At 43.4% G+C, this 106,503-nt stretch overlaps 3 protein-coding genes and 1 long non-coding RNA gene across 7 annotated transcripts; 2 read left to right on the forward strand and 2 right to left on the reverse strand.

Moving 5' to 3' along the window:
* Positions 1 to 1,169: 1,169 nt before the first annotated feature.
* On the forward strand, positions 1,170 to 34,997 carry LOC310707297 (cytochrome P450 2J2-like; the record flags this gene model as incomplete). Of its 2 annotated transcripts, XM_083504313.1 has the most annotated exons (9): positions 1,170 to 1,337; positions 14,118 to 14,280; positions 21,552 to 21,701; positions 22,166 to 22,326; positions 26,056 to 26,232; positions 29,448 to 29,589; positions 32,734 to 32,921; positions 33,417 to 33,558; positions 34,284 to 34,997. In XM_083504313.1, 9 exons carry the CDS (start codon positions 1,170 to 1,172, stop codon positions 34,469 to 34,471), a joined length of 1,479 nt encoding a protein of 492 aa, XP_083360439.1. In that variant the 3' UTR covers positions 34,472 to 34,997. The 2 variants fall into 2 exon arrangements, with proteins under 2 accessions (XP_083360439.1, XP_083360440.1); XM_083504314.1 differs by lacking the exons at positions 1,170 to 1,337; positions 14,118 to 14,280 and adding an exon at positions 15,525 to 15,613.
* Positions 34,998 to 42,648: 7,651 nt separating this feature from the next.
* LOC310707280 (cytochrome P450 2J2-like) lies at positions 42,649 to 66,196 on the reverse strand. Of its 2 annotated transcripts, XM_083504285.1 has the most exons (9): positions 65,915 to 66,196; positions 60,374 to 60,536; positions 56,513 to 56,662; positions 56,172 to 56,332; positions 52,165 to 52,341; positions 50,753 to 50,900; positions 49,359 to 49,546; positions 45,423 to 45,564; positions 42,649 to 44,795 (listed from the first exon to the last, which is right to left on the reverse strand). In XM_083504285.1, the coding sequence occupies exons 1-9, from the start codon at positions 66,080 to 66,082 to the stop codon at positions 44,608 to 44,610; spliced, it is 1,485 nt and encodes a 494-aa protein (XP_083360411.1). In that variant the 5' UTR covers positions 66,083 to 66,196; the 3' UTR covers positions 42,649 to 44,607. The 2 variants fall into 2 exon arrangements, with proteins under 2 accessions (XP_083360411.1, XP_083360412.1); XM_083504286.1 differs by lacking the exons at positions 42,649 to 44,795; positions 45,423 to 45,564 and adding an exon at positions 46,871 to 47,030.
* Positions 57,472 to 106,068, forward strand: LOC310707470. 2 transcript variants are annotated; one of them, XR_014526477.1, is made up of 4 exons: positions 57,472 to 57,890; positions 70,272 to 70,978; positions 75,146 to 75,216; positions 105,976 to 106,068. It is a non-coding gene; the product is annotated as an uncharacterized lncRNA (long non-coding RNA). The 2 variants fall into 2 exon arrangements; XR_014526478.1 differs by lacking the exon at positions 57,472 to 57,890 and having other exon boundaries at positions 69,277 to 70,978.
* On the reverse strand, positions 75,225 to 88,503 carry LOC310707268 (cytochrome P450 2J2-like). Its single transcript, XM_083504262.1, has 9 exons — positions 88,162 to 88,503; positions 85,817 to 85,979; positions 84,712 to 84,861; positions 82,448 to 82,608; positions 81,876 to 82,052; positions 79,032 to 79,173; positions 78,462 to 78,649; positions 77,404 to 77,545; positions 75,225 to 75,517 (listed from the first exon to the last, which is right to left on the reverse strand). The coding sequence occupies exons 1-9, from the start codon at positions 88,390 to 88,392 to the stop codon at positions 75,321 to 75,323; spliced, it is 1,551 nt and encodes a 516-aa protein (XP_083360388.1). The 5' UTR covers positions 88,393 to 88,503; the 3' UTR covers positions 75,225 to 75,320.
* Positions 106,069 to 106,503: the final 435 nt, after the last annotated feature.

Here is a 106,503-nt window from a genome sequence, read left to right on the forward strand (position 1 = left end):
ATGTGCATTTGCTTCTTTTTCCAATTATATATTTCGAGCTGATGCAAACCAGTGCACGATTAGAGACAGCGTCCGAGAGAGCCGACGTCACCCGAGGGCTTCATGCCTAGTGCCCTCACCCCATTCTTTCGAATCCTGGGGTCAATTATGGACACAGCAGGCAAGGCAGCCCCCCCCCCATTCCCTTGGGGGGGCAAGGGAGGCTGCATACTCCCATATCAGCCTCTTAATTACCTCGTGTGGGTCGGAGAGATGTTATTGTTGGCCATCTTCCAATGCGCCCCCTGGTAGCCCCCACAACAACAATATATTGGGGAAATATATATATCTATATATATATATATATATATATATTTCCCCCCAATGTATGTGAATTTCCCTGACCTGGTTTACTGGATTATCCCCAGGTCAGGGAAATGCAAATGCATTGGGGGGAAATGTACAAGATCACAGTTCTCTGCAGTGGATGTCAGCACAAACAACTTCAAGTTCACATTATACCTAGGACCCTTGTACCTACGGGACCACCTCTCCTGGTACGTCCCACAGAGGAACTTACGGTCTTCAAACAAAAACATCTTGAAGGTCCCAGGCCACAGAGAGGTTAGGCTGGCCTCAAGCAAAGCCCGGGCTTTTTCAGCTGTAGCTCCGATCTGGTGGAACGCTCTGTCACAAGAGACTAGGGCCCTGCGGGACTTGACATCTTTCCGCAGGGCCTGCAAGACAGAGCTGTTCCACCAGGCCTTTGTCCAGGGCACAGCCTGACTCCCTCCTTTGGCAATCCTCACAGAACCTCTAGCCCAATGGATGCCATTAATTTGATTGGAATTAATTTTATAATGAAATGATTTTAGAATGTTTTATCGTTTTACTGTTGTTAGCCGCTCTGAGCCCGGCTTCGGCTGGGGAGGGCGGGATATAAATAAAATTTATTATTATTATTATTATTGCTCCAGAGTGGACAAGCCCAAAATCTTGAACAAGCAGTTCCAGGGTGGCTTTTCACTCCTCGACAAAACAAAACAAGCTAGCCACTTCCCAACCTATCAATTATAAATGTTCTCCAGTGCAGTGCTGAGGTCCCTGCAGAAAGGAAGAAGCCCTTAGAGAAAGAGAAGTGAACCTCATCAGACATCCTAGGAAGAATTAAGGAGAAAGTGATAGCAAGGATGGAGATATGGGCATTTTTTATTGCTCTCCTGGTGGCTCTTCTGATTCTGGACTTCCTGAAACAGCTCTGGTCAAATAGGCACTATCCTCCAGGACCTCTCCAGCTTCCTCTCATTGGAAGCATGTGGAGGACTGGGGTAAAGTTTCGTGAAGATACTTTCAGCAAGGTATGTATTTTTTAGCAATAACTTAATGTAATGTTAAGAGTTGCTTTGTTTGTTTTCCCCAGCCATTATGATGGTTTATAATTTTCCTTTTTAAATTCATTTTTATTAAGTTTTCCACTTTAACAATCCAATCAAATCACATTAAATATTCCAAATTATACATATACATATCAAATAGTCTGAATATTCTGCCAAATTATATATTTTTAATAGGACTTCCCATGCTTCAAGTTCGGAGGGTTCTGATCATCTCATACTTCTACTGCTTTTCATAGTCATTTCCGATGGTTCCTCTAATTCTTTCTGTTGTTGAGCTTCATTCTTTCACAGCCTCTGAATTGTTCCCACAAGCGAGTTAAAACAAACAATGATGTATTTCTGTGTGGATTTTATGTCTATGATTCCCCTCTGTAAGTTCGTAGCATTTCCTCACATGCTGGTGTTTCTGCCAAATCAATCCAAAAGTCTTTTTGCTGCTGGCAGCTGCCATCTTCACTCAGTTCCGATAAAATCAGATCTAAGCGTCTGCTTTTCCCAGACCAGTTGCATCAAACATTAGCCTTTCCAGGGGATATTTACCAAATCAAACCATAAACACAAATATAATGACATATTAAAGGCTCACCGCCCTCTATGGCTATTTGTAATCCTGCAGCCTGATATGACTTCCAATCATGGCGGGTTTCCAAAATAAAAGCGCAACACAGCTCCCACATAGATTCTAGGAAACTGTCCAAAGTTTTTTAACATCTCTCCAGCGGCTAATGAGATTCTGCTTCTGTTTGATGTCCACACCTTGGAGAATCTTTTATCCTCTTCCAAACAAATCAAAGATCAAAAGCCTTAATTATATAGTATTATTATTTCCAAACAGTTTATAATTTTAGAGCCATATTATATAAACAAATACAAAACTTTCCAATCTCGCTTGTTATAGTTAATGTAAACAGTTCTTCTGGGGTTTGTTTGTTTTTTGGCCAAATAATATAATAAAGCAAAGTACATTAATAAGAGAGGCTCTCCCCTCCTTTTCATTCGATTCCAACATACCAACTTAGATGTTAGTCCTTCTTTCACTCAGTCTTTTTTGGCACTTCAGTGGCTGGGTTAATTAGCAGAGTAATTCCTCCCTCCTCGCTCAAAGCATGTCCAAAACTTAAATCCAATTTTTCATCTTAAGAAATGGAACTTGATTCGCTCACAGAGACAGCGTCCAAGAGAGCCAGACTCTCTCGGGGGCTTTCCATCCAGTGCCCCCAGCCCCTCCTTCCTTCTGAATTTGGGGCTGGTTTGTTGGGCATCTGCGGATGAGACTGTGCCCCCATGAAGATTTTGGGAGACTGATTACTCCCATCTCAGCCTCTAATTACCCCATGAGAACCGGAGCAATGGAATTTTCAGCCATTTTCCATGGCGCCTCAAGCGGAAGTCCAGTGTTTTAGAATTTTCCAATGTCTTGGACAGTGGAATGGACTCCCTAGGAAGGTGATGGACTCTCCTTCCTTCGGGGTTTTTAAGAAGAGGGTGGGTGGGTTGTCACCAGAACTGTGGAATTACCCAGCTGCATTGATCTGAGGTTTGGAACGAGGAAAGATTTTATTCGGTGTGGGTGGTGGATGGTGGAGAGGGGGGTGTCTGGTTTCTTGTTTACTTTGAGTTTCTTTATTAATGATTCAGCAACTCTCTCCAAACGCAAAATTTTAAAGATACAAAATGAGGTTGGATTGCAGTATGGAATAAAATGTGTGATTAAAAGAACAGTTAGCTGTGTGTGGTTTAAAAAGATGAGGGGAGAGCTCTAATGCTGGAATGGATTATTTTGGGAAATTAGAGTGTATACTTTCCCTACCCTCCTTAAAAACAACAGAGAAGAGACACAGCTTAAGTGGACTTTGGCCAAAATGCAGTTGTAAAGATGAAAGGAATTTGGGGTCATGGATAAGGGAGGCATGGAGACTTTGATGGTGATTAATTTAAATGAAAGTACTCCAAGATCCCCTGCAGTGGTAGCTGGATCCCTCTTTGTTGGGCTGTGGAAATTTTCTAGATGTTGAATGAGTAGTGAGAAAGAGTGGACTGTTGGAGTATGAGATTGTCCAGAAACACTGAGCAAGATGAGAGCACGATGGGAGGGAGCTAATAAATTTTTTTGAGAATTCTCCGGGATTATAGCCCCACCCCAGCTATGCTGACAGACAACAGCAGTAGGAGGAATTTCAAGAACTGGACAGCAGACAAAGGCCAAGGACTTTGTAACTGGATGTATTCAGACTGACGCAAGCAGAGAAAGGGAAAATAATTTAGAGCACCTCATTTGAATTACTATGGAAAGTAAGATAAGGTATTAACACAAATAGTAATCACTGAAAATGCAGCTGTTATCTTAATCATTATACCAACCGAAATGTAATTAGATGTTAATAAGAAATATGAACCACAGCAATAAAATAACTGGACAAAAACATTGATCAAAAAACCACTTTGATTAAATTGTATACATTTGGAATTAACTGGAATTATTTTAATATTAATGGAATCTGTATAATTGGCAAAACTGTGGTAATATTGGGAAAATATTGGACACACACACAGAGTGGTACCTCGTGGTACACACACACAGGTAATCCGTTCCGGAAGCCTGTTTGAAAACCGAGGTGCAGCTTCCCATTGGTTGCAAGAGCTTCTTGCACTCAGCGGAAGCCATGTCACACATCCAGGTTCCGAAAAACATTCGAAAACAGAAACATTTACTTACAGGTCTTCGGCATTTGAGAACCGAAACGTACAACAACAGAGGTGTTCAGGAACCGAGGTACCACTGTATATATATTTCATGCTACCCCAAATCTCTGCCAAGCGGTAGCATAGCAAGATTCCAGGGAGTTCCATGTGCTTACCCAGGGTTGAGTTTCCATTGGAAAACTGAGGCACAGCGGCGACTAGTGTCTTTAAGAAATATGGTTTATTTTACACATATTTACACCTAAAGCCTTCAGTGGGGGGAGTGCAGAACAATACACTGCAAGAGTATAGCTGTGCTTCTCTCGTAGCTTGGGTTGAAAGCAGCAGTAAGTCATGGCCCCTGGTCTCTGGTGCAGCCTCCACCAGCCAATGCTGCATGGAGTTCCACCCATTGCCTCCTCCTTGTTCCCTGAACACATTGCAAAATGAAATATCTTCTGTCTGCTCGCCCCACCTTCTCCCATACCCTCCAACATTGATGAAAATAGAGACATCCCATTCCATGATGATTATTTTACTATTTATACCCCACACATCTTAATGGGACGCAGGGACACACACACACAAACATTAAACATTTAAAAAACTTCCCTATGCAGGATTGCTTTCAGACCACATTTTTTACACATTTCTTCCATATTACTATAAACTTCCTCCCATTTTTAGTACTTATTATAACATTCTCCCATCACAACGCTTCATTAAAACTTATAAACGTAATCTGATTATCACTTAATTTTTGCACATATTCAATAAATTTTTCCCAATCTTCTGTAAATCTTTGATCTTGTCGATTTTGGATCCTTCCTGTCATTCTGTCCAGTTCTGCATAGTCCATCATTTTTGTTCTCCACTCTTCTATCGTAGGTAGCTCCTCCTGTTTCCATTTCTGGGCCATCAGTATTCTTGCTGCTGTCACTGCATATAGAAATAACTTCTTTTCTTTCTTATTTATCTCATTACCTGTAATGCCTAATAAAAATGCTTCTGGTTTCTTAACAAAGCCAATGCAATTCTGGGCTGCATCAATAGGAGTATAGCATCTAGATCAAGGGAAGTAATAGTGCCACTGTATTCTGCTCTGGTCAGACCTCAGCTGGAGTACTGTGTCCAGTTCAGGGCACCACAATTCAAGGAGGACACTGACAAACTGGAACGTGTCCAGAGGAGGGCGACCAAAATGGTCAAAGGCCTGGAAACGATGCCTTATGAGGAATGGCTAAGGGAGCTGGGCATGTTTAGCCTGGAGAAGAGTAGGTTATGGGGTGATATGATAGCCATGTTCAAATATATAAAAGGATGCCACATAGAGGAGGGTGAAAGGTTGTTTTCTGCTGCTCCAGAGAAGTGGACACGGAGCAATGGATCCAAACTACAAGAAAGAAGATTCCACCTAAACATTAGGAAGAACTTCCTGACAGTAAGAGCTGTTAGACAGTGGAATTTGCTGCCAAGGAGTGTGGTGGAGTCTCCTTCTTTGGAGGTCTTTAAGCAGAGGCTTGACAACCATATGTCAGGAGTTCTCTGATGGTGTTTCTTGCTTGGCAGGGGGTTGGACTCGATGGCCCTTGTGGTCTCTTCCAACTCTATGATTCTATGATTCTAAATGTATATTTCAACATTTTCTTCAATTCATTATAAACCATTTCCCAAAAGCTTTTTACTTTCTTGCATTCCCACCACATATGATAAAATGTACCTTCTTTTTCTTTACATTTCCAACATTTATTACTTGACTTATACATTTTTGCTAGTTTTACCGGTGTTACGTACCATCGATACATCATTTTCATCACATTTTCTTTTATAGTTGTACATGCAGTAAATCTTAAACCTTTTTTCCATAATTTTTCCCAGTCCTCCATTTGTATATTATGTCCTAGATCTTTGGCCCAATCAATCATAACTGATTTTACCTCTTCATCCTTTGTGCACCATTCCAACAATATCTTATACATTTTAGCTAAAGTTTTAAAATCATTATTCAATATTTCTGTCTGAAATTTTGATTCTTTATCAGCAAAACCCCTTTGATTCAGATCTTTTTTAAACATTTCCTTAATTTGAAAAAAGTGCAACCAATCATTAACATATTCCTTAATTTCTTCAAATAGTCTCATTTTCCATTTACCTTCTCTTTTACTTATTAGCTTCTCATATGTCACCCATCCCCCAGTCATATTGACTCTCTTCACACTCATCGCCTCTAGCGGCGATAACCAATATGGAGTTTTTTGTTCCAACAAGTTTTTATATCTTTCCCACACTTCAATCAGAGACCTTCTTATGATGTGGTTTTTGAATCCTTTATGTACACGTTTCTTGACATACCACAAATACGCATGCCACCCGAATCTATTATCAAAACCTTCCAAATCTAACAAAGGTATCTTCTAATTTCATCCATTCCTTCAACCAACAGAGGCAAGATGCAATTTCAAGTCTGGCAGGGCGAAGCCTCCTCTTGCTTTCGCATCTGTCAATATCTTAAATTTTATCCTCGGCTTCTTACCCTGCCAGATATACCTTGAAATTTCTCTTTGCCAATTTTTAAAAATTGCTGCCCCTTTGATTACTGGAACCGTTTGAAATAAAAATAACATCTTCAGTAGCACATTCATTTTGATCGTTGCAATTCTTCCCCAAAATGACAATTTCATTCTCCCCCACACCTCTAGGTCCCTTTTAATCTTATTCCAAGTTGGAACATAATTATTCTGATATAAATAAATACTCCTGGGGGTTAACCATACTCCAAGATTTTTAACTTTCTTGACCACTTCTATATCTGTTTGTTGCTGTAATCTATTGATTGCCTCCTGATCCATATTTTTGATAATTGCTTTGTTTTTTTTCTTGTTCAAAATAAATCCTGCCAGCTGGCCGAACTGATCAATTTCTTTCAGCACTTCTGTTACTGTATTCATGGGGTCTTTCAAAGGTAATACTACATCATCCGCAAAAGCTTTAACCTTATATTATTTCACACCCACCATTACCCCTTTTATCTGATCATTACTTCTGATAGCCCTTAAGAAAACTTCCAGGACCACAATAAATAACAATGGTGATAAAGGACAGCCTTGTCTTGTTGTTGTTGTTTAGTCGTTTAGTCGTGTTCGACTCTTCGTGACCCCATGGACCAGAGCACGCCAGGCACTTCTGTCCTCCACTGCCTCCCGCAGTTTGATCAAACTCATGCTAGTAGCTTGTCTTGTACCCTTAGTTATTTTTATGTTTTCCATCATCACATTATTAACTATTAATTTAGCTTTTTGATCCATATATATTGCCTTAATACCATTTAAGAACATTTGTCCCATCTCCATCATTTCAAAAAAATTTAACATAAAATCCCAAGAAATATTATCAAAGGCTTTCTCTGCGTCCACACCAACACCCTGAAGGACCAGGTGCGTAGCCTGGGAGTCATTTTGGACTCACAGCTGTCCATGGAGGCGCAGGTCAATTTTGTATCCAGGACAGCTGTCTACCAACTCCACCTGGTACGCAGGCTGAGACCCTACCTGCCCGCGGACTGTCTCGCCAGAGTGGTGCATGCTCTAGTTATCTCCCGCTTGGACTACTGCAATGCGCTCTACGTGGGGCTACCTTTGAAGGTGACTCGGAAACTACAGCTAATCCAGAATGCGGCAGCTAGACTGGTGACTGGGGGTGGCCGCCGAGACCACATAACACCGGTCTTGAAAGACCTACATTGGCTCCCAGTACGTTTCCAAGCACAATTCAAAGTGCTGGTGTTGACCTTTAAAGCCCTAAACGGCCTCGGCCCAGTATACCTGAAGGAGCGTCTCCACCCCCATCATTCTGCCCAGACGATGAGGTACAGCGCAGAGGGCCTTCTGGCGGTTCCCTCATTGCGAGAAGCAAAGCTACAGGGAACCAGGCAGAGGGCCTTTTCAGTAGTGGCGCCCGCCCTGTGGAACGCCCTCTCATCAGATGTCAAAACGATAAACAACTACCTGACATTCAGAAGACATCTTAAGGCAGCCCTGTTCAGGGAAGTTTTTAATGTATGATATTTTAGTGTTTTTTTGGTTTCTGTGGAAGCCGCCCAGAGTGGCTGGGGAAACCCAGCCAGATGGGCGGGGTACAAATAAATTATTATTATTATTATTATTATTATTATTATTATTATTAGCATAGCTTGTTTATCATTCCTGGCAGTCAAATATTCCATAACATTAATTATGTTCCTGATATTATCTTTCATTTGTCTGCCTGGAAGAAAACCTGCCTGATCTTTATGTAATAGCGTCTTCAAAACCTTTTTCAACCTGTTTACTAATATATTTGCAAATAGCTTATAATCATTGTTCAAAAGTGAAATCGGCCTAAATCCGCCCGCTGTTTCAACTCCAGGGCTGGCGCCACGCCCCTCCCCAGTTGGGCACCCAATAGGGAAGCTCAGCAGGGGCGTGGCTTGCTGCTCAAACGCAGCCGCGCCAGCCATCTCCACCATTGCACACACATTTTCTTCGAGATACGCTTCTTTCCAAGTTTCTGGTATTTCTTTCTTTGTTAAGATATTATTCATAACTTCTTTTAAAGGTACAAGTGGATGTCCTTCATTTCTTTATAATATATTGCACTGAATCCATCCAGTCCTGGTGTCTTTCCACTTTTTAATTCTTTAATTGCAGTTCTTATTTCCTCTAATTCTATCATCTCATTTAATTTACATTTTTCCTTTGTCGGAATTTTCTGCACCCCTTTCTCTTTTAGATATTCTTCTATTTTTTTGATATTCCCTTTTTCTTTTCTCTTGTATAGTTGTCTATAGAAGTCCACAAATCCTTTTCTTATCCCTTTCGGATCATCAATCTGTCTATCTTCCACGATTATTTTATGTATGGTGTTTTGCTCTTTCCTTTTTTTTTATCTACCAAGCTAGCAATTTTCCCGATTTGTTTGCAAATTCAAAGTTCCTTTGTCTCATTCTTTTAATATTCCATTCTACTTCTCTGTTTATTATCATTGAGAATTGTGCTTGTAATGCTTTGATGTTCAATTTGAGCTTTTTATCTTCAGGTCTACTAACCAATTTCTTCTCGTTCTCCATTATTTGTTTTGAGATTTCTTTTTTCCCTTTTTCTCTAAGTTTATTTTTGATTGAATTCTGTTGAATAAAGAAACCTCTCATTACCGCTTTACTAGCGTCCCAAACTCTGCTTATTTTTGTTCCTTGATTCATATTATTTAGAAAATAGTCCTTTAAACACTTTTGTGCCTCTTCTGCAACTTTTTGATCATCAAAAAGGTTTTCATTTAGTCTCCACCGGAACGATTTTTCCTCATATCCTTTTAAAATACATTTTATTGGATTATGATCTGAAAGTACCTTAGGTTGAATTTCAATCTTTATAATTCTTGTAGTAAGCTCATTAGTTATCCATATCTGATCAATTCTTGACATTCATTGATTTGCCTCTGACTCATAAGTGAATTGTTTTTCTAATGGGTGTTTCAGTCTTCAAATGTCTATTAAATTGCAGTTCTCTACCATTGAAAAGAATGTCTTTGGTAATTTTCCTTCTTTAGATTTACCTGTTGCTCTTAATCTGTCCATCTCCATTGGCACAACTGCATTCATATCACCCATTATTATAATCTTTTGATCCAGATATTCAAATGGTTTTTCCTCTAAATCTTTTAAAAAGTCCATTTTGTTTCCATTTGGTGCATATACTCCGACAATTTTTTTTTCACCTTGCCACTTAACTTGTACTGCCACAATTCTACCCTCCTCATCTTTAAAGATTTGCTGTGCTTCTAATTTGTTTTTAATATATAATACCACTCCTCTCTTTTTGATTTTATCTGATGAAATAAATTCATTTCCTAGTTTTTTATTTATTAAAACTTTTCTATGTTTTCTCATCACATGTGTCTCTTGTAAACAAATAATGTCTAAGTTTTGTTTTTTCAACTATTGTTGAATTTTATTTCTCTTTTTTTCTCATTCATCTCATTCACATTCCAGGTCCATAATTTCAACGCCATATTAATTTCTGATTAATTTATAATAATAGTCTTTAAATCTTATTTCTCCTCTTCTTCCTCCCTTTCTTCTCCCTCCTCCTCAGATTCTTGTGGGCCTCCTCCTCCAGCTCCTGCCTCTGCTAGTGCTGCCTCTTCATCTTCTCCTCCCAGTTCTTTATATCTTCTCAGGAATTTGTCCATTTCATCAAATCTTGTTAGCCTATGTCTTTTTCCTTCGTAGGCAAATAATACTACTTCTGGGAATTCCCATCTGAATTCAATTTTCTTCTTCCTCAAAGCTTGCATCAGCTGTTGATATTGGTTCCGTTTTTTTCAATAACCGAAGTCTTTAAAAATAATTATGTAATTTCCATCTATATTCATCTATATTGTCCACCAGGGGGCAATATATAATTTTAATCCAAATTCAGTTCTGTGGAGGTTGTATTTATATGGTAATCCACTAGATGGCGCTCAATAGTTATTAACAGTTCTTTAACCAAGGAAATAAAAATTGAAGGTAAACATCCAAATCAATTAATATTTTCACTTCTTCTCGCCACTTGGATGGCCAAATCCAATATTATGTTTATGATTCCAAACCACTCAGCCAACAAACACACCAGTTTCTGTTTTAAAATCCTTTAAATCCTTTAAATCCAAAAAAAAACAGGAACCCAAGGAGAACAAACAAAGATTCTTCCAAACAAAAAATCGGAACAAAAACAGAGAACCACCAAAAAAAATAAAGTACAACCAGTCCAAGTTCCAGGAGGGAAGAATAGATAGGGAGGAAAAAGCACAAATCCAATCTGCCCATATATCCAAAAATCAGTTAAAATGGCATTTCTTTTCTTCCTCTTAAACAAAGAGAGTGGTGAGGGGCAGGTTTTCACCCACCATTAAAGCTTTAGCGGCAAGTCCAATTAAACGTCCCAAATATATCAAAGTTCACTCTCACAGCCAAACACATAAAAAGTAGGTCTTATCTTCTTATTAGACGGTGCTACAAAAATAAGGATAGAAAAAAACAACTAAAAATAGGAGCTTCCCAGTTCATTGAAAATCGAAAGTAAAATAGTCCGCTCTCAAGATCCTTTCTCGACATCTTAAACCTCCACAACATAAAAGAAGGAAATTATTTCTTCTATCTCCTCAATCTTCTCCCCCCCCCCCACTGTCTTATTCTTCAAGTAAATCCATTTAAAATATCTAAGATTAAAAGCAAAAAAATGAGATAGTTCCACTTGCCAAACAGCCTCCATTTGTTTTTTACTTACAGTTATGCTCCGCACTGATAATAGTCCGAGTGTGCACTTCGCATTTCAGACAAAGTTGACCTCCTGTTTACCCTTTGTCTGCATCGAATTAGGTCCAAATCAACAAGATTTAGTCATTTCCAAAATTCCCCAATCGATTCCTTTTAATTTGGAAAGCCGATCGCTCCAGTGGGCAGGCTCGGGGCTTCGCTCCTAGAAGCTGGCAATGGCGTCCCGCTACTAGCCCTTCTACCCCGCCGCTCTCGTCTACTCTTAAAAGAGGATACCTGGCGACCGGGGGAATCGCTTAGCCGCAGCGCTGGGATCCCGACCCCCTGAATATCCTTTCAGCGGGGTTTTGGGGGGCTAAGGCACCCTTTTAGCACCCCCTTTTTTCTTCTAGGAGCTGGCCTCCCTCTCCCGAGGGAAAGTCCGCTTGCTTCCACCTTGCGATCAGACCGGAAGTCCCCCTATGCAGGATTGCTTTCAGACCACTTGAGGGTTGGATAACTCCATACCCTCCAACATTTCTCCAATGAAAATAGGGACATCCTAAGGAAAACCAGACGCGGGTGGCTCTGTGGTCTAAACCAGTGTTCCCCAACCTTGGGCCTCCAGCTGTTTTTGGACTACAATTCCCATCATCCTTGACCACTGGTCTTGCTAGCGAGGGGTGATGGGAGTTGTAGTCCAAAAACAGCTGGAGGCCCAAGGTTGGGGAACACTGGTCTAAACCACTGAGCCTAGGGCTTGCCGATCAGAAGGTCGGCAGTTCAAATCCCCGCAACGGGGTGAGCTCCCGTTGCTCAGTCCCTGCTCCTGCCAACCTAGCAGTTCAAAAGCACATCAAAGTGCAAGTAGATAAATAGGTACCGCTGTGGCGGGAAGGTAAATGGCATTTCCGTGTGCTGCTCTGGTTCGCCAGAAGCGGTTTAGTCAGGCTGGCCACATGACCCGGAAGCTTCTTCTTCAGCTCCCTCGGCCAATAAAGCGAGATGACTGCTGCAACCCCAGAGTCGGCCATGACTGGACCTAATGGTCAGGGTCCCTTTACCTTTTAAGGAAAAGCAGGACATTCTGGGATCAAATCAGAAACCAAGATGACCCTGGAAAATAGGGACACTTGGAGGGTCTGTTCTCCAGACCCTTTTCTCAAAAAGGGCAGATTTACTCCATGTGTTGTCATATTTCCTGTAACCTCCTGCCCTGGAAATGGTTGCCATTGATGTGTTAATGACTTGCTTCCAGCACCTTTTCACATTCTTAGCAGCTTCTATTGCAGTTGAGGCCCTGGTCTGGCATCTTCTCTTCTACTAATTTCTACTCCTTTATTAATTTTGAACAATTACTAACTCTAGAAGTTATGAGAGCCCTTGCACCCACAAAGTCTGTTACCCCAGATTTGTAACAATATTATTATTGTGTGTGCTGCTTATAGCTACTGGACGAAGGAGGCATCTCTCTGAACCAATCAAAACAGGAAGCTGAGCTAATAAAACAGTTTATTACAATAAGCTCTGGGACAGGCTTCCTCAACCTAGGCCCTTCAGATGTTTTGAGACTACAATTCCCATCATCCCTGACCACTGGTCCTGCTAGCTAGGGATCATGGGAGTTGTAGGCCAAAAACATCTGGAGGGCCTAGGTTGAGGAAGCCTGCTCTGGAACTTGTGTTCCTTCTTCTCTAGTGTATGTTGCAACATGACCTAGAACACTGTGTAGCACTCCCCTTCTGACTGATTAATGGGCACCAAATTCTCTTGGCAGTGAAGCAGAAGCTCGTAAACTCATTTTAGTAAAGCCAAGGGGAGCTACAGCTCACGTGTAGACAAGAGACAAACAGAACAGGGACTTTTCTATTGCCTCTCCAGAAGAATTCACTCTTTGTCAACCCATACTTTATTTTATTGTTTATTGAATACATTTATAAGTCATTTTTTTCTAGAGGAAACTCTTTTAAAAAATACAAAATTACGACATCATCAGATATGAATGTATTAACTTTTAAAACATCTGAAATTGCTAATAATTTCTAACCCAAACATGCATTTGGGGGAGCATATCTTAATTTCTTACCCATATATTTGTATGGTGGCAATTTTCTTGCTGTGACCCACTGTGGGTCAGAAACCTGCATCAGTGCTCTAGCCCAGCCTATGCCTGTTCCTCTTCAGACGTTTTCCTTTTCCCACGTCAGCATTTTCAGAAGTTAAGGGTCAAATTTAAATGTGCATACATTAAGAAATGAATTAGCGTATTCAAATGCAATTGCCAGGAGTGCAGTCTTGACTTTCTTTCGGTGCAATAAGTGGTCACTGGGCTCAGTTCTGGTATCCCCAAAGGTACCATTTAGCTCCAAGTTATCAGACCAGATCCATTAGAGAGAGGCAGATTATAAAATCAAAGAACTGTAGAGTTGGACGGGATCCCAAGGGTCATCTATTTCAACCCTCTGCAGGAATCTCAACTAGATCATCCATGACAGATGACCATCCAACTTCTGCTTAAAAACCTCCAAGGAATGAGAGTCCCCAACCTCCCAAGGGAGACCGTTCCACTGTCAAAGGAGCTCATACTGCCCCCCTAAATCAATAAAAATCAATAAAAAATACATAGCTAACTGAGGTTCTGCCTCCCCTAACAAAAGGCCTGCCCCCCTAACAAAAATCCTGGCTACACCCATGGAGGAAGGATGAAGCTCATGTTTTAGGTTCAAATTAGTATCTTCTTTCTTTGACTATAACAATCTTCTCCTCTCTTTTGACCCAAATGGTAGATGGCAAAGCAATATGGAAACATTTACACCCTTTGGGTAGGGCATCTGCCCTTTGTAGTGCTGTCTGGATTCCGAGCAGTGGAAGAAGCACTCGTTGACCACTCTGAATATTTTGAAGACCGACCACGTACTCCTTTCCTTATGACTGTAGGAAAAGGAAAGGGTAAGTAGTGAAATGTGAGAATTTCCACTGGTATTTTCCCCAGGGAAAACATTTAAAGCGCTGTCTGGAAAAACAGAACAACAGAGCTTCTCTATTAATGTTGCACTCAATAGGAAATGGGTTGTAGACAACACTAGTTCTATTCAAAGTAGACCCACTGAAATTCATTGGCATGACCAATGTAGGTTTATTAATTTCAGTGGGTCTACTCTAACATTGTTGAATACAACCCAGTGCCTCTAGCAAGTGCTCTCTGGAAGTAGCAATTGTAGTGCACTGTGGTAAGAGTCAGCTGCAGGCAGAAGTTTGTTGCCTGTTGCCATTTTAATGCATTTACTGGCCTGGATCTCAGTGCTGGATGAAGAACTTGAATTCCTCGCTCTTTCTACCCAAGGCTTTGATGCCTACATCAGACTGGTGCATTGCCAAGGCACAGGTTACAAGGTGTAGCAGGTATATAAGAGGTAAAGACACCTGGCTAAGTGCTAGCTAAGATGTTGATCTAACATCCCACACAGCTTTTATTGCAGTAAGTGAGCAGAGTTCCTAGGTTGGGGAGCAAGCCAGCACTCCTTTGAGCATGTTGGACTTGCAAGGTTAGTTCATACATGGCATCTCTATGCCCTTGGAGATGGAGCCAGTGTTGGTGCCAGTTTGGCACCCAATTCACTCTCAGTCCCTTTGCCAGGATGAGAGAACTGCCCAACTGGCTTTTGCTGTGTCCAGAATATGTTGCAGAATACACACCTTCAATAAAACACCAGTCTGGTGGCGCCAGTAGAAAAATAACTTATTGACATCACACACCAGTGAAATTATATCCTTAAAAACAGTGTGGAAATCTTAGCTGAAATGGATTTTCGACTGAAGTTTACTGCTGGTGTTTAACATTCTATGAAAGCTCAAGTGATACCTTCAAGTTCAGTGTTCACTGCAGAAATTTGTTGCTTAGTGTCAGGGGACTGCCATGGAAAGCGGGGAGGAAGGCAGAAACGTACAGGGAGCCTCCTACTTTGCTGAGTAGTAACACCTCGTCAGAGACTGGTGAGAGCAAAGCCTCCGGCGAAACGGAGGAGGAAAGGAGGGGGAAGTGAGGCAAAGGCTCACAGAGGTCACTGCGAGCCCTAGCACCACTGCCAGGCAGGTTGATAGGGAAACAGACATGCAGCTTCCATCACCTACTTTTCGCAAGGGAGTCAAACGCAAGGAAAGGAGGAGGAGACTGGGGGTGTCGAGGTTCTTAAGCTGGGGAGGGGACAGAAAGAACCCACTCTCGGAATCTGCTAGTGACTGAGGCAGACATGAACTTTGGGCTTCTGCACTGTATATAAAGGTAAAGGGACCCCTGACAATTAGGTCCAGTCGTGACCGACTCTGGGGTTGCGGCGCTCATCTCGCTTTATTGGCCGAGGGAGCCGGCGTGCAGCTTCCGGGTCATGTGGCCAGCATGACTAAGCCGCTTCTGGCGAACCAGAGTAGCGCACAGAAACGCCGTTTACTTTCCTGCCGGAGCGCTACTTATTTATCTACTTGCACTTTGACGTGCTTTTGAACTGCTAGGTTGGCAGGAGCAGGGACCAAGTAATGGGAGCTCACCCCGTCACGGGGATTCGAACCACCGACCTTCTGATCAGCAAGTCCTAGGCTCTGTGGTTTAACCCACAGCGCCACCCGTGTCACCAGCGCCACTGTATATAGTTTGCAGCTAATAAAACCTGTAAAAAGGCAGGTTGGAGTCCTGGCTGTTTACTCGTGAGCAACCATATGCATCCCTGACACTTAGCTCTCCCTTCAGGTGGGCGGCTGTTGTGCCCTCTCTCACTCGGTTGCCATCCCTGGGCAGTGAGGATGGAGTGCACATGGCCAGGCGGCTGTTGGGGGAATTCTCACTGGCCTCCTTGAGCAGCTGGCTCAAGTTCCCACCAGCTGCTGCACTTCAAATTGGCCAGTTAGTGGGCTCTTTTGGGGTGATGCGCCTTGCTGGCTGGAATGGCATTGGCTGTGGCCTCACTTCTAGCGAGGCAGAAAAGCTGGCAGCGCCATCCTGCCTCAGCACAGTCAGACAAGGAGCAAAACTCCCCCCTCCTCCCTTGTCATTAACCTTTCTTATTATTCAGGTCATTTTGGGGTTTTAAAATGTTTTCTGCTTTTCAGGTTGCTGCTTTAACAATGTTCTATTCCCTTCATTCACTGTTTAACCTTATTTTGCTTCCCGTATATCTCCTGACCTTACTACGGTTGCAAATGGTTGCAAATGCCATATTAAGGGCTGGGAAGGAATTTCCCTGTAAACAAATTGGCTGGTGTAGAGGTTCTGCCTTCCCCATAGCAACAGTTAAGGTATTGGGTGGAATCCTGGTCTTCAAGTGTGGGGTGCATCACCCAGTAGTGATCCTGCACCATTTTCAGCGTACCCTGTTAAAGTGGTCTTGGTGGATGTCTCTGTCCTGAAGCCAAGCATGGGGGAGATAAGTCATAGGGCTTCCAGCAGTGGCCTTAGGATGATCAACGTCTTGGAGAGGCATGGATCACAGATTACATCTGTAATCAAAAAAGTTACATCTGTAATCAAAACAGTTATGGGCATTTTTAATCCAGATTGTTGTTTGTCTGAGTTATTAATCATATATTACATGTAGACATTGACCCAGAAGTGGGTGGCACTCTGGCTGGGCCCACAATTACCAGTGTATCAGATGCCAGTTTTCCCTACAAAAGTCAAATTTTGAAGTGCTTTCCAGAGATCTCGCTTTTCACTGACACATTAGTGCAGGAACTTCTGAGACAATCAGATTTCTATTTGATTATCACATCCAACTCCTTTGATAGCCATGCTAGGAATAATAGGTGAATCAAATCAAATTTATCTCATTGGGAGATGCTGACATATTTGCTGGTAAATGTTTACTTAGAAAAGTCTGAATGTTGGCGCTATACAACAGGGCTGTCAATAGACTCATGGTATGCTTAGGTGTGGTCTGTTGCTTTGGCCAAGAAACTAACCTGTCAGGTCAGGGTGACTAGGAGCAAGAGAACTCCTTTATCCTTCTGCAACACTTGGCATCCATTCATCTCCCAAATGAGAAGTGAATTTTTTTCCTTCCAGGGAAAGATGGAAACTTGTCAACATTACACATCAGTTAAATTATATCCTTAAAAACTGTGGGGGGTGTCTGCTGGGGTTTAAAGTTGTGAGAAAGCTCATGTGATACAGTATTTTTCACTCCATAGGGCGCACCGAACCATAGCGTCACCTAGTTTTTAGGGGGGGAATAAAGGGGGGGAATTATTTTTTCCCCCAGCCCCAAAGAGCAAAGAAGCCAAGACAGCGAGCAGGATCCATCCCACTGGCTGTCTTGGCTTCCTCTCCAGCTAGGAGAAGCTGCGCGCGGCTTCGTTTTTAGCCGTGGGGCTGGGGCGGGGGAAGCCCGAGCTTCCCCCGACCCCAACCCCCAGAACAGGTCCGGGAGCGGCGGCAAGGTTGCGAAGCCTTTGGAGCATAGCGCGAGTTCCTGCTGCGCTCCAAAGGCTTGAGGAATAGCTACCTCTCCTGGCTTCAGCAAAAGGAACCCGAAGCCTTTGGAGCGCAGCGCAAGTTCCTGCTGTGCTCCAAAGGCTTCAGGCGGCTATCCCTGAAGTGTGGAGAGAGAGAGGGGTCGGCGCTCACCATCTTGCTCTCCATCTGCTCCATAGGATGCACACACATTTCCCCTTCATTTTTGGAGGGGGGAAAGTGCGTCCTATAGAGCGAAAAATACTGTACTTGCAAGTTCAGTCTTTGTTGCAGAAATTACCAGCATATTAGGTACCAGTTTTCCCCACAAGAGTCAAAATTGATAGAGACGTCCAGAGATCTCACTTTTTGCTGGTACTGCAAAGTGGAGGAACTTCTGAAACAATCAGACTAGCACACAAATTGAGACAGCTAAAACTTGGGGGTGAACCAATGATGAACTTCTAAATGATGAAAGGCAACGGAAAGTGACATTCTGGTGGGAATTGTGTAAAGTAAGCAATGCTGGCCTATATTGTAGAGATACTCATGCATTAAATTGAGTCAGAATCAACTAGTAATTCTTTGTATTACAGAGACTAAGCAGATCTTACATGCAAAGGCATGAACTTCAGTTCTGGGCTAGGAACTTAATTTCTAACACTAATTTCTGAGAGCAATAATTTGTCACTGGTTTTTCTTTTTTTCTTTTTCTTTTTTAAAAATAAAATTCATTTTCAATGCAAATTACAACAAAAATTACAAACCTTGAATCCAAAATGAAACTATACAAACAAGAAAGAAAAACAGAACACAAAAGGAAAAAAGGGGAAAAAGAAAAAAGCACACATCTACAAATAAAACCATATCTTCATTCTAATCTAGTCATTACATACATATACACATATTGACTTCCTGCCTTTGTTCTAAGACCTCAAAAGTTTTACTCTTTCTAAATTGCTGTGTCTAATGTAGATTACTTCTATCTTTATACTTTTTACACAATTTTTCTTTTTCTTTAACCCTTCAAAGCATCATTCATTACATGCCAATATGCTTACTCCATATACTCTTTAGCACATCCCCATTCTTTTAATAATTTCTGGTCTGATTGTCCCCTTATAAATGCTGTGAGTCTTGTCAGATTTATATATTCACAAAATTTAATTTGCCATTCTTTCATTGATGGAATTTTTCTCCCTTTCCAGTTTTTTGCTATAAGCATCCTGGCAGCTGTTGTTGCATAAAGGAATACTTTCCTTTGATTGTCAGGAATATCATTTGTGATTATACCTAAAAGGAATGCCTCCGGTTTTTTACTAAAATATATTTTAGATTTCTTCATATGTTTCATTCCAAAATTGTTTAATAGGTCGGCATTCCCACCACATGTGAAACATTGTTCCTATTTCTTTTTTGCATCTCCAACAGGTATTTGATTTTAATTTGTAAATTTTAGCCAATTTTACCGGAGTTAAGTAGCATTGGTACACCATTTTCATCAAATTTTCTCTGATTGTGTAAGATGCCGTAAATTTAATATCACATTTCCATAATTTCTCCCATTGGTCCAGCTGAATTGCATAACCTATATCGCATGCCCATTTAGTCATAACTTTTTTTACTTCATCCTTTAACTCCCATTCTAATAATAAATTATACATTTTGGATATACTCTTTTTCGAGTTTTGTAATAATACTTTTTGTAATTTTGATTCTTCTTTTTCAAATCCTATTGCTTTATCCTGGTTAAATATTTGAGCAATTTGATGATATTGTAACCACGTGGTGCAGTATTGGGTCACCTCTTCGTATGGTCTTAATTTTAATTGGCCCTGTTCCTCCTTTAGGAGCTGCTGGTATGTCGCCAATCTTCCTATCGTATTTTTCTTTTTAACAGATATTACTTCTAACAGTGAAACCCACCATGTGGTTTTCAGTTCTAACAACATTCTATGTCTCACCCAGACCTTATATAACAAATTTCTAATTACATGACCTTAGAAAGTCTTTAAGCACCGCCACTTTGTTGTAAATTAGATAGGCATGCCAACCGTATCTGTTGTTCCATCCCTCCAAGTCTAAAATGTCATTATTATCTAATGTAATCCAGTCTCTGATCCAACTAAAGCCTGCCGCATTGTAGTATATTCTCAGGTCTTTGAGTCCAAAGCCACCCCATTCTTTTATGTCAGTTAATAATTTATGTTTGATCCGTGGATTTTTGCCTTGCCTTATAAATTTTGTTAGATCCGTTTTCCATTTTTTAAAACAATCATCTTTACCTATTATGGGGATCATTTGAAAAAGGAACAGGAATTTTGGTAAGATATTCATTTTAATAGCCGAAATTCTACCCCAGAGTGTTAAGTTCAATCTTGTCCAAATTTCCATTTCTCTTTTTATTTCTTCCCAAAATTTTTATAATTATCTTTAAACAAATTTATATTTTTCATTGTTATTTGAATTCCTAAATATTTCACATTTTTACAAATTTGTAATCCAATTTTTTCTACCAGTTCCCTTTTCTCTTGGTCTCCCATGTTTTTTACCATTAGTTTCATTTTTTCTTTATTCAAAGCAAAGCCTGAAACCTTTCCGAAGTTTTCAATTTTTTCTAGAGCCTTTGCTATGCTTTCCTTTGGGCTTTCCACCATTAACACTAAATCATCAGCAAATGCCCTTATTTTATATGTTTTCTCCCCTAAGGATATTCCATTTATTTCTTGGTCTAGTCTGATTTCTTGATTTAGTATTTCCAAAACCAAAATGAATAATAATGGTGAGAGCGGGCACCTTTGTCTGGTGCCCTTCTGTATTTTAAAATAATCAGTCATGTCATTATTATTATTATATTTGCTTCTTGTTGTTCATAGATTGCTTTTAAGCCTCTTGTAATTTGGTCTCCCATGTCCATCTGGTCTAATATTATTTTTAGCAATTTCCATGAAACTTTATCAAATGCCTTTTCCGCATCCACAAATACAAAGGCTACCTTCTTATTCGGTTTCATGTCTAAATACTCGATCATATCAATCACTGTTCTTATATTATCACTCATTTTCCTGCCCGGCAAAAACCCTGCCTGCTCTTTGTTTATACAGTCCTGCAAAACTGTTTTTAATCTTGTTGCCAATATTTGTGCATAAATCTTGTAGTCATTATTAAGTAATGATATTAGTCTATAATTGGTTATGAACTCCTTATTTCGTCCTTGTTTTGGGATTACTACTATATGAGCCTGCTTCCAGGTATTGGGAATCTTCCCGTCTTCTAGTATTCTATTTAAAAGTATCTTCATAGGTGATAATGGTGATTCCATCCAGGCCTGGGGATTTTCCCAATTTCATCTTAATTATTGCTTGATGTAGCTCTGTCATGGTTATTGGAGAGTTTAGGTCTTGAATCTTTTCTTTCTTAATTTTAGGTATGTCTTTTCCACATAAATACTCTTTTATTTCATCCTCTGTCTCAGTTCCTGCTTTATATAGCTTATTACAATATTTTAAAAATAAAAAAATTCCTGCCAGTAGCACCTTAAAGTCCAACTAAGTTAGTTCTTGGTATGAGCTTTCGTGTGCATGCACACGAAAGCTCATACCAAGAACTAACTTAGTTGGTCTTTAAGGTGCTACTGGCAGGAATTTTTTTATTTTGACTATGGCAGACCAACACGGCTACCTATCTGTAACTACAATATTTTATAAAGCACTTTTTAACTTCCTCGGGATTATCTAAAGTTCTCCCTTCTTCCACTATTGTCACTGGTTTTTCATAGGCATTATATTATCAAATGGTCACACCTGGAGGCAACAAAGACGGTTTGGTATTGTTACTATGCGGAAGCTAGGACTGGGGAGGAAAGGCATGGAGCACCAAATAGAAGAGGAAGCCCATCAGCTCGTGGAGGTCTTTGCACGTTCAAAGGGTATGTGATGATAGGTGATGGTGCTGGGTTGGCATATGTCTGAAGAAACCTTTGTGTATAACCTCTGTACATTTTGGAAAGGAATGTGATATGTTTTGTTTGATTCCTAATGAGCCTTAAATGGAATGCTATCATTATATATCTTTAAGTGCCAAGAAAAAATGTTCCTCTTCAAACAGGTGTTTGGCTGATTAATATTCTACAGCCTTTTAAATGTGCTTATGGAATGTTTTGTTATTTTGTTTTAACTATTTACCTGTGTTTTTATCTTGTATTTTTACTCTGTGAAACACCCTAGAATCTTGTGATGAAGGGTGGTATATAAACCAACCAATCAATTAATTAATTGATGTTAATAAACAAATTGCTGGAGATCCCTGCAGTTTCTCTTGTCCACCATAAAATACCATTCTCCGTATGAACAGGAGTGGCTGAACTCACATTAGTATAACTTTATTTTGCAGGTCAACCACTTGACCCCTCCGTGCCCATCACTAATTCAGCCTCCAACGTGATATGTGCTGTGGCTTTTGGGCACCTGTTTGCTCTTGAAGATAAAAGGTTCCAGAAGCTGATGGAAGCCATGGATTTTCTCCTAAAATATCTGTGTAGCTTTGCTCATTTTGTGAGTTGTCATTTTCATTCCTACTGAGCCTGACAGGTCTCCCAAGTGCCTTAAATCCCTGGAATCAATTACGATAGAAGTTAGAGCGTTGGAAAACTGAGTTCAGGTTTAAATCGAATCTGAGATAAGGGCTATTTACGATCTCATAGCATAAATAATTTCTCAAGATTATTATAAAAATTGAAAGAAAGAATAAGGAGACTATGTCCAACCACAAGGGACTCTTTGGAGAAAAAATTGGATAAAAATGGAACAATAACCTTTCAGAACAAGTTGTCTAGAGCCCACCTTAAGTAAACAGCAGTGAACAAAATAATCTTCTCAAGAAGAGAATTCTACAATTTTATTGTCATTATGGAAAAATAAATGTTTCTATTCTTTGCTCACTGTATATCAAGGCTTATAGGACTTGATTGATGAGCATATGTCTTGGCAGCCATATTTTGGACCAATTTAAGATCCCGGGCTATCTTCAAGTTTTAAGAAAGACAAATATTATTGGGGGCAGGGACCTACTATGGCACATTGACTTGCCAAACATCCAAATGAGCACTGAGCATACACAGACCACAGACCAGGACATGTTGGTGATATAATTTGGAAATGCAAGGACAGCATGGCTGGCTGGCTAGATCCATAAACTCCACATGGCTACATTTTGCTGAGGGTGTGAAGGTTGTCTGCCTGGAATATACAATGGCAGTATTTGAACCTTTGTGCCGTAAATATTTATGCATCTCTAAATTTTGGAATTCATGCATCTCTAAATTTCCGGCCATGTGACCTGGAAGCTGTACACTGGCTCCCTCAGCCAATAAAGCCACACCCCTAGAGTCGGCCACGACTGGACCTAATGGTCAGGGGTCCCTTTACCTTTACCTAAATTTTGGGAGCATCACTAGTAAGTTTCAGGAGAGCCATAAATGCCCATGTTTGAATAGTGCTACCATAACTGTTGAAGAGTTCAACTCTAAACCCAACAGAGGTGCATTGATTTTCCCAAGGGGGAGGGACAAATCAATCTCCCAATTTGTATTGCAAGCAGGGGAGCTGCAACTTAGCAGTGTCAGTCATTATGGCGCCTATGGTGTGGCTCCTTTGCTGGATTTTTTTAAAAATGAAACAGAGGTCTGCAACTCAAGCATTCCCTGCACTGCTAAGGAAAGCAGCCCCCTTCTGTATGACCTCAGCTAAACCCTTTTGACCTGAGGGGGATGGGTGGACCTGACAATTTCAGTTTCTCTTAGTTTCTCATTTTTCCTGTCTTAAAATTGGTTCTCCACATTTCTACATTAATTTCTGATATATTTTTTTAAAAAATTCTCATGAAATTTCGTCAGCATTTTGGTGCTAATTTCTCCTAATGCACACATTTGTATGCAATTTTGCAAAGTTGCAAATTGCAGGTTTGAATGTTATTAGAGCATCTTAAGCATCTGCAGTCCCACTATGTGCTCTGACATACAGAGCAAGGACATGTTCTATGAAGAACTAGAGCAGGCTGTCAGGAGAGGGAGCTTACTATTGTTGAAAAGGGTGAGGTTCACATTTGTGAACTACAAATTTGTGCCTTATGAGAAGATGTGACGCGGCAGCTAAAAAAGCCAATGCAATTCTGGGCTGCATCAATAGGAGTATAGCATCTAGATCAAGGGAAGTAATAGTGCCACTGTATTCTGCTCTGGTCAGACCTCACCTGGAGTACTGTGTCCAGTTCTGGGCACCACAATTCAAGAAGGACACTGACAAACTGGAACGTGTCCAGAGGAGGGCAACCAAAATGGTCAAAGGCCTGGAAACGATTCCTTATGAGGAACGGCTAAGGGAGCTGGGCATGTTTAGCCTGGAGAAGAGGAGGTTAAAGGGTGATATGATAGCCATGTTCAAATATATAAAAGGATGTCACATAGAGGAGGGAGAAAGGTCGTTTTCTGCTGCTCCAGAGAAGTGGACACGGAGCAATGGACCCAAACTACAAGAAAGAAGATTCCACCTAAACATTAGGAAGAACTTCCTGACAGTAAGAGCTGTTCGACAGTGGAATTTGCTGCCAAGGAGTGTGGTGGAGTCTCCTACTTTGGAGGTCTTTAAGCAGAGGCTTGACAACCATATGTCAGGAGTGCTCTGATGGTGTTTCCTGCTTGGCAGGGGGTTGGACTCGATGGCCCTTGTGGTCTCTTCCAACTCTATGATTCTATGATTCTATGACTATGTTTCCTGCACTGAGAAAGGCAAGGATCAGATGATGTGTCAATGACTACTCGCTAAAGCTATATCAAACATTCAACTCACTGCTGACAGTGAAAAATGTATGAAGGCATGAAGACAGCCTTTGGACCAACAGCCAGGAAAACTGCACCACTGAAAACCTTGTCTGGAGACACAGCAGCAAGCAGATGAAGTGATGGGCAGATCATTATCATGAATTGTGCTATGGGAAAACATGGTCTCAAACACATTGACAGAATCCAGTCTTTGCCTCTCTTTGAAGTGCTGAATGTCCCTCCATCCCTTGACAAGCTGAATAACACCTTCAACTCTCAAGCATGTGATACAACCCCAGGACAGGATGGAATCCCAACGGAAGTGCTGAAAGCTGGTCTCAATTCCTCCCTCATGATAATAATTTATTATTTATACCCTGCCCATCTGGCTGGGTTTCCCCAGCCACTCTGGGCAGCTCCCAATCAAATATTAAAAACACTTTACAGCATTAAACATTAAAAACTTCCCTAAACAGGGCTGCCTTCAGATGTCCTTTAAAAGTAGGATAGTTGCTTATTTCCTTTGACATCTGATGGGAGGGTGTTCCACAGGGCAGGCGCCACTACTGAGAAGGCCTTCTACCTGGTTCCCTGTAACCTCACTTCTCGCAGTGAGGGAACTGCCAGAAGGCCCTCAGTGCTGGATCTCAGTGTCCGGGCTGAACAATGGGGGTGGAGACGCTCAGGACTGAGGCTGTTTAGGGCTTTCAAGGTCAGCACCAACACTTTGAATTGTGGTTGGAAACGTACTGGGAGCCAATGCAGATCTTTCAAGACCAGTGTTATATGGTCCCGGTGGCCACTCCCAGTCACCAGTCTAGCTGCCGCATTCTGGATTAATTGCAGTTTCGAGTCACCTTCAAAGGTAACCCCATGTAGAATGCATTGCAGTCGTCCATGCACCACTCTTGCGAGACACTCCGGTAGGGCAGGTAGGGTCTCAGCCTGCGTACCAGATGGAGCTGGTAGACAGCTGCCCTGGACACAGAATTGACCTGCACTTCCATGGACAGCTGTGAGTCCAAAATGCACACCTGGTCCTTCAGGGGTACAATTACCCCATTCAGGACCAGGGAGTCCTCCACACCAGCCAACCCCCTGTCCCCCAAAAACAGTACTTCCGTCTTGTCAGGATTCACCCCCAATCTGTTAGCCACCATGATGCACTTTCATGGGCTCGTCTTGCAGTGTTGGAGGAAATAATCCATGCCACAAGACAGGTGTGACCTGTTTATCGTGGAGCTATCATGGAATCACCCTGTGGTTCTCAACAAATTACAGTGACTCGCTGACAGGGTCTATCCCCAATTGAAATGTGGCTTTAGAGCACAGAGGTCAACAGTCAACATGATTTTCTCTCTGTGCTCCCCTCTGCAGGAGAAATACTGAGAGCGGAGACGTCCCTTGAACATCGCTAATCCAAAGCATGAACAATGTGACCAAATTTTCTCTATCTTTCCTTTAGCTATATGAAATGTTCCCATGGCTTATGAAACGTGTCCCAGGGCCTCACAAGAAGGCATTGTACTGCCTGAAGGCAATGCTTTCATTTGCAAAGGAGGAGATAGAGAAGCATAAGGAGAATCAGTCTCTGCATGATCCACAGGATTTCATTGATTTCTATCTACTTCAGATGGAGAAAGTAAGTATCTATTTTGCAACTGAATGCTGCTCATCCCAGGAGTCATTATATTCCCTGTTACATGTGAATACTAATCTGTTGCCAGGAAACCAACATTTTTTTCTGAATCTCAGCTGGAAACCACCTTGAGCTTTCCCCAAATTTCTTTCACAGTATTTTAGTTGCTAAAGTGGGTGAACATCCATCTATTGAAGCATCGATTGAAATGGCTAGGAAAAGGCAGGTATTTTCATAACCCCAAATATGAATGTGAATGAGTGGGAGTTCATGTGTGTTGAGGCGTCTTCCCTATGGAGCATTGTTTCTGTACATAAATTATTTTGTATTGTTGTTCATCTCACATTCAGACATGGACTGAGAAAACAGAAAAGCACTGCTTGTTGGTTCAATGATTTCATTTTCACCCCACTTTTCTTCAGTGAAGAATTTGTTGGTACACAGTTCTAACTCATGCTATCCTTTGCAGGACTGTACATAATGCCACCAGTCTACCCAGTGGACACAATCTGTGGCTTACACATCTGGCCAATTTTTTGTATGCCATCCCAGGCACCTCCAGTTAACAGCGATCAAATTATACCGCTCCTGGGGGCAGATCCAGGGGCAAAGGAAGGCTGTCTGGCACTCAGTGTGGGGTGTCAAGGGGAGGGGCAAACCACCCACAGGGGCAGGGCAAACCACCCAGCTGAGCATGTGCAGCGCCACTAGGTGTGGCACATGCACAGCGCCACTACATACAGCGGTGCCGCGTGTGCGCCATACGGACAGCAGAGGGATCCTCCACACATGGTGGTGGTGCAATGGCGGCGGCTCATGCCACCACGCCTGGGGGTGCCTTCTTGTCATCCCCCTCAGAGGTGGCACCCTAGGCGGACTGCCCCCCCCGCTGCCCCCCCTTCCTCCACCACTGGGCAGATCCAGTAGCATGAAATAAGACTTTATTTGAATTGCCAACCCTTTCACACCCCTCACGTTCAGGACAGATTAAAACATTTAAAACTAGTTGAAAAGCAGGCAAATAAGCCACACATTAAAACCTCATCTCTACCGCAAATTCAGAGCTTAACCATGGTCACCAAAAGCCAACTCAAAAGCACCTTGGGGCACTTTAAATGTCTTAATCCGAGTTCCTGCCCCTCTTTCTCTGCTGAGCGGTAGCAGCAGCAGGCACCCACCCAAGATCTGTGTTTCTTTGGAGAACTGAAGACGTGGTGGAGACTGTTGTGGCTTTAAGAAATATAGTTCATTAACTTATTTACACCTTCAGTCTGCATGGAGGGAGTCCAGATCTTACAGCATGGTCCTTTCAAGAGGAGTTTGTACCCCACAGCAGCACAGCCAGCCTTCAGCCACCCTGCCCAAGATGGATTCCAGCTCTTCTTCCTCCTTCTTGCTACCCCAGCAACCTTCTGATTCCCTAGTTCACACCTCCAGGCAAGGGAAAGGAGTCCTCTTGTATTATCAGTTCAAACTTGGCTCTCAAGAGGGTGTGGGTATTCTTGGGAGATCTAAAAAAACTGTGAGGATATCAATATAACCCTCAGTGTTACCCACCCCGGGTGCTATTAAAATCTGTTTAGGCTTAGGAGTAGCCGCAGTTCAAGTCCCTACATTACCAAGGTCTCTATTCCCCGCAGGAAAACAGGAACAGCAAATGTCCCACCCTACATGACTGCCATGAGGGTGAAGAATATGAAACCTGAGTCTGGGCACAATCCAAGTGGATAGTGGCAGATGTCTTATTACACGCCACACATGGGGGGGAGGGAGTCAGAATTCAAACCCCCGACTCATCTATATTCATACACTAGAAGGTTAAAAATATAATTTGTTGTGGTTCTGGACTGTCAGGTGTTAACACTCCAGGAGCGTTCTTATCAACTGGGTGCACTGCCCACATGATCCGTGCTTTGTTCCTTTGATGTGTGCTCTGTGGGGGCTGAGCTCTCTCTGGAGAGCAGTCTGTCTGAGAATGTGAGCAAGGTCGTTTCATTTTTGTTAAGAGGCAGAGAGCTGTGAACATGCAGCTAGATTCTGCAGGTTTTCTTTTCTGTTTTGAGTGCTACTAAATAAAGAGTTTTGGATTAGAAGCACTGGTGTCGAGCTGCGTTATTGAGGACACCATGTCAGCACAGACAAGCCATCTGATGCTGCGTGTGAACTCTGCTATTATCCAGCAACTGAGGAGAGTGGCAGCACACGGAGTGGAAGCGTGTGGACGCCATTGGAAGTTTGTCGGAGTAGCAATAAATCAAATTTATTGCAGGGCCGTTGCAGCAGACTCAGTGGGTCAAAGATATACGACCCAACAAACTTTTACATAATTTCATTATGGTGACAAAAGAATAAATAATTATATTTAGTGTTAAGTAGTGCACATTTTCGGGATACGGGTGGCGCTGTGGGTTAAACCACAGAGCCTAGGACTTGCCGATCAGAAGGTCGGCGGTTCGAATCCCCGCGACGGGGTGAGCTCCCGTTGCTCGGTCCCTGCTCCTGCCAACCTAGCAGTTTGAAAGCACGTCAAAGTGCAAGTAGATAAATAGCTACCACTCTGGCGGGAAGGTAAACGGCATTTCCGTGCGCTGTTCTGGTTTGCCAGAAGCGGCTTAGTCATGCTGGCCACATGACCCAGAAGCTGTACACCGGCTCCCTCGGCCAATAAAGCGAGATGAGCGTTGCAACCCCAGAGTCGGTCACGACTGGACCTAATGGTCAGGGGTCCCTTTACCTTTAGTGCACATTTTGAATGTGTGCCGCCAGAGAGATTCCATTGGATCCCTCTCCTCCTGCCAGTGCTGGATTATTACCCCAACCCACAGATCCTCAAATGCAGCACCAGCAGCTACAACTATGGTCACAGGAAGGTGTGCATAGATCTCTTGCCACAACCAACTATGAAGCACAGGGCCGGCCAGCCCATTAGGCGGGCTGAGGCAGCTGCCTTGGGTGGTGGAATGGCAAGAAGCGGGATCTTTCTATCCAGCCCACTTTGTGGGCACTGTTGTGCAATTCAGGTAAGGGGGGCAGCAGTGGCAGCAGGGCAGTGGTGGTGGCATCTTCCCATTTTGCAGCAAGCAGTGTAATGGGATGCCCTGCCCTTCATCAAGCATATGTTGATGGCATTGTAGTAACTGGGTAAAAGAAGATAAAGTAAGTGCTGAAGATTGTAATGCATGTGAATGACTTGTCACCTTCCTCATTTTCATCATCAGAGCAGGAATGACCCAGAGTCCACCTATGATGAAGAAAACATGGCTTGGTGTATTTTTGACTTCTTTGTAGCAGGGTCAGACACAACCGTCAGTTCTCTGAAATGGGCGCTTCTCCTCCTGGCAAGTCATCCAGATATCCAAGGTGAGAGAGGGAACAATGGGAGCCTGGGCTTCTCTTGATCTCTAGAGTGGACCTCTAGAGTGGTAATTATTTAAAGGTTTCATTCACATCTAATGAGATGATAAAATAAAGAACATAAAACATCAGAAAGAGTTAAAAGTAAGTGAGCTTATGATGGAAGTTTGGGGAGACAAAGGGTTATTGAAATAAGCTGAATGCTTTTGACATACATGTATGGCATCACAGAGTTCTACAGCCCTTGTGAGCATTAACCCTTTACATCGCATGCTGGATGCTTTCATGACACATTATTATATGAGGCCCTGAGAAACGTGGGACCAGGTTGCCTGAAACAGCCCCTGTAAGGTCTGTAACTCCTTCATGGATCACTGCCTTGTCATGGCAAAGAGGCTTGAATAACTCAGAGAAGCTATGAGCTATGTCGTGCAGTGCCAAAGAATGCTCCAACTACCGCACAATTGCGATCATTTCACACGCTAGCATGGTTATGCTTAAAATTCTACAAGGCAGGCTTAAGCAGTATGTGGACTGAGAACTCCCAGAAGTGCAAGCTGGAGGAACCAGAGACCAAATTGCAAACATGCACTGGATTATGGAGAAAGCTAGAGAGTTCCAGAAAAACATCTACTTCTGCTTCATTGACTATGCAAAAGCCTTTGACTGTGTCGACCACACAAATTATAGCAAGTTCTTAAAGAAATGGGAGTGCCTGATCACCTCATCTGTCTCCTGAGAAATCTCTATGTGGGACAAGAAGCTACAGTTAGAACTGGATCTGGAACAACTGATTGGTTCAAAATTGGAAAAAGAGTACGACAAGGCTGTATATTGTCTCCCTGCTTATTTAACTTATATGCAGAATTCATCATGAGAAAGGCTGGGCTGGATGAATCCCAAACTGGAATTAAGATTGCCGAAAGAAATATCAACAATCTCAGATCACAGATGACAAAACCTTGATGGCAGAAAGTGAGGAGGAATTAAAGAACCTTTTAATGAGCGTGAAAGAGGAGAGCGCAAAATATGGTCTGAAGCTGAACATCAAAAAAACTAAGATAATGGCCACTGGGCCCATCACCTCCTGGCAAATAGAAGGGGAAGAAATGGAGGTAGTGAGAGATTTTACTTTCTTGGGCTCCATGATCACTGCAGATGTTGACAGCAGTCACAAAATTAAAAGACACCTGCTCCTTGGGAGAAAGGCGATGGCAAACCTAGACAGCATCTTAAAAAGCAGAGACATCACCTTGCCAACAAAGGTTTGTATAATTATTGTATGGTTTTCCCAGTTGTGATGTATGTAAGTGAGAGCTGGACCATAAAGAAGGCTGATCGCCGAAGAATTGATGCTTTTGAATTCTGGTGCTGGAGGAGACTCTTGAGAGTCCCATGGACTGCAAAAAGATCAAACCTATCCATTCTGAAGGAAATCAGCCCTGAGTGCTCACTGGAAGGACAGATCCTGAAACTGAGGCCACAGTACTTTGGCCCCCTCATGAGAAGAGAAGACTCATGGAAAAAACTCTGATGTTGTGTAAGATTGAGGCCACATGGGGATGACAGAGAATGAGATGGTTGGACAGTGTTTTAGAAGCTACCAGCATGAGTTTGACCAAACTGCGGGAGGCAGTGGAAGACAGGAGTGCCTGGCATGCTCTGGTCCACGGGGTCACAAAGAGTCGGACACAACTAAATGACTAAACAACAGCAAGGTCTGTAAGTTCATTTGGCCACCTGAGGACATTCTGCTGGTAGCACAACACCCTACAGAATGCAGTAGGGTAGTGACCCCAAAATAGGAATTTTCTAATGTTGCTCTTGTGTTGTGGAATGCCTTTCATGAAGCATTTTTGTTTTTGTTTTGGTGGATATTGTTTTTATATTGTACATAATGTACAGTGCCAGGAGATGCTTAAAACATCAAGCATACTTCCAAATTAGTAGAATAAATACATAAATGCAAGCGGCCACCCCCTCACTGCAATGTGTGCCGTGCACAAGGATGGCAACAGATAAGCATGTGGCATTGGGGGCACGTTTCCTTTCCCTTCCTCAGACCCCCTCCTCGCTCCTGCATTAAATGGTAAAGGGACCCCTGAAAATTTAGTCCAGTCGTGAATGACTCTGGGGCTGCAGCGCTCATCTCGCTTTACAGACCGAGGGAGCCGGCGTTTGTCCGCTTCCATAGACAGTTTTCTGGGTCATGTGGCCAGCATGACTAAGCCACTTCTGGCGAAACAAGAGCAGTGCATGGAAACTCCATTACCTTCCAGCCGGAGTGGTACCTATTTATCTACTTGCACTGCATGCTTTCGAACTGCTAGGTGGGCAGGAGCCAGGACCGAAGAATGGGAGCTCACCCCGTCGTGGGGCCTCGAACTGCCGACCTTCCAATTGGCATGCCCAAGCGGCACAGTGGTTTAAACCGCAGCGCCACCTGCTCCTGCATTATTGCCCCACTTTTGCACACATATATCACACCTTGCTCAGCATTCAGCCTAGAAGAGTTCTGGTGGGCTCATTGACTCCTGAAATTTGCTTTGGCCGTGATAAAGGAATCTTTCCAAATATAAATGGTAGCTTAACACACAGTTAATGTAAGCCACCTTTTCCTCTGCTTGGTTTAGTGGGTGGTTTTCTTTTTGATAAATTCTTATTTATTCAGCCTGCAGAGGGCTGGCCAAGAGGTCCCCAGGGGGCGCCATCATTGCCCCTGCTGTGAAATAAGTACCTGAGCCTCATCCCTGCCTCTCCTTGCTCCATTACATGAGGGATGTTAGCCAAAGATCAAGCTGGAAAAGGAGGATTGGTGAACAGAGTAGGAAATATTGAGGGCTGAGGGGTGGAGGATTTTTTAAAAAATATATGTGTAAAACAGACAGCCTTGAATCACAGACCTTCAGCAAATCCAACCAACTCTGTTAACCAGAAACAGCTGAGATGAGGTTTGCTTTCAACCTTTTCACACCTGGGATCTAGAGCGGGGAAGAACCATGTACACTGACTTGAGCTCCTTGGAGTAAAAAATGGGCTATAAAGATAAGAAACTGAGGCTCGTTCCCAGACCCTTTTGGAAAATAAATGTCCATCTGAAATAAAATGCAGTATTCAAAATAAACCTTCTGTTTCCATCATTTTCTTCAGATAAAGTCCACAAGGAGATAGAAGATGCTTTAGGTTCTTCTCACACAATCTGCTATCAAGATAAGAAGAAACTGCCCTACACCAATGCTGTGATTCATGAAATACAGCGCTTTAAGTATGCCTTATTTTTCGGGATCACCAGGAAATGTACAAAGGATGTGAAGCTGTGTGGTTTTCTCATTCCCAAGGTAAATAAGTGTGGCAAACTGCACTCCTGTATCTCAAGAGCAAAGAGAATCCTAGAGTAACATACTGAGAGATGCATAAAGCCATAGAGGAACTTCCTGTGTAGTCAAAAACTTGAAGGGCAGGAAAAGGATGCAAGAGCAGGATCTCCATCTGTAGACATGTTTCACCACTGGCTAGCGCTGTTCTATTGGGAATGTGAGGCAGGGGAGGAACACGCAGTGGCTAGAGGTCATCTTCTGGGGTTCCTTTTAAAAGAGGGATAGGGATAAGGAGGTCACCCTGTGTTTCTGCCTGTACAAGTAGCTTATTGATGGGGGGGGATTGGGAATGAATCTGGCCTTTGGTAAATGTGAACCCCCCCCCACACACACACACACACAAACCCTAGTCAGTTTGAATTCAGTTTGAATTCTTCAAAGATTAGTTGCAGAACAGTGAGGAACAATCCAGAAATGTATTGGTCTGAGTGCCAATCATTTGTTTCTTCTTTACAGGGAACTTATATTATTCCTGATTTCCGCTCTGTTCTTGTTGATCCCACAAGATGGGAGACACCTGCAGTGTTCAACCCAAACCATTTCTTGAACAAGGATGGACAATATGTGGCTAGAGAAGAGTTTCTGGCATTTGGTGCAGGTAAATCCAAAAGTCCAAGCTATGTTGTGATCTGTAAAAAGATAAAGGTAAAGGACCCCTGACAGTTAAGTCCAGTCGCGAACGACTCTGGGGTTGCGGCACCTATCTCGCTTTACTGACCGAGGGAGCTGATCTTTGTCCGCAGACAGTTTTTCTGGGTCATGTGGCCAGCATGACTAAGCCATTTCTGGCAAAACCAGAGCAGCACACGGAAACGCCATTTACCTTCCCGCTGGAGTGGTACCTATTTATCTACTTGCACTTTGACGTGCTTTAGAACTTCTAGGTTAGCAGGAGCTGGGACCGAGCAATGGGAGCTCACTCAGTTACGGGGATTTGAACTGCGACCTTCTGATCAGCACCCCTGTAGGCGTCTGTAGGCATGCTTAATGGTCTGCTTCCAGAAAATGGCAACAGTAGCATGAGGGGCAGAGCAGTCTTCTACATACCAGTCATGAGTCTGATTCCACTAGGTTTCAGTAGTGGCTATTGGGTCATATTTGCCATCCTGTATTAATGGTTCAAATTTGTTTGCGTTTTCCATGTTCTGTGTGTTAGTATAGAGATAACCAAAACCATGAGCCCTTTCCTTCCACTTGGTTCCTTCTTGTAATTTCCTGCCCTTATTATGTCATATTATGTAGAGTGTTTTATAGCTACAAAGTAATGAACCCTGGAAAGTAAGCTATTATTCACTTGCTGCCTTTCCCTTGTCTCATCCTTAGGGTCTCGCATGTGTTTGGGTATGCTGCTGGCAAATACTGAAATTTTCATCTTCCTGACAAGCCTGCTGAGGGCATTTCGCTTCCAGCTGCCAGAAGGAGTGAAAGAACTCAATAAAGAGGCTTTACTGGGGGCTACAGCACATCCCCATCCTTATAAACTCTGTGCAGTTCCCCGCTGCAATGCATAATAAAATATGAAAGTACATGGGGCTGCACCTCTGCTTCCTCTGCTTACCAACCCCTTTGTCACTCCTGACACATAGAGTTTCCCCTTCCCATCTCATGCAACTACTGTGGTCTCTCTTCACCTTCCCAGCTCCATTTCTGAGGCTTCTTCTCTCTTCTTTTCTGCAGCTCTGCTTTGCGCCCATTTTCACCATCACCCCATCTCCTCCTATTCTTCAAGCTCTTTCATGCCCCTGCTGTCATCTTCCACCCTATCCATGCCTCCTAATCCCTCATTTCTTTTCAGCTCCTTTGCATCCCCATTCCTACCCTCACCACTTTTCCCCCTTCCCCCTTTTTCCTCAACACCTATATAATGAACATCCTCCTTTCAGCACACACCCCCCATGCTGATATTTGTGATTGTATCTTTAAGATGAGTAGAATCCCAAGAGCAAGGCTTGTCCAGCTGGAGAAGGTTAAGTTCTGTTTATGGGTCCTGGACACTAGTAGCCATCTGCTTTTTAATAAAATATCTCTTCCAAATCACTACACTGAATCTGGAACTTCATTTGGGGGGGGGGGGAACACATGGGATCAGGAGTGAAATACGTTGTGTGGAGGCACTGTGGGATATTTGATGACTTCGCATCCTTTATCACTCTCCCATGCGGCTGCTAAGAAATGGAAGAGGGAGAATTTTAGAGCAGCCATTCCTCCAACTTCCGCTATTCTTTCCTTCAACCACAGAAGTTAAGAGTAATATGGAGGTGGAGGGACACCAAGACCACTGTGGTTTGAAACAACAGCAGAGTTTTGAGTAAAGCAAGGATATGGAGGGATCCTGAGCAATTGTTATTCATTTATTTTTAAAAACTGTTTTAACAAGGAGAAACAGCAGAGATGGGTAGTATATAGAGGTGTACACTAAAACACCAACACAACATAGACTTTCTAACTCCCTTCTTGCTGTATTCAAACCTTATTTTAAACTGCCACTCACCACCCCACACCCCAATGTGCAGAGACTGACCCATCTCTGGAACCTACCCAAGCTGGGTCGGTCCAGTAACTCAAAGAGCAAACTTCTTTATAAAAATATAATAAAGTTTTATTAAAAGAAGGCTACAGGGTTTTAAGAGTGAGAGATTTCTGGTAGCAGCGCTAAGTAAAGTACGGCAACTTGGAAGCTTAAAAATAACAAAGCTATCTTATCTCACTTTGTTCTAGCTTTTAGGATTGTTACCGATTTTGGATGGTATAAAAGTTTTATTTTTGCTAATATGTGGTGGCTGGTTAATTTCGTACTTTTTGAAGAGTATTTTCTGAGAAAGTGGCTTATAAATTTATCAAATAAACATATAAATAGTATGGACTGGCAAAGAGCAACTTTTTGCGGAAGAGGCTAAATGACTAAACAACAACATAAGCAACACACACAGCACAATATTTAAAATACAGTGGTGCCCCGCAAGACGAATGCCTCGCAAGACGGAAAACTCGCTAGACGAAAGAGTTTTCCGTTTTGGAGGTGCTTCGCAAAACGAATCTCCTATGGGCTTGCTTCGCAAGACGACAATGTCTTGCGAGTTCCTGCTGGGTTTCCCCCCCCCCCTTTTTCTAAGCCGCTAAGCCGCTTATCAGCTGATCCGATCAGCAGATAAGCCGCTAAAAGCCGCTAATAGCGCTAATCCGCTAATCCTTCAATGGGCTTGCTTCGCAAAACGAAAAAACCGCTAGACGAAGAGAATCACAGAACGGATTCTTTTCGTCTTGCGAGGCACCACTGTAATATAAAAATGACAAGCTCTTATTAATACTGAAAAGCACAAACCCCTGTTGACTAGAGCATTAGAATGGTTGGGGCATGGTAGCGCCAGAGCTTGTCTCCCTTCTGTTTCACTGACCTTGGTGCTTTCCTGCTCTTCTTGCTCACAATGTGCACCTTGATCTGGTGTGGAAAACTTGGCCCGCCACATGTTGCAGAACTACAACTCCCACCAGCCCCAGGAAGTACAGCCAGTGACCAGCACTGCTGGAAGTTGCAGTTCTGCATCACCTGGAAGGCCAGAGGCTTTGCCCACCTGTACTGCACTATGTTGCAAGGAGATTGTTTCTTCTATCTTTTTTTGTAGCAAAATATGCTGCATAGCAACTGCTAGATCCACCTGTGTGTGTGTGCTTGGAATGAAGTAATCCCGATTAACTAATTCATTTAATTACATTTTCTTTTTTTCTTTTTTTTAAATGATATTTATTGAGAATTTAAAATTACAGGGGGGGGAAGAAAAAAGAAAAAAAGAAAAAGAAAAAAGGAGTTAAACAGTACAAGTCAATAGAAAGAAAAAAGAGAACAAAACACACAATACATCAAAACCAAACACAAAAGCAAACAAAAAATTAAAAACAAATCCAATATTCCCAAATCTTTATCTTTCGTTATCTTGCTTCATCGACCACCTCACACCTCCCTTTTTGTATTCTAGTTATTAATTATCTCAGCAAATCCTTTCCATCTTTCACTATATTCTGTCATTAAATTGTCTTGATTTATTTTAACCTTATCTTACCATAAAAAGCCCTAAAACATAAAACTTATTTATACATAACTCCTTATAGCATTTCTACTAAAGCCAAATATTTTCATTCCAACATTTTTTCTAATACTCATTAATTTTACAATAATTCTCTAAATGAATTTTTAAACTTTCTTCCAATCTTCATCCACCGTCTCTTCTTCCTGGTCTCGGGTTCTGTCAGTCCTTTTTATCCATTCCATCTAGTCCATTAACCTGGTGATCTTCTATCTGAGGCTCTTAACTCTTTTCCATGTCCCTTCTGCAGGTCTTCTTCATATTTATACCTGCACTTTACTTTGTCTTCTGCTGGTCTTGTTCTCAATTTCCTTCCTTTATCACTGAAGAGTAGATCTTGGGGAAACTCCAACCTAACAATGTCTTTATCCCTTCTCGACAGGTCAGCCCATTCTCCATAGTCAGCACTAAAATCCAAAAGGTATTTGATGGCCTGTTTCAAAGTCCCTCCAGAGTTAAAGGCCCCCACAACTCCAGACTCCCCCTGGCCCAAAACCAGATCCCAGAAGCCAGAACATCCCTGCATAGGGGGGTCTATCCAACTTCCCATCTCCAAACCAAACGAGACTCCATCTCTCCAAATCTGACTTTCTCCAGATTCAGTCATCAAAGACAACAGCTTATGTTCCTGCTTATGTTCCTGCAAGGCCGCGACTCTTTCCACTTGTATTACTTGAGGTTCAACAACAACCTCCTCCTTTGTCTTCTGCACAACTTGCCCTGTCAAAGCAGATTCCTGGTTCGGTTCCTGAGTGGTTTCTATATAGGTATTCACTGTTTGTCCAAAATTATTAACTGCAACAGTCATCAAATCCATCTTCTCATGTAGCTGTTCCAGTAAAGCGCTTGTCTTGCGAAAAGCAATCACTAAGGCTTCTCCTGCACACATTCTTGTTCAAGGTCAATGTCTGGTTCTCACGATCTTTAATCTCTGCAGCTGGAGAATTCCCCAGATCGACTCCAACAACAGTTTCAAAAGCTCCCTATAGAGGAAAACATTTTCTATTTGTATCCGTCCTTTTGAAAGCCAATCCAGCAACTTTCGTTTTTCAAATATTTTGTTCCTTTTAAGTGCAAAAGGAAACATTGGAATTAATATGTTTCTCTTTTTTAACTATCTGTCAAAGAACATTTTATTCTCAGTCAGTGAACTTTCCCAAAACGTCTATCTTCCTGGCACCCCGTTCCCAGGTTCAAGACAGTGAAAATTTATCTTTCTTTACTCTCTCTCCTGCAGGCTTAAACAATTTAAGATTTCCCCCCTCTTCACCTGCTTCCAAGGGGGGTTTAGTAGTTTTAGCCGATGGAGATTTAGTCCTTTACAAAATATTTTCCAGACTTTAGCTTGCAATGTCTTTGCTTCAATCTATTTACAAAAGCGGAAGGTGGACTTCCTGTTTAGAACCTTCCCTCTTTGGTGCCAAATTAAGATGTTTCAAAGTCCAATTTTCCGTTCTACTCACGGGTAGTTGTTTAAAGTCCAATTGTCCACAGGAAAAGTCAGCGCTCTCCGGCAACAGCAATGAAAAGAGCAGTCGATTCGAAGCACCGTGCCACTCACTCCATGTCGCTCCAGATCCCCGAAACCGGGTTTCCCCGCGAGTAGGGGAGGCGCAAAAGGTGCCAGCCAAATCCCACGTCCACAGGCTTCTCCCGCCTGTGGTTTTTGGTGGATCTCCGCCTCGCCATGGTGGTCCAGACCCTATTTTCCACAAAGCGAATTCCACCCAATCAGAGGAAATCCGCCATTGCCGGAGGCGCTAACCCGGAAGTCCTACATTTTCATTTTAATTCCATAATTTATGAATGTAGGAGTTTCATCACACCCTAGTTTGTGTTTGATTGCAGCCGTTGCATTTACCATTTAAACCTACCTGAAAATGAAGTTATTGTTTATACTTAAAGTTTCTTACTTTGGGGGGAAATAAATAAAAACCATTGTGCACATGAGTCTGAGTTATTACTGAGAAATAAATACCTTAGCAAGAATGTCTTCATGAATCTTCACCCCAATCCACCACATTAGACAAAGTTATAGTAAGAAGTAAGTACCATAATGAAAGTATCTTCACAAATCTTCAATCCAATCTGCCATGCACCACCAATGAGAAGAGGCTGAGGAAGTCCAGGAGGTTAGTGCCTGCGTGACCACAGCTGTTTCAGGAAGTCCAGAACCAGAAGAACCACCAGCAGAGCAATCAAAAATGCTGATATCTCCATACCCCTCCTGCCTTCTATTTCTCCTTGATTCTTTCTAGGATGCCTGGTTAGGTTCCATTTTCTTCCATTGCTTTTCTCAGGGACGTCAGCACTTCTCTTTGCCGGAGCACACTAGAGAAAGTCCAGTGAACAGGGTGACTCCTCCTGCTGAAATGGAGAGGCAGGGCCCTTCAAGTCTTTTGCCTCTTCTTCCAGAGGGAGAAGCTATCCTTCCCTCCAGTTCTGCCCTGCCTCTGGTCAGGTTGGCAGGTTCCTTTTTTGAGTGAGGAAAACCTTTTCCTTACTCTGTACCACTGTCACTGTGATTTCTCTTTTGCCTTCCTTTTTGGCTAGGGTTCCTATATTTCAAAAATCCAGACACACGAGTTCTTGAGCTTTTGGGGGCAGGGCAAAGTTGTTGAGCTTCTGACATGGGTTGCCATATGTCCAGATTTTCCCAGACATACAGCAATTTCTGCCCACTGTTTCCGACGGCCAAATCCAGGCTATGTCCGGGAAATTCCGTAGATATGGCAACCCTGTTTTTGCCTCTTCCATGTGTTTCTTGTCTGCTGAAGTTGACTGAGGCTTGGGGTTGTGTGTGTGTGTGTGTGTGTGTGTGTGTGTATTCCTGTAGGGCTTTTTTCTTTTCTCCTTCCTCCTCCTTTCATTTATGCAGGAGGGAATTAACAGACCTTGTCTGTGTGGGCACTTTGTGTCCTTGAGGCAGGAGAATTGGCGGGGCCTGCAGTACCCACATAGAATGATAGAATTGTAGACTCGGAAGTTACCATGAGGGTCACCCAGTCCAACTCCCTGCAATGCAGGAATCTTTTGCCCAACGTGGGGCTTGAACCCACAACCCTGAGATTAAAAGTCTCCAACTACACCAAGCTATACCAAGCTCATCCTCCATCATGTGGGAGCGTCACTCACTCTAAGGCAACAGTTCTCAATCTGTGGGTCCCCAGATGTTGTTGGACTACAACTCCCATCAACCCTGAGCTCTGGTCTTGCTAGCTAGGGATGATGGCAGTTGTAGTCCAACAACATCTGAGGGCCCACAGGTTGAGAACCGCTGCCTAAGGGAACACATCCATGTTTCTCCCCAGCATACTGTGGACTGATTTTTGGTTGTTTGTTTGTGTGTGTGTGTTTGCAATGGAGAAAGAGAACGTAGAACATCAAGGCTTTTCTGATGGGACCCACAATACACTTCTAGTGGGACCTAGAGCTGTATTTCCTTGGGCACGCCTCCTTCTAAGGCTGTCTGCTGCTTTTGATTCATTTGTCTGCACAAGCCAAAAACTTTAGCAGGCAATCTTCAAAGCCATGGCTGGCCATAGCATGAAGTAGTTTGCTTCAGTGGAAGCTTGTCCAGAGTAGCGTCAGGCACCGTCCACCGGTGCCAAGTGCTGGCCACCAACCATTACTCCCCAGCTACTTTTTACTCCAGGCGGTTGGGGAGAAGGGGCAAGGGGTGAGGCGGTGGTTTCCCTAGCATGACCAAAAAAATGGTCTTGCACTATGGACCCCCACCAGTATCACCTTGCGATGAGCTGCCATAACCTCCCCTGCCACCTTCTCTCCACCTGCCAAAGCTGCTGCTAAGAGCAGCAATGACACAACTAGCTGCTGTCAAGTTCTCTCTCTTTGTGTGTCCTTGAAGCTCATTTTTGACCAGGCTGAACAAACTGAGTAAACAGCAGACTAGGGTGAGAGAGGCCCCTAGTTGGGGGGGGGGGTTGGGGGGGAGTTCAGTTTATGGAAGTCTAGGATGCCTTTATTGAAACACATTTGTAAGCTCCCTAAATATCTTTGGTTTGGTTTAAAAGGAGAATGAAAGTAAAAGAACTACTGGAGCTAGTGTGCTATTGTCCTATCTGACTTCTCCCTCCCACTGCAGCAGCACGCTTCCCTATATTTATCATCTGCAGGGTTCACATTTCTCCTCTCTCCACCCCAAACACCATTCATAGCTGCAACTTGGTTCATTGACTAAAAGCTTCAAGAGGGGAGCGTGGCAGGCTGCTTTCTCCAGTAGGGCCTGGAGATGGAAGTGGTTCTTCCTCCTCATGTGCTGGCCTTCCCTCCTGCTGTTTCCTGATGGGACCAGTCTCTTCCTCTGACAGGTGAGTGGCTGCACTCTGCCCATGCTCAGAGGCTCCTTTTCTGACCATCCTCAGCCTCTGCCCTGGTGCTCCCCTCCTGGATCTGGATACAGAATGAGGGCCAAAGGACAAGGAGGAGCTGATAAATGGATTGGAGGCAAAGCAAGTGAGAGTGACCGCCAGGAATTGAGAGGAGCAAAAAGAATATGGGAAATAAATCTGGCAACAAATCTGTCTGTCTGTCTGTCTGTCTGTCTCTCTCTCTCTCTCTTGTCCCCCGCCCCGCCTTCTGCTGCAAATGGCACAGCAAACAATTGCAAACAATTATTATTGTATGTACTTATATTGTATATGCTTATTATTATTGTATATACTCATTATACTTAATCCAAAAGGTGGTGCGTCCAAAACTGCTAGCACATGACCCTCAGGTCATGACCCTTCTAACTGTACAATTCTACAATTCTATGATTCTATGATTCTATGATTCTTGCAAGGGCAATTGCTTAAAAATATTGGGGGAACAGTATTATTTTTAATGGGGAACAATATTATATTTTGTGCAGTGGTACCTCAGGTTAAGTACTTAATTCGTTCCGGAGGTCCGTTCTTAACCTGAAACTGTTCTTAACCTGAAGCACCACTTTAGCTAATGGGGCCTCCTGCTGCTGCCGTGCAGATAGAGCCCGATTTCTGTTCTTATCCTGAAGCAAAGTTCTTAACCTGAAGCACTATTTCTGGGTTAGCAGAGTCTGTAACCTGAAGCATATGTAATCTGAAGTGTCTGCAGTGGCGTAGCGTGGGTTGTCAGCACCTGGGGCAAGGCAAGTAATTTGCGCCCCCTAACCCGTGGATTTGCGCCCCCTAACCCTAACCCCCAGATGTTGCCCCCGGTGCAGCCGGGCCCCCCTGCACCCCCCCACGCTACGCCACTGAGCGTCTGTAACCTGAGGTACCACTGTATCATGGCATCTGCAAGTGTGGGACACCATTTCCATGACAATAAAGGAAAATAAAACACAGGGTTTTGTACATTATGGTTCCCCTCTCTCCTAAGCTGCTTCAAACTTCCAGGGACTGGTGAGCTGCACCCAAGAGTAAAAGAGTAACGGAGCTTGTGGATGTAATCTCAGAAACATTGTTTATGATCTTTGAGGTCCCTGCAGACCTATCTTCAAAAAGGGGGGGGGGAGAAGTCCTACCTAACGACCAACCAGTGAGCTTGATATCAATACCAGGAAAGATCCTAGAACAGATATGTTAAGTTGTGGGTGGACATATCAGACGACACAGCGATTCTTCAAACAGCTCTTGTTTATTCACAAGCCAGAACAGAACTGAACTAAAGGGTTCAGTCAGCCTGCTTATATAGAGCTCCAGAACAACCTTACTGTAACAACTTTCTAAAACTATCCAATCACTGAACATCACTTTCGATCCTTCATTTGCACAACTATCTACAGAACCCCCCTGCTGGCCCAGGGTGAGAACTTCAGTACATAACAAGATAATTATATGGTCAGTCTGTGAGGACTTAGAAAATGATGCTAAGAACAGGCATGGGTTTCTCAGAAATAAGTCATGCCAGACCAATCTGATTTCTTTCTTTTTCTTTCTTTCTTTTTTAATTTTAAATTTTTTAAATTTTCCATTCTTTATAATCACACTTTCATCCAGGGATGTCGAATAACTTACAAAAAAAATCATTCAGTCGAAAATCTAACAATAACATGCATCAAAATCCTCCTCCTATTAGTTATACATAACAGTATATACTTTTGTCCCTACTCATTTATCCTATTTTTCCCCCCTTCCTCCCTCCCCTTTAACCCCTCCCCCCAACACGTGTTCTCTCTTCAGATCTTTAACCACGTGCACAGATTATTCATTCTAATTTGGATGCTTGGGTTGGCTTCCCCCCGTGCTATCCAATTCCTATAACTTGTCCATTCATTCAAAATCTTTTGACATTTGTTTCCCCATGTATCTTCCGTCATTACCTGTTCAAATATGTCAGATTGTATATAGTCAAAAACATAGTCATTCCATTTTTCTATTGTCCATTTATCCTTTTCTTTCCATCCTAATGCAATAACAAGCATACCAGCTAAGATCATAATTTTATACCAATCTTGCTCTTTTCTTTCTATTTTACTATTCCCCAGTATTCCTGAGATAAACATTTCTCTATTGCCTTCTATCTTAACCTGAAATACTTCAGAAATAACCTTTATAATCTTTTGTCAATATTCCTTTACACAAATACACTCCCACCACATATGTGCATATACCCCTAACTCTTGACAACAATGCCAACACTTAGGACTCAATCCTTAAACTATACACGCCAGTTGCGCCGGGGTTCTATACCATTTCAATAGGAATTTCCTACTTAATTCTTTATATTTATCCATTTTTATTTTATCTATACTCTTCATCATCTCTTGGACCGTATTCAAATGAAACAGCCCTTCCCGCTCCCATTTATTCTGAAATACCCTTATCATCCTTTCCTTATTTCTTATCATTAATTTATATATCATGCCTGCTATCCCTTTCTCTGTTATTTGTTTTTTGTTACGTATTTCATCAATTACTGATCCTGAACTCATCATATCCTCTATTTTTTCTGCTTCTATTCATTTATATAGCCCTTGCACTTTCAACCAATATTGTTTTCCTACTTTCTCCAAAATGCTATTTTTTGTCCTTAACTTCCCGTCTTCATCTAACAGATCTTTTAATTTATTAAATCCATGTTCTTCTAATTTCTTCCACCAACCAGGATCTGTTTATATCTGTTAATATTTAATGCTGTGTTGTTTTTAACACTTGATTGGAGGCCGCCCAGAGTGGCTGGGGAAGCTCAGCCAGATGGGCGGGGTATAAATAATAAATTATTATTATATTATTATTATTATCATCATACATACATACATACATACCCATCTGGGTGGCTCCAAACACAATAAAAACACAATAAAACATCAAACATTAAAAACGTCCCTAAACAGGGCTGCCTTCAGATGTCTTCTAAAAGTCAGTTTTTTATTTATTTGACATCTGATGGGAGGGCGTTCCACAGGGCAGGCGCCACTACCGAGAAGGGCCCTTTGCCTGGTATACAACTACCCTAAATTTGATCCAGAAGACTCTTATGTTCTTATGTTAATTTCAGATAAAATGAGCAAGTCAGGGCAGAACATCATATTCAGTGGAAAGGAAGGAGAGAGAAATGTGCCAGTCCCTGTTTTATTATGTCCTGCAGTGGGGAATAGCACAGATTTTATAAGGATGAGGGTTCATTGCAACCCTTGGTACAGGGTCTTCATTAAGTTCTTTCACTCCTTCTGGCAGCCGGAAGCTGAATGTCCTCAGCAGGCTGGTCAGGAAGATGAAGATTTCGATCTTTGCCAGCTGCATTCCCAAACATATGCGAGACCCTGAAGAGGAGACATGGGAAAATCAGCAACTGAGTAATAACTTACTTTCCAGTCGGGGGGGGGGGGGTTCAGCTGGAACTCACTGGATCTCAATTCCAGCATCTCCCAGGTGGGCATCACTGCCATTCTAAGAGAGTGAGGGAGGTTCACAGTGAGTCCCAGCACCTCCTTTTCTAGAAAAATTGCACTGTCTCCAGATATCATTATTTTATAACTTTGAAATACTCCACATAATATTTTGTAAAACCAAGCCCAACTACTAGTCGTAGATTCATAGAATCATAAGTTGGAAGGAGTTGGGTCAAGGAAATAATCAGGACTCCTGTCTCCTTTAGAGCTCCAAGGAGGGATAGGGCAGGGTGGTGGCAAAGTCTGAGATGCTTCAGGTTGGTGGTGGTGAAGACCCTGAAAGTGTATGTGCATCTGCAGAGTCACCATCACCGACCCAGAGCTTCCCCAAAGTTGCCACTTCCTTTCTCATTCCTGTTCTGGTGAGTCGCAGGGCCACTGCTCCTGCAAGAGTGCTGTCTACTTTCTCTTGCATGTGCTGATTATGATGTTATTTCCTGTGAGTAGCCCAATATGCATGTCTACACATCAAAACATAGCTTGGTCTTCTGCATTTACCTGCACCAAATGGCAGGTATTCTTCTCTGTTCACAAATTGTCCATCCTTGTCCAAGAAATGATTTGGGTTGAACTCTGCAGGTGTCTCCCATCGTGTGGGATCAAGGAGAACAGAGCGCAGGTCAGGAAAAATACCAGTCGTCTGTAAAGAAGAAACCATTGTCATTGAATACACTAAGATCAACACATTTCTGAAATGTCCCTCAATATGCCAGGGGAGGGAAGTCATTTACCAGTGGCCAGATTCATCCTCAGCTTTTCTCCCTATTAAAACCTACCTGTATAGCCAGGAGAAGAATGGCCTCCTTCTCCCCACCCCTCTTTTCAAAGGAAAGCCCAACATCCACACTGAAACCTCTGGCCAATAACAGCCATCTATCAGGGCGACCAAGGCTGATTCAGTTCTAAAACTTCTTCTGAACTCAGTATCACTGTTTGTGTATTTCCTCCTGGTCAAGTACCAACATTATTAGAGGAAACACAAAATTGCAGTATATTAAGCATATAACTATTTGAATTTACCGTATTTTTCGCACCATAACACTCACTTTTTTCCTCCTAGAAAGTAAGGGGAAATGTCTGTGCGTGTTATGGAGCGAATGCCTACGGGTGGCGGGGGGATCTGCTGCAGTCGTGAGCAGAGGATCCATGGTGCCCCTTCCTTCCCTCCTCCGTGGCTCGCTTTGAAACAGCAAAGCGGGAGAAGAGCCACTGAGTGAGGAGGAGAGAGAGACAGAGAACCTGCTTGCTTTAAAGGAGCAAAGCGGGAGAGGAGAGGAGAGGAGCCGCTTACACGAGTGTAAGCGGTTCCTGTCCGGTTGGCTCCTTTGTAGCAAGCAGGCTCTCTGTCCCTCTCTCCTCCCCACTCGCTAAATAACAGCAAAGATTTTTCAAGCGGGCTCTCTGTCTCTCTCTCCTCCCCACTCGCTAAATAGCAGCAAAGATTTTTCAAGCGGGCTCTCTGTCTCTCTCTCCTCCCCACTCGCTAAATAGCAGCAAAGATTTTTCAAGCGGGCTCTCTGTCTCACTCTCCTCCCCACTCGCTAAATAACAGCAAAGATTTTTCAAGCGGGCTCTCTGTCTCTCTCTCCTCCCCACCCCTCTTATAAGAGCCTTCTCCTCTTATACCCCTCTTCTGCATTATTAACAGCATCCTTCTCCACCCACCCCATGTGTGTTCCTTGTCCCTTGAGTGCTTTTCCTTCCCTCCCCACTTAAAACATGGTTACAAAGCACGGATCCACATGAATCCTCAGGATTTTTGCACTGGGTCACCCCAAATTCACCATCAGATCACATAGCATGTCCATGGCTACAGCTTGCACCAAAAAAATCACGCACCCACTGTTGCCTGAGGCCGCAGTGGTGCAAAAACGTGGTTACAAAGCACGGATCCACATGGATCCTCAGGATTTTTGCATTGGGCTACCCCAAACTCACCGTAAGATCACATATCTGTGGCCACAGCATGAACCACAAAAATCATACATCCACTGTTTCGTTTAGATTTTTTTTTTCTTGTTTTCCTCCTCTAAAAACTATGTGCGTGTTATGGTTGGGAGCGTGTTATAGAGCGAAAAATACGGTATGTATTTCATTTAGGGAAGCCTGGCGGAAAAAGAAAACCTCAAATCAATAAATACAACTATGTGTTTGTGTGTGTGGAGACTATGCGATGTCATGCATTTATGAGCATTTTGGAAACATGATAACTTTGAACAATTATTGTTGTGATTGTGCAGGTGTATGATATGGGGTATCCTAATAAATCTCTGGGTCCAGCAACACTTCCACGTGTGCCTGTCTTAAAATCAGCAGAGTGATCAATCAGTGCAGCCTCCTTGGAAACACATTTGAAGGGCTGGTTGCACACGAAAGGCAATAAAACATTCATGGAAACAAGAAAGATCAATCAAGTAAGTTGTTTACTTGAGCAGGATGTAAAATGCGTAACGGTTTCATTTTACAAGCACTTCCAGGCACGCCTGGAAGAAGCGGATGATTTGGATCCCTTCAGGATTCAGGCCTCATCATGGGACTGAAACTGCCTTGGTTGTGCTGGTTGATGATCTCCAGCGGGCTAGAGACAAAGGTGAGAGCTTTTTCCTAGTTCTGCTGGATCTCTCAGCAGCTTTTGACACCATCGGCCATAACATCCTTCTGGCCTGTCTAGAGGGGCTGGGAGCTGGGGGCACTGTTATACAGTGGTTCCGCTCCTTTCTCCTGGGCCGTGTTCAAAAAGTGGGGTTGGGGGATGAGTGTTCAGACCCCTGGGCTCTCTCTTGTGGGGTGCCTCAGGGTTCTGTCCTCTCCCCCATGCTTTTTAACATCTACATGCAGCCGCTGGGAGAGATCATCAGGGGGTTGGGTCTGGGTATTCATCAATATGCAGATGATACCCAACTCTACCTCTCTTTCAAATCAGAATCAGTGAAGGCGGTGAAGGTCCTGTGTGAGTGTCTGGAGGTGGTTGGAGGATGGATGGCAGCTAACAGATTGAGGTTGAATCCAGACAAGACAGAAGTACTGTTTTGGGGGGACAGGAGGCAGGCAGGTGTGGAGGACTCCCAGTTGTGCACCTGGGAGTTATTTTGGACTCACAGCTGTCCATGGAGGCGCAGGTCAGTTCTGTGTCCAGGGCAGCTGTTTACCAGCTCCATCTGGTACACAGGCTGAGACCCTACCTGCCCACGGACTGCCTCACCAGAGCGGTGCATGCTCTAGTTATCTCTCACTTGGACTACTGCAATGCATTCTGTGTGGGGCTACCTTTGAAGGTGACCTGGAAACTACAACTAATCCAGAATGCTCTCTGATACTTCAGGTTCTCAAATGAAACTGGGAATGAAAGACGAGGCAGCAATGCAAAGAAACTGGGCAGGGACCTAAGAGTTTTGGATGCAGAGCAGACTCTCCTTGTTGTGTGTAATGTTGCTGAACAGCTCAGAAGAGTGTGCAAATGAGAACCTGAAGTAAGTTGCTGTTTCTCTCTTTCCCTGGCTAGGAGATGGAAGAAGCAAGGAATGAAAATGTGAATAAAGATTTGATGATTTTTTTAAGTGTGATGGTTGGTGGGAAAGGCTTTCATCTGGGAATTCAGAACTCTGCATTACAGAGTCAGATGGCTTAAGGGTTTTTGTGACAGTCCCAGCATTTTCAGAGCAGTTGAAGAGTATGCAGGAATACCTGTTCTCCGACCACCATCTCAAACACCTTTGCTAAGAAAGGTGTGTTGGCAGCCCGTCTATAGTTGTTACACTCCATTGGGTCTAGAGTGGGATTTTTGAGAAGTGGAACACCACCGCCTCTTTACGCGCAACAGGCACCACTCCATCACACTACCACACCTCTGATCGATCCAGTCACCCCACCCAGCATTCTTAATCCAAGTTGTTCATAAACTAAGCTGTTCTTAAACCAAGGTGCCACTGTAATAGAATAATAATCATAGAATTGAAGAGTTGTAGAGTTGAAAGGGGCAACAAGGGTCAATGCAGGAATTTTTTGCCCAACATGGGGCTCAAACCCACAACCCTGAGATTATTAATTGGAATTGATTCCACAATACTGGGCCTGACAATTTGTAGGACACCTCAGCTGGCACAGTCTCAATAGCAGCATCTAAATTGCTGCAGAGCCAAACAACTTTATCCTTGGAATGTTTAGCTATCCGGTTACAGCTAGTCACCATGTGTTCAGGAGATCCACCTCGCCAGTCACAAGTTACTAACCTCTGGATGACACAGAATAACTCTGCTCAATGGTTCCCCGAGGATGTAATGGAGGCAGCAAAGTAGGATAAAACCTCTGCCCTTGCTACCACATTGTAGGCCCTATTAAGAGCCAGAACATGTGCTTTGGCAGCTCATAAGTGAGGTTTACGCCACTTATGATCCAGCCCTATATGCTCTTGATCTACAAGAATGCAGCTGTTACCTTGGGAATAAGAGAACCATGTATCTTCACATCCTTTGCCGTTTGCCTGGGAATTCCACTTACAAAGGCATATTTAAAGCGCTGCATTTCATGAATCACAGCATTGGTGTAGGGCAGTTTCTTCTTATCTTGATAGCAGATTGTATGAGAAGAACCTATAACATTTTTTATCTCCTTGTGGACTTTATCTGAAGAAAATGATGGAAATGTATTGTTTATTTTGACAAGAACATTTTTTTCCAGGATATTTATTTACTATGAAATTATTCAAAGAAGATATATGAATGAATCCCAGTTTATAGCCCATTTATATTATTCTATTATTTATTGCATTTATAGCCCATATTTTCCTCCAAGGACTTCAATGCAATATACATGGTTCTTCCACTCTTTTTAAACCTCATTAGTAACCTGGGACAATAGGTTAATCTGAAAAATACGGACTAGTCTAAGGCCACCCAGAGGGTTTCATAGCTGTATTAGAATTTGAACCTGGGTTTTCTCAATCCTAGTTTGACATTCTAACTGCTACTTCCACTGGTGGGTCAAGGTGGTTGCACTACCAGGATTTTTCCCGACCTAAAGTGGGTTGCAACACCAGCACTGCCACCATATAAATATCTGGTAAAAAAATTAAGGAGTGCTCCTCCAAAAACATTTTTCAGCTAAAGGTGAGTTCCTAGGTCTGGAAAGTTGGGAAATTCCCTAATCTCAGCTGCTACTTATATTTGGAAAGATATCATGGCCAACCAAAATGTCACAAGGGATTGAGCAGGTCTACCAGAATTCTTCCAAGCTGGATGTTAAGCAAAGCGGAAGGGCAGGGAGTAAGAAAAAACATGACTTCATTAAGTCATAATCTGTGCATTGGTCAACATTTCATTTTGGTTGCAGAGTTTTAGAAGGGGAATGGCTTGGGGGTTGTCATGAAGGGAGCCTGGATTTCTGGATTCACCATGACATCACTGGCAAAAACATTCATCTCTTTCTCTCCCTTCCTTTGACCATCCCAGTCTTCAAATTGTCTTCCCTCTATTTGCAAAGCCACTCTTCTCTCCTTCAGAAAAACTTTGATGAATTCACTTTAGTCTAACAACAGGGGCACATTCTTGTCCCTGACCCTCTCCTATGAATTTAATTATAAATTGAGACCCTCCATCTCTTATTGTCCCAGTAATCATAGACTGGAAGTATTCTATGGGCATGGGGTGTTCAGGGCAAATTAGTTTTTTACTTCTACCAAACTGTTGAGTTTGATTATAAGTTCCAGAATCTGTATAAGGAAACATTTGTGAAGAAGAATGATCTTCCATGAGATGTAAGTCAAAAACATTTAGCTTATTTCAATATGCTCTTGTCTTTTGGCTCCCATTGCGCACGTCTCCCTCTCTCACCTTGGATATCTGGATGATTTGCCAGGAGGAGAAGTGCCCATTTCAGAGAAATGGCGGTTGTTTCTGTCCCTGCTACAAAGAAGTCAAAAATGCATTGGGCCAGGTTGTCTTCATTAAACGTAGACTCTGGATCATTCCTGTTCTGGTGCTGAAAATAAGAAAGGTGACATGTCATTTATATGCCTTATAGTCTGTTCTCCATCACTTACTTTAGCTTCTTTTGCCAACTTTTTGCCCTGTGAGCATTTGAATATATTTGAGTCTCTTTCATTGAGTAGATCAGTGCTTTCCAAACTGTGTGTCACGGCACGTTAGGGTGTCAACTACAGTGTGTAGTTGTGTCGTGTGAATGCTCCCTGAGTTCCTCCTAGGACTGGAAAGAGGTTCGTTTAACCTCTGATTTGCTAGTAAAACTGAATTACTCTGTCGTAAAATGATGCATATCTAAAAAGTGTGTCATCAACATGAAAAGTTTGAGAGGTTCTGTTGTAGGTTATTGTCACAAGGCTCTAAAAGTGTGCATTATTTCTCTTCAGAATGCAACTATGTACCATTTAGGAATGTGGGTCAGATATGATTCAGGTCACATTTAAAAGCAGAGTGGCTGGGGAAACCCAGCCAGATGGGTGGGGTATAAATAATAAAGTTATTAAAATTATTATTGCTTAATTTGTACTTTTTGAAATAACACCATGCCCAATGAATACAGAGAGATAAATCACAAACTAAACAACTCTGTATATGATTTGCAAAAATTCCTTAACAATAATGTACAACATTTCAAAACCTTCTAATACATGGAATCTTAAATAATATCTACAATGTCAAAATAATAATGACATACGCAACTCAGTATCTCAAAGCCAAAGTGTCCAAATATTCCTGAAATAAGCGAATCAGAATGACTCTCTGTGTGTATACTTGTGCTGGTGCAATCCCGATGGAACTGCAACAATGGGATACCCAGGATTTCAATCTCTGTTTCTTGAATCTTCTTCTGGTCAGCCCAAAAAGGAGCTCTAGATCAGACATAACATGCTTATAATCTTATAAGGATATTCTTATAAGCATTTTGTGTATTGTTAAGGAATTTTTGCAAACCACATACAGAGTTGTTTACTTTTCGAAGCAATACCAGTAGTGAAAATGCAGCCATCCTTCAAAATTCTCATTTCTCTGAATTTTGCAGAGCTGCTATCTAGCCAAGCAATGTGTACAGAAACACAGAGAGCATTTGACTCTCAGCATACAGCATTTGTGGCTACTGATAAATAATTTCAGGATTGCATTACCATTTAACTATGGGGTGCATGGTGTGATATATTTTGATACAGTGTGCCCCACATGTACTCTGAACTCTGCATTGATTAATGAAGCCCTCCTGTTTTATAGACCTGGTATTCAGTACTTACTTTCTCCATCTGAAGTAGATAGAAATCAATGAAATCCTGTGGCTCATGCAGAGACGAAGCCTCCTTATGCTTCTCTATCTCATCCTTTGCAAATGAAATCACCGTATCCAGGCTGGAAAATGCCTTCTTGTGGGGCCCTGAGAGATATTTCATAATCCATGGGAATATTTCATACAGCTAAAGTAAAGATAGCAAAAACGTTGACATTACCATGAAGAAGCTTGGTCACACTGTTCATGAATCAACTCCTGCGGGCTAGTGCTTTAATAACATGATCTGGGTTATTCCTCACAGATAGTATATTAGCTTGACTCTCATGGAGAAAAAGGTGGGTGTCAACAGCATGTTCAGAATTCCACAATGACTGGATTATGATAATTAAGCTTGGCTGAAAAGTGGAATGAAAACTAGCGTTCGAAATATATTGCCAGCTTTCAGGCTTCATTCTAAAACTGCACTATTCCAGACCAGGAATGGGGATGGAGAATATGGATAGCAGAGAAATTCAGTTTTGCTCAAGTTTCACTCCCCGCTAAGAACCAAATACATAGCTTGTTGTTTATATACATACATACATACACACACACACACACACACACACACACACACACACACACACACATGTATGTATGTATGTTTGTATGTATGTATGTATGTATGTATGTATATGCATACGTGTGTGTGTGTATATGTATGTATGTATAGATATAGGTATAGCTATATAGATATAGATAGTTCATTTTTCTACATATCAAATTAAACGTGTTACAAACTTTGAAACATCTAATGACTGCCCTTCTTCTCCTTCCGTGGTTCATATTACATATCATAGTTTCCTGCATGTTTTACTATAACCATTCAAATCAATTTGATCCCCAGGAATGGGGGTGGAAGATACGGACCCTCCTTCGTTGGAGGTATTTAGGCAGAGGTTGGATGGCCATCTGTCATAGATGCTTTATCTGAGATTCCTGCATAACAAGGGGATGGACTAGACAACCCTTGGGGTCCCTTCCAACCTTAAAATTCTATGATTCTATGACCTTAAGAGCCAACAGCCAGGATACCATTTATTTTTTTTCTAGTTCCCTTTTCACCCTTGGCGGGGTAAATCAATTTAAACTTTAACATGTTGACCTTTGAATATCTTAACAGTCTAGAGCAGGTGAGGGAAACCTTGGCCATCTATATGTTACTGAACCACAACCCCATCAGAACCAGCCAGCATAGCCAAAGGCCAAAGATGACCAATGGGGGGCCAGACGTTCCCCACACTTGGTCCGCAGCCAGAATACCATAAGAACTGATTTCTCCCATGTGAAGGTATCTGAGCCCCTGAGTCCTATGTACCATTGCCATTAGATACAGTGATCAGACAGTTGTTGTTTAGTCGTTTAGTCATGTCTGACTCTTCGTGACCCCCTGGACCAGAGCACGCCAGGCACTCCTGTCTTCTAGTGCCACCCACAGTTTTGTCAGTTTCATGTTGGTAGCTTCTATAACACTGTCCAACCATCTCATCCTCCGTCATCCCCTTGTGCCCTCAATCTTACCCAACATCAGAGTTTTTTCCAGAGAGTCTTCTCTTCTCATGAGGTGACCAAAGTATTGTGGCCTCAGTTTCAGGATCTGTCCTTCCAGTGAGCACTCAGGGTTGATTTCCTTTAGAATGGATAGGTTTGATCTTTTTGCAGTCCATGGGACTCTCAAGAGTCTCCTCCAGCACCACAATTCAAAAGCATCAATTCTCTGGCGATCAGCCTTCTTTGTTGTCCAGCTCTCACTTCCATACATCATTACTGGGAAAACCACAGCTTTAACTATATGGATCTTTGTTGGCATGGTGATGTCACTGCTTTTTGAGATGTTATCTAGGTTTATCAGCACTTTTCTCCCAAGAAACAGGCATCTTTTAATTTCGTGACTGCTGTCGCCATCTGCCGTGATCATGGAGCCCCAAAAGGTAAAATCTGTCACTGCCTCCATTTCTTCACCTTCTGTTTGTCAGGAGGTGATAGGCCCAGTGGCCATGAACTTCGTTTTTTTGATGTTGAGCTTTAGACCATATTTTGTACTCTCCTTTCACCCTCATTAAGAGGTTCTTTAATTCCTCCTCACTTTCTGCCATTAAAGTTGTGTCATCTGCATATCTGTGGTTGTTGATATTTCTTCCTGCAATCTTAATTCCGGTTTGGGATTCATCCAGCTCAGCCTTTCACATGATGAATTCTGCATATAAGTTAAATAAGCAGGGAGACAATATACAGCCTTGTCGTACTCCTTTCCTTATGGAACCAATCAGTTGTTCCATAACCAGTTCTAGCTGTAGCTTCTTGTCCCACATAGAGATTTTTCAGGAGACAGATGAGGTGATCAGGCACTCCCATTTCTTTAAGAACTTGCCATAGTTTGTTGTGGTCCACGCAGTCAAAGGCTTTTGCATAGCCAATTAAGCAAAAGTAGATGCCATTCTGGAACTCTCTGGCTTTCTCCATAATCCAGTGCATGTTTGCAATTTGGTCTCTTTGAAATTTTGGTCCCTTTGAAATCCAGCTTGTACTTCTTGAAGTTCTCAGTCCACAAACTGCTTTAGCCTGCCTTGTAGAATTTTGAGCATAACCTTGCTTGCTTGCCTTCTCTCCCCCACTATTTGTAAGGCCTCATTGGACAGCTACTTTGCTTTCTTGCATTTCCTTTTCATTGGGATTTTTTTCATTGCTGCCTCCTGTATAATGTTACGAGCCTCCATCCATAATTCTTCAGACACTCTGTCCACCAAATCTAAATCCTTAAACCTGTTCCTCACTTCCACTGTGTATTCATAAGGGATTTGATTTAGATTGTATCTTACTGGCCCCGTGGTTTTTCCTACTTTCTTCAGTTTAAGCTTGAATTTTGCTATAAGAAGCTGATGATCTGAGCCACAGTCAGCTCCAGGTCTTGTTTTGGCTGACTATATAGAGCTTCTCCATCTTTGGCTGCAGAGAATATAATCAATCTGGTTTTGATGCTGCCCATCTGGTGATGTCCACGTGTAGAGTGTGAGGAGAACCTGAGCTTACAGGGTTAAACAGCTCAGAGTGTGCGTCCTGCCTACTGTGGGGAGGAGAGACTCTGCGTCACTTCCGAGAGTCTCAGTTCTTTGTTCTATTCTGCTTTCACTTTTGTCCAGAACAGACACACTTGCGCAATGTTCCGTGATTGTGGATAATTTTGCTGTATTAAAGTGCTTTTAGTTTTAGTAACTCTGCGTGAGAGCCTGATTTATGCACACCGAAGCACAGAAGGCAGAAGGCTTATTTTCTGACCGCTGCTAGACTCTGCTGTTTTGCTCAGAGCTTTGGAATGCCTTTGGAATGCGTGCTGCAAAGCAGAGGCCTGCTGCAGCTGGACTGTTATCTGAGCAATAAATAATTTCAGATAGAGTCGTCTCTTTTGTTGTTGGAAAAGAGTGTTTGTGATGACCAGCTTGTTCTCTTGACAGAACTCTATTAGCCTTTGCCCTGCTTCGTTTTGAACTCCAAGGCCAAACTTGCCTGTTGTTCCTTTTAACTCTTGACTCCCTACTTTAGCATTCTAATCCCCTACTGTCCTTCTCAGACAGTAGACACATTGTACCAGACAGTAGACACATTCAATTTTCCATAATGGTACCAAAACTATGGAATGCCCATACTGTGAAGATATTTTGGCCTCATCCTCTTTCTGCATTTAGATGGGCTCTAGATGACCTGTATGTCATTGTTCCATTTTCATCTCATCTTTCCTCCAAAGAGTTCCAGGTGGTGTACATAGTTGCTTCACATCTTTTAATCTGCACAATAATCTTGAGAAATAGATTAAACTGCGAGCTAGTAAATGGCCTATGACTAGTTCTAAACCCTGGTCTCAGTTGTCTGAGGCCAACACTCTAACCTCTATCATAATGGATTCCAGAATGCTGATAGGGGGACTTATAGTCTCTGGGAGACCTGTCTGGATCAGTAGAAATGAAAATGACTACTCACAATATGAGTGGGGGTAAACAGAAATTTTAGTAAATAATTAGTGGATTCTATCAGTTTCTGAAACTGTTCATCTTCAACAGCAAATCGGTGCCCAAAAGCCACAGCGCATATCACATTGGAGACTGAATTAGTGATGTGAAAGGTGGGGTCAAGTGGTTGTCCTGCAAAATAAAATTATACTAATGTTAGTTCAGCCCCTCCTGTTAATACTGAGAACATATTTATGTTAGATTTAAACAAAACTATCAACATTCCTTTCCAAAATGTACAGCAGTAGTACACAAAGATTTCTTCAGACTGGGATATATGCCAGCTCAGCACCATCAATGAGCATCACATACCCTTTGAACGTGCAAACACCTCCACGAGCTGATGGGCCTCCTCTGCTATTTGGTGCTCCATGCCTTTCTTCCCCAGCCCCAGCTTCCGCATAGTAACCACAGCAAAGCGTTTCTGTTGCCTCCAGGTGTGACCATTTGATAATATAATACCTATGGGAAATCAGTGAGAAATTATTACTTACACAAACTGATGCTAAAAATTAAACCGCTAAACCAGAAGAATCTATGTTTATCACTCAAGAGCTACTCTGTCTCTCTGAAGCAAAGGTGACATCTTTGCTTATCTCTACAATATAAGCCGGCACTGCATGCTTTGTACAACAACTCTGAGTTTCTTTTCTACTGCCAAGCTTTATATAAAATTTATGGAATGAAAATGAAATGAATACAGTGCCTGAGAGAACCTATTTGAGCACTCAGACACTCACAAGTGATTCACCCAAATGTCTTGGCTGTCTCAGTTTGTAAAACAACAGAAGACAAATCAGATGGTTCCAGAAGTTCCGGCGTAAAGGTACCCCTGACCATTAGGTCCAATCGTGGACGACTCTGGGGTTGTGCGCTCATCTTGCTTTACTGGCTGAGGGAGCCAGCGTTTGTCCACAAACAGCTTCTGGGTCATCTTTGGGCAGTTCTACAAATTATGATGCTTTTGAATTATGGCGCTGGAGGAGACTCTTGAGAGTCCCATGGACTGCAAGAAGATCAAACCTATCCATTCTTAAGGAAATCAGCCCTGAGTGCTCACTGGAAGGACGGATCCTGAAGCTGAGGCTCCAATACTTTGGCCACCTCATGAGAAGAGAAGACTCCCTGGAAAAGACCCTGATGTTGGGAAAGATGGAGGGCACAAGGAGAAGGGGACGACAGAGGACAAGATCATTGGACAGTGTTCTCGAAGCTACCATCATGAGTCTCACCAAACTGTGGGAGGGAAGACAGGAGTGCCTGGCGTGCTCTGGTCCAGGGGGTCACGAAGAGGCGGACATGACTAAACGACTAAACAACAACAACAAATTATGATTTTGGGCTGGGGGGAGGGAATTGGTATTTAATACAGTGATACTTTCTGCAGAAAAACTTAAACTGCAGCTTATTTCTGTTGGGTCCACCACACTTGTGTTTTATTCAACATAGTTAGGTGTAAGGAACATGTCACTTGTTTGATACAGGAGTGCCAACTTGAACAAAATATTGTGGGGGCCCAGGTAAGACCTATCCCACATAATCCATCACATGACATGGTGCACACACACCATTTGAATGTCAATGCCCATCAACTTGGGGGGCAGCCCCCTCTAATATTTTATTTGTGAGGCGGAAGCCCTCTCAGTCCCTAGGAGTTGGCTCCTATGGTTCAATCTATGTCTTACCAAAGGTATAGTTAAAGCCATGGGTTTCCCAGTAGTGATGTATGGAAGTGAGAGCTGGACCATAAAGAAGGCTGATCGCCGAAGAAATGATGCTTTTGAATTATGGTGCTGAAGGAGACTCTTGAGAGTCCCATGGACTGCAAGAAGATCAAACCTCTCCATTCTTAAGGAAATTAGCCCTGAGTGCTCACTGGAAGGGAAGATCCTGAAGCTGAGGCTCTAATACTTTGGCCACCTCATGAGAAGAGAAGACACCCTGGAAAAGACCCTGATGTTGGGAACGATGGAGGACACAAGGAGAAGGGGACGACAGAGGACGAGATGGTTGGACAGTGTTCTTGAAGCTACAAACATGAGTCTGACCAAACTGCGGGAGGCAGTGGAAGACAGGAGTGCCTGGCATGCTCTGGTCCAGGGGGTCATGAAGAGTCGGACACGACTAAACAACTAAACAACAACAAATGTCTTACCTTGCACTTAGCCCTTTATAGCTCTTGCGTATGTATTTATTTATTTCATACACTGCTTTATAGTAAAAAGCTTCTAAGCGGTTCACAAAAAGATTAGGCAATCAAATCCAGAAAAAAATCCAACCCTACTTTAAATATGCAAAAGCTAAAATACTAAAACAGATTAAATTTGCCTCAACTTTCTAAGCTTGGGTAGGCATGTCTAAGCAAGGATGTTTTTATACACCAAAAAGAATAAAGGGCCTACCTAATCCCAACAGGCAGGGAGTTCCAAACTGTGGGCCCTGATGCACTAAACTTCCAAGTTCTTACAAATACAGAACACTTATTATGTGGCACCTGTAGTAGTGCCAATTCTTCTGATTGATCATAGAATCATAGAATAATATAATCTTAGAGTTGGAAGGGACCCAAGGGTCATCTAGTCTAACCACCTGCAATGCAGGAATCTCAGCTAAAGCATCCGAGAGGTGGCCATCCAACCTCTCCTTAAAAACCTCCAAGGAAGGAGAGCCCACAACCTCCTGAGGCAGACTGTTCCACAGTCAAACAGCTCTTACTGTCACAAAGTTTTCCCATATGTTTAGTCAGAATCTCCCTTCTTGTAACTTGAAGCCATTGGTTCAAGTTCTACATTCCAAAGCAGGAGAAAACGAGCTTGCTCCATCTTCGAAGTGACAGACCTTTAGATATCTCTTCTTAGTCTCTTCTTTTCCAGGCTAAACATACCCAGCTCCTTCAACCATTCTTCATAAGGCTTGGTATCTAGACCGTTGATCACCCTAGTTGCCTTCCTCTGCACACATTCCAGCTTCTCAACATCCTTCTTAAATAGTGGCGCCCAGAACTGGACACAGTATTCCAGGGGGGATCTGATCACAGCAGAATAGAGAGGTACTATTATTTCCCTTGATCTAGATACCATACGTCTGTTGATACAGCCTGGAATAGCATCTCAACAAATCCTGAACCTTTGCCTACAAAGCACAGCACAAATGGAAGTTCCCATCAGTAATTTGCACATTCAGCAACAGCTAATTAAAATACTTGGCTCATGGTCAATGCACCTATTGTTATGTCTAAGGCTCAAGGTCATAAGAGCCAGTGTGGTGTAATGGTTAAGAGCGGTAGTCTCGTAATCTGGGGAACCGGGTTTGCGTCTCCGCTCCTCCACATGCAGCTGCTGGGTGACCTTGGGCCAGTCACACTTCTTTGAAGTCTCTCAGCCCCACTCACCTCACAGAGTGTTTGTTGTGGGGGAGGAAGGGAAAGGAGAATGTTAACCGCTTTGAGACTCCTTAAAGGGAGTGAAAGGCAGGATATCAAATCCAAAACTCTTCTTCTTCTTCTTCTTCATTGGTGCTGGTTTACAATTAAGTACAATTTGCTCTCTGTTTGGAGCAGGCAGTTGAATTTTCACTCCAATGTGAGACTTTTAGGCATTTGTCAGTTTGGGGTTCAGCAGATTGCAGGACAAGTTTGCATTCAGGCAGTGAGAAGAAAACAGCAAGGTGGTGGGAAGAACAAAGCAAAAGGATGCTTCTGTTACTGTCCGTCGACAGCTCCTTCCAGCTGTTAAGTACAGTGCTCTAGTCCATGGGGTCATGAAGAGTCAGACACGACTAAATGACTAAACAAAAACAACACCACTTGTTACTATTAGAGCTCACTTGAGCCTGCTAAGTTGTACTCAGAGTAGACCCATTGAAATTAACAGACCTAAGTTGTTGTTGTTTAGTCGTTTAGTCGTGTCCAACTCTTAGTGACCCCATGGGCCAGAGCACGCCAGGCACTTCTGTCTTCCACTGCCTCCTGCAGTTTGGTCAAACCTAAGACCTAAGTTAGCTGTGTCCATTAACTGTAATGGGTCTATTGTGAGTAGGGATAACATTGGATACAACCCATTTTCTGTTGATTGCAACATTAAGAGAGATCCTTTGTTCTCTTTTTCCAGATACCCTCTTTAAATGTTTTACCTGGGGAAATAGCAGTAGGACTTCTCGTTCTTGACTACTTACCCCTTCCTTTTATTATATCATTAAGAAAAGCCGTCTCTAATCTCTCAGAGAATTCTTCAGAGCGGTCAATGAGTGCTTCTTTCACTGCTTCATATCCAGACAGTACTACCACAGCTAGTGGTCCTCCCCATAAGGTATAAATGTTTCCATATTGCTTTGCCATCTACCGTTTGGGTCATAAGGGAGGAGAGAGATATTAGGTTCAAAGTAAGCAGATGATTATTTCAACATGAACTTCAGCCTTCCTCACCTCTGCAGTTTCTGGCCAAGTGTTCATCTCCTCTCTGCAGATTTTCCCCCTCCCCCCAGCTTTCCTTTCCCCTTCCCCCTTCCCCCTTTCCTTTCCTTTTCTTGCAAGAGAGTTGCAATGTTTTAACATTGATATTGCAGCGCTTCAAGAAACTCAAAGAGCAGGTGAGGGACAACTGAAGGAAGAAAAAGGAGGCTACACATTCTTCTGGAAAGCTTTACCTCAACAAGAATGTCAAATACATGGAGTAGGCTTTGCTAACAAAAACAATATTGTGAAGCTCTTTTCAGAATTCCCTACCGGCATTAATGAGTGACTTTCAACCGTTTGAATAACATTCACAAAAAACCAACAGGCTACTATTCTAAGCACTTATGTGGCAACACTGGATGCCAATGACGACATTAAAGAATTTTTTTTACTCTCAGCTGGATAGCATCCTATCAGAGATGCCTAAGGAGGATAAAATTATCCTCCTGGGGAATTTTAATGCAAGAGTAGAGTAAGATTTCAATCTGTGGCCTGGGACTATTGGGAAAGAAGGAATTGGCAACAGCAACCAGAACGAAATCTTTTTGACTATAGGTGCAGTGCACAACCTTGTTATTACTAACACACTCTTTTGACAACAAAATAAATTTAAAACATCATGGAGGCACCCTTAGTCGAACCAATGGCATCTCTTAGACTATGTAATTGTTCAAGCTGAAGATTGCTGTAATGTGCTCTTTGCCAGAGCTATGGCAAGTGCCGACAACCAAATTAAAAACAACAAAGCCAGAGGACCTGATGTAATACCTGCCAAAGTCTTCAAAGTGGGCGGAATTGAACTTACACAATGGTTTATCACACTTAGCATCGGGGGGCACATTTGCACACTGGAGCAAACCCAAACTCATAAAAGGGAATAAGGGGCAAGCAAGGGACGCAAGCCTCTTAAAAGGCTTAAGAGGGGGTCTTAAGCACTGTCTAAGCAGCTGATCCAAGCGGTGCAAAAAGGGGTTTCCCGAATGCTCCAGCACTGTGCAAAGTGACAGAGGAAGGGAGAACCTCAGCACTGGATGCATTGTCTTCTCAGCTGTGCGACACCTCAAGCTCAGAGCTAATCAAGCCCTGAGCCAATGAGCGATAAACCTCTCTGGAATTAGGACCAAAAATAAACAACCTCATTAAAGACTCATTAAAGAAATTGCTAAACTATTAGAAATGAGGGAAGAGGATTTAGATTACCGTATTTTTCACCCTATAGGACGCACTGGCCCATAGGACGCACCTAGTTTTCAGGGGGGGGAAATCAAGGAAAAAAATATGATTCCCCGCCCACAGCTCTAGGAGCAGTGGACAGGCTGCACGCAGCCTGTGTGCTACTCCAAGACCTTCTCCCTGCATTTGCGGGAGGTGGCGGAATTCCCCCATCTCCCGCAAAAGCCCACAGGAGGGAGAAGGGATGGACTCGGCCAGTCAGTCCCTTCTCCCTCCTTGGGGAAAAGCCCCCAAGAGCGGCACGCTCTTTAAAGGGTGTGCGGCTCCTGCGGGCTTTTCTACGAGGTGGGGGAATAAAATATTTGGGTGTTTGGCTCTCCCCGAAAAATACAAACCTATTCAAGGATAATTATAAAACAATATGGAAAGAAGTAAAAAAGAAATTGGAAATATGGGACAGACTGAAGCTATCCTTCTATGGAAGGATAGCAGCTATTGAGATGAATGTCCTACCAAAAATGCTCTTTTTATTTCAAACCATTACAATTATAACAGGACAAGGCCAATTCAATGAGTGGCAAAAACTGATCTCCAGGTTTGTATGGCATGGGGGAAAGCCTAGAATAAAATTCAAACTTTTAATGGACAAAAAAGAAAGAGGCTTTTCACTACCGGACCTCAAAATATATTACGAAGCTGCATCTATAATATGGTTAAAAGAGTGGTTTAGTTTGGAAAATACGGATATATTAGATCTGGAAGGTTTCGGAAACAGATATGGGTGGCACGCATACCTTTGGTATGACAAGGTCAGAGTACATTGGGACTTTTTAAATCACATCATAAAAAGACCCCTATCTGAAGTCTGGAAAAGATATAAAGAGTGGTTCGAACGAAAGACGCCATGGTGGCTGTCACCCCAAGAGGCTTTTTCACTGAAAAGACTAAATATGAAAAGAAAATGGTTGACCTATAGAGACATGTTATTGGAAGAGAACAATGTAATTAAGATCAAACCATATGAGGAATTGAAAGATAAACTGCAAAGTTGGATGGAGTACCATCAAATGGGTGATATCTTCTCAAAGGATAAGAAAACAAGAGGGTTTGAACAAACAAAATCAATATTAGAAACTGTAGTACTACAAAATAACAAAAAAGCACTGTCTAAGGTCCATGAGTATTTATTAGAATGGCACACAAAAGATGAAGAAATCAAAAGTGTCATGATTAAGTGGGCAATAGATGTAGGCCACAACATTGAGTATGAAAAGTGGATAAAATTATGGAAGACCGGCCTAAAATTTATAGCATGTACGTTGTTAAAAGAAAATCTGTTAAAAATTATGTACAGATAGTACCTCGCGCCAATTAAATTGTCAAAGATGTATAAAACAGGAAATAAAAATTGTTGGAAGTGTGGGGTGAAAGAAGGCAGTTTCTTCCACATGTGGTGGACTTGTGACATAGTGAAAACATATTGGGAAAATATATATAACGAATTAAAGTAGATTTTTAGGTATACGTTTTTGAAGAAACCAGAGTCATTCCTGTCGGGAATGGTGGGAGAAGACATTGACAAGAATGACCAGAAACTGTTCTTATACACAACAACGGCGGCGAGGTTACTGCTGGCTCGGGTATGGAAACAGCAAAAAATGCCTACAATAGAAAAATGGCAGTACAAGGTTATGGAGTATGCAGAAATAGCCGAATTAACAGTAAAAATTCAACATCAGGGGGATGAAACATATCAAAAAGAATGGAGAAAAGACAATGCGAAAACTCAAAGAGGACATAAAAAAGCCAGAAGAAGGAAGGAGGGAAGTCAGCTCAGGAGAGCAAGAACAAATGTGAAATAGAATGTATGTGTATGTACAGTATGTAACTAAAAATTTAATAAAGATCATCTGAAAATGAAAAAAAGAAAAATGGGTTTGCAACAGAAATTTTGAGGCTGGAAAAAGAATTAATACAAAGCAGAAGCAAAGTGTTATCTAAAATGTATAGACTTATTTGGGAAGTAAAAGATGAAGAAGTGAAAGAAGTTATGATTTAATGGGCAAAAGATTTTGGGCATACCATACAAATGGATGCCTGGGAACAATTATGGAACAGAGATTTAAAATTTATGGTGTGTTACACACTAAAAGAAAACTTTATGAAGGTGCTACTATTATTACAGTGCCACCAAGACACATTTAACATTGCTCCATTGAGAGTTTCATAAAGAGTTAGGTATCTGATTACAAGACAATCACAAATTCCTCCTCTCACACATTCCGCAAAAACAAATTAGAGATGAGCTTGCAGTATCTCCCAATCTGGGGCAGCTGTGGACAGCTATTAACAAAATTAAAAACAACAAAGCTGGCTGTCACCAGCTGACACTGGCTAGCACATTATTAGAAGCATTCCAGACCTCGCCTTTTCCCAGAACTAGGACAGCTGTTGCTGCACCAACAAGCACAAAACACCCCCTCTGCAGTGCCACAAATCCAACTCAATGGTGTGATGTTGGAAAATGTTGATCACTTCTCCTACCTGGGCAGTTATCTTTCCACAAGAGCCGGCGTTGATGCCAAAATCCAGCATCGCCTGAGCTCTGGGAGTGCAGCTTTCTCCTGATTGAAGTGCAGAGTGTTTGAGGACTGGGGCGTTCACAGGGAAACCTAAATGCCTGTTTACAAGGCTATTGTACTACCAACCTTACTGTATGCTTGTGAAACATGGACCACTTACAAACGCCATCTCCAACTCCTTGAAAGTTTCCATTAACAGTGTCTCTGAAAATTTTTACACATCACTTGGAAAGACAGGCAAACTAATGCCAGTGTACTGGATGAAACAAAGATCACGTGTCAGAGCAATGATTCTTGAACATCAACTTCATTGGACTGGTCATGTGTAGAAGCCTGATTATCATCTTCCAAAGCAACAACTGTATTTCCAACTTAAAAATTGAAAGTGTAATGCTGACAGTCAACAAAAGAGGTTTAAAGACTCTCTCTCAAGGCAAATCTTTAAAAAGTTGTATAAACCCTGACAATTGGGAAACACTAGCCTGTGAGCACTCCAATTGGAGAACAGCCTTTACCAAAGGTGTCATGGGCTTTGAAGACGTTCAAACTCAGGACAGAAAGGAGAAATGAGCTAAGAGGAAGACACACTTGGCAAACCCTCACCGTGATCAACTCCCGCCCAGAAACCTATGTCCCCACAGTGGAAGGACGTGTGGATCCAGAATTTGCCTCCACAGTCACTTATGGACTCACTGTTAAGATTGTGTTTCATGGAAGTCAATCTTACTGGCTACTAGTGATCACCAAAGAAGAAGAAAGAAGAAGAACTTGTTTGTTCTGTACCAGTATTGGTTGCTGCAGTATCTAACTGGAATATCTGTCTCTCTCAGGATGGGTTTAAACCAAGGCAATTAAAATAAATAAATGATCAGTGATTTAAACAGCTAAGAATAGGGCTAATAAAATCAAGTAGCTTATTGATTGGTATGCATACTAACAACCTGCTGTAGTAACAACATGTAAACATACGTTTTAATGAGATGAATGCCTAATATTTTCTGCTGTACAGAATTTATATTATTGCATGCCACCCCAAACTTAGAACAGTGCAAGAAAGTAGAAGTCGGCAAATGCTTCTTCTGTTTTGCTCTTTAAAATATAACAAGCCTACTAGAGAATAGTATTAACTGCAGAGATGCATTTAGAAGTAGGGGTTTTTTTCAGTCAAAACTTGCCAGAACTCAGCCCTGGCACTGCTCAGGTGTGCACCCCTGCCATTATAAGAGAGCAAGGGAGGCATTCATGGTGAGTTCCAGCACAATTCCCCCCCCCCCCCCGAAAAATAACACTGTTTAGAACAATTTGTAATTTTCTAGTCTTTGAGTTGTTCTTTGAAGTAGTTTCTAGTTCGAATGAACACTTTTGTTTTTGATTGTGGCCATTGCATTTACCATTTTAACCTATCTGAAATTGATGCTACTGTTTAAGCTTAAATATCAAAATGGTTGGGGAAAATAAACGAAACAACTGTTCACATTAGACAATGTTATAGTAAGAAATACGTACCATAATGAAAGTATCTTCACAAAGCTTCAACCCAACCCGCCATATACTTCCAATGAGAGGAAGCTGGAGAGGTCCAGGAGGATAGTGCCTAGTTGACCAGAGCTGTTTCAGGTAGTGCAGAATCAGAAGAGCCACCAGCAGAGCAATCAAAAGTGCCCGTATCTCCATCCTTCTTTTGCCGTCTCTTTCACCTTGTTTCTTCCTACAATGCCTGTTTGGGTTCAACTCTCTCTAAAGGCTTTTTGCCTTCCTCAGAGACAACAGCACCTGTCTCTCTTTTTCCTGCTTATATATATTGTTGTAAAAGACAAACAGGTTTTCTGGCATCTTATGTGACTTTGCAACTGCCAAGGTACGCACTACAGTCATACACTGTAATTATTATTATATGCATCAATCATATTAAATTAAACAAAGTTTACGAAAGCTTTTAATGTTTAATAGACTATGAATGCGACGTAATGTTCCCCACATATCACGTGCGTGGGCCTGATCCTGAATGTGGATCAATTCTGATACACAGAAAATTATTCCGGAGCCTCCCAGGTGCTGCAGGAATGGCGTTCTGAATAACATCATATATTCTCTGACTCACAAGCACGGCCTCCATTTTTAGGACCCAGCTCGCAAAATTGCCATCTGTGGGCAAGACAACAACCCAACTCCCTGTTTGGAATCCATCTTGGCTCCAATTAACAGCTCTTCAGCTCCTTCTAGGTAGCAAGCCGTAAATCTTTAAGCGGGCTTTGGGCAACTAAGACCTGCTCCTTGAGGTTTATCAGCCTCAGTAAATCAAACTGGTTACTCACAGTTCCAAGCGGCAAGCAGCCAAAAGCCTCCTTCCGTGTCTGGCAGGAATGCAGCTCTTCATAGCTGGGCCAAGACTCCCCTGAAGCAAGGACACGTTGTACTTCATCTCAAAGCAACAGCAGAGATCCAATGGAATGCAACCATCCTCTGATATCATTGTTGGAAAAATGCCCGGGAAGGCCACCACCTTCCCAGTGGCGTAGCGTGGGTTGTCAGCACCCGGGGCAAGGCAAGTAATTTGCGCCCCCTAACCCATGGGTTTGCGCCCCCTAACCCATGGATTTGTGCCCCCTAACCCTAACCCCCAGATGTTGCGCCCGGTGCGGCCAGGCCCCCCTGTACCCCCCACGCTACGCCACTGCACCTTCCCAAGACACCAAGGCGTCTCTCCGGTGGTCACCCTCTGGCTATAAATCTTCCTCAGTCCAGAGAGACCGGTGATAAGCGACCCCTCCCTCCTGAGAGGAGCACACTCGTCTTCTGGCATCTCATTGCAGAAGAAAGAGACAATGGTAGTTCTAAAACTACTTTATTTCACAGTCTATATACAGAGAATCCACCAGCATGTCTGCTCTCTCTCAGCAGCAGAACAGAAACAACATCTCACACAGAAGTGAATGTAACTTCTCTCACAGTACCCAACAATACTGAGACTTCCTGTCTCACGCTCTCAGACACTCACATGATATAAACAACCATAGTGCTACTTGCTGAGCAGCTGGTGAGATAAAAATCCTAACACTGTGTTCCCAGAATTGGGCAGAATCACCCTGTGCCACCCTGGGAGCCACCCAGCCCAAATCCACCACCAAAGCAATTTGGAGGCAGGGTTAAGGGGTTTAAAAGCTGTATTTTAACACTGTAAGCATATGTTCTCCAATGTGATTCCTCTTGATCTTTGTCATGGCTAAAATGGCCGCTGTTTATTTAATGCTTAAAAAAGCAGGGTCAGCATGAGTCAGCACCGGGTTGTATATATAGAGTGAGAAATGTTAGTTGGAGTTGGTTGGTTGGTTAGTGAAAGCTGGTAGTGTTGATGTGTGTACAGTTGGTCAGTCGCATTTGCAGAAAGACTTTTAAGAATAGAAGCAGAAAGTACTCTGCAAGGATACTCTTCTCGTGGACTCTTTTATGCCAACAAGGGTCCGAGGACCAGGTTGAGGCGACAAAGGGATGTAAGAACCTTTGTTGCTGTTTTTTACAAACACTGACAATCTTGTGGAAGTTAGCTTTCAAGTATAACACACTTAGGATTGTAGCCTCATTTTCATTTTCCAGTTTAGGATTCAGTTATGATTTGTACACGGAAAGTACACTTCCTTCAAGAAATCACAAGGGACTTCTGGAACTAGCAGGTCTACGAAATACGAATGCATTTGTGTGTCTCTGGGGCATCCACTGAGGGCTCATTTTAGTTCATTTAGAAATGGAATTCTATGTATTTTTACAAAAATTCTTTGTAAGCCTTTTGTTCTTCAGGCATCCTGAGTTAGCTTTAGTACAGCCTCCTTAGTTCAATGGGCACCAAGGGCTCCAGGTTGGGAAAGGATACTCTAAAATGTTTCCACAGTGCACTCAGCTCAAATGCAGAGCCCACAAGTTGTATTCCATGAACACTTACCCAGAGCAGACCCAGCAGAATTAATATTATTGGTTAATTGATATTATTAATTAATTAATATTATTATTAATTAAAGGTAAAGGTACCCCTGCCCATACGGGCCAGTCGTGACTGACTCTGGGGTTGCGTGCTCATCTCGCTTAAGAGGCCGGGAGCCAGCGCTGTCCGAAGACACTTCCAGGTCACATGGCCAGCATGACGAAGCTGCTCTGGTGAGCCAGCACCAGCGCAGCGCACGGAAATGCCGTTTACCTTCCCGCTATAAAGCGGTACCTATTTATCTACTTGCACTTAGGGGTGCTTTCGAACTGCTAGGTGGGCAGGAGCTGGGACCGAATGACAGGAGCCCTCCCCGCCGCAGGGATTCGAACCGCCGACCATACGATCGCCAAGTCCTAGGCACTGAGGTTTTACCCACAGCGCCACCCGCATCCATAATTTTAATTACTTAATTAATGACTGGACAGATGATCATGCAAAGAACATCAGCTGTGCAACACAGTTTAAACACCTGCTGAAAAGGCTTATGCAGACAATTAAGAACACATCTTTCCACAATAGTTGCCTGATTTCTAGTTTTAACATTTTTAATACTTTTTTATTGTATGATTTTATATATAATCTTTGTAAACTGCTCTGGTTTTTCATTTTGTTTTTAACTGTCGAATGGTATATAAATATTTTTTAGAAATAAATAAAAGAAATTGGTTTTGACGACAGCTTATTCAGACGATAAACAATTTAAAAAGATGTACCTTCATGAAAGTATATTCTGAAAGCATGTATGGAGGTCCTGGGCAGCCCAGATGACAGCCTCACTGGTGTGGTCCAAAGGAAAGCAGAGCCATACATTTGGCACCAGCTTGGCTGCAGGAGTTGCCAGAGATAGGAGTACAAGGTGCCATCCAACCATCTTAGGGTCTCCACTCTGGATTTGTGTAGGTTCTATTCCTTAGCCTTAGAGGAAGGCAACCTTGGCAAATCCGCACCGTGTTCAGCTCCTGCCCGGAAACCAATGTCCCCACTGTGGAAGGACATGTGGATCCAGAATTGGCCTCCACAGTCACTTACGGACTCATTGTTAAAACCGTGTTTATGGAAGACAATCTTACTCAGCGATGAGTGATCACCAAAGAAGAAAGAAGATGATTCCTTAGCCTTTTCTTCTGAAGATATTCCACAAGGCAGTGGAGGTTTAGCGTCAGAGTTCTTTCTCCTAGGTGGGCTACCTTCCCTGGTTGACAAGTCCCATCTGCCTCTCACTTCCCTCTACAGCATCTGCAGAAACTGCCTTCAGGACCATTGGACCCACTCTTGGTTTTATTCGCTCAATCCGCCAGAGTTTGCCTTTGCATGCTGGGGAAGTCCCTAACTCACTGAGAACTTGAGACTCATCAGCTCCCTCACCTGTGAGGAGAACCTGAGCTTACAGGGTTAAACAGCTCAGAGTGTGCGTCCTGCCTACTGTGGGGCGGAGAGGCTCTGCGTCACTTCTGAGAGTCTCAGTCCTTTGTTCTATTCTTCTTTCATTTTCATGTGGAGCAGACGTGTTTCACGATGCTCCGTACTGTGCTAGATAATGGATAGTTCTGCTGTAAATAAACTGCTTTTACTTTTTAGTACCTCTGTGTGTTTTTGTCCATGGAGTTTTCTTGGGAGGGATACTGGAGTGGCTTGCCGGTTCCTGCTCCAGGTGGATCATGTTTGGTCAAAACTCTCCACTATGACCTGTCCATCTTGGGTGGCCCTGCACGGCATAGCTCATAGTTTCTCTGAGTTATTCAAGCCCCTTCGCCACGGCAAGGCAGTGATCCATGAAGGGGTGACAGCAGTCACGAAATTAAAAGACACCTGCTCCTTGGGAGAAAGGCGATGGCAATCCTAGACAGCATCTTAAAAAGCAGAGACATCACCTTACCAACAAAGGTCCGTATAGTTAAAGCCATGGTTTTCCCAGTAGTGATGTATGGAAGTGAGAGCTGGACCATCAAGAAGGCTGATCGCCGAAGAATTGATGCTTTTGAATTATGGTGCTGGAGGAGACTCTTGAGAGTCCCATGGACTGCAAGAAGATCAAACCTCTCCATTCTTAAGGAAATCAGCCCTGAGTGTTCACTGGAAGGACAGATTGTGAAGCTGAGGCTCCAAGACTTTGGCCACCTCAGGAGAAGAGAAGACTCCCTGGAGAAGACCCTGATGCTGGGAAAGATGGAGGGCACAAGGAGAAGGGGACGACAGAGGACAAGATGGTTGGACAGTGTTCTCGAAGCTACAAACATGAGTCTGACCAAACTGCGGGAGGCAGTGGAAGATAGGAGTGCCTGGCGTGCTCTGGTCCATGGGGTCACGAAGAGTCGGACACGACTAAACGACTAAACAACAACACCTCTGTGTGAGACTCTGTTTATGCACACTGAAGCACAGAAGCTGATTTCTCTGAACGATGCCAGACTCTGCTATTGCTCGGAGCTTTGGAAGGCAGACTGCGATGCAGAGGCCTAGCGCAGCTTTGGAAGCGGGCCGGATGCCAGCGTTATCTGGGCAAGAAATCACTCAACAGTTGTGCCATCCAGTCAAAGCCGTTTCCAGAGGTGTGGCTGCTGACAGCTTCTAGGAGCTTCTAGGAGCTACAGGTGAGAGCATGTGTGTTCCCCACCAAAGGTACTACCCCTCCCCTCACACCTCATACACCTTAAGGGTATAGATGCAATTATTTGGGACTATGGGGCTGTGCTGCAGAGACTGAAATGGAGTGAAGGAAGACTATCAGGGCCTGACCAAGATGTCTTTAGGTGACCCCACATTTAAACTCTTCCCTGGTCTCCTTGCTGGCCCTAGTAGGACCAACTTGGCCAGTTAGCCCTGGTATCATTTGATATTTACTGGCTGGGTTTTTTTTTTCTCTCCCCAAAATTACGCCTGAATTTATGTTGCATTTTATGCTGTTTTTAAGTTGCATTTTAATCAATGTTTTAAATTTGCTGTTAGCCGCCCTGAGCCTGGTTTTTAAACCAGGAAGGGCAGGGTATAAATAAAAATTTATTATTTTTATTATCTATATTCACCAGCCAGGGACCGCTCTTTAGTGCTCGGTCAGAGGAAATGTCAATTTAGGTTCACTGCAGATTGCCGTTCACTCTGGTTGAGCTTTAAGGAGTGGATTTTGATAGGGAAAGCTACAGAGCACTGGCTGTGCCTGGAAGGAACAGAGGAAAGGTAAGTGTGGATAAGCCCTGACTCTGAAACCTGGCAAGACTGAGGCTCTGTGAGCAGGTGCTTCCTGAAAGTAGGTGGTCCAGATAATTGCTCCATTGCCTTCTTTGCATGGTGTTGTACTACCCTTGAAATAGCAGGTTCATAGTCTAGAGGTGCTCCTTGATCCATCTTCCTTGCTAAATGCACAGGTTACATTTATTATTATTATTATTATTATTATTATACCCTGCCCATCTGACTGGGTTGCCCCAGCCACTCTGGACAGCTTCCAACATATATAGCACAATAAAACATTACAGATTAAAAAACTTCCCTATACAGGACTGCCTTCAGATGTCTTCTAAAGGTTACACAGTGGTACGCTTCAGGTTACAGATTCCGCTAACCCAGAAATATTACCTCGGGTTAAGAACTTTGCTTCAGGATGAGAACAGAAATTGTGCAGCAGCGGCACAGTAGCAGCAGGAGGACCCATTAGCTAAAGTGGTGCTTCAGGTTAAGAACAGACCTCCAGAAGGAATTAAGTTCTTAACCCGAGGTACCACTGTATAGTTACTCATCTCCTTGACATCTGAAGGCAGGGCATTCCACAGGGCGGGCACCACTACCGAGAAGACCCTTGGAGTTGGACCTCAGTGTCCAGGCTGAACAATGTGGGTGGATATGCTCCTTCAGTGGCTAAGAGTGCTTTTTACCAGCTGGACCAGGACAGCCTGACCACTGTAATGGGGTGGGGGGAGCTGGCTGAAGAAGGGGTGGGTGGGTTTGTTTTGTTGTTCTGTGTCCTGTTTAAGACACACCCAATCAGGCTGCAATCCTACACACTTATCAGGAACAAAATTAAAATTTCCTTCTAGTAGCACCTTAGTGACCAACTAAGTTTGTTATTGGTATGAGCTTTCCTGTGCATGCACACTCCTGGTGTATCTGAAGAAGTATGCATGCGCACAAAAGCTCATACCAATAACAAACTTAGTTGGTCTCTCTGGTGCTACTGGAAGGAAGTTTTTTATTTTGTTTCAACTACGGCAGACCAACACGGCTGCCTACCTGTATCTAGACATATCAGGAAGTAAACCTACTTATTGGGGCCTGTCCAACTCTGCAATACTATGATTATAAGTAGACTTGTGTAAGAACATTCAGTTACTGTGGGATAAAATCACTCCTGCACACATAATCTTATGCAGTGGTGGCACACAAATGAGGGTGGTGAGGGTGGCAATTACAAATTAGAAGCACATCCTTAATGCGGCTGGTCTCCAAGTGAGTTTACATGGGATTAAACCTTCACCCTGTTAGGAATTGTATTTAGCACTTGGGCTCAGTTAAGTAACAGAGTTTCAACCCTAGATGGCAGAATCAACCTAGCCTGTAGAATTCCCTTTAAAACCGTTTACATGTGGTGAAAGAGCATATAGTAACTAACAGCACCATCCAAAACATAATCCAAAATGGACAGATTTGCCTATTTCTACTCATGTTGATAGTGGGGCATGGGCTGTGTCTGTGTGTGTGTGTGTGTGTGTAAGATGCAGCACTCCCCCTCTTTGCTGGCCTTGACGTGGACTCCACTGAGGCAGAAGCCCAGCTTCCATCCATGCGAGTAGTAAGCAATCACTGACAGCCCTCCGTCATACTTGTCATTATGTGATTGAAAAACAAAATGCAATGTAATGTTTCACCCTGAAGAAACAAAAGGAGACACACATTCTGTTCAAACTTGTCAGCAGGCAGAAGTTGATAGCAACCCATTCTCTCATAGATCCAGCAATTAAACTGGAGATAATTTATTCCACCTGAACAAATCCCCTGTGGGACAATTTTACAGTCGTACCTTGGTTCTTGAATGCCTTGGTACTCGTATATTTTGACTCCTGAATGCCGCAAACCTGGAAGTACGTGTTCTGGTTTGCGAACATTTTTCGGAAGCCAAACATCCAACGCGGCTTCCGCTTGAGTGCAGGAATCTCCTGCAGCCAATCGGAAGCCGCGCCTTGGTTTCAGGAGTCAAACAGACTACTGGAACAGATTAAGTTCAAGAACCAAGGTACCACTGTAATTACGTTCTTCAGTAAATGGGGGGGGGGGGACAGCAGAGGTTGATGCATGTAAGTCCAAGTGCTATAGCATACAACAGGATAAGAGTTCTGTGCTGAGGAAAGCTCTGAATTGCAGCATTCAAGTTGTCGCTGTTATTTATTACAATCTTTTACCTGCCCTTCACCCTGAGTTCCAAGGTTGGGTTAGAACAATTAAAACTCAGTATTAAGGTTAAAATGCAATATTAAACAAGGTTGTGGTTGTTGTGGTTGTGGTTGTTGTTGTTGTTGTTGTTGTTGTTGTTCACCCCACCCATCTGGCTGGGTTTCCCCAGAAAAACAACTTTACGTTATAAAAGTAAGGTGGGTTCTAAAAATATACGCATCTCACGTATCAAAAACTAGGGTAAAGAGGTGGGAGGGAGTTCTACAACTTAGGGGCCGCTACAAAACATGCCTTTCCTGGGCTGCCACCACCCCAAGCTTCTGAGGGCAGTGGAACAACCCATTTTTGTGGTTAGTAAACCCAGTTTTGTACTTTGTATACACCAGGTGGCAGCTTGCCTTCTTCAATATTCATCGAGTAAATTATTTGCTCCTTCTTGCTACTCCTGCTATTTTCAAAAGGACTATTTCCAGAAGGAAATAGAAAATTGTGAAGAAGATTTTATGTGTAGGCTAGTACAGGACACCTGTGGTGACCTCATTACGGCCAGCTTGATCCGTTATTTAGTTTCTTATCTGATCCATAGGAGCAGGCCAGGTCATCCGTAACATCAACAGCTTTTCCATCAACAGGAAATGAACAAGTTTAAAGCCACAGTGGCTATGAGTTGTACAGGGACATAAATGATTAGAACTGGTGATGTAGCTGTAATTGCACATCAGGCTGCTAGGTGGCCACAATAGAGATGTGTTCTGGAGATCTTCCAGAGAAGAACATCCGCTTACTCAGGGGGTGGTTAGCAGAGACAAAAGCAGAGTTAAGTTTCAGGAATGGTCTTGGCCTGATGTGGGCAAAAGGAAAACCCCTCTGGGTCTGTTTGCAGCTACAAGCAAGGGAAGGGAAAGTCCCTGGTGGGCAGTGATATAAGCTAAAGGAAAATAGTTGCATTTTGCAAGCAGTTTGGCAAGCAGGCGGGGAGGGGGGGCAAAGCTACCAATGGGTGCTACCAACTTGGGATCCAACATGACAGCCAATAAGAAAGCAGGAGATTGGCTGCTGCACCTATGAGAGAAGCAAGCGATCCTCTTGGAGTGTGTAATGCTGGGAACCTATCCACCGTTGGCTCAGGTTGTACATACATGAAAATAAACCATCTATCATAAAGACACCACAGTTTCTATTGTGTCTCGTTGTCCCGAAAGGGAACACAGACTCTGATAAGTGTGCCTGTAACCCTCAGAATCTTGTAGCGCTCACAGAGACTGGGGTGGCATATAACAGCTCATTCTTTATCAAATAATACACTCACAGCTCAGAACACAGATCTGACCAAATAGTTTATTCAGCTAACCCCTTGCCGTCTCTAAAACACACAGGAGAACTGCAAGAAATCAGTCCCAGATACTTGTGCACAAGCAATGAATGAGGAACAATGAATATTTGCTAGGCTGGCATCAGAGATTGGAGAAGCTCAACTGAGCAAGCCAAGAAAGAATGTGAGGATGGCGGGAAATGATTAAAGGAAGAGATTGCAGTAGTTGATCAGCCCCCCTAATTGTTTATGTGGCTGCAGCGGGGAACAGCGCAGAGTTTGTAGGGGCGAGGACGGACCGTCAGCCCTATTATAGGCTTCCTATGGACTCCTCTCACTCCTTTTGGCAGCTGGAACCTGAATGCTCTCAGCAGGCTGGTGAAAAAGATGAAGAGCTCAATCTTTGCCAGTTGCTCCCCTGGACACACCCGAGCACCTGCAGGAAAAAAAAAAAAGAGGAAAGCAGGAACTGAATTATCTGCTATTCCACCTATACCCCAGAGTATTTACCCAGGGCACCAATTTGCTTTGACTCTGAGAAAAGAATCTGGGTCAAGATCTCATTCAGTCTATGAAAGCATCCTGCAGCAACTCCTCTTTCTACGATTCCCAAGTCCCCCATGCCTCCCTTTCAACTTTGGGGTGTGGGGATGTCTCTGAGAAAGAGGGCTTTATTCCAGGGCCTGCCAAGACCTGGCTCAGCATGAGATCAGGACTGGTCACTTATTTTATTTCAGTAATGTGTTTATTTACATCTCCCTTTTAAGTATTGTTATGGGTTTGCGGGAGGCCAGATCTCCCCAAATTCCTGAGTCTAGTAAAAGTTGCTTTAGTTGCTTCCTCAAACGAAATACCTCTAAGCGGCTTACAAAAGACAATCTAAAGTGTTCATTAAAAATACCAGTAAAAGCAAACACGGAAAACAAGGTTCATAATGAAGGCAATATAAAGAATCAAACCAGTAATTTAAAAAGAATTATATGTACTAAAATTACATGTTTAAACTGTATGCTAAAATCTCTATCATTAGCTAGTAGTGCTAATAGTAGTATTTAAAAATTACCATTGTTTTTACGAATGATACTAGTTATTACTAATAATAATACCGTATTTTTCGCCCTATAGGACGAACTTTTTCCCCTCCAAAAATGAAGGGGAAATGTGTGTGCGTCCTATGGGGTGAATGCAGGCTTTCGCTGAAGCCTGGAGAGCGAGAGGGGTCCGTGCGCACCGACCCCTCTCGCTCTCCAGGCTTCACGCAGCTCTCCGCAAGCCGCGGGAGCCGACGCTGGGCTCCTGCGGCTTGTGGAGAGTTGCCTGCATGCTGAAGCCTGCGCACGCTGAGCTCAGCGTGTCCAGGCTTCGCGGACCTCTCAGCAAGCGACGGGAGCCGGCGCTGGGCTCCCACGGCTTGCAGAGAGCTGCCTGTTTGGGGGCTGGGGTCGGGGGAAGCTCGGGCTTTCCCCGCCCCAGCCCCGCGCCTGGGGGGCAAATAATTTTTTCCCCATTTATTTCCCTCCAAAAAAACTAGGTGCGCCTTATGGGGCAGTGCATCCTATAGGGCGAAAAATACGGTACAGTGGTGCCTCGCAAGACGAAATTAATCCGTTCCGCGAGCCTCTTCGTCTAGCGGTTTTTTCATCTTGCGAAGCAACCCTATTAGTGGCTTAGGGGATTAGCGCTATTAGCGGTTTAGCGGCTATTAAAGGCTTAGCGAATTAGCGGCTAAAAGGCTATTAGCGGCTATTAAAGGCTTAGCGGATTAGCAGCTAAAAGGCTATTAGCGGCTTAGCGGCTTAGAAAAAGGGGGGGGGAGCGGGAAAAAATTGGAACACTTGCAAGACGTTTTCATCTTGCAAAGCAAGCCCATAGGGAAAATCGTCTTGCGAAGCAGCTCAAAAACGGAAAACCCTTTCGTCTAGCGGGTTTTCCGTCTTGCGAGGCATTCGTCTTGCGCGGCACCTCTGTACTTATTATAATTATTTTTATTGGGTTGTATCCAATGCTAGTCTTTAGGGCGCATGTGTGCTTCTATTCTGCCATGATGCACCAATGAAAATGGTGGGAGAGAACTGTTTGTTGGAACAGCACCCCAAATTTTGCGGCTCTATTTTCCGTGCTAACAGAGCTGATAACAGGTTGCTTTCTGGAAACAAATTGAAACGAGCGCTAAACTTCCACTAGATTCCGCTACATCTCCAGAAGTGGCATTTGTGTTGTGTGGAAGATCACACAAAATGTGAAAATCATCTGGTAAGAAAACATCAAGAAAATGGAATAAAGTGTTGTCTGAATGCGACAGTTGGGGCTGCTTGCACATACCTGCACCAAATGGCAGAAATGCTTCTCTGTCCACAAACTGCCCGTCCTCGTCCAAAAAATGGTTTGGGTTGAATTCTTTAGGTGTTGCCCATTCCTCAGGATCAAGAAGAACAGAGCGGAGATCTGCAGCAATCACAGCCCCCTGCAGGGAAAGAAGACTTGTCTCAAGAGTCATCTAAACAGAACATTGCACTTTTGCCCTTCAGTTCCCCCATTTTCCACCCGCATCGCTCAGTGAGGTCCACCTCCGAGGGCCTTCTGGCAGTTCCCTCACTGCAAGAAGTGAGGTTACAGGGAACCAGGCAGAGGGCCTTCTCGGTGGTGGCACCTGCCCTGTGGCACACGCTCCCACCAGATGTCAAGCAAATAAACAACTATCTGACTTTTAGAAGACATCTGAAGGCAACCCTGTTTAGGGAAGTTTTTAATGCTGTTGTTGTTGTTGTTGTTGTTGTTGTTATTATTATTATTATTATTATTATTATTATTATTATTATTATTTATTATATCCACTAATCTTTACATACAAGCGTCATTCTGCTGGAACTGAAGAATTGCATTTTCTTTCTTTAAAAATTATGAATTTTCAGCACTCAGTCTTGAGTGCTGATGGAAGGATGCAAATTGTGAAGAAGCTCCGCAGAAGCGATCCTGTGCATTTCTGGGGCACTCCCACCAGTGTGCCTGTACAGATGCTATCTCCCCTGTCATCTCATCCCTCTTCCTCCCAGGAAGCAGGAGCAACTCTGCTGCTGAGAGGCAAGGTGTGCAGCTGCACCTCTCCTCACCAACCGCTCCTGCTGCGGATTACAACTCCCAACAGCCCCTGCCAACATAGATCAAAGATGGGGGTCACAGGTAATGTGAGTTGTGGTCCACGTCTGGAGGACACAGCGCAAGATGTCCCTGCATGAACTCCCCTCCTCTTTTTGGAAATGGAAGGAGCTAAGCTATAGTTACTTTCTTCAGAATTTGCACTACAAGGGAACCTGCCTCTCTTGTGATCTTGTGACCTTCCACCTGAGCTATAGAAATGCAGCTGTTACAATCATCTATACCTTTGGAATGTGAAAACCGTGCAAGTTCACGTCCTTCACGGTTTGCCTTGGAACTCCAAATAATAAGATATATCTTGAACGCTGGATCTCGTGAATCACAGCATTGGTGTAGGGCAGCTTCTTCCGATCTTGATAGCGGATTGAGTGAGATGAACCGAAAACATCTTCCATCTCCTGGTAGACTTTCTCTGAGGAAAATGGTGGAGAATTAAGCTTTGTTTCGGATGAAACATCTCAAGTGAAACAGGTTGATCAATCATTAAGGGGTATTTGTTCCACCTAGTATTCCACCTAGACCTGCTGGGGGGGGGGGGCTGAATAATGATTTTCAGAGGGATAGCCTCTGGCAGCAAGATCTGCACGGATCTTCCAGAGATCTGGAGCATGGTGCCGTCAGTATGCTGGTGACACACAGCTCTGTATCTCCATTCCATCTGAATCAAGAGAGGCTTTGAAGGTGTTTTCCTGGAAGTAGTGATGGGCTGGATGGGGGCCAACCTGAGAGGAATTCAGGTCCAAGATCAAGAGGTCAAAATGGCCTCTTGCTGCCATTGCACAGTTCCCTCTCACCTTGAATATCTGGATGTGTCGCCATGAGGAGCAGTGCCCATTGCAGAGAGGTAGCAGTTGTCTCTGTTCCAGCAATAAAGAGGTCAAAAATACACTGAGCCAGGTTGTCCTCATTGTAGGTAGAGTAGGGGTCATCCTTGTTCTGTTGTAAGCAATAGCAGAGGTTAGATTCAGTTCACAGTGACTCACAGGCCCCGGTCAGCTAAGCTAAGACCAGCGGATCTTACACCAGTATAAGCCCTGGAAAATGGGCATTCCATATAATATACAAGTATTAATAAAAATTGCAGGCAGTGAAGTGCCTCTTTAAATGAGGGGGTGCCTTTCCTGAGATTATGCCTGCTGTGACACAGATGTGCTAAATCAGAAAAGTATACTTTTTGCTTCAAAACTATTGTTTTTTGCATTTACAGTGGTGCCTCGCAAGAAGAAATTAATCCATTCCACGAGTTTCTTCGTCTTGCGGTTTTTTCGTCTTGCGAAGCGCGGCTATTAGCGGCTTAGCGGCTATTAATGGTTTAGCGACTTAGCGGCTTTAAGAAAAAGGAAACAAACTCGCAAGAACTCGCAAGACGTTTCGTCTTGCTAAGCAAGCCCATAGGGAAATTCGTCTGGCGGAACGACTCAAAAAATGCAAAACCCTTTCGTCTAGCGAGTTTTTCGTCTTGCGAGGCATTCGTCTTGAGGGGCACCACTGTACGTACGTAAATTTTATTGATTAATCAACATAAGTGCATACAGTTAATCAACTAAGACTTACCTCCATCAGTTTCCAGATGACCTGCTCCTTGAGCATTCATCCTGATTTGTTTGTGAGGAGGTTAGATGCTGTTGCATCGAAGCAATTGTTACCCCGCACTTCCAAATGCAATTCCCTGTCACTTTCCTTATCTTGGGGGGGGGGGAGTAGATCATTGTTCAAAACCTCCAACAATCCTCTATAATCGTGCACCCTAAATTTGCTTGTATGCAATTGAATCCCATCCAAAAAAAACAACAATGACAGTCTGGAAGGAAAACCCCATTCTTATTGTGGGAATCTAGTCCAACCCCCTGCAATGTAGGAATCTCAACGAGATCATTCATGGCAGGTGGCCTTCCAGTCTCTGCACATAGGTAGGCTTTGGTACTCCCTCCCATGAGAGAGAGCAATTGCTACTAACCTAGATGGCTTTAAAAGAGCACTATGAACAGCTGCTAAGGGACATGGGTGGCGCTGTGGGTTAAACCACAGAGCCTAGGACTTGCCAATCAGAAGGTCGGCGGTTCAAATCCCCGTGATGGGGTGAGCTCCTGTTGCTCGGTCCCTGCTTCTGCCAACCTAGCAGCTCGAAAGCACTCAAAGGGCAAGTTTATAAATAGGTACCGCTCCGGCGGGAAGGTAAACGGCGTTTCTGTGCACTGCTCTGGTTCGCCAGAAGCAGCTTAGTCATGACCTGGAAGCTGTACGCCGGCTCCCTCGGCCAATAAAGCGAGATGAGCGCTGCAACTTCAGAGTCGGTCATGACTGGACCTAACAGTCAGGGGCCCCTTTACCTTTTTATGAATAGCTGCTAGCCAGGATGTCTATGCTGTGCCTCCATGGTCGGAGGCAGCAACGCTTCTGAATCCTAGTTGCTGGAAATCGCAGGAGGGGAGAGTTTCTCTTGTGGTCGGATCCTGCTTGCTAGTTTCCCACAGCCATCCTGTTGGCCACTGTGAAAGCAGGATGTTGGACTAGAGAAGCCATTGGCCTGATCCAGCAGCTCTTATTATGTTCCTATACCAGGCTTCCTCAACCTTGGCCCTCCAGATGTTTTTGGCCTACAACTCCCATGATCCCTAGCTAGCAGGAATTGTAGGTCAGGGATGATGATGATGATTATTATTATTGTTATTATTATTATGTTATTATTGTTATTAATACCTCGCCCTCCCCAGCCAGAGCCAGGCTCAGGGCGGATAACACCAGTAGAATTACAGTAAAATCATAATAGGGGGAAAAAACAATTTAAAATACAGGTTAAAATGCAATTTAAAATGCAGCCTCATTTTAAAAGGATCCCATAGATCAAAACCGTAAGGGGAGGGAAACATAAGGGTCAGACTGAGTCCAAACCAAAGGCCAGGCAGAACAGCTCTGTCTTGCAGGCCCTGCGGAAAGATGTCAAGTCCCACAGGGCCCTAGTCTCTTGTGACAGAGCGTTCCACCAAGTCAGGGCCAGTACTGAAAAGACCCTGGCCCTAGTTGAGACCAACCTAACCACCTTGCGACTTGGGACCTCCAAAATGTTCTCATTTGTGGACCTTAAGGTCCTCTGCGGGGCACACCAGGAGAGGCGGTCCCATGTGGGTCCTCGGCCGCTTAGGGCTTTAAAGGTCAAAACCAGCTCCTTAAACCTGACCCTGTACTCCACCGGGAGTCAGTGCAGTTGGTAAAGCACCGGGTGAATGTGACCCCACGACAAGGACCCCGTAAGGAGCCTCCCCGCGGCATTCTGCTCCCGCTGGAGTTTCAGGGTCAGCTTCAAGGGAAGCCCCGTGCAGAGCAAGTTACAATAATCAAGCCTGGAGTGACCGTCGCATGGATCACTGTGGCCAGATCAGGACGAGAAAGGTAAGGTAAGGTAAGGATGATGGGAATTGTAGTCTCAAAACATCTGGAGGGTCGAGGTTGAGGAAGCCTGTCCTAGACTGTCAAGGATATGAAAAGATCTACTTTCCCCAACCATTTCACTGCACGGCGGCTGACTAATAAGGGCAGGGGGGATTCCCAGTGGTCCCGCAGATGTTACTGTTCGATCGTAACAGAGAATGCAACGATTCCTTGAAGAAGAAGCATTCACCCACAAAGCAGTTCCTTACCCTCTCCATCTGAGATAGATAGAAATCAATGAAGTCTATTGGTTCATGCACGGTCTGGTCTTCCTTGTGCTTTGCTATCTCGTCCTTCGCAAATGAAAAGACCATCTCCATGGAGGACAATGCAGTCTTGTGAGGCCCTGGGAGAAATTTCATGACAGACGGGAGAATTTCGTAGAGCTACAAGGAAAGAAAAGGCACATCCTATCAGCAACACAACCCACAAGTCAACTCCAACCTCATGCTTTGGCTTGTTCTTTAGGGCTAGAAATTTCACCCTGAATGTCTGAAGGGTGAGATGGAGGAGAAATTCAGTATTGTTCACATTTATAAGGTTACAGGGGTAACCCATGTGGTGTTGCCCAGATGATTTAGACTACAGCTCCCATCATTCCTGATCATTGGCCATGCTGCCTGGGGCCGATGGGAGTGGTATTCCACAGCATCTGGATTTGACATTGCTGGCTATCCCAGTTTGAACTGATGTCTACTGTAGGCAACCGCAGTTCACGGGCCTCCCGTCTCATGCTCTCCTCCACCCGCCCACCACCAAGCCTAAGCTTCAACCTACTCACGCCATGAAAGAAGCTGGCTCCAAACTGTAAGCTAATCCGAATGGCTTCCATCAGCCTCAGGAATTCTTTATCTTCAACAGAAAATCGGTATCCAAAGGACACAGCACATATCACGTTGCAGACTGAATTGATGATGTGTAAGGATGGGTCAAATGGCTGCCCTGCAGATGAAATCTTAATGAGATCCAATGCTCATATATACCCGTATTTTTCACTCTATAACACGCACCCGACCATAACACGCACGTAGTTTTTAGAGGAGGAAAATCCGTAGGCATGCCACCCGTAGGCATTCCTTCCATAGCACGCACAGACATTTCCCCTTACTTTCTAGGAGGAAAAAAGTGAGTGTTATGGTGCAAAAAATACTGTGTGTGTGTATATATATATATATATATATATATATATATATACACACACACACACACACACATATCTACATATACACACATACATACATACATACATACATACACACATACACAAACAAACTTATTATTCTTTTGCTATGCAAAAGGAGAAATTGTGATTGGTTAATCAGTCTTTCTTGCTCCTTATCTCCATTGTTATTCCAATATATGTTCTTGTTTGTTTGTTTGTTTGTTTGTTTGTCTGTTTCCAAATTGGAATCAATTAGGCATCCATTTTACAGAAGAATGGGACAGAAGAATGAGGAGATAACTGGGCTTAGTGAGCTGGTAGGGTCTGTGGCACAGAGAAGTCCAGAATCAGAGGCAGAAGCTGAAGCAGGAGAGTGGGAAGAAAGAGGCCAAGAGACAGAGATGAGTCAGGCTGGTGAAGAGTCACTGGTGTCTGCCCCTTCCCCCTGCTCTCCCAGAACCAGAAGAGGCATGAAAAGGGCAGAGGAGAGATTGGCTGCATGTAGGCATAGTCTCCGATTGCTTGGGGGAAAACCCTGGAAAGGAGGGGACTTAGGCAGCAGTGGGAACGCAGGGACCTTCAGTCTCAGGAACTGCTCCATGCAGACAAGATCTGCCGGGGATGGGTGGCTGTGCTCATTAAACCTGACACTCCGTCAAGTCCATGCAGATCATGTTTTTGCTAATAAAGAGCTAACTCCAAATTGCACTGTGTGATTTACTGCCAGTTCACTCCACACACACAGATACACACACACACACACTCCAGTGCATTTCTTGCTTTCTCAACAATTTGCTCTTCAGGATCAGGGAACTCTCCTTAATGGTGAGTGATGGAGCACGACCAGGTTGCAGCAGCAGGGAGAATCTGCAGAATCTGGGGATGAGAGCACCAAGCTCAAGTACAAGCGCCTTTCTGCTCATACAAGTCACTCCTGGATCCAGCCGAAAGTTCATTGTATGCATCACTCTAATTAGTTGCTGTCAACTGCAAATTATTGCCAGAGCTTGAGAATATATTGTATAGTGACCCAAGCCGAACCCTGTTCATTAATTTCAACTTCCTTTCATTATAAACTAAATTAACACTCAATTAAACATTTTGAATTTACTGTGCTAATTGTAGCCTTCCCTGGCCATTGTCATTATAAACCATTAAGAAAGTTCCTTAGTTTAAAAAAGAGTTTAACACACTTTGCCTACTTAATAAAATCAGGGTGAGACAATTGCACAATTCACAGACAATGTAATGGTCTCAAACAACAGCAAGTCCTGTCACCTCTGCAATCCATCATCTCCCATGATTTTTTTTTTTTTTTACACCAGCAGGATGCAAACTAGGCACTGACTCTTTGCACTGCGGCTGCTAAATATTTGTATTCCCAAGCAATCCCTACCCATTTTACAGGATGCCAGTGGACTCTTCTCCCTCAGCTTCCAAAACTGAACCACTCTTCTGCTCAAAATAAAAAAATTCCTTCCAGTAGCACCTTAAAGACCAACTAAGTTAGTTCTTGGTATGAGCTTTCGTGTGCATGCACACTTCTTCAGATACACTGAAACAGAAGTTGCCAGATCCTTCTATATAGTGAGAAGGTGGGGAGGGGTATTACTCAGAAGGGTGGTGGGAATGGGAGACTGGCAGATAGCTGAGATGAGCCTGTTGACGACTCTTAACGACTGCAATAGGTCTTACAGGAAAAGGCAAGGGGTGAGACGGTGAAAAATGGCTTAGTCATGTATAATGAGATAAGAATCCAATGTCTTTGTTCAGTCCACTCTTCTGCTGTGAGTCCCAGGAAGTTGCCCCAACCCGCAGATTGTCTCAGGCAGAGGTGGATAACAAACCAGCCTGAGTTAGCCTCATTTTCTTCTATCACATACCCTTTGCACGTGCAAAGATCTCCACAAGCTCAATGGCCTCCTCTTCTATTTGGTGCTCCATGCCTTTCTTCCCCAGCCCCAGCTTCCGCATAGTAACCACGCTGAACCGTCTCTGCTGCTTCCAGGTGTGACCGTTTGAAAGTACAATACCTAAAACCATCACAGACCAGTGAGAAATCATTGCTTACAAAATTCATATAAAAGCTATTACATCAGCAGCCTAGAAGACACCAGTGTAGTCCATGCCTAGGCATTAAAGAACCTAAGAACAGGAAAACTGGTTCAGAATCAATTTTTTTGTTGTGGAGTGTTATATCTCTGATGTGGGACACCAGTGAATGTTTCAGAAAATGCATATGAGAAACAAGACCTTCATCATCCCTCCCTCTATTACCAAACTCAAGCACTGAGTACCAACAGGATTGGAGCCAAAATGAGGCTAACAGCAGGGAGGTATCAGCATGCCCAGTGGGGTCCTAAGGTTTGCAGAATACCTGGGGCCATCAAGATTCAGAGAAAATTAGTGCATGTGAAAACTACTGGTAAAAGAATTCTTTACATTAGTTTTACTGGTTACAATGCTAGTACTTCTAGCTTCTTCTTTTTTTACACTGCAGTACCAGTTCCATTATGGAACTGCGGCTCTTTAATCAATATGTACAGACTGGGAGTGAGTCACTGCCCCAAAACTTTGCAGGTACAAACAACACTGAAAGAAGAGCTTCTTTGTGGCCACTCCAAAAGCATCAAGAGTGCAAACCATCATTGAATGCACAAAGAAAGGATGTTTAGAGGGGCCCAAGCTGCTCCCTTTCCCATCAGTGCATGTCCTGTTACTTCCTGCTGAAATCCTGTAATTTTCCCTTCTGCAAATGTTCCGGGTTGTCCAGCTTTGATTGGATAATGCAGCAACACTGGGAAAGCAGAACAACTAATAAAGCGGTGTGGATTGTCCAGTATAAATCCACCACTACTCTTGCATCAATGACATGTTGCAGAAGAAGACGCCCATGGGGAAAAGGTACATCCCATATGGAAGGGTCCTTTGTTTCCTTCACATGAGAAAAGGCTAAGAGAAAACCTCCTACTCAAACCAAGACCTTACCCCTATTTTTTGCTGCACTTTTAAGGAAAGGAGTTTCTGGGCGGTCAGCAAAATCATCCGAATGGTTGATTAGGGCTTCCTTAACTGCTTTGTAGCTGGACAGTATGACTGCAGGTATAGGCCCAATCCATACCGTGCAAATGTTCCCATATTGCTTTGCCAACTGCCATTCAGATAAAAAAAGAGAGAGAAGAGATTAGTTATATTCAGGATATTTTGGAAGTGTCAAGTACTGGCTCGTAGGGGCATTTTGATTTGACTCATCCCTCAGGAAACGTTGGAGCCATAAGGTGTGTGAGAGAGATGAATGCTGCAGCCCAGGGAAGTCTTAGAACTTATAACGTAAGGCCACCCAGCTGGATGTTACTGGGAATGGACAGAACATGATCTACTATGCCGGCTGCAGGTTGTGTTTCTTTTGAATCTTTTGTGGTTTCAGTTTTGCAGTGTAAGCCGTCTGGGCTGGGCAAGTGTCACTCGCAATTCAGGGCTCTAGCCAGTCAGCCAGGACCACTATCAGGGTGCTTCATACCATTCCACCTCCTAACTGGTTTTCCACCTCCTCCCACCAGCAGGCTGTGTCCCAAAAAAACTTCACAGCCCTCAATGTGGCATTTTGGGGTGTGTCCTCCACACAGCCTAATGCATTTTCTAAAGGGTTTTGGGGGCACTTCTGCAAACCCAAGGATTTCCTTGAGCCGCAGAACCACTGTCCGGTTCATGGGTGGTGCCATTTCTGGATATATAAGAAGCCATACTTGGGGGGGGGGGGATGTGCTGCAGGGTTAGCTGAAGCTTTTGAAGAAATAACAACAACAACAACAACAACAACAACAACAACAACAACAACAATAACAATAATAATAATAATAATAACAGCTTCCAACCGAACAACAACAACAACAACAATAATAATAATAATAACAGCTTCCAACCGAATATTAAAAACAATACAGCATCAGACTTTAAAAACTTCCCTAAACAGGACCGCCTTCTTCTGAAAAGTAAAATAGTTGTTTATTGCCTTGACATCTGGTGGGAGGGCGTTCCACAGGGTGGGTGCCACTACCGAGAAGGCCCTCTGCCTGGTTCCCTGTAACCTCACTTCTCACAGTGAGGGAACTGCCAGAAGGCCCTTGGATCTGGACCTCAATGTCCGGGCTGGATAATGGGGGTGGAGACGCTCCTTCAGGGATACAGGGCTATTTAGGGCTTTAAAGGTCAGCACCAACACTTTGAAATGCACTTGGAAACGTACTGGGAGCCAATGAAGATCTTTCAGGAAAGGTGTTATATGGTCTCGGTGGCCACTACCAGTCACCAGTCTAGCTGCAGTCTCACGTAAAGCACATTGTGGTTGTCACTCCTTGAGGACAGAACACTATAGATCTCTGCCTTGAGACAGTAGCTTTCTAAGAAGGTGACATATCAAATTAAGATGATAAAAGGTATTTCTGCAGTTAGCACATGGCCTTAAATAACCTTTTTGTACCTGCTCAGACAGGCTTCCCTTCAACCACAAGAATCTCACCTACTCCCAAAGAGTCAGGTCTCTCTCTCAAAAGCAAGAGGTTAGTATTTGTTCCACTGAGGTCTCTTTATTTGTTTCCACATCCATCGATGGGTAGAATATCACAAACTTTTATATGAGATAATGAATATGGCCATTCACCCAGTTATTTCACAATCGGTTAATTTTTATTAAAAAAGAAAAATAATTTTCATTGGCAATGTGACCAAGCAGAAGAGAATTCTTGACTAATTGGCTGGAATTACTGGAAAAAAACCTGAAAAACTAATTGGATTGAGAACTGCGTAACTAAATTTCTGATAGGATACACACTAACCTTTAATATGATCAGTAGTTTTTTTGGAGAGATGACCAAAAATATATTGTTTCAAGGATTTCTTCTGCACATAAATTCTTAAAAGACCCATAGATCAAGCGTTCCCAGATATAATCCATGGCCACCAAGAGTCCACAAGCTGCATTAATATGCTCCACAGCATGTCTGTGGATTTGAATATTCATTTTGATTTCTTATTGTATTTGTATTCCTTCTTTTATTTCTTACACTGTGCATTTTTTTGCATTACAATTTTAATCTTATGGAATTACATTAAAATTCAATATGTAAGAAATAAAAGAAGCAACAATAAGAAAAACAATTTAAATAATGCAGCACATTGCAATTGCCACAGCAGGCAGAAAAATCTGCCAAGACGCTCAAGCCGTAGATTTCACAGGTGAATCATTATCTACAGTTCTCAAATAAAGGAAATAATTTGCAATGCCTTTTTGCTCTTCCTGTTTTTCAGCTGAAGAAGTATTTTGAAAGAAGTACCTTCATGAAAGTATCCAGGGAGAGCATGACCCCAAACCGCCACATGCCTCCGACGATGGGAAGTCGAAGGGGTCCAGGAGGGTAGCGCTTGCGGGACCAGGGCAGTTTCATCAAGCGCAGAATCTTACGCGGAACCAAAGTAATCAGAGATTCCGATGCTCGCCCCATGGTCCGGTCTTCCTTTATTCCAGGCAGAGCCGGGTGAGAGGAATCCCCTTTTTCTGAGGGCATTTTGCGTTCATCAGAGACATCGCCACCTCTCTCATTTTCCCGGCTAGCACCTATTTATGTACTCCACTTTTGAAAGACAAACTGGACTCATCTGACTCTCTAACTAACTAGCATTTATTATAATTATCTATTTATAGCACACCCTCATGACTGTAACTGTTATCAAGATGGCTAATTGTTTTATCCCCATTATATTATAGTCTGGGTTTCCACTGCAGTGAATCAAATGTTTCTGTCCTGTGACAGCCTTTGGGTCTAGGTTTTGTTTTCTAGTGATTCTTGCTAGCCTCCTTTCCTCTACTGTTCTGTTACGGATTCTGTTACGTCAATAGTTATTTTTATAGTATTTGTTCATTTTATACGAATTTTGTTTTCGCTTCTCTTCTTGTAAACAGAAAACTGGGATACCAGGGTTGTATTTAACTAACCCTTAAGTAGGGTGAGCTGCTTGTCCCATATTAAACCTAGGTCTTGCATTTTTTGTTATTATTATTGTTGTTGTTTCTGCAACATTTATTGTATTAACTTCAATATAAAGAACCAAAACAATTCCTGGGGTTTTCCTCCTCCTGTCTACTTCCCTGTCTCCAATAGTTCTATAGCTCAGGCAAGTTTATCCCAGCATAAACATGCTGTCACAAAGATGAGCAAATTATCCATTTCATTTTCTCATTTTTCCATTCTTCAGTTCAGTCCCCCAGATTTCCGCCTCTGTTCTTTCTTGAAAAAAATTAAACCCTCATGAAAATTCACCAGCACTTTCCTGCAAATTTCTCCCAATATACCACACCTTTGTAATTTTGCATGCAATTTTGCACACGCTGTTAGTTAGTTAGTTAGTTAGTTAGTTACTTTGACTAACATATGCATGCTTATGCATGCTTCACCCTAGCATATGCATCTTTCTGAAACATCCTCATCCCTTATCGCAACATATATATTGTTTAACATGTATCCAGTTTTGCCATTTGATTAACCAAGGAAAGGGACCCTATGAATTTCCTGTTTTGGATCACATGCAGCTTTTGCTGATTTTGGAATTGCTGGTATATACCCACACACTTTACTCAGCCACTGAGCTACGACTCAAGTATTTGCCTGAGTTTTCTTCCAACTCTGAGCCACCTACAGTTTAGCTGCAAGTAACAGACTAACGATATTATCTTTATAGCTAAACTGTCCTGTTTCCATCCACTGTTGAGCAATACGAAACAGGGGTTCAGCAGCATGTCATGATCCTTTAAGTGCTGTGTTGTTATTTCATTTTGCCTGCTAACTTCCTATTTCCAAAACATTTTAATGGGGCCATAAGAGCCCTGCTGGCAGGACCACAGCTAGGGGTTGGCCAGGTGGGCATTTGGGCGCTCACTCCAACTTGCTTCTCTCATGCACAACTAAACATGGTAGGTACTTAGGAGGTTGAGGCCACCCTCCCCTTCATAGCTGGCTGATTGATGCTCCAGGATAGCCAATAGTGGAGCAGCAGCCTAATGAGTGTGTTTTGTTTTGTTTTGTTTTGTTTTGTTTTGTTTTGTTTTGTTTTGTTTTGTTTTGTTGGTTACCTTCCTATTTTTGCATGCTTACTACAGTGGTACCCTGCAAGACGAATGCCTCGCAAGACGGGAAACCCGCAAGACGAAAGGGTTTTCTGTTTTGGAGGCGCTTCGCAAGACGAATTTCCCTATGGGCTTGCTTCGCAAGACGAAAGCCCATAGGGAAATCTCCGGGGACCTGTTTTAAATGCTGGTGGTGGGGAGCAAAGCCTTCCCCCCCCCTCCGGCCTTCAGAAGAGGTCCAGGAAGGCCGGCGGGGGCCGAAAGGCTTTGCTCCCCACCGCCAGCATTTTAAAAGCAGTCCGGCATAGCAGGGAAGCGCTTCCCGCTATCGCGGACGGCTTTTGAAGGCAGGCGGGGGGAGCAAAGACTTTCGCCCCCCGCCAGCCTTCAGAAGAGGTCCTGGACCTCTTCTGAAGGCCGGCGGGGGGCGAAAGTCTTTCCCCCCCCCTGCCTGCCTTCCCGGGAGAGCGGAGAAAGGCGCTGCCTTTCTCCGCTGTCGCCGACAGCTTTTGAAGGCAGGCGGGGGGGAAGACTTTCGCCCCCCGCCGGCCTTCAGAAGAGGTCCTGGACCTCTTCTGAAGGCCGGCGGGGGGCGAAAGTCTTTCCCCCCCCCGCCTGCCTTCCCAGGGGCTTTTAAATCGCCCCGGACAGCGGAGAAGTCCTCCGTTGTCCCAGGGCGATTTTAAAATGCCGCCCGCCAGCATTTTAAGATCGCCCCGGACAGCGGAGAAGTCCTCCGCTTTCCCGGGGTTTTTTAAAATGCTGGGGGTGGGAAGAAAAGCCCTTGTCCCCCCCCCCCCCCAGCCTTCAGAAGAAGTCGGGGGACAGACTGTCCCCGGACCTGGTCTGAAGGCGGTTTCCCTAGGAACGCATTAATTGATTTCCAATGCATTCCTATGAGAAACCGTGCATCGCAAGACGAAAAACTCGCAAGACGAAGAGACTTGCGGAACAAATTAATTTCGTCTTGCGAGGCACCACTGTATTTCCTTCCTATTTCCAAAACTTTTTAATGTTTTCATTTCAATGTTTTTATTTTAATGTTATCATTTTGTAGGCTACCTTCCTATTTCCAAAACTTTTTAATGGCGCCATAAGAGCCCTGCTGGCAGGACCACACCTAGGGGTTGGCCAGGTGGGCATTTGGGTGCTCACTCCAGCTTGCTTCTCTCATGCACAACTAAACATGGTAGATACTTAGGAAGTTGAGGCCACCCTCCCCTTCATAGCTGGCTGATTGATGCTCCAGGATAGCCAATAGTGGAGCAGCAGCCTTTTCAAAGGGCAGAGAGTGAAAGAGCAGGGTCCCACCACTGAGTTTGAGTAATGAGTGTATTTTGTTTTGTTTTGTTTTGTTTTGTTTTGTTTTGTTTTGTTTTGTTTTGTTTTGTTTTGTTTTGTTTTGTTTTGTTTTGTTTGTAAGATGAAACACGTGGCCAGGCACTTGGGGAAGGGGGCTTTCTTTGTTTTGGTCCACTGCCTTTTATTTTTTTACTTACTTAATTAATTAATTAATTAATTAATATACCACGCTATACCCGGAGGTCTAAGAGAGGTTCATAGAACAAAATCAAAGTATAAAACCACAAAACCAATAACCCTGCCCCCCAAAAATAAAACCACATTTTAAAAGGACATAAGATGTCAATCAAATCAACCAAAGGCCTGGTTAAAAAGGAATGTTTTTGCTTGGCGCCTAAAGGTGTATAATGAAGGCACCAGGCGAACTTCTGTTATTAGCATTTTGTCCCAGAAGCAGCAGCTCTGGTGCCTGTGAATACGAGGTGTCCTCTATTAATCCTGCCAATTAATAGTTTTTGGAAAGATGCTTCCCCCCCCCCCCCGGACCCTTGTCACACACAACTAAATGCATATGTTATGATGGCACATGCCACCTACAATTGTTAGAATTGGTTGTGGGTTTTTTAAAAAAGAAATCAGTATTTTTTCCCCAGCACTTCTTATATCCCTCTATTGCAGACCAGCCTTGTTACCCCTTATATTACAAATGCAGGGGGAGGAAGTAGAGACTGGCAGAATCGCTAGGACTTTGTGACTTTCAGGCAAAGGCTGAAACTGCAAATGGTGACCTGCTCAGGGAAGCCATTCTAGTCTGTTTAAAGAGGCAGGACTGGACTGGCCCAAGAATCCGGGGAATATATCTCTAGGAGAAGACTAGGGGGTCTCCAAACAAACTTGGATTCTTTGGGGGACTCCGTGACTGTTAAAGTGGTATAAGAGTGCTTTAAATGATGCTTTAATTAAGATTCCTGCGTTGCAGGGGTTGGACTAGATGACCCCCGGGGTCCCTTCCAACTCTACAATTCTGTGATTCTATGAATGCTATAGATAACAAATGGCTTTTTTAAAAAAGCCTCAAATCTGTGACAAGAAAAGATGTAACCCTAGTTACTGGATGAACTTGTCTGACTATGATGCGTGTCTGTGTGTGTGTGTGTGTGTGAATGAATTAGCATTAGCAGCTATATGGAAAGGGATGTTGGAGGCAAAGCTCTGTTAGGGAGAGAAACAGAAGTTGTTGCTATCTCCAGCTCTTTCTTTCTTTGGCCGGGTTTATATATTTTACAAGGAGGGAATACACCAAACACATGGAAGGAAGCATATATAACTTTAATCCCTAAACAAGATACAGATAGACTAAACATTAAGAATTACGGGCCAATTTCATTGTTAAATAACGACTATAAGATTTTCCCGCAACTCCCGCCGAGCTCCCAAGGCTTGCGGATATCTGCCCGAAGCCCAGGGCGTGCTGTGCAGCGCTCCCTGGGCTTCGGGCTGCAGGCTGCTATCCGCAAGCCTTCGGAGCACGGCAGGCACTCCCGCCGCGCTCTGAAGGCTTGCAGATAGCTTCCTGAAGCCTGGAGAGCGAGAGGGGTCAGTTCGCACTGACCCCTCTCGCTCTCCAGGCTTCAGCGAAAGCCTGCATTCGCTCCATAGGACACACATACATTTTCTCTTCATTTTTGGAGGGGGAAAAGTGCGTCCTATAGAGCGAAAAATACAGTATATTATGAGGCATCTTGTTTGTGCTGGATAAAAGAAGGGATAATTTTAAAAAACACGGACTTGCTGGATCTAGAAGGATATAATAATAGATACGGATGGCACTCCTATCTGTGGCAAAACAAGGTGAAAATACATAAGGTTTTACCAATCATATTTTCAGGGGCGCCCTATATGATGTATGGGACAAGAACAAAAACCTGTTAGAAAGAACCACACCCTGGTGGCTATCTCCGACAGATATGTTAATAACAAAAAAATTAAATATGGAGGGAAAGAGAATAACTTATGAAGATATATTAGTGAAAACAGAGTATGGGTGGAGAATTAAACCACATGAGGAAATAAAAGATGGGCTTACAGGATGGTTACAATATCATCAGGTTAATGGTTTATTAAAAGAAGGTAAAACACTAAGGACACTAAGGATGAGATGGTCAAAGAAGCTATGATAAAGTGGGCAGTTGATTTTGGCTACAACATCGATTATGACAAATGGGTCAAATTATGGAATGAAGGGGTGAAATTTACAGCATGCTCCACCCTAAGAGAAAATTTAGGGGAAATGATGTACCGGTGGTATATTACCCCGGTCAAATAGGCCAAAATGTATAAATTGAACAATAGAGCCTGTTGGAAATGCAAATTAAAAGATGGGGATCTCTACCACATGTGGTGGGAGTGCGAAAAGATGAAAAAGTTTTGGGACTTAATATATAATGAATTGAAAAAGCTTTTTAAGTATACATTTCCCAAAAAAAACCTGAAATCTTTTTATTAGGGATAATAGGGAAGGAAGTAAAAAAAGATCATAAATTACTTCAATATGCTACTGCAACAGCTAGAATACTTGTGGCCCAAAAATGGAAATTACAGGAGACCCCAACATTAATAGAATGGCAAACCAAATTTTTTGAATATACAGAATTAGCTAAAATGACATACAGAATTCGAGACCAAAAAGGGACAAAGTTCGAAGAAGAATGGGGTAAATTTGTGTATATAAGATCTAAGTGTAGAAGCTTAAAAACTACGGCAGGGTTAACATAAATCCTGTGATGTGTATAGAATGTGAATAAGAAACTACAAGAGAAGACATATATTAAGAAAACCAAAACAGGGAAGGAAGGAAGTTGGGGCATGAATATACGCAGTGTAAATAAGATGACACAAAACGTTGATTGTAAAGATTGTTTTATATGTTGTTTGTGGAAAACTTAATAAAAAGCATTAAAAAAAAAGGAAATGCGGGCTTATGTGGAGGTGTACAGTATTTCAAAATGCACCAACACTTTCTAACAAAGCAAGGTCAAATCCAAAGCTTATATGTAGAAAAGTACACTTTTCTATATGCAAAATCTATATGCAAAGATGTGTCATGCAACATCCACATTTTTCCATTTAAGAATAAATTGCTTGGCAGTGTATAGGTTCCCATTACATCTAGGTACTCTCTGTAAACAATTGTTGCAAGCCTATTCATTTGCAAATTAAGCCAGCAGTCCTTTCTGAAGCTAGCAATTAGCATATGACTAGGTCCCTGGGTAGTGACAGAGCAGATTCTGAGGCCCCTTGAGTCAGTTTTAGGTTCCTCCTGGAAGACGTCATTTTCTTAGAGTCATCGTTAACATCATAAAACAACTTGGGTGTTCTGCTGAATAACAATTAGGTACAATTAGCATCAAATCCAGAGACACTGGCATAACATATAGGAATGACATACTTCCTTTTCAAACATTATAATCAATGTGCAAGATCTTCTGCAGGAGGTGCTCTACTTTTCCAGGCCCATTGGGCAAGGGCTGCGTAAGAAAATCATTTTCCTGCTTGGCAGGGGGTTGGACTCGATGGCCCTTGTGGTCCCTTCCAACTCTATGATTCTATTCTATGATTTGAGCTGTACAGCAAACACCGATGAGCAGGCGAAAGGACAGTGCCTTAATTGCATGCTGACATTTTAACATATGCACAGTATTGCTAAATATCGGGGAGATTCCAGCTCTCTCTCCAATTATTCATCCAAACATAAGAAGAGAATGTTTTAGCAAAAGAGACTTAAGGCACAATTTCATAGTCCTTTGTGCAACAAGAGGTAGCTCCTTAGATGAAGGCTCCCTCGCTGTGTAGACAGTTTGCTCTGAGTAACTTCTAGGTTAGATTAACACAAAGCAAACTGAAAAGTGTATTTCATAAGCATAACCAACTTTGGCATAACTTGTGTTCTAAACAAAATTAAGCAAAATCTGCCCTTTTTCCCTTATGGGGTATCCAAGAGACCATATAGAGTCCTTATGTAGGTTCCCTATTGGTAGGAGAAAATAACAAGAGGCCAACCAGAGAATATTGAGAAGCAAAGCAGCTAGTAAGCCTGATCTTTATTGATCTGTTGCAACAGGGTGCTCCTCTCACACGCAGGAAAGGAGGAGGACCCAGAACCAAGGTGTGCCCCTCCTTATATAGACATTTTAAATTGCCCACCCTGGAGTCCAAGACCAGCCCCAGAAGCATCATACATACATCACAGAAGGGGTGTAGCTCAAGACCACCCCCCAGACACATCATACCTACATCACAAAAAGGGCAGCAGAAATCTGAGTGCGTTGTTTATCTCCTGTCGTTGTTTATCTCCTGTCTGGCGGGTTGCCTGTTAATGCTCACTTGATTGGATACCCTGGGGAGCCTGGCCAGTCTTTTGGAACAAAACCTATCATAGTCTTTGCTAGCTATGCTCTCCCCATCCCCTGTATGTTTTTCACCTACTCCCACTTTAGATTTTTGAGTCCAAAAAGACTTCACCCCAAATGGTTGATGCAAATGTTGCACTGAACAACTAAGGCTGCTGGGGAAAGTCTTTTTGGTCTCAGAAATCTCACCAAACTTCCTGTCCAATACAAATTGCAACAAAGCCAGCACCTCCTCTCCTTCACACACACACACACACACACACACACACACACACACACACACACCCCTTCTGGCTATAAACCAACACCAGCACCCCAATGGGTTGGGCCAGCTGCCATACTGAGAAATGAGTGGATAAGGAAACTGCCCTGTAGGATTGGCCTGTAAATTTTAAAAAGCCACCTCCACCCATATCTACACTATTCTACCCATCCACACACTCTTCCCTAACCTACGGCCAAATTGTGTACTGTGTCACAAACGGCTCACAGGACATGGCAGTAGAGGTGGCAGACAGAAATGTTCATTGTGTGTCTCACACAAGAACAGAAGAGCAACAGAAACGTAACCCAGATACAACTAAGTCCAGTGCCACCTTGTGGCTAAACTATATAATTATATTATCCACACACTATAGACCTTCTTTTAGCAACTGGACCAGGAGACAAAACTGCCCATAAGGCTAATTCATAAATTAAAATAAGCCGCCGTCTCTCAAATCTAGGTCCATTATTCCAACTGGCCACTTACTCCTCCCCGGCCCAGGGCTGACTGTAGCTCTTGCAGACTCCAAACCTCCACCTCGCAGCCAGGCCAAGGTTTGTTTTGCAGGACAAAAAGTCTCAGGTCTTGTGGTCAGCTCAGGTTTTGGGCGCTGCCTAGAGGTTTTATTGACAGATAAGCAGTATACAAATAAAATAGGGCTAGGAAAAGGCCTCCATAGCTCTGTTCCTCAGCAGCCTGCAAACACAGAGGCTGCAAACGCCCCCTAGAGGAATGAAATTAAACATTGTTTTTGATGTATTAAGCCAGTGTTTCCCAACCACTGTTCCGCGGCACACTAGTGTGCCGCGAGATGTTGCCTGGTGTGCCGCGGGAAAAATTAAAAAATTCGAAAGATAGCTTCATATCCGGAGAGGCGGCCTTCAGGCGAGTTTTAATTTTAATTTTCCTTCTCCCACTTAATGCCCCACGCTCGCCCGAGCAGCTTGCAGTCCTCGGTAACCACGGCGACCCGAGGGAAGGGAGGGAACAGGGAAGTCGAGGGCGGCGGCGAGCCGCGATGACGTCAGTGGGCTGCGCCGCCTCGCCCTGGCACGGTGTGAGAGCCCCGGCTAGTGGCGTGAGCTTCGGAATAAGTGGGATCCGCGTGCGTGAGACCGAGATCGCGGGTAAGGAGCTCAGCCCTGGGCAGGAGGAAGCGGGGCCGCGCGTGCGGGCCACATCCCCACAGAGAGCGAGCCTCCCCCAGCCCACCACTCCGGGCAGGTCCACTCGCATGAGGGGGCGGCGATGGCGACGGCCGGCAGCTTGCCTGCAATGCCATCCCTCGAGCAGGCGAGGAGCCCGGAGGCTACCAGATGCGAGTCCTCTTTCCCACCCTGCTCGGGAGTCCAGAGCACTTGGTCGCATTCAGGATCTAGAGTGGGGAAGCGGGGCTTGTGTCTGGGCTGGACACATTGGGCTGCCTGTGCCGCTCGACCTGCGGGGAGAAATCAGGGTGGGAGTCACGACCGTGAGGCAGGGCTGCCAAGTGTGGCAGAAGAGGACACGGCCGTCGCACCTGTCCTTAGGTAGGAGCTTCTTTCGTGTCGACCTGCTGCCCTAAAGTCTTGGCTTTTTTCTTGGCTTTTTGGCGGTTGGCACAGAAGGAAGGCAAGGGGGAGGGGAAAATTGAAACTTACACTTTCGTGCGTCCCTCCCGGCGTGACGCTGCGCGCTGACGTCACGGGGCTGTAATGGTGGTGTGCCTCGAGATTTTTTTCATGAAACAAGTGTGCCTTTGCCCAAAAAAGGTTGGGAAACACTGTATTAAGCACACCTTTCTGAGACAGCCTGCACCATTGATATTTCACATTATGTATGCATGAGTTTTTTTAATCTATAAAATAATTTATGCACTGTCATTTATATACTGCGATATCAGAGTAAAGCAGAAAAAGCAGACCATTAAAAACAGTACAAACCGCTAAAATGACTAGTCAGTCAAGCAAGCCTCATACAGCTGCAGTGGCATAGTGTGGGTTGCCAGTGCCTGGGGGCATGTGGAGGCAGGGGGTGGCCAACAATCGCCCAGTCTCAAATTTACCATTCATATAGATATTAAAAAACATGGGGGAGAGGACGGAACCCTGAGGCACCCCACAAGTGAGAGCCCAGGGGTCTGAACACTCAATCCCCAACACCACTTTCTGGACAGGGCCCAGGAGAAAGGAGTGGAACCACTGTATAACAATGCCCCCAGCTCCCAGCCCCCCTGGACGGTCCAGAAGGATGTTATGGCCGATGGTGTCAAAGGCCACTGAGAGATCCAGCAGAACTAGGAAACAGCTCTCACTGTAGAGAGCTGTGGTTAACGCTTAGCTGGAATGAAATATTCAACGCAGCAATAGAGAAATTAAAATAATAATTTATTTGTCAGACAAATAAATGAGAGACACAGTGGTATATGGATACCAAAGCTCTGCCCACTCCAGCCCTGTTGGCCAGCACTTATATTCCCTCAGCCCAGCCCCCTTGCTCCTCCTTTGGCTGCCTCTGTCCAATCAGCCTGGTTGAAATTCCTATTGGCTGTTTGCTAGAACCAATCATAAAAGATACACCCATTTCCTATTACCTTTTATTGGAGACAAAGAGCTATATTTCCTTCTATCCATAAATGGCAGACAAGTAGCCATATATCTTACATTTGCCTCGACCAGGCACCTTAATTACCAGATAACCTTTGGCCCCTGCTGCCCTATTACCCTATTCACTCCAAAACAGATGGCTAATGGTTCTAATTTTATTTTAAACAGAGATCTTGGGTTCACCTTCTCACACACCATCAATGAAATAAGAATCTAACATAAGAATCTAACATTTCTTACTTTCTAAATCCTTTGCATAATTACATTTAAGCCAATATATTTCATACATAACATAGATAGATTTTTAGAAGGAAAGGTCTTTTCAAAGTAAAAAGGACTCAGTAAAACATCTTCGAAAGCAGCCTCTTTAGTTTACAACTCCTTTTCCTAGCCAGCTGCTTGTTTCTATTAGCTTTTGCCCTTTAACCTTAGGAAGATGTGGCTCAAGTTTAATGGGAGGCACAGGGTATTTCTGTTAAACAATAAATCTCACTATTTACCAACTCTTAATTGTGTCTTTGCAGCTTGATTGTATTCTGTAATTTGTATGGTCAGTGTAACCTTTTGCTCCTAGCCTGTAATTTCCTTTTACAACCCTGAGGCACTCGTCTCCTGCTAATGCTAATACAAATCAGAGGGGCCCTGTTTAGGAAGATAAACATCTGCCAAAGCACCCAGCTGGTTTCTGCCTGGCATGAGAGATACAAACATTTACAAATATATATTTTAAGCTCATTTTAAAACGCAGGTCTTCATCAGATGCCTCATTACCTTTGTCCCTAGCCCGCTGGAGATCATCAACCAGCGCGACCAAGGCAGTTTCAGTCCCATGGTGAGGCCTGAATCCCGATTGGAAGGGATCTAAATGGTCCACTTCCTCCAGGCGTGCTTGGAGTTGTTCAGCAACCACCCACTCAATCACCTTGCCCAAGAATGGTAGATTTGAGACTGGGCGATAGTTGGCCAAAATGGCTGGGTCTAAAGATTTTTTTTTAAGAAGCGGTTTAATGACCGCCTCTTTCAGTGGGTCTGGGAAGGCTCCCTCACAGAGGGAAGCATTCACCACCCCACGGAGCCCATCACCCACCCCTTCCCACCTTGCTTTTATCAGCCAGGATGAACAAGGATCAAGAAGACAGGTGGTTGGTTTCACTCATCCAAGCAGCCTGACCATATCCTTGGAGGTAACAGATTGAAACTGATCCCATATAACATGACTAGACAGGACTCTAGCACTCTCCCGCCCTGGCCCTGCTCCCACGGTGGAGTCTACCTCCTTCCGAATCTGAGCGACTTTATCTGCAAAAAAACTTTGCAAAAGCATTGCAGGAGATCTTGGGGTCCTTACTGGGCCCCGATGACGAAGGTGGTTCCGATAGATTACGAACCACCTGAAAGAGTCTCCTGCTGCTGTTTTCTGTAGCTGCAATTGAAGCAGCGAATCACCCTGTGCCACCCTGGGAGCCACCCAGCCCAAATCCACCACGAAAGCAATTTGGAGGCAGGGTTAAGGGGTTTAAAAGCTGTATTTTAACACTGTAAGCATATGTTCTCCAATGTGATTCCTCTTGATCTTTGTCATGGCTAAAATGGCCGCTGTTTCTTTAATGCTTAAAAAAGCAGGGTCAGCATGAGTCAGCACCGGGTTGTATATATAGAGTGAGAAATGTTAGTTGGGGTTGGTTGGTTGGTTGGTTGGTTGGTTGGTTGGTTGGTTAGTGAAAGCTGGTAGTGTTGATGTGTGTACAGTTGGTCAGTCGCTTTTGCAGAAAGACTTTTAAGAATAAAAGCAGAAAGTACTCTGCAAGGATACTCTTCTCGTGGACTCTTTTATGCCGACAAGGGTCCGAGGACCAGGTTGAGGCGACAAAGGGATGTAAGAACCTTTGTTGCTGTTTTTTACAAACACTGACAATCTTGTGGAAGTTAGCTTTCAAGTATAACACACTTAGGATTGTAGCCTCATTTTCATTTTCCTGTTTAGGATTCAGTTATGATTTGTACACAGAAAGTACACTTCCTTCAAGAAATCACAAGGGACTTCTGGAACTAGCAGGTCTACGAAATACGAATGCATTTGTGTGTTCTCTGGGGCATCCACTGAGGGCTCATTTTAGTTCATTTAGAAATGGAATTCTATGTATTTTTACAAAAATTCTTTGTAAGCCTTTTGCTCTTCAGGCATCCTGAGTTAGCTTTAGTACAGCCTCCTTAGTTCAATGGGCACCAAGGGCTCCAGGTTGGGAAAGGATACTCTAAAATGTTTCCACAGTGCACTCAGCTCAAATGCAGAACCCACAAGTTGTATTCCATGAACGCTTACCCAGAGCAGACCCAGCAGAATTAATATAATTAATTAATTAATTAATTAATTAATTAATTAATTAATGACTGGACAGTTGACCATGCAAAGAACATCAGCTGTGCAACACAGTTTAAACACCTGCTGAAAAGGCTTATGCAGACAATTAAGAACACATCTTTCCACAATAGTTGCCTGATTTCTAGTTATAACATTCTAAAAACTTTTTTATTATATGATTTTATATAAAATCTTTGTAAACTGCTCTGGTTTTTCATTTTGTTTTTAACTGACGAATGGTATATAAATATTTTTTAGAAATAAATAAAACAAATTGGTTTTGATGACAGCTTATTCAGACGATAAACAGTTTTAAAAGATGTATCTTCATGAAAGTATATTCTGAAAGCATGGCCCCCCCCCCCAACTGCCATATGCCTCCAACGATAGGAAGCCAGAAAGGCCCAGCAGGGTAAAATTCATGTGAAAAGAGCCATTTCTGAAAGTGCAGAATCAGAGTAATCAAAGATCCCATTTCCCACAACATTCCTCCGGCCTTCTCTTCCTCTCTCTCTTAGAATATTTCTTGAATGTTCTCTCCCTAATGCTGTTTTGCTTTCTTCAAAGAAGCTGCCACCTGCCACCTGCTGGTTTTCCTGCCACTTATGAAGGCCATATCTTTAGAGATGCCTTCTGACACTTTATTCAAGTAGCCCAGAAATGCAGTCCTCCAGGCATGGATTACTATACAGCAGTCAACATGGTTGATCCTGATATGTGTCCCTCAAATAATTGAGAGTAATTCACCATAGGCAAACTCTGAGGTTACCTCCCCGGGGCGCAAGCCTGGGCATTGTGTATGGAGGTCCTGGGCTGCCCAGATGACAGCCTCACTGGTGTGGTCCAAAGGAAAGCAGAACCATACATTTGACACCAGCTTGGCTGCAGGAGTTGCCATAGATAGGAGTACAAGGTGCCATCCAACCATCTTAGGGACTCCACTCTGGATTTGTGTAGGTTCTGTTCCTTAGCCTTAGAGGAAGGCAACCTTGGCAAATCCACACCGTGATCAGCTCCCGCCCGGAAACCAATGTCCCCACTGTGGAAGGACATGTGGATCCAGAATTGGCCTCCACAGTCACTTACGGACTCATTGTTAAAACCATGTTTATGGAAGACAATCTTACTCAGCGATGAGTGATCACCAAAGAAGAAAGAAGATTTCTTAGCCTTTTCTTCTGAAGATGTCCCGCAAGGCAGTGGAGGTTTAGCATCAGAGTTCTTTCTCCAACCTTCCCTGGTTGACAAGTCCCATCTGCCTCTCACTTCCCTCTACAGCATCTGCAGAAACTGCCTTCAGGACCATTGGACCCACTCTTGGTCTCATTCGCTCAATCTGCCAGAGTTTGCCTTCGCATGCTGGGGAAGTCCCTAACTCATGAGAATTTGAGACTCATCAGCTCCCTCACCTGGTTGTGCCATCCAGTCAAAGCCGTTTCCAGAGGTGTGGCTGCTGACAGCTTCTAGGAACTTCTAGGAGCTACAGGTGAGAGCATGTGTGTTCCCCACCAAAGGTACTACCCCTCCCCTCACACCTCATACACCTTAAGGGTATAGATGCAATTATTTGGGACTATGGGGCGGTGAGACAGAGACTGAAATGGAGTGAAGGAAGACTATCAGGGCCTGACCAAGATGTCTTTAGGTGACCCCACATTTAAACTCTTCCCTGGTCTCCTTGTTGGCCCTAGTAGGACCAACTTGGCCAGTTAGCCCTGGTATCATTTGATATTTACTGAATGGGGTTCTTTTTTTCTCCCCAGAATGACCCCTGAATTTTTGAATTTTATTGACACTGATGCTGCATTTATGTTGTATTTTATGCTGTTTTTAAGTCACATTTTAATCAATGATTTATATTTGCTGTTAGCCGCCCTGAGCCCGGTTTTTAAACCGGGAAGGGCAGGGTATAAATAAAAATTTATTATTATTATTATCTAAATTCACCAGCCAGGGACCTCTCTTTAGCACACTCAGTCAGAGCAAATGTCAATTTAGGTTCTCTGCAGATTGCCGTTCACTCTGGTTGAGCTTTAAGGAGTGGATTTTGATAGGGAAAGCTACAGAGTCCCTATACAGGACTGCCTTCAGATGTCTTCTAAAGGTTACACAATGGTATCTCGGGTTACATACGCTTCAGGTTACAGATTCCGCTAACCCAGAAATCTTACCTCGGGTTAAGAACTTTGCTTCAGGATGAGAACAGAAATCGTGCAGCAGTGGCAGCAGGAGGACCCATTAGCTAAAGTGGTGCTTCAGGCTAAGAACAGACCTCCAGAACGAATTAAGTTCTTAACCCGAGGTACCACTTTAGCTAATGGGTCCTCCTGCTGCCACTGCGCCGCTGCTGCACGATTTCTGTTCTCATCCTGAAGCAAATCATCTCCTTGACATCTGAAGGCAGGGCATTCCACAGGGCAGACGCCACTACCGAGAAGACCCTCTGCCTGTTTCCTGTAGCTTTACTTCCAACAGTGAGGGAACCACCAGAAGGCCCTTGGAGTTGGAACTCAGTGTCCAGGCTGAACAATGTGGGTGGATATGCTCCTTCAGTGGCTAAGAGTGCTTTTTACCAGCTGGTCCAGGACAGCCTGACCACTGTAATGGGGTGGGGGGAGCTGGCTGAAGAAGGAATGGGTGGTTTTGTTTTGTTGTTCTGTGTCCTGTTTAAGACACACCCAATCAGGCTGCAATCTTACACACTTATCAGGAACAAAATTAAAATTTCCTTCTAGTAGCACCTTAGTGACTAACTAAGTTTGTTATTGGTGTGAGCTTTCCTGTGCATGCACACTCCTGGTGTATCTGAAGAAGTATGCATGCGCACAAAAGCTCATACCAATAACAAACTTAGTTGGTCTCTCTGGTGCTACTGGAAGGAAGTTTTTTATTTTGTTTTGACTACGGCAGACCAACACAGCTACCTACCTGTATCTAGACTTATCAGGAAGTAAACCTACTTATTGGGGCCCGTCCAACTCTGCAATATTATGATTATAAGTACACTTGTGTAAGAACATTCAGTTACTGTGGGATAAAATCACTCCTGCACACATAATCTTATGCAATGGTGGCACACATATGAGGGTGGTGCAGTGGCGTAGCGTGGGTTGTCAGCACCCGGGGCAAGGCAAGTAATTTGCGCCCCCTAACCCGTGGATTTTAGTAGGGGCAGAGAGCTGCGAGTGCAAGCGCGCCCCCACAGATGTTGCGCCCGGTGTGGCCGGCCCCCCCTGCACCCCCCACTCTACACCACTGGGGTGGTGAGGATGGCATTTACAAATTAGAAGCACATCCTTAATGTGGCTGGTCTCCAAATGAGTTTACATGGGATTAAACCTTCACCCTGTTAGGAATTGTGTTTAGCACTGGGGCTCAGTAACAGAGTTTCAACTCTAGATGGCAGAATCAACCTAGCCTGTAGAATTCCCTTTAAAACCGTTTACATGTGGTGAAAGAGCATATAGTAACTAACAGCACCATCCTAAGCATAATCCAAAATGGACAGATTTGCCCATTTCTACTCATGTTGATAGTGGGGCATGGGCGCTCTCTCTCTCTCTCTCTCTCTCTCTCTCTCTCTCTCTCTCTCTGTGTGTGTGTGTGTGTGTGTGTGTGTGTGTGTGTGTAAGATGCAGCACTCCCCCTCTTTGCTGGCCTTGACGTGGACTCCACTGAGGCAGAAGCCCAGCTTCCATCCATGTGGGTAGTAAGCAATCACTGACAGCCCTCCGTCATACTTGTCATTATGTGATTGAAAAACAAAATGCAATGTAATGTTTCACCCTGAAGAAACAAAAGGAGACACACATTCTGTTCAAACTTGTCAGCAGGCAGAAGTTGATAGCAACCCATTCTCTCATAGATCCAGCAATTAAACTGGAGATAATTTATTCCACCTGAACAAATCCCCTGTGGGACAGTTTTACAGTCGTACCTTCTCGAACACCTTGGTACTCGTATATTTCGACTCCGGAACGAGGCAAACCCGGCCCGGAAGTAAGTGTTTTGGGTCGCAAACGTTTTTCAGAAGCCGAATGTCCGATGTGGCTTACGCTTGACTGCAGGAATCTACTGCAGCCAATCGGAAGCCACGCCTTGGTTTCGGGAATCGAATGGACTACCGGAACAGATTAAGTTCAAGAACCAAGGTACCACTGTAATTAAGTTCTTCAGTAAATGGGGGGGGGGGGGACAGCAGAGGTTGATGCACTGTTATTTATTACAATCTTTTACCTGCCCTTCACCCTGAGTTCCAAGGTTGGGTTACAACAATTAAAACTCAATATTAAGGTTAAAATGCAATATTACACAATGATGATAATGATAATGATGATGATGATGATTTATACCCCACCCATCTGGCTGGGTTTCCCCAGAAAAACAACTTTACATTATAAAAATAAGGTGGGTTCTAAAAATATACACATCTCACGTATCAAAAACTAGGGTAAAGAGGTGGGAGGGAGTTCTACAACTTAGGGGCCGCTACAAAACATGCCTTTCCTGGGCTGCCACCACCCCAAGCTTCTGAGGGCAGTGGAACAACCCATTTTTGTGGTTAGTAAACCCAGTTTTGTACTTTGTATACACCAGGTGGCAGCTTGCCTCCTTCATTATTCATCAAGTAAATTATTTGCTCCTTCTTGCTACTCCTTCTATTTTCAAAAGGACTATTTCCAGAAGGAAATAGAAAATTGTGAAGAAGATTTTATGTGTAGGCTAGTACAGGACACCTGTGGTGACCTCATTACGGCCAGCTTGATCAGTTATTTAGTTTCTTATCTGATCCATAGGAGCAGGTCAGGTCATCTGTAACATCAACAGCTTTTCCATCAACAGGAAATGAACAAGTTTAAAACCACAGTGGCTATGCATTCATTTCCTGTTTATAGTGTGCCTGCAACCCTTAGAAACTTGTAGCGCTCACAGAGACTGGGGTGGCATATAACAGCTCATCCTTTATCAAATAATACACCCACAGCTCAGAACAAATAGTTTATTCAGATAACCCCTTGCTGTCTCTGAAACACACAGGAGAACTGCAAGAAATCGGTCCCAGATGTGCACAAGCAATGAACAAGGAACAATGAATATTTGCCAGGCTGGTGGTAACTCATTAATAATAATAATAATAATAATAATAATAATAATAATAATAATTTATTATTAATACTCCGCCCATTTGGCTGAGTTTCCCCAGCCACTCTGAGCGGCTCCCAATCAAGTATTAAAAACAATACAGCATTAAATATTAAAAACTTCCCTGAACAGGGCAGCCTTCAGATGTCTTTTAAAGATAGGATAGCTACTTATTTCCTTCACATCTGAAGGGAGAGTGTTCCACAGGGCGGGTGCCACTACCAAGAAGGCCCTCTGTCTGGTTCCCTGTAACCTTACTTCTCGCAACGAGGGAACCACCAGAAGGCCCTCGGCGCTGGATCTCAGTGTCCGGGCTGAACGATGGGGGTGGAGACGCTCCTTCAGGTATACAGGACCGAGGCCATTTAGGGCTTTAAAGGTCAGCACCAACACTTTGAATTGTGCTTGGAAATGTACTGGGAGCCAATGCAGATCTCTCAGAACCGGTGTCATGTGGTCCCGGCGGCCACTCCCAGTCACCAGTCTAGCT

Source organism: Podarcis liolepis (assembly GCF_965112155.1).
Source record: "Podarcis liolepis genome assembly, chromosome: 5".
Classification (NCBI taxonomy): Eukaryota; Metazoa; Chordata; class Lepidosauria; order Squamata; family Lacertidae; genus Podarcis; species Podarcis liolepis.

Bases quoted from the DNA above. Each gene is read 5' to 3' on its own strand.
- LOC310707268 (XM_083504262.1), bottom strand. From the start codon at position 88,392: ATGCCCTCAGAAAAAGGGGATTCCTCTCACCCGGCTCTGCCTGGAATA. The intron at 85,980-88,161 runs GTACTTCTTTCA...TCTGAATGGCAG, and splicing joins CCCTGGATACTTTCATGAAG to TTGGCAAAGCAATATGGGAA. The intron at 82,053-82,447 runs GTGAGTAGGTTG...CTTTCCTTGTAG, and splicing joins GAGCCAGCTTCTTTCATGGC to CTCTACGAAATTCTCCCGTC.
- LOC310707280 (XM_083504285.1), bottom strand. From the start codon at position 66,082: ATGGAGATACGGGCACTTTTGATTGCTCTGCTGGTGGCTCTTCTGATT. The intron at 52,342-56,171 runs GTGAGTAGTCAT...TCTTTACTTTAG, and splicing joins TGTTTACCCCCACTCATATT to CTGTATGAAATATTCCCATG. The intron at 50,901-52,164 runs GTAAGTACTGAA...TCTTATTTTCAG, and splicing joins ATCTACTTCAGATGGAGAAA to CACCAGAACAGGAATGATCC.